This window comes from Eschrichtius robustus, chromosome 12 (assembly GCF_028021215.1).
Source record: "Eschrichtius robustus isolate mEscRob2 chromosome 12, mEscRob2.pri, whole genome shotgun sequence".
NCBI classification, from domain to species: Eukaryota; Metazoa; Chordata; class Mammalia; order Artiodactyla; family Eschrichtiidae; genus Eschrichtius; species Eschrichtius robustus.
In genome coordinates, this window is record NC_090835.1 from 3,120,492 (window position 1) to 3,263,375 (window position 142,884).

Sequence of the window (142,884 nt, forward strand, 5' to 3'; positions counted from 1 at the left end):
GTAATAGGGTATTCTGTTGGTTTTGTGGACTTGTATGTTCCAGGTTGGGAAGTTCTCAGCTATTATTTCTTTTATATATATATTTTAAAAAAATTTTATTTATTTTTTAAAATTTCTTTAGGTAAACTCTCTGCCCCCTTCTCCCTATCTTCTCCTTTGGTATACCAATTATTCTTATGTTTTCTTTTCTGATTGAAACTGATAGTGCTCATAAAATTTCTTCACTTTTTAAAAATCTTAGTTTTGGGCTTCCCTGGTGGCGCAGTGGTTGAGAGTCTGCCTGCCAATGCAGGGGACACGGGTTCGAGCCCTGGTCCGGGAAGATCCCACATGCCGCGGAGCAACTGGGCCCGTGCGCCACAACTACTGAGCCTGCGCATCTGGAGCGTGTGCTCCGCAACAAGAGAGGCCGCGGCAGTGAGAGGCCCGCGCACCGCGATGAAGAGTGGCCCCCGCTCGCCGCAACTAGAGAAAACCCTCGCACAGAAACGAAGACCCAACACGGCCAAATAAATAAATAAATAAATTAATTAATTAATTAAAAAAAAATCTTAGTTTTCTCTCCTCTTCCAACCAAATCATTTCTAGATTCCTATAAGTCACTTATTCTTTCTTCCATCTGTTCTGCATTACCTATGGTCTCTAATGTATGCATCGTCTCAATCACTGAATTCTTCAGCTCCAGAATTTCTGCTTGGTTCCTTTTTTAAAATTTCAGTCTCTTTAGTAGAGAACTCCTCTGCTCATTGATTTTATTCCTGAGTTTATTGAATTCCTTTCTGAGTTTGCTTGTAGCGCAGTGAATTTCTTCATAATAGCTATTTTGAATTCTTTATCAGTTTGATTGCAGTACTCCATGCCTTTGAATTCAGTGGTTGGAGAATTATCATTTTCTTTTTTGATGACGTATTACCCTGATTCTTCATAGTGTTTGAGGATATGCACCTCTGCTTTCACATTTGAAGTAGCAAACACTCTCCTTAGGCAAGGATTTGGGCTTTTTTGGCTGTTACAGTTCAACAGGCTGGCAATTAGAAACCTTTCTTTTGTATTTCAGAAGGTGGCACTATAGCTCAAGTTTTTGGTTTCTCTTACTGGCTCTGGCTTTCAGAGCAGTACTCCTGAGCATGCAAAAAGAGGTGGCAGCAGAGTGAAAGGAGGTGTGGCCTTAGCACCTGGGGCTGTGGGTGCCCTGGCTCTATTGGGGGATCGAATGGGAGACTCCAGAGGTTCATAGGCGGACCTCCCGCTGAAATCCTGGAGCAGACAGCAGGAAATGCATTCCTTCAATGCGCTTTGATATTCTCGTCTGGCTCCTTCCCTCTCCTCTCACTCCCCCACCCCCATCCCCGTCACAGAGGTCTCTCCTCAGCAATCCAGGTGCTGCTGTAGAGAAACGGGTCCCTTCAGCTGCAGCGTGTTCAGTCGGGCAGTGAGTCACTCACCGCTTTTGCATCCCACTCCTCTGCCAGAGAGGTCACGGCTGTCCCCGTTACCAGCAAAAAGCGCAGTACCTCACAGTGTCACCCTGGGGAGGGGGACCTGCTTGGTGAGTTCCTCTGTCTTCTCTTCCTCCAAACTCATCTCTATCCTGCTCTGATGGCACACCACTTTCTCCCATCGTGTTGGATGGACCTCCACAGATTCTCTATCTCCCATTTGGAATAGCCAAAGCAATCTTGAGAATTTGTGGTTCCATACAATTTGTAGGATTTTTTTTGTTGTTCTATTTCTGTGGAAAATACCATTGGAATTTTGATAGGGATTGCATTGACTATGTAGACTGCTTTGGATAATATGGACGTTTTAGCAATATAATTCTTCCAACTTAAGAGCACACAATATCTTTCCATTTATTTGTGTCTTCAGTTTCTTTCATCAATGTCTTGTAATTTTCAGTGTGCAGATCTTTCACCTCCTTAGTTAAATTTATTTCTAGGTATTTTCTGCTTTTTGATGTAATTGTAAGTGGAATTGTTTTCATAATTTCTCTTTCTAATAGTTTGTTATTAGTGTATAGAAACACAACTGATTTTTGTATAATGGTTTTGTGTCCTACAACTTTACTGAGTTCATTTATTAGTTCTAACAGTATTTTGGTGGAGTCTTTAGGGTTTTCTGTACATAATATATTGTCATCTACAAATAGGGACAGTTCCACTTCTTCCCTTTTCATTTGGATGCCTTTTATTTCTTTTTCTTGCCTACTTGCTTTGGCAAGGATTTCCAGTACTATGTGGAACAAAAGTGGTGACTGGGCATCCTTGTCTGTTCCTGATATAGAGGAATAGCTTTCAGCTTTTTACCATTTTGTATGATTTTAGCTGTGGGCTTGTCATATATGGCCTTTATTATGTCAGGTATATTCCCTCTATACTCACTTTGTTGAGAGTTGTTATTACAAATGTATGTTGAATCTAGCTTTCTTTTGATTAGTATTTGAATGGTATATCTTTTTCCATCCCTTCACTATATATATATATATATATATATATATATATATATATATATATATATATATATACACACACACATACATATATATAATTTTATTTGAAGTCAGTTTCTTGTAGACAGCATTATTTGGATCATGTTTGTTTTATTCTGACAATCTTTGTTTTTAAATGGTGTTTTTAGACAATTGATATTTATTGTAATTAATGATATGCTAGGGTTTATGTTTTTTCATTTGTTTTTTGTTTGTTTGTTCCTCTTACTTCTTGTTCCTCTTGTTTCCTCTGTCCTGTCTTCTTTTGTGTTATTTCTACATTTTTTTCATATTCCATATTGATTTATCTACTGCTGTCTTTGACTGTATTTTTATAGTTGTTCTTGTAGATTTTCTAGAGATTATAGTATACATACTTGAGTTTTCAGAGTCTATTTAAAATCAGTATTTTACCACTTTAAGTGGAATGTAGAAAACTTATCACTGTATAGGTCACTTTACCTTCTCTCCTTATGTTGTGGTTGTCTTCAGTCTTACATCCATGTACATGGAAAAACCTATCAGATAATGCTATAATTTTTGCTTTCCCCCATCAAACATGTTTTGAAAAATTCTAGAGAAGAATAGTCTATTAAGTTTACCAATATGTACCATTTCTGAATCTTTTTTTCTTCTTTCTTGATGTTCCAAATATTCTTTTGATATCATTTCCCTTCTTTCTGAAGAACTCCCTTTAGCAATTCTTTTAGACTCAGCCTGGTGACAATGAAGTCTCTTAGTTTTCCTTCATATGAGAATGTCTTTATCTCATCTTCATTTCCAAAAAATGTTTTGCCAGAATTAAAATTCTGGATTGCGAGGTTTTTCCCCAACACTTTATAAATGTGGTTCCAATTTCTTCTGAGCCTCATGGTTTTGGATTACAAATGTACTGTAATTTGAATATTGTTTCCCCTACACAAAATGCATCATTTTCCTCTGACTGACTTCAGAATATTTTCTTTGCCTTTAGTTTTCAGCAGTTTGTTAAGTATTTGTGAGTGAATAATCTTGGGTTTATCCTGTGTGGGATTCACTTGAGCTTTCTGAATTGGTGGTTGCTAGAGGTGAGGGTGGGGGTGGGCAAAATTGGTGAAGGGGGACAAAACGTACAAATTTCCAGTTATAAAATAAATAAATCCAGGGGGTGTAATGTCGAGCATGGTGACTATAGTTGATAATATTGTATTACATATTTGAAAGTTGCTAAGAGAGTAGATCTTAGAATCCCAAGAAAAAAATGTGTAACTATTATGGTGATGGATGTTAAGTAAACTTACTGTGGTGATAATTTCACAGTATATACATATATCGAATCATTATGTTGTATACCTGAAACTAACATAATGTTATATGTCAATTATATCTCAATAAAAAATAAAGTCTATTAATTAAATTAATAAAGCAGGTTTAGGGGAATTCCCAGCTCGGCCACACACAACTCGGACCAGCTCTCGCCCAGTGAACACCGGTGACTTTGTATAGAGCCTTGGTTACCTGCACAAACTCCACCTTCTTTTTAGTTTCCCCTTGAGGTCTTGGTGGCCCTTTCCAATCAGCAGGTCAACCAAGTCCATTTTTACAATTTCCACTCTCTTTATAGGGATCAGTGAACAAAAGCCCTCAGGGAGGGAACAGTTCTTTAAGTCCCCATGGATTTTGATACACTCTTCCACTGAACAAGAGGGACTTCTTAACTCACACTTCCGTAACTGGTGATTTCTTAAACAGCAAAGAAAATTTGCTTCAAAGTGATTTTACTCCTTCCTTTTGAGAAGATGATCTGATGGTTTGTTAAATAATCCATCTCACTTCCATTGCATTACGTATAAAATGAGAATACTTTTGCTTACCTGACAAAGCTTTTGTGGGAATTCCACAAAATAATTCATGTAAAGAGGTCAGCTGGTACACATTAAATATTTAAAATAAATTGTGCTTAATATTATTATGAAACATAGGGTGGCTGAGCAGAGTAGGAGAAGTAGCTATTCAATAGTGTTTCTAATGACATAACCCTTCTTCCTGGGGGGCACCTTTTCAGGGGCTTGGCTGTGGCTGACACTAAGCTACCAGAAGAAGGATAGAGGCCTGTGGGTCGACTCTGGCCCATTCAATTCCACTTTGTCCTCAAAATGGTGTTAATCAAGAGTGGGCACTTGGCAAGGGCTAGTCATTAGCTTCCCTTAAATTTCTAGCCAAAGTTAAGAGGTAAGGCACTCTCTAATGCTATGACTGCGCTGGTAGGGAGAGAGTCTCGGGTGACCGGCATCCAGTGTCCGCACATCTCTGGGCTAAGCTGGAGTCTCCAGGAGCTGGCAAAATTATCTCAAAGAACAGAGTTGGCTGATGTGGTTTCCATAATGGTTTTTCTCTTTAATAATGAAAATATAACAGCTAATTACTATAATCAATCTCCTGTATCTTCTGGAAGAAGATAAAACAATTAAAGGTCTAGCTAAAGCCTTAATTGGATCAAGCTAAACCCCTTCAGCAAGAATGCTTCATGGTGGCTGTGTATGCCTCACACGAGGAATCCACGTGGCATTTGGCTGCCCCACATTCTGGGGCTAGGATTGCTCCGCTGGGTGGTAGAAGCCAGAGCTGTTCACTCCCTTTGCAGCTGGCCATGTGCCTTGTGATGCCTGAGGGCTGTGGTTCTCCAGTTTCCCATCCACATTTCAGCTGGAGGTTTTGGCCCCATTTTCGCCCCTAACTTGAATAATTCTTTCATTAGAGATTGCCAAGTGGTTATAGATGGCACTGATTTTTAAGAGCTTTTCCTTGATAGCAATGACTATTTGGTTATCCTGAAGTACATTTCACTCTGAAAAGGTAACATAAATATCTAATACTTTCCGTTACTTATTAATTTTAAATATAAAGAGCTGGTGTTAATATTCACATGTAATTATGGTCAGTTAATTTCCTTTCTTTCATGTCTTTTTATGGAAATTATTTTAATATGGACCTCAGAAAATATATATTCAATGTTGATTCATTATAGTCATTTTCCTTATGATCTTCAGATTTCCCCAGATTAGGTCTGTGGGAGCCCCTTTCATCCGTCTCCATGTCCACCTGAGACAATCCCATTAGTCTTTGAATGCTGGCTTTCTTTCCTTTTGGCCCAGGATGTCCCAGTTCAATCTGTGTATTTCCTGCTCAAAACCAGGGAATTTAGAAATCAAAACCTGGCTGTGAGTTCTGTTCACTGATGCTGGGGTGCCATTGCTTTTAGCTAGTTTCAGTAGACAGAGCTAAGAAATAGATATAAGATATATTCTTGAAACATATATGTTTTAGGTGTGCAGCATTACAACTCCACACATGTATACATTACAGCGTGATCACCACCACAAGTCTAATTGCCGTCCGTCACCACACAGTTGACCCCTTCACCCGTTTCACCAACCCCACCCCGCTTCTCCTCTGTCCTCTGTATCTGTGAGTTTTTGTTTTATTTTGTTTGTTGGTTTGTTTTGTCTTTTTAGATTCCACGTATAAGTGAAATTGAAACCATGGGTTAAATCCATTTCACCTGCCTTTACTAATCAAGGTCCTTTTAAGACTTGCATGTCCTCCAAGCATGTAGGTCTTTGCCCGAGTTGCTTCCTAGAAACTTGCAGTTAGTTGCAGCTAGTTCGAGCTGAGCTGGTTAAGACTGGATGAAACCGCCGACCCTTCAGCTCGGCCTGCCTGAGTGTCCTCTAGGTAACCTTTTGAACCTGCAGAGGCCTGTAGCTTAGCTATACCTGCAAAGAACCATGGTTATCACAGCTGTTTCCAATCAGCTTTCCCCACGCTCCCCACACCCCCCATGCCTCAGACCCCCCCTGCTTCTTTGTTATCCCATAAATACCCCGAGCCCCTTGCCTTCCCGGGAGGTCGATTTGAGATTTGTTCTCCTTGATTGGCTGCTTTGCAAATAAACCCTCTCTTTGCAAACCTTGGTGTCTCAGCATTTTGACTTGCTATGCATTGGGCAAACAAACCTAGTTAGGTAACAAAATTATATGGTATTTGTCTTTCTCTGTCTGAATTATTTCATTTAGCATAATACCTTCAGGGTCCATCTATGTTGTTGCAAATGTTCATTCTTTTTATGGTTGATTAGTATTTCATTATATATATGTATACCAAACGAATATATATATATATATATACATACATACACCAAATATATATTTCCAAAACAATGTTGAGAAAGAAATATATTTTTAAAATGTATTTCCGTTCACATATAACATTGCATGGCTTTTAGACTTCATTGTATTTTAGACCCAGCCCCATCAATTTTGGATCAATGTGAGGGAACTTAGTTTCCATGATTGGCATCTCATAAAAAACCCAGGCTCATTTGGCCTTGGAAATTGAGAACTACACACAAAAAAGTTTTCATCCAGATGTTGCTTGTTTACCATTTTCTGAGAATGAAAGAAGTGTTTTTCTTTTACTTTGGGGACTCCCTCTTTCCCTATGACATGACAGGTACTGTCAGATTTTAGATGCAACAGCAAAATTACTGGTCTATGGAGAGATGAGCTAAAGGGGTCTTTCCATATAAGCACACCTGGTAGCCTCACCTCAAATACACTGACTCACTGCAGAGATCCAGCTGAATAAATGTCTCTTGATTTTTCAGACTCGAAAAATCTGAGTGGAAGAGGAAGCGGAGGAGGCATCCTAAATTCTGACTTTCACTGAATCAGAACCAGGACACAGGTATTTATCTCTAAATGCACTACAGAACGTCTCTGAACTTTCATAGCATTATTATTTAGTGAATCTTATCTTACATGAGTGATTCTTCTTGAATAAAGACTCACATAAGTAAAACTATTTCAAAAAGCCAGGAATTCCTAGGCTTACATTTATTTCTATGACTTAAAACTTTTCATATCCTGTTTTGGTAATTCACAAGCTCAGAGGTAAATCGGAATACTAAAAATTCTATTAATATAATCTGATTTTTAGAATTTCAAATAAAATGTATAGTATGTATTTACAAGAAACTGACATTGCATTCTTTTTCTTTATTTTATTTTTTTTGGCTGTGTTGGGTCTTCGTTTCTGTGCGAGGACTTTCTCTAGTTGCAGCAAGCGGGGGCCATTCTTCATCGCGGTGCACGGGCCTCTCACTATCGCGGCCTCTCTTGTTGCGGAGCACAGGCTCCAGACGCGCAGGCTCAGTAGTTGTGGCTCACGGGCCCAGTTGCTCCGCGGCATGTGGGATCTTCCCAGACCAGGGCTCGAACCCGTGTCCCCTGCATTGGCAGGCAGATTCTCAACCACTGCGCCACCAGGGAAGCCCCAACACTGCATTCTTGTAAAATATTCTTGGCTACTCTATATCAGAATGACTTCGTCTTCCTTCTCACTACCACATATTCTTTGAAACTTAGGCACATTTTATGCTTTTTAAAACATTCTAGGATGTAAAGAGACAACTAAAATAGTAGAATAAATTTAAATTTGTGATAAAATAAAACATGGTACTTTTCATGGTTCAGCATAGGGATATTATCATAGACAACCACAGGGGCCCATTCATCTGACTACAATTTACATCTCCTTATGTTGAGGAATTTTTTTCCTTGATATCTGACATATATCTGGAATCACCATCTTCTCCCAGCTGATATGTTAACCTTAGAGTTATTCTTTACTAACTCATAATCATGGAGGAGAGGATATAGAATTTAATTCCAGATATTATTTTTAAATATTTCATTACATTAAATTTATTAAAGCCTCTAGACGAAGATAAGAAATTTCTTTGTTGTAGTCTCACTGAATTTTCTGTAATAAATAAGAAAAGTTCATAATAATTTAGAGAAGCATATTTTATCTTTTGATCAATAATAGGTTATCAGATTCTAAAGGATTTTTCACTGCTCCTTCCTCCCATATTTCAAGTGATGATGTTCAAGTTCTCATTGAGAACTTTCTTCCCAAAATATTGGCCAAGTAGAATTTTAATCCAGTCATTGAATTACCATGAATTTCAAATTTGGGGTGTATAAATAAGGTCAACTAAGAGTATTCTCCATTAAGTGATTTTGAAGGAGAAGGATATGATTCAGTAGTCCCACTCATAACGGGGTGGGGGAAGATATGTTCCAAGACCCCCGGTGGATGCCTCAAACCATGGATAGTACTGAACCCTATATATACAAACATAACTATAATAAAGTTTAACTTATAAATTAGACACAGTAAGAGAGTATCCGATTTGCCAGCATCACTGCTCTTGCACATGGGGCCATTGTTTAGTAAAATAAGGGTTACTTGAACGCAAGCACTGCCATACCGTGGATCTGATAACGGAGACCACTAAGTGACCGGCATGGATGTGCTAGACAAAGGGACGATTCACATCCTGGGCAGGAGGGAGTGGGACGGTGTTTGGGAAAATCTGCAGTACCATTGCCCTCCTCCTACTTGTTCACAAGCCACATAGAAATGCCTTAGGGTAGTAAATTTTGCAGAAGCAAGAATGAATGTTAGCTCCACCTTTCATTGGATTCAGCTTTATTTGTTTAACCCAAAGGCATCTCACTTTTTTTGTGTAAAAATGTAAGATATATTCCATAAAAGAGTTTGACATGATGACTAATAAGAACCTGCAGTATAAAAAAACAAACAAACAAAAAAAAGAGTTTGACAGACAAATGTAAAATGTAAAAATATATTCCATAAAAGAGTTTGACAGACAAAGGAAAGCATCTTTGTCTTCCTACAAACATAAGCATCTTTCTCCTCGGTCCCATGGCATTTGTCTATCCCGCAGAAGGGACTCTCAGCCTCCCTTGACTGTGCAGGTGTTTCTCGCCATGGTGTTGGCAGTGGTTTCGTGAGCATTACGTCAAGGACACAGACTCAGTAGCTCTGGTGTCCCTTAGAAATGTATATGTATTGACAAAATCAGAGCTACAGTAGATCTTTAGAATCATTTATTCCATCATTCTTACTATTCACATGGAGGTTCTGAGGGAAATATGAGCACTTTCGTGGTGGGATGAAGATCAGAAATTTTAAGGCGTAGATTATATTAAAGAGATTGAATAAAATGCCTAAATTCAGGTCGGTCAGTGGTCCTTCAGTGTGATTGTTAACCTGTAGCACAGAACTCTGGATGAATATTACAGATCAATTAAAGGAAACTTGAAGGTGTGGGTTCCTCCTCCTCACCAGCTCAGTGTCTCTCAGGCCTGGGTGGGTACCTGAGAGACGTCATAGGTGGAAAATGCCCGGCATCATCCACACGGTGGAGGCATTCTGTCTAACCCACAGGTCTGAGAACAGACGAGAACATAAAATGCGGCATTTCTGACTACCGATCATTGAGAAGGAGACCCTGTCAGGCATCTCCCTGTTTCCCTGGAATGGGTTGTGAATGTGGGAGACACCAGAGCTATCTCCTGGGGACACTGGAAAATAAAAGAAGATAGAATACTGCCAGCATCCAAGGGTGAAAGTCTGTCAAGATGGCCAGTGCTGTCCTTTCTTCTCTCAGCGATGAAATCCTCCATACACGCCGTTGGCTCTCTCAAGCCGACGTTAGGTGGCAATAAATGATAAATCAATAACGAGCACTTTTTAGTGTGTCATATGTCAGGCATTTTCTAAATGCTGTTCATAGACTGACTTAGTCATTCCTCCAACAATGCTGTGCTGGAGGTACTGCTGTTATTCCCCTTCTACTCAGGTTGTTAACTGAGATCAAAGTAGTTAAGTGAGTGACAATGCTCCCCCAGCTAGTGAGGGGCGGACTCTGGGTTTAAACAAAGGCTGTGTGGGTCCAGGGTGCAAACTACGGAATCCCTCACGGTTCTGCTTGTCCCTAAATAAACCACAAGATGGTCCTTTTGGGATTGTCTAACCAGAAGATTCTTGTTTCCCCTTGTCCAAAATTTACATCACCAGGCTTTAGTGAACAATTGTTATGTAAGCAGCAGTGCTCCAAATGCTGTGGATCCAAAGACACATAAGACAGCATCTCTGCCCTTGAGGAGCCTGCAGGGGAGATAGAAAAGTAAACCAAAGCTCCCCGTTAAATAGGGTAGGCTGTGCCCTAAAGGCAGGTACTGTAGTCTCACAGAGAAGCTGTGTTGTGAGCGCCACGACGAGGCGGACAGGAGATACAAAAACATGATTTCCTTGCAGGAGTGAGCAATGCGTTGAAACTTCAGTGTTGAATAGGAGGATGTCGTATTTATATAGAATTGTTTTGGTAATCGTTACTTTTCGGTAAAGAGTAATGATTGTAGAGGTTGAAAAGGGTGATGTGATGATTGGAAGCATGTCGACGGCAATGCTGCTGTTGTCAGAAGCTCTTGTTTCTCTTTCCAGAAATACATTATTTGCTTTAACATTTCCATGAAGATGAACAAACATTCCAATTATATTGCTATTAAAAAAATGCCTTTTATCCCCAAGCTGGCATTGGGATCTCAGCAAACACCTTTCTTCTTTTCCTCCACATTTCACCTTTCCTTGTGGGATCCAAGGCCAAGCTCACTGACGTGACTGGCACCCACTTGGCTGTGGTACATACAGTGATGCTTCTCACCATGGGGTTCTTGGTGTCTCTGGACATTTGGGGGCACAGGACATTCAGCCTGACTTCAACTGTAAGGTGCTTGTCTTCCTTAGCAAGGCGCTGAGGGGCCTCTCCATTTGTACCGCGTGCCGCTAGAGTGCTTCAGGCCACCACCGTCAGCCCCAGCAGCTCCTGGTTGGCTAACTTCCAGCTTAAATCTCCCAATCCCATCCTGGCTTTATTTCTCTTCTTTTGGGTCCTAAGCGTGTCCATCTGTAGCAACCCGCTCCTCTACGACAGGCCACGCCCAGCGAGACCTGGGTCAACCTCTGTTCTTCCCTGAGCACTGCTCCTTTTTGCCTGAGCTGCACCCGCAGGGGCCCATTTTTCACTCATGTTATTCAGAGATGTCTTCTTCGTGGGGTTCATGGTCCCGTCAAAAGGACACATGTGATTTTCCGGTACGGACATAAGTGGCAGTCCCAGCATCTTCACAGCAAAAGCCTTTCTCCAAGAAGCTCCCCAGGAAAAAGGGCTACTCAGACGATTCTGCTGCCTTCGAGTTCTTTTGTGATCATATACTGTGTGGACTTCATCATTTTGTTTTCCGTAGGCGTGATGTGGACAAATGACCCAATCCTGGTCTGTATCCAGATGCTTGTGACCAATGGCTACGGCACAGTCAGTCCTTTGCTAATCAGTACTGAGAAACAAATATTAAAAATTATGCAAAAACACAAGGGGGAAGGAAGGTCAGTGTTTAACAAAACAGCCATAGAAATATCTTGGGGAAAGACTGTTTCCGCTCTCATTAGAAACCATTTTATGTTTCACAGAATTTTCTCTCTGAAAAACAGTTGATTAATGTGGGATTATACATCTTCTGTCATGACAAGGTAGTCTTGAGATAGATGATAGATAGATCAATCTAGGAAGTACATTGAGGATAATTTTCCCTGTATCTGCATCAGTAGGATTCATTTGTATGTTTATGAATTTCTTGGCTTTCCATTTCTTTTTGCATCTCAGACCTTTATTCTGGGATTATTTTCCTTCTTCCTGAATTATTTTCAAGGAAAAGAATTTTCCTTGAAAATTCTTTTAGTGAAGTTCTATTCAAGGTACATTTTTCCTTTTTCTCTAAAAATATCTTCATGTTGTACTTTTTCTTGAAACATATCTTCTTGAAAGATATGCTATGTGGACTGATATTTTCTCTAAACACTTTGAAGAAATTATTATTGTTTTTTGGCCCTCATTGTTGATATTGAGAATTATGTAGTTATTCTGGATATTGTCTTCTTTAGGAAAATTCCCTCCACTCCTGGCTAGTTTTAATTTCTTGTATTAGTGTTAAGTATTCTGTATTTTCACTAAAATGTATGTACATGTGGATAGTCTTTCTGCATCCATCTTGATATATAGTGTGTCCTGTTAAGCCTCAATTCACATAAATTATCCTTTATCCAATCCACGTCAAGTTCTATGTCTTTATCTCTTCAAATACTTGTTCTCCTTTCTCCCACTCACTACTTGTGAAACTCCAGTTCAGTATTTGTTAACCCTTATTATTTTATTCTCTATATCTCACCATCTTTTTTATATTTTCCATCTCTTTATTCTCTAAACTGCATCCTGAATAAGTTAGTCTAATATTCTAATTCACTAATTCTCTCTTCAGCTGTGTGCAAACTGCTATTTCATACATCCACTTAGTAGTGTATTACATTTATTTTATTTTTTTTCTTTCTAATAGTGTCAGTTTTTAAAAAAATCTGCTGGGTAATACTTTATAATTACATATTTTGTTCATATTTTATTAACTTCTGTATGTCTTTAAACATTTAAAAATATTTTCTCTACCTATTAGCCAATAGCTGATACCCATGGAAGTATAATTCCACTTTAGTTTCTGATGGCTGCTCTTAGCATTTTCTAATTTTGTATCATGGGTTGCTGTTGGCAAATTTTAATACGTAGGGAAACTGAACATCCTGGGTGAGAAGTTTTTATCCAGAGGGGATTTGGATTTTCTTCCTCCTGTTATATGGCACAAATCTTGGGAATTTTCAGATTGATGTTTTGTTTAGATTTTTCTGGACTCTATGCATGGGATAAATTTGAGCTCCGAACCAACATGGAAGCAAGATTTTGTTCCCCTGAAGAAGCCAAGGAAGTAGCAGAGAGATTTCATTGGTAACTTCCTTTGCCAGACTTTTCTAACTCATAATTTTTGCCCAGGACATTGGTCCTCATGAGCACTGGCTCTGTGTGGAATCCTTGACCCTCTCTCTCCCTGTGTGGATTCGTGACATTGTCTCCTGTCCCTGCATAGCTGTGGAGATCCGTGTTTCCCGGTTTGTTTATCAGCAAACAGCCCAAGTGGGACCCTGATCCCAGGTTCAGCTCCCTCTTCCTTCTACCCCCGGGGATTTCCCATGCTATTTCGTAAACTCAGTTGCGCATTTTAAAGGTTGCTTTATACGTGGCTTGTAACACATGTGTAATGGGAAGCCTTTCTGTGTCTCTAGTCGGCTTTATTACCAGAAGAACCACTACTGTGTATATGAGGGAAAAACTCTTTAGACTAATACATTATGTTAGGCCATAGTGTCGCCTGAGAAATACTGATTTTGTGATGTCCTTAAAATGCTTCAAAATAAATTCCAAGGGATCCCTGCTTCCTTTTTTACCTTTAAATTTGGGAAATTGGTTTGTTAAATTATCATTGTTATTATTATTATTATTATAGTAAATAGAATTAACCTTTTAAAAACCACCATTTAGCTTATTTTTAAAGTGGGAATTTGTTTATTCATATATTTGAAGCCCCTGTGTATCTTTCTTTGAATGTATTGAACCAAAAACAAAAACAAACAAACAAAAAACTTCTCCCAAATGAATCACTGTCTTGGTTGTTATTATCATTTTCCTTACATTTCTGTTTAAAGTTGTTGCCATACATGTATATGAATATATCATTAAGGTATTATGCTAAGTTCACAGTTTATATACGTGGCATCATTCTATATCCATTTCTGGTGACTTGCCTCCTATGCTAAGCCTTCTGTTTTGAGAGTTATCCTTGTTGATGTGTGAAGCTTAGTTCATCAGCACTTCATGGAATGACATCACGTGAATACAACAAGATGTCTTTCTCCAACCCTCTGACTATGTGCATGTAACAGGAGTCCTCTGAACATGACTCCAGATGTTTCCCGGTCACATGTGCAATATTTTCTCTAGGGTAAATACCACTGAGAGAGTTTGCTTGTTCCTAAATTATGCCATTGTTGATTTATATTCACTTATGCTAAACTGTTTTCCAAATGGTTCTATAAATTTACCTCCTGCACCTTCAGTGTGTAAGAGTTTTCATTCTAGCTAAACTGTGATCAAAGTTTTTAAATTACTCCAATCTGGTGAGCTTGAAATTGTATGTTATTTTATTTTGGATTTTGTATTGCCTTGATTAGTAATGAAGATAAGTATATTTTCAAATGCATATTAAACACACTCATTTCCTTTTCTCTGAATAGCCTGTTCATGTCTTTTGCCCAGTGGCAAAATTTTTCCTATCAGGTTGCTTGTAGTTTTATTATTAGAAGTCCATTATATATTCTGTATATTAATCATTTGCCAATTATATACTACAGATATTTTCTCCCAGCTTGTAACTTGTTTTTTACCCTGTTTATGGTATCTTCTTTCAACTTGTAAACTTTTTATTACACAAAGTTTGAAATATAAACAAAACCAGAGAGAGTAGTATAATATCAGCTACGTACTCATTACCCTGCTTCAGTCATCAACTCAGGGCCAATCTTGTTTCATTTATACCCACTACTCCCCCCATTTTATGCTGAAACAAATGTCATTAATAATATCACTTCATCAGTAAGTTTCTATTCAGTATAGGAACTTCCCCTTTTAAACATAATCACAATATCATTATCACACCCCCAAATTTAACAGTAATTAGATATATTTTCAAGTATCCAGTGTTTGCATTTTCCAGATTGTTTTTTTTTTCCAGTTTGTTTGAACCCAGTCCAAATAAAGTACATAACATTGTGCTTGATTTATTGATCTGCATTTTGAGAGGGTGTCCGTACATCCCAAGTACTCTGGGATAGTCCTGGTTTTCACCATTTTACTTTATTTCCTAGCACTATCTAAAGTGACCAAAGATTCTTTTTTAAAAAAATATTTCAGATACATTAACATTTTAATCAGGAAATTCAGTATTACATCAATGTTTACATATTGTATCATTAGTTTTCATTGCTCACATTTCAGTTTTTGATTAAAATTATAGAAACTACATAATTACCACATCATTAACACTACGATCAACATTTGATTATAATACTAGGCTAAAAAATAGTTGTGGAGGGACTTCCCTGGTGGCGCAGTGGTTAAGAATCCACCTGCCAATTGCAGGGGACACAGGTTCAATCCCTGGTCTGGGAAGATCCCACATGCCGTGGAGCAACTAAGTCCATGCACCGCAACTACTGAGCCTGCACTTTAGAGCCCGCGTGCCACAACTACTGAAGCCCGCGTGCCTAGAGACCGCGCTCTGCACACTGCAAGGAAGAGTAGCCCCCGCTCGCCGCAACTAGAGAAAGCCCACGTGCAGCAACAAAGACCCAACGCAGCCAAAAATAAAAAATAAATAAATAAATAAATTTATATTAAAAGAAATAGTCGTGGAGAAGCCAGTTTTTAAGCTAGCTTAAACGTATATTCTTATTGGGTTTTTTGAGCTGCTAAATGAAAAAATACATATTTTATCACAGCATGTTTTTAATATTGAATGTTTTAAGAGTTTTTTGCAATTCAAATGATACCAATAGCCTAAGCTTTACACAATAAAATTCTCTTTTCCTATGAAGTTAACCTTATAAAAAATTTTATTGAAGTGTAGTTGATTTACAACGTTGTGCTAATTTCTGCTGTACAGCCAAGTGATTCAGTTATACGTATATATATTCTTTTTCATATTCTTTTCCATTATGGTTTATCACAGGATATTGAATATAGTTCCCTGTGCTATATATATTTATATATATATATATATAAATCCAGAAAGTGTGTGCCCATACAGACAGACATGGGGCCCAAATATAGATGATTTGAAGAGGGAACCATAGGCTATGCCATTTTACAGAAGTTAAAAGTGAGTCAGAGTATAGTAGATACCTATAGGTGAAAAGTATCTCAGTTTCCCACTGAGAAACAACCCCTTCCTCTCCCCAACTCCACGTAATTCTGTAGAGCTGACTCCACCACTGAATTCAAGATCTGTGCATCCTGGCTTTGAGGTACACAGCTCCATGTGTTGAATATGGTACAAGACTGTATGGCAGCATCCCAAGCCCACAGGGTTTTGGAAGTTCATGAATGGTTTTGCTGGCAGAAAAGCTGTGGGTGGGGAAGTCAAATCCATACTCAGAATGTCTATTCCAGTGGAGACACCATTGCCCTCCCCCATGACAGGAGAGGTTCGATATAGTCAACCTGTCACCACGGACTATTTCCACATCAGAGACTCAATCTCAACCCCTGTGGTTGGGAGATTGGGCACATGGCAGAGGTGATGCCAGATCAGCCTTGATGAGTGTTAAGATCATGATGCCACCATGCCGAGCCCCGACCCCTGCTACCCTGGCTGTTGTGTGTGTGGTCACGAACATGAAGGAGGCTGGGAGAGCAGCTGAGTGACACCCACAGGACATGTCATCATGTCTGCTGATTCTGGAGAGTTCTTTCTGGTGCAAGTGCCTCTGGTGGGCATTTGTGTAGTAATGGCTATCTTCATATTCTACCTATTCCGTGAGGTTGACCCTCATACCCTCCCTAAGACCTCCTAGTCACCAATTTTCCAAGTCTGTTTTTTCCAAGACCTTGATCAACAAAGGCAAACTATTAGCCACTGCCCGTGAATCGTTGCAAATCTACCCTCAGGCCATCAAGGTGTCCAGCGAGGTGTACCACACAAGTTCTGTCCACCGGGAGTTGTACACCCTCTTCACCACTCTCTTTCAGAGGCCGTTCCTGTGTGAGGGTGTACAACTGATCACCTCCAGCTGGTGCTGCCAAACCATGAAAATCTTTCTATAAATCATGCTCTGGCTTTTTTCCTTTACTCTTAGCTGGTCATTGGGAACTCCCGAATGTACGTGTGAATTGAGGGAGAGAAGGTAAAGCGGTAGAGAAAGAACCATGATTGTCTGAGCTCCCAGCCCATCAAGTTTATTTGTGCCTTTCAAAAGGACTTGGGCCCAAACTTGTATGTGCCAAATCAACTGATATTTCTTTTACATGCAGTGTTGTGGTTCTGTGGATCCCATCGTACCCAGTTCATGACAAGAAGTTCAGTTTACTTGCTGTCCCTTGACCAGGTGTTTAGTCTCTCCCAGTGTTCATAGGCAGCAGGGATAACTTTTAAAATGGAGAAAAGGGCTCAGCGGGGAAAGGCTCACTCCCTCTGGTCAGCACTCTCATTCCGGTGCGTGGTCGGCCGCTGGAACCCACAGCAGTCTGTCTGCCACGGATGCCTCTCCTACAGCTGGCTCTGCGCAGGCAGCTCTTCCTGTTGCAGAGACCTTCCTGCCCCAAGTCCCACTCCAAACTGGCCACCTCATGGATCACCTAGTAAATGGATGATGTCCCAAAGTGAGGTGTGTTGCCTTCAAGATCCTGAGAGGCCCCCCAAGATTGTGTCTCTTTCTCTGCCGTAGATGGTACAAAATGCAGCGCGTCCCTCTCTCTCAGGTGAACATCCCACATGCTCCAGACTTTGGGACTCTTAGACTCTGACCATTTGCCACCGAACTGTTACAGGATTTACCTCCTGCCACCTAACTGTCTTAGTAAGACACCCAGGGTGCTTCCTAATGCGGCTCCCCGCACCCCGTTAGCATGGTGCCCGGTACCCACGTGAGGACCTGGAGCCTGGAAAGATGAACTGGTCCCTCCAGGCTTCACGATGAGAGAGAGGAGAATAATGGATCGCACAGGGCAGGTGGTAAAGGTGGTTGTTGGTACTGCCACAGAAACACAAACTATTTTTTATTTTATTATCAGTTGGAATGGAAAATAAAGCATCGGCCAGAAAAGAAAGCCTGTGCCAGGTACCCAGAATCATAGCTACAAATTGCATCAGTGCGTGACTGTACTTAACGGTCACCTGTCATTCTGCATCCCCCACCACCAAGCAGTCAAGCCGCCAGGGCCACAGCGATCACGCCTGTGGCTGCGAGGTTGGCCTGCCCCACTCTGCAGCGTCGACCGGTGAGAATGCAACAAGTCCGGATGGACGTTGTCCGGTCCCCACACACCTCGTCCCATCGGACGACCTGGGCCTGGGGGGGGCCTCATGACTCACCGCACTGCTGGTTTGTGCTGCCACCAGCTCAAAACTATAGCCAGGTAGTTGGCATACTTACAGGGAGGCTGAGAAGCTGGCTCAGACTGCATGGATTTTTATTCTTGTTGAACATTTTTCCTTTAGAATTTGTTTGTTTAGTTTTCAATAAGGCTCTTAAGTGATAAGATTTCACATTGTTTGTATATTCGCAAATACTCTTGCACTTCCCCCCACCATAGTTTAATTGTATATGGATTCTACTGAGGGACCAACGATGATCCCTCTGCATTTTCAAGGTATTCTAAATTTATTTTCTGTCATCTAGTTTGCTGATGAGAAACCCACTGTCTTTTTTTTTAACTATTACTCATTTTTAGCAAATTCTCTTTCCCAGGTAGATATTTGAGGTTTTTTTCTTTATCCTTGACTTTATTTGTGGCTTCTCTACTTGTGTGCAATTTCTACCTGAGGACAAAGTCTTTCTTCCTTTCTGGGCAATCCTCAGCAATTGTCTCTGGATATTTCTCCCAATTATTTTTTCTCTACTCTGTTTTGGGTCCATATTAGACTTAATGAAATTGCCCAATTTATTTTCAATATCTAATAGTAGTTCTTTTTTAAAAGGTCTCTGTATATGACTGTGCTGCATTTTGGTTAAGCAACCATCTTCAAGTTTATTCCCTTCTATTGCGACTGGTTTAAACTTTTTAAAAAACGTATTACAGGTTTATTATAAAGGATATTATAAATGATATGAGTGAACAGCCAAAGAGGTGCATAGGGTCTAGAAGAGTCTTGAGTTCAGAAGCTTTGGTCCCTAGGGAGTTGGGGTGCATCACTCTCCTGGCACATGGATGTGTTCACCAATCTGGAAGCCTCCCCAAACTCCACCGTTTAGGAAATTTTATGAAGGTTCCATCATGTAGGAATGATTGATTAAAGCATTGGCCATTGGTCATATGACCAGTTTAAACCTATTCTCAACTTTTGAGGAATTTTTCCTTTTGATGATCTTTTTCTAAGTTTTCCATTTTTTTCATATCTACTTATTCTTGATTTATCTCTGCCTGCTTTTGTTCTTTCCTAGGAGAAAATATATATTTTTTTAAAAATAGCTTTATTAAGGTATAATTGACATACCAGAAACTGCACACATTTAAAGCATGCAAATTGATGTTTTGACATATGTAAATATACATGAAACTTCCCTTTAGAGGGAAATTCAGAAAGTCAAATAAAATGTGCACATTCTACTGAGTAATTCTCTTTCTAGATCTGTTCCCCAGGGTAGGTGTCTGTGCACAGGGAGAACGTACAAGGTTGCTCCCATCAGCATTACTTTCAGTAGGTTAGAAATAAGTTAGAAACTACCTAAAGCCATCAAGAGAATAAATAAATATAATTTTTAAAGTAATAAAATAAGATATACTTACATCATGTTGTAAGAATGCCATACATTACTCAAAATGACCTAGCACTACATAAATTTCACAAATAATGTGAATGACAAGAGCTGGCTATAGAACATTGATTGTGTCTAGCATGTTACTATGTCAGATTTTTTAAAATTTAATATTGGTGACAGATGTGTTAAAATTAGATTGGACAGGGACTTCCCTGGTGGCGCAGTGGTTAAGAATCCGCCTGCCAATGCAGGGGACACGGTTTCGAGCCCTGGTCCAGGAGGATCCCACATGCCGCAGAGCAACTAAGCCCGTGCGCCACAACTACTGAGCCTGCGCTCTAGAGCCTGCGAGCCACAACTATTGAGCCTGCGTGTCACAACAACTGAAGCCTAGAGCCCCTGCTCCACAACAAGAGCGGCCACTGCAATGAGAAGTCCGTGCACAGTGACGAAGAGTAGCCCCCGCTGGCTGCAACTAGAGAAAGCCCGCCGTGCAGCAATGAAGACCCAATGCAGCCAAAAATAAATAAATAAATAATTTATTAAAAAAAAATAGATTGGACAGTGTGCAGCCATGTTCATGGCAGAACCATTCACAGTAGTTGAAAGGTGGGAACAACGCGAGTGTCCACGTGACAACATGGATGAAGCTTGAGGACTTCATGCCAAGTGAAATAAGCCAAGAACAGAAAGACAAATACTCTGAGGGAGTATGAGGGATCCCACTCATACGAGGTCTCTAGAGGAGTCAAAATTAGAGACACGGAGAGTAGGAGGTGGCGGGAGGGGAGCTGGTGTTTAATGGGGACAGGGTTTCAGTTTAGGAAGATGAAACAGTCCTGGAGATGAATAGTGGTGTCGGCTACACAGTGTGAATGTACATAATGCCACAGACTTGAAAAAGGTTAAAATGATAAATTTTATGTAATGTATATTTTACCACAATTTTGTAAAAATCAGAAAAATATAGATTGGAAGGATAGACTAAATTAAAAGTAACCTCTGGAAGATGCAGAGGACAGGAATGGGAACAAGAGGGATGTCAACGTGATCAGTATCCTTTTAAACCACTTCTCCCATCAGCCTTGAGTTGAAGCGTGGCGTGTTAATTACCGCCGAGCCTCACGCAGCCACCATAGCCACCGTGTGGGACAGAGCAGCTGAGCTCTGAACCTCCACCGGCATGAGGCAATGAGACGTGGTTAGACACCGTTGCTTAGCATATGCTTTTTAACGTTTTACTATGGAAAGTTCCACACATGTAGGAAAGTAGAATGATTCAGGTTCCAGCTCATAGGTGCCCCTACTCTGTCTTCTTCCTGCCCTGTTTGGATGAACTAAGTGCCCCCTTTCTCCACTCTTCAGGTGAGCAAAGTCTGTCTGCTTATCACACTGACGGGTGTTTCCCAGAAGCTTCCCAGGCCCAGTGGATCCTGAAAGTTACTGGTGAAACTATCCAGACACGCATGACTCTTCTTTGCTTCTTCCAGGTGAGTGAGGAACCTTTTACATACAGTCTCTACTTTCTAGTCGTTTAAGACACTATGGGTTACTAAAAATATTATTACTAAGTTAAAATCTGTGCTGTCACAGGACTTCCTGAGGACTTAAAATTCAGCATCCTGCTAAGAAGCCTGGCTGGTGTACTTGCCTGCGTCACACAATAACAAAACTGACACAAAACACTGGGGAGCTGGCACTTCCAAGGCAGAGTGATATTGAGCTGCCGTTCTCTAGAAACCACCACCTTGGCATGTCTCTTTCTCTTGAGCCTGTTGAAGGTTTATTGCTTATAAAAATACATGGCAGTTCAGAAATGAACCATCCAACCCCCACCCACCCTCTTATCACCATGGTGTTTTCCCTCTGAAAAGCGGAAAGGATGGAATCTTTCCTCTAACCAAGTGGACTGGGGCAGAGACAGTTTTGTCCAGACACGGCTGGAAGAAAATGGTCTGCCCTGAGATCCAGAGCCATTGTGCAAACACTCCTCCTGCTTGCTTGCTTTCTTTTTTAAAAAAATTTTTATTTCATATTGGAGTATAGTTGATTTACAATGTTGTGTTAATTTCAGGTGCACAGCAAAGTGATTTAGTTATACATATACATATATCTATTATTTTTCAGATTCTTTTCCCATATAGGTTATTACAGTGTATTGAGTAGAGTTCCCTGTGCTATACAGTAGGTCCTTGTTGATTATTCTATATATAGTAGTGTGTATATGTTAAACCCAGCTTCCTAATTTATCCCTCCCCACCCCCCCCAACCTTTCCCCTTTGGTAACCATAAGTTTGTTTTCTAAGTCTGTGAGTCTCTTTCTGTTTTGTAAATAAGTTGATTTGTATCATTTTTTTAAGATTCCATGCATAAGTGATATCATATGCTATTTGTCTTCTCTTTGTCTCTCTGACTTACTTCACTTAGTATGATAATCTCTAGGTCTATCCATGTGCTGCAAATAGCATTATTTCATTCTTTTTTATGGCTAATATTCCATTGTATATATGTACCACATCTTCTTTATCCATTCATCTGTCGATGGACATTTAGGTTGTTTCCATGTCTTGGCTATTGTAAATTGTGCTGCAGTGAACATTGGGGTGCCTGTATTTTTTGAAGTATGGTTTTCTCCATGTATATGCCCAGAAGTGAGATTGTTGCATCATATGGTAGCTCTATTTTTAGTTTAGTTTTTTTTTTATAAATTTATTTATTTATTTATGGCTGTGTTGGGTCTTTGTTTCTGTGCGAGGGCTTTCTCTAGTTGCAGCGAGCGGGGGCCACTCTTCATCGCGGTGCGTGGACCTCTCACTATCGCGGCCTCTCTTGTTGCGGAGCACAGGCTTCAGACACGCAGGCTCAGTAGTTGTGGCTCACGGGCCCAGTTGCTCCGCGGCATGTGGGATCTTCCCAGACCAGGGCTCGAACCCGTGTCCCCTGCATTGGCAGGCAGATTCTCAACCACTGTGCCACCAGGGAAGCCCAATTTTTAGTTTTTTAAGGAACCTCTATACTGTTCTCCACCATGGGTGTACCAATTTACATTCTCACCTACAGTGTAGGAGGATTCCCTTTTCTCCACGCTCTCTCCAGCATTTATTGTTTGTAGACTTTTTGATGATGGCCATACTGACCAGTGTGAGGTGATACCTCATTGTAATTTTGATTTGCATTTCTCTAATAATTAGTGATGTTGAGCATCTTTTCATGTGCTTTTTGGCCATCTGTATGTCTTCTTTGGAGAAATGTCTATTTAGATCTTCTGCCCTTTTTCTGATTAGGTTGTTTGTTTTTTGTTTTTTGGGTTTTTTTTGATATTGAGCTGCATGTTTGTATATTTTGGAGATTAATCCCTTGTCAGTTGCATTGTTTGCAGATATTTTCTCCCATTCTGTGGGTTCTCTTTTCTTTTTGTTTATGGTTTCCTTCGCTGTGCAAAAGCTTTTAAGTTTAATTAGGTCCCATTTGTTTATTTTTGTTTTTATTTTCATTACTTTAGGAAGCAGATCCAAAAAAAAATTGCTGCGATTTATGTCAAAAAGTGTCCTGCCTATGTTTTCCTCTAAGAGTTTCATAGTATCCAGTTTTATAGTATCTAAAACTATAGTATAGTTTTATAGTATCCGGTCTTACATTTAAGTCTTTAATGCATTTTGAGTTTTTGTATATGGTGTTAGAGAATGTTCTAGTTTCCTTCTTTTACATGTAGCTGTCCAGTTTTCCCAGCGCCACTTATTAAAGAGACTGTGTTTTCTCCATTGTATATTCTTGCCTCCTTTGATGTAGATTAATTAACTATAGCTGTGTGGGTTTATTTCTGGGCTTTCTATCCTGTTCCATTGATCTGTAAGTCTGTCTTTGTGCCAGTACCATACTGTTTTGATTACTGTAGCTTTATAGTATAGTCTGAAGTCAGGGAGCCTGATTCCTCCAGCTCCATTTTTCTTTCTCAAGATTGCTTTGGCTATTTGGGATCTTTTTTGTTTCCATACAAATTTTAAGATTTTTTTTGTTCTAGATCTGCAAAAAATGCCATTGGTAATTTGATAGGCATTGCATTGAATCTGTAGATTACCTTGGGTAGTACAGTCATTTTGACAATGTTGATTCTTCCAATCCAAGAATATGGTATATCTTTCCATGTGTTTGTGTCATCTTCGATTTCTTTCATCAGTGTCTTACAGTTTTCAGAGTACAGGTCTTTGGCCTCCTTAGGTAGGCTTATTCCTAGGTATTTTATTCTTTTTGATGTGATGGTAAATGGGATTATTTCCTTAATTTCTCTTTCTGATCTTTCATTGTTAGTGTATAGAAATGCAACAGATTTCTGTACATTAATTTTGTATCCTCAACTTTACTGAATTCAATGGTGAGCTCTAGTAGTTTTCTGAAAACATCTTTAGGATTTTCTATGTATAGGATTTTCTATGTATATGTATCATGTCATTTGCAAACAGTGACAGTTTTACTTCTTCTTTTCCGATTTGGATTCCTTTTATTTCTTTTTCTTCTCTGATTGCCATGGCTAGGACTTCCAAAACCATTTTGAATGAAAGTAGAGAGAGTGGCATCCTTGGCTTGTCCCTGATCTTAGAGTAAATGCCTTCAGTTTTTCACCATTAAGTATGATGTTAGCTGTGGGTTTGTCATATATGACTTTTATTATGTTGAGGTACGTTCCCTCTATGCCCACTTTCTGGAGAGATTTTTATCATAAATGGGTGTTGAATTTTGTCAAAAGCTTTTCTGCATCCATTGAGATTATCATATGGTTTTTTTTTTTTAATTTATTTTTGGCTGTGTTGGGTCTTCGTTTCTGTGCGAGGGCTTTCTCTAGTTGTGGCAAGTGGGGTCCACTCTTCATCGCGGTGCGCGGGCCTCTCATTATCGCGGCCTCTCTTGTTGCGGAGCACAGGCTCCAGACGCGCACGCTCAGCAATTGTGGCTCACGGGCCGAGTTGCTCCGCGGCATGTGGGATCTTCCCAGACCAGGGCTCGAACCCGTGTCCCCTGCACTGGCAGGCAGACTCTCAACCACTGTGCCACCAGGGAAGCCCTATCATATGGTTTTTATTCTTCAATTTGTTAATGTGCTGTAACGCACTGATTGATTTGCGTATATTGAAAAACACTTGCATCCCTGAGTTAAATCCCACTTGATCATGGTGTATGATCCTTTTAATGTATTGTTGGATTCGATTTGCTAGTATTTTTTTGAGGATTTTTGCGTCTATGTTCATCAGTAATATTGGCCTGTAATTGTCTTTTCTTGTGGTATCTTTGTCTGGTTTTGGTATCAGGGTGACGGTGGCCTTGTGGAATGAGTTTGGGAATGTTACTTCCTCTGCAATTTTTTGAAATAGTTTCAGAAGGATAGGTGTTAACTTTTCTCTAAATGTTTGATAGAATTCACCTGTGAAGCCATTTGGTCCTGGACTTTTGTTTGTTAGGAGTTTTTAAATCACAGTTTCAACTTCAGTGCTTGTGAATGGTCTGTTTATATTTTCTATTTCTTCCTGGTTCAGTTTTGGGAGACTGTACCTTTCTAAGAATATGTCCGTTTCTTCTAGATTGTCCATTTTATTGGCATATAGTTGCTTGTGTTTCTGTAGTGTCCATTGTAACTTCTCCCTTTTCATTTCTAATTTTATTGATTTTAGCGCTCTCCCTTTTTTTCTTGATGAGTCTGGCTAAATTTTGTTTATTTTTTCAAAGAACCAGCTTTTGAATTCATTGATCTTTTCTATTGTTTTCTTCATCTCTATTTCATTTATTTGTGCTCTGATCTTTAGGATTTCTTTCCTTCTAATAACTGGGTTTTGTTTGTTCTTCTTTCTCTAATTGCTTTAGGTATAAGGTTAGGTTGTTTATTTGAGATTTTTCTTGTTTCCTGAGGTAAGATTGTATTGCTGTAAACTTCCCTCTTAGAATTGATTTTGCTGCGTCCCATAGATTTTGGATAGTTGTGTTTTCATTTTCATTTGTCTCTAGGTATTTTTTAATTTCCTCTTTGATTTATTCAGTGATCCATTGGTTGTTTAGTAGCATATTGTTTAGCCTCCACGTGTTTGTGGTTTTTACAGTTTTTTTCTTGTAGTTGATTTCTAATCTCATAGTGTTGTGATTGGAAAAGATGCTTGATATGATTTCAATTTTCTTAAATTTACTGAGGCTTGCTTTATGGCCCAGCATGTGATCTATCCTGGAGAATGTTCCATATGCATTTGAAAAGAATGTGTGTTCTGCTGCTTTCGGATGGAATGCTCTATAAATATCAATTAAGTCCATCTGCTCTTATGTGTTATTTAAGGCCTGTGTTTCCATATTGATTTTCTGTCTGGATGATCTGTCCATTGATGTAAGTGGGGTGTTAAAGTCCCCCACTATTACTGTGTTACTGTCGATTTCTCCTTTTACGGCTGTTAGCATTTGCCTTATATGTTGAGGTGCTCCTTTGTTGGGTGCATATATATTTACAATTGTTATATCTTCCGCTTGGATTCCTCATTATGTAGTGTCCTTCTTTGTGTCTTGTAACAGTCTTTATTTTAAAGTCTATTTGTCTGATATGAGTATTGCTACTCCTGCTTTCTTTTGATTTTCATTCGCATGGAATACATTTTTCCACGCCCTCACTTCCAGTCTGTATGTGTCCCTAGATCTGAAGTGGGTCTCTTGTGAACAGCATATATATGGGTCTTCTTTTTGTATCCATTCAGCCAGTCTATGTCTTTTGGTTGGAGCATTTAATCCATTTACATTTGAGCTAATTACCAATATGTATATTGTTACTGCCATTTTGTTAACTGTTTTGGATTCGTTTTTATAGGTCTTTTTTCTTCCCTTCCTCTTTTGTTCTCTTCTCCTGTGATTTGATGACTATCTTTAGTGTTGTGTTTGGATCCCTTTTTCTTTTTTGTCTATCTATTGTAGACTTTTGGTTTGCAGTTATCATGAGGTTTTGATATAGCAGTCTATATATATTCAAGATTAAGTTGCTGGTCTCTTCATTTCAAATGCATTTCCAATATCTTACATTTGTACTCTCCTGCTGGTTTTGATATCATATTTGTGTGTGGATGATTTCCTACCTTTACTGTATGTTTGCCTTTACCAGTGAGCTTTCCCGTTCGTAATTTTCTTGTTTCTAGTTGTAGGCTTTTCTTTTCTGCCTATAGAAGTTCCTTTAGCATTTGTTGTAAAGCTGATTTGGTGGTGCTGAATTCTCTTAGCTTTTCCTTGTCTGTAAAGCTTTTGATTTTTTCATCAAATTTGAATGAGAGCCTTGCTGGGTAGAGTATTCTTGGTTGCAGGTTTTTCCCTTTCATCACTTTAAATATATTGTGCCACTCCCTTCTGGCCTGCAGAGTTTCTGCTGAAAAATCAGCTGATAACATTACGGGATTCCCTTGTATGTTATTTGTTGCATTTCCCTTCTTGCTTGTAATATTTTGTTTGTCTTTAAATTTTGTCCGTTTGATTAATATGTGCCTCAGCATCTTCTTCTTTGGGTTTATCCTGTATGGGACTCTGTGATTCCTGGATTTGGGTGACTTTCCTTTCCAGGTTAGGGAAGTTTACAGCTATTATCTCTTCAAATATTTTCTCAGGCCCTTTCTCTCTCTATTCTCCTTCTGGGACCCTTATAATGTGAATGTTGGTATATTTAATGTTGTCCCAGAGGTCTCTTAAACAGTCCTCATTTCTTTTCATTCTTTTTTTCTTTATTCTCTTTCGTGGCAGTGATTTCCACCATTCTGTCTTCCAGCTTGCTTATCCGTTCTTCTCCTTCATTTATTCTGCTATCAATTCCTTCTAGTGTATTTTTTCATTTCAGTTATTTTATTGTTCAACTCTGTTTGTTTGTTTTTTATACCTTCTAGCTCTTTGTTAAACGTTTCTTGTATCTTCTCAGTCTGTGCCTCCATTCTTTTTCCGCGATTTTGGATCATCTTTACTATCATTACTCTGAATTCTTTTTTGGGTAGGTTGCCTATCTCCACTTCACTTAGTTGTTCTTCTGGGGGGTTATCTTGTTATTTCCTCTGGAACAATATTCCTCTGCCACCTCTTTTTTTTTTTTTTAATTATTTATTTATTATTTATTTTTGGCTGTGTTGGGTCTTCGTTTCTGTGCAAGGGCTTTCTCTAGTTGCGGCAAGCAGGGGCCACTCTTCATTGCGATGCACGGGCCTCTCACTATCGCGGCCTCCCTTGTTGTGGAGCACAGGCTCCAGACGAGCAGGCTCAGTAGTTGTGGCTCATGGGCCTAGTTGCTCCACGGCATGTGGGATCTTCCCAGACCAGGGCTCGAACCCATGTCCCCTGCATTGGCAGGCAGATTCTCAACCACTGCGCCACCAGGGAAGCCCTGCCACCTCTTTTTGTCTAACTTTCTGTGTTTGCGTTCCCACAGGCTGCAGGATTGTAGTTCCTCTTGCTTCTGGTGTCTATCCCCTGGTGGGTGAGGCTGGTCTTAGAGGCTTGTGCAGGATTCCTGGTGGGAGGGACTGGTGCCTGCCCACTGGTGGGTGGAGCTGGGCCTTTTGCCTCTGGTGGGCAGGGCCATATCAAGGGGTGTGTTTAGAGGTGGCTACAGTCTCAGGAAGGCTTTAAGCAGCCTGTCTGCTGATGGGTGGGGCTGTGTTCCCGCCCTGTTGGTTGTTTGGCCTGAGGCATCCCAGCACTGGAGCCAAAGGGCTGATGGTTGGGGCCAGGTCCAGTGCCAAAATGGTGACCTCCAGGACAGCTCACGACAATGAGTACGCCCCAGAACCTCCGCCACCAGTGTCCTTGTCCCCAAGGGAGTTACAGTGAGCTATAGCTGCCTCCCACCTCCCCAGGAGACCCTCCAAGACCAGCAGGTAAGTCTGGTCCAGGATCCTATGAAGTCACTGCTTTTTCCCCTGGGTCCTGGTGCACACAAGACCTTGTGTGCATCCTCCAAGAGTGGCATTTCTGTTACCCCCAGTCCTGTGGAGTTCCTGCGATCAAGCCCCGCTGGCCTTCAAAGCCAAATGCTCTGGGGTCTCCTCCTCCTGATGCCAGGCCCCCAGACTGGGGAGCCTGACTTGGGGCTCAGAACTCTCACTCCTGTGGGAGAACCTCTGCAATAATTTTCCAGTTTGTGGGTTGCCTACCTGGTGGGTATGGGGTTTGATTGTATCACGAATGCACCCCTCCTACCTTCTCGTTGTGGCTTCTTCTTTGTCTTGGGAAGTAGAATATCTTTTTTGGTAGGTTCTAGTCCTTTTTTGTCTATGACTGTTCAGCAGTTAGTTGTGATTTTGGTGTTTTCGTGAGAGGAGATGAGCTCAGGTCCTTCTACTCTGCCATCCTGTCCTTGCCCCTGGGATCTGCTTTTCTGATTCTTCTTGCTTTCTAGTAAATGCTGACCCCTGGCTGGACTGTAGCTTCATACAAGCAGAGGCCAGATAAGTCACCTTCCCGTGTCCCTAGGACATGGACAGTAGAGGTTCCCTGAACGTATCAAATGAATGGGATCCAGGACAAGTCACAGGTCAGTGACACCTTGACCAAAACGTTTCCTGAAAAAGTATGTTTGTTAAACATGCAAGGCTCTGCCTGCAGCTCAAAGAAGTCCCAAGCCTCCTCCAGGCTGCACGGCTTCCAAAGCTGGTGGCTCCGGCTTCCTGATCCCAGACTCAGAACCACACTCCTCACCCTGAGCTGGGCCTCCAGGCTTCAGAGAGCCAACAGCTCACTGTCTGGGGTGGAAGGCAGCCTCCTGTGCTCATGCTTCATGTTCCCTGGGCAGTGTGGGCTGGGACTCATTTCTAACAAATACAACACGTTAATGTTGACAGCAATGCCTTGTGAAGGCATCTGCTCACAGACAGAATCAGTGAGCTCCGTATGGATGCAACACAGAAAATTTTAACAGATTCAAAGTGATCTACCAATATCTTCAAAGGAGAATTTCAATTGAATTTTTCATAATTTATATTTCCTTATATCACAACATTTTTAATTAGGAAAAGCAAATTAAAACCACTCAAAAATCAGGTAAAAATCATGTTTTCCTTTTAATTGACACCATTTCCTCTCTCAGGTGCTACTTTGGTAATGATTAGGTCCCCACCTCTCAAGAACATTGCATCTGAACAGGCTGAGACAGAGCCAGTGTGAACACAGACCCCAAAGCAGGGCTTTTGGGATAACAAGAACAGAAAAAACCAGCCTTTCTCTTCACTTACAAAGGGAGTCACTCAGAGGGTCCAAAGCTCTGTTTTCCAAACGTAGAAAACCTGGAGCTCAATGCAAACTGGAAACCAAAATATATCAGAAATGAAGCATAGTGCTTCGTCAAATACTCAAGGTCTGATCATCCCGCCTCTTCTATAAGGAATGGCCCCCCTCCAGCATTTTTAAAGGAAGATGTTTCTATTTCACTTTCCAACTGTGTATAAAATCTACTAAAAGGGATACAATGAATCAGAATAAATCAGCTCACTCACAAGAGACACTCCCAGATAAAGATTTTTGGTTGCTGAGATTATTCAGCACATTATTTCAAAATGGCAAAATTCAGGACAATCTGAGAATTCAAAAGTGGCAGCTACATTCGCTGACAGGTTACGTGAGACACACATACATACAACCCATATTTCAGTGTATATGTCCAGGGGCCAAGACCCCTGATCAGCTCAATAAGTTATCTTGTACATTACAGTGCACAGAACAACAGAGGGAGAGACACTTTCTTGGAGAGGTTCATCCTCTCTGAAGGAGGCTGGAGCCCAGCGCCCAGGGCCCTCATTAGCTGGACCCCTCCTCTTCTTTGGTCGTGGCGGCCTCAGAGACAGCCGTTTCCTCTAATCGATCTGCTGGCTTCTCCTCCTCCTCCTGGGGATAGAGGTCCGGGTACTTCTGCATGCACTCCTGCATGGCCCGGAACTGGTCTACACAGTCCGACCCCTTGACATCCTCTGTGCTGTAGTGGAAGCAGGAAAAGGCCGCCTTGAACTGTTCCCCACACGGGCCGCTGGCCATGCCCCCAAGGCACGGGCAGTTCCAGTTGATGTCTCCGCTGGGCAGGATCAGTCCTGGGACGGGAAGATGAGCAAGGAAGTGTGAGAGGTGCTGCCTGAGGTTTCAGAAAAAGCAAAACCAAGACCAGTCCTCATAGGCATAACGGTAACATGAACCGCTGCCTGGCCGGCACTCACCGGTGGGCCTGCCGCTCCCTCGGGATGGGGTTCAAATGCCCGGCACAAGCCCAGCATTCCCGGCTCAGTCGGAAAGGTCACCATCAGCGACTCTCTCCGTGTGCAGCACTGCTCTGTGTCCTAAGCCGCCTCCCAGTGCTGTGGCCGTGCCTGTGCTCCAAGAACTACACAGGGAAACCGTTTAATCCAAAGCGGAAGCGACCGCTCGGATGGTTACTGAGAAGCTTTGAAAGCCCAAACACTTTAAGGAGTCAAGGTGCTGGTCTCCTCCTTTCACACAGATGGTCAGGACCCCCTGCGCCACGGACCTTCTCCTCAAGCCCCTCCCGCCCCTCAGCTGCTCTCAGCTCAGCACAGTGTGAGGACTGGTACAAGCGAGGCTGGAAGATGTCCAAGGCATGGTGGGCAGGAAAAAGCGAGTGACGTGCCAGAGCACTGCGCTCCATTCTTGTAAAAACGGAAAACCATTCAAAAACTCAGGAGAAAGAGAGGCAGAAGAAAGAAGAAACTCCTAGGTTCAGCCTGATGGCCAGGGAAGCGCGTGGGAACGAGGGCTGGAAAGCACACAGCCCCTCAAACCTGATGGAGACGCACTCAGTGTCCTAGGAGCAGTGGTGGCCAAGGTAGACACCTGGAAACCCAGCCGCGACCAGGGACGTTGGACTCCCACCGCCGCCCAGCACTCACCATGCTCCTCGTACGGATCATTGGGGTCATCGGCCACCAGCTCCGCGTTGCTTGGAGTTTCATGGTCTTCTTTGGTCACAAATATGATTCGATCCTTCCCTAGTGTTTGGAGAACAGAGGGAGAAATGTTTCACCCAGGAGCTGTGAATCAGCCCTAAACCCAAGCAGCCACGAAAAACCCTGTTTGAAGACTGTCCCATTTGAAACCCTGACGTGAGTTCAGTGGTGCTCCCCAGGCTGGGGACTCGCTCACTGCTGACTCTGGGGGAAGGTCTAGCAGCCGCTCCTGCATCACGTGCCTGTGACCGGACTGGGGAGGAGGAAGACGGCTCCTGCTGGCGCCATGTGCATCCTCGGGTGGGAGACGAGATGCCCCAAGCCATCAAATGCAGCTCTTCTCAGTCCCCAAGTTTGCTGACATCTAACAAACGGGTCTTCTTCCTCTGCTCAGAACTCCCATGCGCTCTGACGGCCCTGTCACTTCCCGTCCCTGTGAGCACCTGGTCCACTTGCTCCAGGCCTCTCGGGACCTGCCAGCAGGCGCCTTCAGATAACATTTCACCTATCGGGCTCCTCCGGAAGAGGCTTGGGAAAAGCATGAGGGTGACGGTAAACACCAGAGAGACGTGCCAGTGAGGACAGCGGAGGGGACAGAGGGAAGGTCCTTGGTGTTTACACCCTCCCCACACCTGTACAGGGTCTCCCAGGAGGGGTGACAGTAATGGCGGCTGACCCTCGGCACGCTCAGGACCACGGCCTGCTCCAGAACACCTGAGGGTTCTGCTCCAACACCTCCCATTCTATCTCAGAGAAGGTGGCTTGTCCCAAGTGGCCTGGGAAAGGATTGGGGCCGGGCAGCCAGGGCATGTTGAAGAACCTAAAGACCTTGGTAATTCTGGCCAGTGTTCAGAACACTTGAAAGCAGCCTGCAAAAGTGCTGCGTGCTAAGCAAAATAAATAAGCTGACACAATTGCTCAGCTCAGCTCTGACAGTTTTGTTTACCAAGATCTCAGCCGGGCCCAGACCAATGGGGAGGCCGGTCTCAGGCCAAGTCAAGGCGTCCAAGCCTGCTGGGTACGGGAGGCACCTGTGGGGCTTATGAGGCCCAGAGGCCCAGCCTCACAGAACAGAAGCTGAATCAAGCTCTCCGCACGTCCACACCACTGATGGGCTCCCGAGTGACTCATGCACAGCCCCACCCAGAATGTTCCAGGTCCCTCCCACAGGCCGAGTCCTCTCAGGCACCTTCCTGGACATCCCCCAGAGAGATCGGTTACACTGTATCGAAGGATGTGATACTGTCATTTAGAATAAGAAATATATATTTGGCCTTTGACCCCATTCTTAGCACAGAGCTCCTAAAATTTCAGTTTCCCAAGTGATGAGAGCATAAAGGTCTTTTTGTTATGTTAATAGGATGACTTGGGGGAGCCTGAGGATGGGGGCTGGTTGCCAGGAGAAACAGCTCTGGGATTAGAGGGTTGGAACTTTCAGTCTCACCGCCCCCCCCCCACACACCCCACCCTGGGGAAGGGAGAGGAGCTGGAGGCTGAATCAGCTGCCAGTGGCCGATCATTTAATCAATCATGCCTATGTAATGAAGCGTCCGCAAAAGCCCAAGCGGACAGGTGGACACGTGAACACGTGGAGGTTCGGGAAGAGAGGGCATGGAAGCTCCGCCCCTTCCCCACACCTTGCCTTGTGCGTCTCTTCCATCCAGCTCTTCCTGAGTTATATCTTTTTATAATATAATATTCTATCCTTTTATAATAATTCAACAATCTAGTCAGTAAACTGTTTCTCTGAGTTTTGTGAGCTGCTCTAGCAAATTAATCCAACGCTAGCTAGGAGGAGGTCGTGGGAACCTCTGATCTACAGCCAGTGGTTAAGAAGAACAGATGACAACCTGGACTTGTGATTGGCACCTGCAGTTGGGGCGGGGGGGGGGGGCGGCGGGGGGGAGGGGTGTTGCAGGACTGAGCCCTTAAACTGTAGGATCTGACACCATCTCCAGGTAAACAGTGACAGATTGAGCTGAATTGTAGGGCATACTGCTGGTGTCAGAGAATTGCTTGATGTGGGGGAAATACCCACACACTGGAATTGGAATCAGAATCGTTAACGGCAGAACATAACTGCATCTTTTACACGCTTGGGCCCTACTCAATGAGTTTCCCCACCCGTCGGCTCATTTAATCCTTACACCAACACCGTGAGGTGGGTATTACTAATCTCCTGTTTACAGAGAGAGGAAACGGAGGCGCAGAGAAGGTAGGAAACCAGCCCGAAGGCACATAGTACGTGAAGGCAGAGCAGGAACACAAATTCTGGTCTGAAAGATCGCGAGTGTGTCACCCTGTCCGCTGCACGCCTGTCCCAGCAGGAGTGTCTGAGAGTGGACACAGGACGGACAAAAGGACAGTGCTCACCGATCCCCGAGTCCCAACTGTGAAAAAAGAACTCATGACGGCCAACAAGTGGGGTAACAAGCTAGACTGGAAGTCTCATTACATTTCTCTGGAGAAAATATAAAAATGCTTGTTTTCACTTCCAAGATAACCTTAAAAAGTTGATACAAGCATATTCAGAAGGATGTGGATAACCACCTTACGCCCTCTTAGAGTTCCAAGTCAAGATTTTCACGATCACGGCCGATGGGAGAAAAGGCCTGGGGTGGACTTAACTCCCAGCCAAGGAGGGCCAGCGCCTTCCTGGTCTCCACAGCAAAGGCTCCTCGATCAGAGACTGGCCTTGGACGACCTTGGCCATCAGACGGTGGCACAGGAACAGTAACCTCAAGGACCCACCCCTGGCACAGAAGCACATTCTCCGTGCAAGGGGCAATTCGGTCAAATATCATCTACGAGACTGAATTAATGTTGTAAACTGAATGCTGTGAGAATTCAATCCACTCATCTGTCCGGTTTTAGAGTCCCTGAAGCCCACGGGCACATGTTTATAAGAGCAGGTTCCTTAGACGTTTACATGGCAGTAATAATAGAAAAACTTAAAAATCAACACAAAAATATATTTCTCAAATTCAGGAAGCAGGGATTCCCTGATGCTGGACTCACTATAGGAGAATCAACCTTTTTAAACAACCTAATAAGGACTTCACCCTCATGACTTAAGCTCCTCTCAAAGGCCCCACCTACTAATACCATTCACCCTTGGGGTTTGGATTTCAGCAGATGAATTTTGGGGGGACACATTCATATCGTAGCAATGGGAAAATAAGGAGCACATTCAGATACCCTCACAGCCTCCCTCTCCCTGACTTCATACCTCCTGCTCAGATGCCATCTTCCTTCATCACTCCCCATCACCCTTAACCTGCTCTTTCTCACCTAACAATTATGTATTTGTTTACCATCTGTCTCCCCCACTGAAATGTCAGCTCCTCAGGGGCAAGGATTTGTCTATTCCATTCACTGCAGTATCCTCGGAGCCTAAAACAGTGCCCAAGACATAGTGGGTAATCAGTATTTGTTGAAAAAATGAATGGAGGAATGAACTCTGAATTCAGACATGAAGACCCCAGACCCAGCAGAGGGCGGAAGACAGAACGGCTATCACCATGAAGTAGGTTAGAGAAAAAAAAAACCATGGATGGGTGGTCTCACTCCCCCTAGAACACGCGTGGGTCTTTACACAGCAGAATCTCTTGGTACATCCAACCCAGAAGGGGCGCCCGCCACCTCCACCATGCCACAAAGGCAGACCGCCCACCTGTGCCCACTGCCATGTGATCAGTGGCTGGCACATCACAGGTACTCAATAAACGTCTGTTGACACAACAGGAGAGAACAGGGTCAGCATTAGAAAAGGAGGAACAAAGACAGGAACAGTGTGGCCCTGGGCCAGGGAGCGAGCCTGAGTCCACGCTGCCCAACACCTTGAACGCCCAGCTAAGGCCTTTAACCCCAAGGCTGGGGGGCGGGCCCCTGAAGTAAATGTGCACAGGCAAGTGATTCACTCAGAACAGAGGGCAGCCATGTGTATGGGTTCACTGGGTAAAGGTGCCGGGGATATGGCCCATCTAATGCTCCCGGCTTGCTGCAACAACATAGACAGGAAGGAAAATGACAAAAATAAACCAGGTAATTTCAAAGAGTTTAGGATGTGAAAGACACAAAGGCCCAGAGAAGACCTCACTGAGGTGACATATGAGGTGACATATGAGCTGAATCTTAAAGGATGAGGAGGCAGCCATGGGAAGAGCTGGAAGAAGGGTGCACCAGGCAAAGGGAACGGCCAGAGGCCAGTGTGCCTGGTCAGTGATGGGTGGTTAGAGAGTAGCAGGAGCCGGATCAGGCAAGGGGCTCGATCACACCAGCCTTAATCTGGAAGGAGTTTGGGATCGTTTCTCTAAGTCCCATGGGAAGCATAAAGAATCGGTGGGTAGAAAAACAACAATTTGGGGACTTAGGGGACAGTGGCATGGATAAGATAGAAACTAGGGAAGGCCTAAAGTGAGTGCTTTTAATTCTCATCCCCAAACTAAGAAAGAGAGAAATCTTTGATCCAGGAAAAGATAGGGATCTAAACACCTGTCTCTGCTTCCCAGAGAACCTGCAACCCCTAGAAACCCTCAAGAATGAGGATTATAGCTTCATTATACCCAAAAGGCTAAAAAAAATTTGCTAAATGAAGAAGTAAATTACACTTAGAAGAAGGAAATTAAAAACAAGAGACCTGCTGTCTAACAAAGTGGTGAGGGCAGAGGACTTTTGCTCATGGCAGAGTTAAATATCAATCAATGGAAACTACTCATTAGAGACATCAGTGAGTATTATTGTTTTATGACCCAGGGAAGGAGGATTCCAGGAGCAGAATGGGGTACTGGGAAAAGGCTTAGCATTTTAGACTGAGCTGTTCTCCTAACTGAAGCATGACCTTGGCTGGGTCACCTCCATCTCTGGCCTTAAGATTCCCTTAACTAACTGAGGGAGCTGGACCATTCGCTAAAGGATTTCTGGGTGAGTTCCAGCTCGCTCTGGAGCTTTATAGTCTCAGGTGTCCACCATTCCCCTCACCTGGCACCGAGAAGGTGCTTCATGAATATGCGCGTAATAAATGAAGATCAACTTCTCATTTTACAAGACTGAACACTAGGCCCTGGAGGAGTTGGGTGGCAGCTCAGGGACAGAGCCGGTTAGCGGTTGTGCAGGAAGACCCCTGGACCCGGCCTGGAAACTTCTGAGGTCCCAGGTAGAGGTAACAAGCAGAGAGACAGTAGGCGGGGACCAACTTTGTTTTATTTTGTTTTGTTTTCTGCGCAGGGTGTCTTCTGCGCGGAACGCTCCCTGGAGTCCACTGGGCACCAGACTGGGCAGTTCTGGAATCAGACCGCGGGGCTCCAATCCCAGCTTTGCGACTTGCCGGCCGTGTGGCTTACCCAAGTCACTTCTGGGTCTTGGTTTACTCTCCGGATAAAAGCAGGGCTTGACTTAGGAAGGTCGTCGCGAGACAGGCCACACAAAACTCCTGGACCAGAGCCTGACCCGTCCCAGCGGGCGGCACTCCCACCCCCAGCGCAGCGCCCACCGAGGGGCGACTTTCCGGGACAGTTGAAGGCGGTGCAAACGGGAACACGTGGTGTGTGGTGAGCGCCATAGTAACATTATAATTAATATCAATAAATTCCCCGTTACCAGCCGCAGGCAGCGCGCTCGCACAGCCCTGACCCCCGGCCCTAGTTTACGAGCTCCCCCATGTGCTGTTCCCTCCGAGGTCCGGGTTCGAGCCTCACGGTGACCTCGGCCGGCCTCGCTCCTACCCGGGCCTCGGTTTTCTCATCTGAAAACCGGGGATGGCGACCCCGCCGCCGGGCCCAACCCGAGGGTCCCGAGGACTGTCCCCCGCGCCTGCAGTGGGGGCGCGGGGGTCCGGGGGGCTGCACAGACCGCGTGTCCCCTGCAGGCCCTCGTAGGCTGTGTCCACGCAGCCCGATCTCCTACCTTCCTGCCGGCAGTAGGCCATGGTGCAGCCCGGCGCCCCGACCTCGCGGCGACTGTGGCGGCGGCCTCACGCCGTGACCTCTCCGCTGCGGGGCTGGCGGCTTGGAGGCCCGCGCGGACCCGCCCCCTCCCGGCCTGCCCGCCGCGCGCCTGCCTCCGCGCGTCTAGCCCGGCCCTCTCAGCCGGGAACTACATTTTCCAGCAGGCTGCACGCTGCCCGGCCGCTCCCCCAGGCAATAGGGACTACATTTCCCAGAATTGCTTGCAGTGCGCAGGCGCATCAGTGAGGTACCGGTAGGTTGCAACTTTTGGAGAGTGCACCCGACCCTGGACTACATTTCCCAGGAGGCGGGGCGGCGCGGCGCGGCGCGGCGAGCGAGAGCCCAAAAGCCCGCGCCCGCGGGGCGGTAACTCTGTGGCGCGTTCCGGGCTCTGGGATTCGGCTGGGTGTGTACCGCTCTCTGGCAGGCGAGAGGCCGCTGGACTCCCCGCTGCGGCCGTAAGCCCCTCTCGGAGCTGAGCCGAGCGAGGCGGGCGGCGACCGGGCCGCGGCATGGCCGCGAACGTGAGTGTTTACTGGTTCGCCGGCCACACCCAGGCCTCCCCATCTCCCGGCCCCCTCTCCCCGCGGGCGCGCCGCGGCCCCCTGCCCCGTGACCCCCTCCCTCTCGCGCCCGTATCCGGGCCTTCTGGCAGCTGAGCCGTCTGTCCGTCTCTCCCAGCCCGGCGGGACTCCTTGGGGCGCGCGGTGGCGGGGACCGGGCTTCGGGACGTGTGGCTCCGGCTCCCCGCAGCTCCTCCTTTTGTTCCCAGTTCTCGCTTGGGCCCTCGGATTTCTCCCATGTAAGGACCTTGAGGGCTGGACGGGGCCGCAGAGAAGGGGCCAGTCCACTGGGGCGGTGGCGAAGCCGATCCGCCCGGGCGGAGCTGTTCCGCGACGCACTGTCCGGGCGGGCGGTGAGCTCCCCGCCCCAGGGGGGTATGTAAACCCCGGCTGTGATGCTGCAAAGGGGCGTGGGCTAGGTTGGGAGCGGAGGAGTTAGGACGATGGGGAGAAAGGGGCATTTCCCTACGGCCGGGCCCTCGGCCTCCTAGCATGGATTTGGTTGCAGAGGCCCTGGCCGAAGGTGGTGCCCCTGGAACAGCTGCTGGCTGCTTCTCCCTGCAGCCAGCCTTATCTCAGGAATCTTTCTATTTAAGCCCAACATTCATTCAACAAACAGAGGGGCACCTCCCGCCAGGGTGCTGGGCGTGGGAGGAGCTGGTGATTCACACTCCCCTTCTCTGTGAAAGTGTGTGTGGAGCCAGCTCGCAGCCCTGCCAGCCCAGGCACTCCCTTCCTCCCTCCTGCTGTGGTGGAGTGTCTAGCCACTCACCCCTGGTCTGTCACCCGCTCTTTTCAGGCCCCTCCTCTGTCCCCAAGCGTCCTCTCTGCCTCCCACACCCCCTGAGAAGCCAGGGCTTGTGTCTCCCACAGCCTGGATTAGAGTTGTCTGGGAGGCCGAGAAGCCTTAAATGGTGCACCTAGAGGTGGTCCGTGAGACGCAGGGTCCGCTGCCGGGAGAGACCCAGGCTGTGGCAGGACACGGGCCTGCCCCCAGACCGCCACCACCATATCTTACAGATGGGGAACTTCCCCGGCAGGGGAAGGCATTGCCCAGGGTCTCACAGCCAGCTTGGCAGGTCATGGGAAGGTGTGGGGCAGGTTTTGGAGTCAGGCTGACCTGGGGGAAAATGCAGATTCTTCCTCAGTAGATGTGTGGCCTTAATTTCTTGGGATTTTTGTTTCCTCATGGGAGCAGTTACTGTGAAGTTTAAGGGAGACTGTGCTTAGCATAGTGTCTGGGGCATAGTAGGTACTTAATGCATAAAAAAAGAAAACAGTTTGTCTTCAGTCCTGGTGGGCAGAGATCTTGGATACATTGGGTCCTGACCTTTGCCAAGGAATGTAGATGAATTAGGGGTCCCTCTGCTGCCAAACCTTTGTTGCTTCACCCAGCAGTGGGGTGCACATTTACAGGGGCCCCCAGGCCCTGTGAGGAAGAAAGATCTAAAGATGGTGGGGTGGAGCAGGGAGGCCACAGGATTATTAATCACTGTAAAATCTGTCCAGTGATGGAGTTACTGTTAACCATCTCCACTTTATAAATGAGTAAACAGGATCAGAGAGGTAGAGCAGCTTACCCAGTGTTACACAGCAAGTGATTTTCAGGGCCTGTATGTCGACCCCTGTTCCCACCACTCACTGCTCATTGATTCGAAGCCTGGAGTAGGGGAGTGGGCAGGGAGGAAATCTCCACGACCATCCATGTTTACTGGGCATTTGGTCCAGAATGTGGGCCGGGTGTGTCATGCCACTCTGCACGCTTGCCAGCCTGAGGGGCACCTTCTTCTCTTAAGGCCATCTTTGAGCCCCTTATCTTGATGTTGGCTCCTAGCTGTGTGCTGAGGGGAGGCCCAGGAGGAAGCCAGGCCTTCCAGCCATCGACCTGGGGACTGCACTGGCTGTAGCGGGACTGGCTTTTCCTGTCCTGCCTGCCTGCCTGCAGCGAGCTCCCAAGGAGTGAGGAACGCAGTCCAGAGCAGAGTGGTAGCAGAGTGGCCTCCAGTCTGCCCAGATTTGAATCCTAAGTCCATCTCTTAGAGGCTCTGTGATCTGGACTGGTGTTGTAACTGCTGAGCCTCTGTTTTCCCGTCTGCGAAATGGGGTCGTGATAGCACCCACCTCCTTGGGCTTGTCCGTGTCTGGTCTGTGATAGACTGGAGTGTTTGCCATTGTCATCATGATGATGGTTGATGGTCACCTACCTGCCTGCAGCAAATTGCTCCACTAATGTTTCCAAATGGCCTGGAAAGTCAAGACCATTTCTGAACGCAATGGACATCTGGGCCCTGGCAGGCCTCGGCTGGTGGCATTCAGCGACAGTCAGAGAACATGGCACCAGCTTCGTTTAAGCAGAGACTGACTTGACTCTCCTCTTACTCCCCAGTGCCAGGATGGGCTAGCTTACCCTGAGTGCTCATCTGGGAACCGCTTACATCTTTGTGGCTTTTGTCAGCTCAGCCCAGCCCAGCCTTGGTATCAGTGATGGAGAAAGCTGACTGCATTCCCACCAGCCAGCACTGGCATGGGGCTCCCTGTGCCCTGGGCACTGAGCATCCAATAATTATGTTCTCTGGTTCTTACCACAACCCTATGTACTGGATTATTATCCCCATTTTACCCATGAGGAAGTGCCGGGCACAGAGGGGTTAAATCGCTTGCCCAAGGTCTCATAGCTGCTGTGTAGCAGAGCCTGCATTCAAACCCAGCCTGCTGGCTCCAGAGTCCTGCTTTGGATGATGACACTCTGGGTCAGCAGCGGACACGCTAAACTGTGCTTTGTTACCGGCTGGACAAAGCCTGACCCACTGACTCTGGAGTTTGCAGCCTATCATGACCCACCTAGAGCTGCCTAGCTGCCCTCCTCTCCTCCCCATGCCCTCCACAACCCAGCCAGGGCAGAGAGGCCACTGTTCCGCCTGCTGGGGACGCCCTCACCCCAGGGTCCGCCTCTGAGAGCCCACTCAAAATGCCCCCTCCTTCAGGGGGCCTGCGTTGACCCTCCCAGCTGGAAGGGGTCACTCCTTTAACACTGGATCTACACTGGTGCCCTCTCACCAGGCACTCAGCAGGGCCTGGCACTGTTAGTCGCCCTGACTGAATGGCCCCAAAGCCTCTCACCCCTACATTCTCACCCCTATGAGGCCTGGCACTGCCCTAAGGAAACTCAGCCTCTATTCGTTGAACTGAATTAGAAATATATCTCTAATAACCTGTTTGTAAAACAATTTGCTGGTTTCTTAAAAAACATGCATCTTCCCTATGATCCATCAGTTCCACTCCTAGGTATGTACCTAATGCCCAGGGGAAATGAAAACACATGTTTCCATGAAGACTCTGACAAAGATTCAATTAACAGTCAAGAAGAAAAAAAGTTAATTCTATTTGAGCCAAACAGGATTATAACCCAGGAGATAGACTCTCAGAAGCTCTGAGAACTGTTCCACATGTTAGAAGTCAAAGGCACACACTGCAATGAGAAGCCCATGCACCGCAACGAAGAGTAGCCCCCACTCGCCGCAACTAGAGAAAGCTCGCACATAGCAATGAAGACCCAACGCAGCCAAAAAAAAACAAAAAAAGTCAACCTCCTCCCAAGGCTGTGTATACTGACTCAAGTCTCAAGTGCCATCCCCAGCCCACCCCACTCCCCACCCTCGTCATTGTATCCCATTATCCTGTAGTATGTTCTTCGTTGCACTTACCATTATATAAATGTATGTTACATATTTTTAAAAAAAAGTCAAAGGCACAGTCATGTACATTTTCAAATCAAAGGATCGAACATCAAAATGACGTCCTGATATTTTATATGAAGTTCATCAAAGACACATTGTCCAGCAGGCACGTACAAAGGAGCAGTAAATCACCATGACTGCCTGCAGAGCTGAGAAAGAACACTATTCTTTTAAGAAGTTGCATTGCTAGCATCAGAAGAAAGGAAAAAAAATAATCTTTACAGTCGAGCAGGCGCTCCTGTCTTTGAGAAGGTTGTGGTCGGTGTAATGCAGATGCAGACTGCACGTTAGGGAGGGAGAGAAGAGGCCCAAACGCACACAGAGAATTTTATGCTTAAATTTTCATGTCCTGCCTTCAAATATAAATTTCATTTCATCATTTTCCCCCTTTTGATCATTAATCTTTTGGTAGAATACATTAGGTGATCAAATATTTGGTCCCTCGGGGTTGGTGATTGCTTACCTGCCCTGCATCCTGTCCCTTGATGACAGATCTGAATAGCCTGGTTCTTTCTTTCTTTTTAGGGGGTTAGGCTAGTAAAATGCTTGGCAAGGACTGATGGTCAATTGTCCAATAGGACATATGCCAGTTTTACCCTGCATATGCGTTGTGCATACCTATTACATAGAACTACAGATATGATCAATAGTGTCAAGTTGTTAGACATCGTTATTTTAGTTGGAGTTTTTTTTTTTTTTTTGGCTGCATTGGGTCTTCGTTACTGCGTGTGAGCTTTCTCTAGTTGTGGCGAGTGGGGGTTACTCTTCGTTGTGGTGGGCGGGCTTCACATTGTGGTGGCTTCTCGTTGCGGAGCACGGGCTCTAGGCGTGCGGGCTTCAGTAGTTGCAGCACGCGGGCTCAGTAGGTGTGGCACGTGGGCCCTAGAGCGCAGGCTCAGTAGTTGTGGCACACGGGCTTAGTTGCTCCATGGCGTGTGGGATCTTCCCAGACCAGGGATTGAACCTGTGTCCCCTGCATTGGCAGGCGGATTCTCAACCACTGCGCCACCAGGGAAGTCCCTGGAGTTTTGAATATACAAGAGGCACAAGAGATTATTACTCTGTAAATGAAATCAATAAAGCCAACGACAATAAGAAAGTCACAAGTGGAGCTTTAAGCCATGAATCCACAGAGTTGAGCCATTTCCCTGAGATTTCACCTGGACTGGGAAGGGGATCCTTCAGTGCGGAAATTGTACTTGGTATGTGAGCTGTTAGATGAGTTGTATTAGAGGACTCATCCTGTATGGAAATGCAGCATTTAGTCTGGGTTATAGCACAAGCTTCTCCTTGCAGGGTGGTGGTAAAAATCAAGAGCTATTCGATTTTGCAACATCACTTTCCCATTGTAGAAACTTCAGAATTGAGTAAATTAATCCTATGGAGTAAACAAACATAGAGGTGTATGCTGATGGGGAAACATTTTATAGATTATACGTTTTCTGAGGCAGCACTGTTATCTAATACTACATGGGCTAAGGAACTTAGGGATGTCTGTTGGGCTGCAATGCTGCTTGCAGTCTCTTTGGCTGTATGACCAGTGGTGCCTGATGATTTCTGAGCGTACCTCTGTTTACATATATTCCTGCCCTAGGACTCAAGATTCCCAAAAGACTTTGCCACCAGATATCTTGATATCCTGCTAACATGGATCTCTTGACTCTGTCATGGAGAGAGAAAGGAGGTTCATCTGCCTCACTGTATAGACAGTGAGGTAACATAATGCCCAACAAACATAAGCCTTTTACCTGCCAGCTGTTAAGACATTTATGTGCCCATCCTTGGGTAGGTGTGTCAATTCCAATACCATAGAAGAAGATAAAACCTGGGGATGCAAGTGTTCCCTCCCAGAGAGCTCTCATGAATAGCCGCATCGATTGGAAGTTTCGCTAACACGGTATTAAACCACGGTCGTTCTTGCAGGCTTTCCAAAAGCTGTCTGTATGGTATTTGACATGGGGGAGTTGCGGGCACAAGTTACTTGTGTTTTTCTCTTCAAGACGTTTGTAAGTTAAGTAAGAGATGGAGCTCGGGGCAGGGGGTTTCTTGCAGGCTTTCCAAAAGCTGTCTATGTGGTATTTGACTTGGGGGAGTTGCGGGCACAAGTTACTTGTGTTTTTCTCTTCAAGACATTTGTAAGTTAAGTGAGAGATGGAGCTCGGGGCGGGGATGGCTGGGGTGTGGGTACTAGCGTAAGTTGTGTCTGGTCCCTAAGGGCTGAGGGTAGTATAGTGTCAGACAAGGCATGGACACATTAGTACATTAGAAAATTTGGACCTGAAAGGTTAGGCCAGAGGGAGATTGATCTAAGTAAGTGGTAACATTGGGAACATCTGAAAAGTCAATGACAGGAGTTATGAGTGCCTGTGTCGGCCTTGTGTTGCCTGAAGAGTTGGATGACAGATCCAACGATCGGTTAAATTTGCCTCCAGTAGCTATACTTTGCAATAGCTGTACTAAGGAATTTTCCTTCCATCTTAAACTCTGGGGCAAAAGCACAGCTAGAAGTAAAACAGTAACTGTCAATTTTGACAGACATTTGGTAAATAGTACAATTGAACTGGTAGGATGGGTCTTACAGGCCTGGTCTGGACTCTTGGGTCAGCTGTCTGCTGCTGTTGTCCCCTCGTCCTAGCTTGGTGGTGCTCGTCTTAGTTGAAACAGGGTGTTAGAAACAGGGGTCGAAGTCCATTTAGGTGGAGGGGCCTTTTTTAAAATGAGAGACGTGAATCCATGAATTAATGTCTTTCGGTTTGGCTGAGCATGGATTAGTTAACAATAACGGATAAGGTTCTTTCCCTTGTGGCTGCAAAGAATCATTTATTTGATGTCCTTTCCAATAAACAAAATGACTAGGTTATAATCCATGATCTGTAGGGTTTTCTGGGAGCTCGCTATAAAAAGAGTGAGTTACCAATTGTTTTGTAAGTGCCTCAGTGAGACCCTGACAATAATGTAATGTTTCCCTTGAACCACCATGGGGGCAAGTTTCCAAGAATACTGTTTTCCCCAGAAACCGTTTTCTCAGGCGCACAGTGAGTTACAGGGGGTGCATGCTGGAGGGATGGCCGTCGTGCTCCAGACACTAGGTGGTTTTTTTTCAATCAGGTCTAGACCATATTTCTGTGGTGGGGTCAGAATTCCCCTTTTTGTGGCCATATTTGTTTCTCTTCTTTAGTGGCAATTTCTTGAGCCTGTAGAAGGAAATCTTCTACTGGGTTAGCAGGGTTAACTGAGAACAGTGGCCGTTCTGGAGGCTGGATAGGATGAGTGTTTAAAGCTGCCTCATGGGCGGGGGCATCAGCGAGCTGATTTCCTCTAGTTTCCGTACTGTCGGATTTGGAATGCCTGGCGTAGGTGAAAACTGAAAATTATTGAAAATTACGGTTTCAAGAATCGCTAACCGTTTGGGCAGTCGTGTAACAATAACTCTGCAACCTGTTTTCCATTTTTTTATTAGGTTGTCCTGAAGAGCTTAAAAACCTCATTGTTTCCATAACATTCCAAAGTCGTGTGTCACTCCAGAGGCATGGTGACTGTCAGTATAAATGTGTGTTACCTGGTCTTTAGGTAGAGTTAAGGCAGTTAATTCAGCTCGTGCTGACTTTGTTCCTGATGAGTAAACGTTTTCAATTATGTCTACTGTGGGCGTTACTGCCCATCCAGCTCGGTAATGTCCGTGCTCATCCCGTAAGTAGGACCATCTGTAAATTAATTTAGAGCAGCATTATCGATATGGGCTTCCTGGAAGCAAGAAGATAATTGGTTAACAAAATGCAGTCGTGGTTGTTTTCTTCCTGTGGTGCTGGAAGCAGAGTTGCAGGGTTAAGGTTATTACATGGAACCAAGGTAGCATGAAGCAACGATACTTCATAGGAAGCTAGCTGGCTTATAGAATAGTGCTGAGGGTGGTGAGAGTTTAGAAGAAACTCACCTGAGTTTGGGACATAAATAGTTAAAGGAGACCCCATTACTGTTTCTTCAGTGGCTTTATGTGAGAGCCGTGGCTGAAATAGCCCTCATACAAGGAGGAAGTCCTTTTGCTACCGAGTCTAATTTAATTTGGGAGCATAACAGCAAGTCATCTACATACATTTTTGTAAAAGCATCTGTTATTGTGTAGGCATAACTGTGTATAAATGACAGAAGACTTAAAAGCATGGTTAAAGACCTGATTACAGTGTAGTTATCAAGGAAATTTGGCAATTTCTGTGGCATACGACATTTTAAGATACTGTAAATCATGACTGACAACATACCAGGACATTTCAAATTTTAGGAACTTCATATAATTTCTAGAATATTTATAGTAATATATTTAGCCATATAATATAACCTAACAAGATTTATCATTACTCATTTGACAGTGTTTCCCATGTAATTTAACATACCAAATGAGCCTAATTAGTTTAATATTTCTCTTTGAGCTGTTTAGGGGCCTTCTGAAGCTTCCCAAAGTTAGCTGGAGGCCAAAAGAACTTCATTTAGAATTTGATTTGAGGAAGTTTGTGAACGATATCAAGAGGTTTTAAATGTTTGGCTAAGTAGAATCATAAGTCACTGTGAAACAATATTTATTCACTTAACCAAAGTGATAATAAAAGATTTCAAAAGCAAATACAGAAGGTTACAGCAGATTACTTAAGAGGTAAAGAAACTTTACAGTTATCAAAAGCAGATCAATATTTCAAGAAAACTTTGTCCTCTTAACAGAAAAAAACAAACTCTAGTTTTCACCATTTCACCTTTAATATTAAATTTCATTCGTTTAATTAAATTCAGTCTGATCTTAGTAAATCCTGGCCATGCATAAAACTCTTTTCTCAGGGTTCCCTTTTTAAAATTAATTTTTAGAAATGTATGCCACTTTATAGTTCAGTCTTCCAACAAGGCACAGAATATATTTACTAGTAGTCTCAAACATATTTAATCTCTCTGTAATAAGAGATCAAAGTAGGTAAACATAGACTTCTTTAGCAATTAATGTTGCAGTATTTCTTATTAAGAAAATTATCTAGACATTCAGTGAATTCCATCATTTGACTTAATTTGGCAGAACACTAAAGTTTCAAGTCACCAAAAATCTGGAGAAACTGTTTTTAGGTAGACATACCATAAAACAAAATTATTCTTAAAGAATTCACCCCGAAACTTATTTATTACTTACGAAAATATTATCATACCAAGTTAATTTTCTTGTTGACAAATTTTATAACAGAGATAACATGAGCTTATTAACTTTCAGTAAACCTAGGTACAGTTAAAGTATTACACTTAATGTTTGACTCTAAAGACTTGTCTGCATTAATTAAACCATCAATTCTGACTCATTTTCATTCATTAAAGATTAATCCTAGATTATGTGATCCTTTAAAAATTCGGGCTAGTTTAATTACATTTAGAAATATTTGATATGTACGCATTTACTTTTAAGTCAATTAGGTAAACCTCTTTTACCAATTAATGTTGATAATGCCATTTGGAGTTAGAGACGGATCATACATACATACAGACATGCACATATCCAGCCAGACACGGACAGAAGCCTCCTGGTGTTCCTGCTTGAGTTTCACAACGGCCTCCTCTTTGCACACACTGTGCTCCCCACCCCCCCATCCCCCCCCCCACCCCCACCCCCGCCCCCGTTCTTTTTTCCAGTTTTAGAGTCTATTAAGCCAAGGTTGTAGACTCAGGCAATGTGGGCTGTGTTTACATTTCAGGGACATGATAAGAATTGTAACTTGAGGCTTTCTCCTAGGAATAATTTTGTTCTCTCAGGGTCAGAATTTTGAAAAGATGTTTTATCAAGCCAGCTTTCTCTACAGCGTTGGAATGTCAAAAGAGCTCCATCCTGGCCATTTAAGAGTTAAGATAAGTGTTTGCAAAAGCATTGGTTTCTTCATGAGGCCAGCCAGAGTGGCTGCCCATCAGGGGGCTGTTCGGCCTTTGAGCACGGTTTCCCATTATTAATTTGGCAGCCCAGTTCAGATAGGATCTGAACAACTTTCTGAGGGCGGTGTGATGGATCGAATGTGTGTCTGTCTCCCTAAGGGGTTCCCCTTGGGTCAGCTTGACTCTCAAGCTTCTTGGCTTCTCCCTCCACAGTCTAAAACCACCGTGGATGCTCAGAGCGCAGGGTGATCAGCCTTTATGATGCGCGCTTGGCGAGCAGAACTTACTCGGTGGTTGTGCTGGGACTCCCTGTGCGACCGATGCACGTTAAGAGACTTGATCCTCAGACACTTCCCCCAGGTTCTCAGTCGCCTGAGAACGGCTCGTGGCTGGAAGGAGCAAGTGTCCCTTTACTTCGGAGCTGAGCATGCTCAGTCTCTCATTTCACTAGCAGTTTGTTCAGACCATGTATACATAATCTTTCCAATTTGAGTCAATTTTTAAAAGAGACCAGTGAACCCCGTTCACTCCAAAGCTCCTCCAAGGTCCCTGCCTAGGAGATGTTCCAGAACCCCCTTAGGACTCCAAGTCCCAAGAAAAACAGCTAAAGTAAAACTCAGGATGTCATTTAAAGCAGTGCTGTCCAGGTACCAGGAGAACCCACCAAAGTGCCCGAGGAATACGGAGGAGTGGGGCTCTAAGGGCCTGTGCTGGTACCAAGCACCTGTTTGGGGTGGACTCCAGGTGTCCTCTGCTGGCTGGCTCTGATCTCCCACCACCTACGCCAAGCAAATGTCCACGAAAATTCAACTAACAATCAAGTGACAAGAAAAAAGGGCATTTTATTTGAGCCAAACAGGATTATGACCCAGGACTTCTGAGACCCAGACTCTCAGAAGCTCTGAGAACTGTTTCGCCTGCTAGAGGTCAAAGGCATAGTCATCTACGTTTTTGGGACAAAGGATCGTAAATGCAAATGACACACTGATCTACATAAAGTTCACCAAGGATACATAGTCCAAGTAGGTACGTGTACAAAGTGAGCAACAAGTCATCATGACCCCCTGCAGGGCTGGGAAAGAACGCTGTTCTTTTAAGAAGTTACATTGCTAGCATCAGAAGAAAGGGAAAAAAAAATGGCCTTTATAGTCGAGCAGGCGCTCCTGTCTTTGAGAAGTTCTGGTCAGTGTAATGCAGATGCAGACTGCATGTTAGGGAGGGAGAGAAGAGGCCCAAACGGACACAGAGAGAATTTTATGTTTAAATTTTCCTGTCCTGCCTTAAAATATAAACGTTATTTCACCACCTTGTACATGAGTGTTCACAGAAGCGTTGTTCATAATAGCTAGGAACTGGAAACAACCAAGGTATCCATCCACTGGTGAGTGAATCAACAGAAGTGATATGCTTGTGGGTGGAATTCTACTTGGCCGTAAAAAGAAACAAACTACTGATACCATGACATAGATGACCCTCAAAAGCGTTACGCTGAGTCAAAGAATCTGGACAGAAGGAGTTCATGCTATGTGATGATTCCATTCATACCAGGTTCTAGAAGAGGCAAAACTAATCCGTAGTGATACGGATTCAAATCGTTGTTACTTCTGGGCGGTGGGGAGAGGGAGTATTGTCAGGAAAGGGGCACAAGGAGCTTTCTGGGTGATAGATGTGTTCTGTGTCTTGACACATGGGGTATGCACTTGTCAAAACCAAACACTTGGTCTGTGCATTTTTAACATATAGAATTAAAACTCAATAAAAACTGAGTATAAATAGGACTTCCCTGGTGGCCCAGTGGTTAAGAATCCGCCTGCCAATGCAGGGGACACAGGTTCGAGCCCTGGTCCAGGAAGATCCCACACGCTGCGGAGCAACTAAGCCTGTGTGCCACAACTACTGAGCCTGTGCTCTACAGCCCGCAAGCCACAACTACTGAGCCCACGAGCCACAACTACTGAAACCCTTGCGCCTAGAGCCCATGCTCCGCAACAAGAGAAGCCACCGCAATGAGAAGCCTGCGCACCACAACGAAGAGTAGCCCCTGCTCGCCGCAACTAGAGAAAGCCTGCACGCAGCAACGAAGACCCAGTGCAGCCAAAAAAAAAAAAAAAAAAACAGTATAAATAAATAGCGAAATTCAATTTATTTTTTGAAAACCAATTTTCTTTTTTTTTAATGTTTTTTTTCAGTATTCCAGTATGAGTAACAGGAAAGAACATGTCAGAATTACAACCAAGTCCCAGCCAGGCTTCCTGGAGCGGCTGAGCGAGACCTCGGGTGGAATGTTTGTGGGGCTCATGACCTTCCTGCTCTCCTTCTACTTAATTTTTACCAATGAGGTATGATGTTCGGGGTCCCTCTGTGCAGAATGAGGGTCCCTGCAGTGTCAGGGAGCAAAGGCTGTGAATTCGGAGGCTGGACATGGTAATAAGGGTCTAGATTTTATGGGGGCAGGAGCTGAATTAATCAGAGTTTTTCTTTTGTGACCCCCCTCACGACTGATGTAAGCAGGAGGGGGAGTGGATCTGTTCACACACCTGCAATCCTGGGTAGCATCTGTTTCAGGCGTGGTTGCCTCCAGGCGTTCATGCTGGGTCACTAGGAATCTCCATTTCTCCATCTCTTGCCCATTTTTCTCTGTTGTGGACGTTTCTTTGGCAGGCTCTTCCTTTGTGGTGGCAAAGGTGGCCCGGTAACTCCAGGGTCACATCCAAGCAGCTTAGCAACCCCAGGGAAAAGAGGAACCATCTCTTTCTAAATCAGTTTAGCAAAAGTCGCAGGGAGATCTCTCAGTGGGCTCAGTCCTCTCTCTGAACCGCTGCCTGTGGCCAGTGGACACAGGATGTGATTGCCGAGGCCTGGGTCACATGATTTGGACAGGCGTGCGATCGCCCCAAGTGAAGCAGGAGTGGAGGGGAGGAGGAGGCAGAGAAAAATGGGGGAGGGGTGCAGGGCAGAAGAAGCAGCAGCTCTTCCCGGCACGGGCGGTGCTGAGATGGGTGCTGGGTGGCCTTCCTGGGAGAGCGCACGTCCTGGGTTCCCCTTGCCCAGGGCAGAGGGCACAGCTGTGTCCAATGGTTGAAATCCTCACTCCCCGCTGTGCACAGGGCCGCACAGTGAAGATGGCGACCTTGCTGGCTGAGGGACTCTCGCTGGTGGTGACCCCCGACAGCATCCACAGTGTGGCTCCGGAGAATGAGGGGAGGCTGGTGCACATCCGCGGGGCCCTGCGGACGTCCAAGGTAGGCTTGGCGGTGGTTGCTGACCTGGGGAGGCCGGGGCACATCGCAGGATATTGTCTGATGGAGGATTTGAAAGCGTGGGCCTTGGAGACGGGGGGACACTTGGTGTGACTCCTGCTGTATCGCTCAGCAGCCGTGTGGACCCATATTTCCTGAGTCTCGGTGTCTTCCTCTGTCAAATGGGGAGAATAATTGTAACAGACCAGGAGCCGGTTCTGAAGATTGGGCGGATTCAGTAGCTACCCTCCCGGCACAGTCTCTGGCCCAAGGCAAGAGCCTCACAAAGAGGCGCTTTAACAGTGATGATGGGTTTGTGTGTCTGGTGCCAGGTCTCCTGTCTGAACACCCGACACGCTGCGTGGGCACTGCGCCCTTGGGCCGAGCAGCCTGAGCTCTGCGCGCACGGCTCGCGTCACAGGCTTGCAGGTTCAGCACTCCGGACGGGCAGCTTCCCTCGTCTCCCCATGCGAGCAGCCGCGGAGTTCTCTGTGCTCTTCTGCCCTCTGGACCTGTTTCTCCTCCAGCCCATCTTCCCCCGAGCCGGGCATTCTTGTCCTTTATTTTTCTTGTTTGTTTGATTCTATCTGAAGCTCTTGTCTGATCCAAACTACGGGGTCCACCTCCCGGCTGTGAAGCTGCGGCGGCACGTGGAGATGTACCAGTGGGTGGAAACCGAGGAGTCCAGGTGAGGGGCCGGCGGGTGAAGAGTTGGCTGGGGCTGAAGGAGGCATGGGGATTAGGGTGACGTGCAGGTGGCGCTCACATTGACACTTCTGAAATTTAAAGTATAAAATCTTCCTATCGGAGAAATGTCCAATTATCCCCCAATTACTGGCTGATGGTCTTGTTTGGAGGTGGCAGGAATCTCCTGCAGAGGGGCTCGGAGGAGAAAGCGGGCTTGGTTAGCTCCCTTCCGGGGAAGTTGTCCAGGGCTGCCCCAGGTCAGGCTCAGACGGAGCTGTGCCAAGTTGTGTCCCATCTTCTCTTCCATGGCGTGCGGGGGGGCGGTGGGGTGCTCCTGGGTCACGTCCTATCAGACCTAACAGGAGCCCCAGGCAGGCTGTCATCGACCACACGTACTATGAGTGAGGGTGGAGAGGGGACTCGGGGAGCCCAGGTGGCTCAGTCTGGGGCAGGGCAGCCTCAGGGGCCTCCACAGGGCTGTCGTAGAGCAGAGGGTGCAGGCAGATCGCTGAGCCCACGGGGCACGGCTGGGACACAAGCCAGGGGAGGCCGGTTTCAGCTCAGGATGAGAAAGCTCTTTTCTCTAGTGAGTGCCTGTGAGGCCTGGAGTTGGCTGTTTGCCAAGGAGCACCCTTTTTCTGGGCTGGTGTGGACCAAGCCTGCTTCATCTGGGGAGTCTGACCTGGGAGCCCCGAGGTTGCTTCCAGCCGGAGATGCTTAGAGATGGGGATGCCTCGGGAGTGATGGGCTGACTCTGGTGCTGCCTGTGCTTTCCCTGCAGGGAGTACACCGAGGACGGGCAGGTGAAGACAGAGAGGAGGTACTCCTACAGTGAGTACCGGGCCCCGGGCCTGCGGGCGGACAGGGCACCTCCCTGCACACCTGTGGTCTCTGTCCTCACCAAGCATCAGGCTCCCTGGGTGCTGGTCCTCAGAGCCCTGCTCTCCCATCCATCCAGCGAGGCTCCAGTAGCCGCCCTTTTGGCCCCCGAGTGGTCGCAGGCTTGGATAAGAGGACGTGGGGCCAGTGGGCCTCAAACCTGAGGTTTACTGTGGTTTCTGCGTTGTTCCCTCTGCCTGAAACAGACACTGAATGGAGGTCGGAAATCGTCAACAGCAGAAACTTTGACCGAGAGATTGGCCACAAAAACCCTAGGTGAGAGCTGGGTCCCCAGGCCTGAGCGTAGCCTTGTCGGCCACTAGCAGGTACCCAGCCTCAGCTTCCTCATCTGAGTAATGGAACTGAGTTGCTTCTGTCTCGTGAGCTGATGAAAATGTGGGACAGGGTTCCGAGGTCAGGTCCTGTGCTGGGCACCAGGAACACAAGAGGCAAGACCTGACACCCCTGGCCCCAGGCGACCTCCCCTCAAACTGGTCACGGGTATAAGGCTGGACTGAGTGCCTGGAGGGGTCGTCAACGGTTGGCGTGGATGGGAGGACAGTCAGCAGGGGTTTTCAGGAGGCAGCAGCGTTTGACCCGGCCCTGCGGGGGTTCCGGCAGAGGAAGGTTAGCTCAGGGGCAGGGATGGGGGCGGCGAGACAGGCCGTGACGCTGGGCTGGGCCAGGGAGGGCCTTGAATGTGCACGGTGGGGTTTGGGTGCTAGCCGGGCTGGGAAGGGTCAGGAGGGTGTGAAGTCCGTGGAAGGGCCATCTGAAGGCTGGGGGGCAGGATGGGACACGCTGGCAGGGGTCCAGGCAAGAGGGTAGGAAGCTCTGGGGGACGGGAGGCCGCAGGAGGCTGCTCCTCCCGGGTAGAGGCTGAGGCAGGGGGGGAAAGACCAGACTGTGGGGCTGGGCTGGACGTGCAGGAGCCCTCTGCGTTGGGACCCTGCCCAGCACAACCCACAGGGACCCAAGCAGCGCCTGCCCGGCGCCCTCCTTCACCAGCAGCTCCCCCTCTCCCACAGTGCGATGGCCGTGGAGTCATTCACCGCAACAGCCCCCTTCGTCCAGATCGGCAGGTTTTTCCTCTCGGCGGGTGAGTCTCAGGCCCCTTCAGATGAGCCAGCATCGACCCGGGGCCCTGCACTTCCACCTGGCCGCCTCCCAGGAGCCGGAGCCCTAGAAACTCAGCCCTCAGATGCTTAAAGGGGTCCCCGGCTGCCCTGAGCATGGGGTCAGCCGGCGCTTTTCCAGCATCATACTTTGGGCCGAGGCCAAAGGGCAGGTGTGTCCCCAGGAGGTGGGGAACCAGGTAGAAGCCCTCCTGAAACCCATACCAGGGAGCAGCTGCCAGGTGCTGCGTCCTTATCGGGCTGACCAGGCAGAGCTGAGAGCCCTTCCTTGGCAGCCCTGGAGCCGGCAGCGCAGAGAAGGCCCCAGGGCTCCACTTGTGAGCCCCACTGGCGCCCAGCCCTGTGCCCGGGGGGGTGCGGTTCATCACAGGCCCCGAAGGGACTCTAAAGAGAGGCTTGCGAGGGACAGGGTGGCACCCCTAGCCACAGAAACTCCTGGGGCTCTGTCCCTGCGTCTCAGTCCCTGAGCCTGACCCAGGAAGGACGGAGAGAAGACACTTAGGTGGCACATAGCCGGCGGAACGGGGGAGAGACTGCATGAGCCAGGGCCTGGCTTGTCTGCTGTCTGCTCTGGCGCTCAGCCGGTGCCAGCCATGCCAGCCAGCCCCAGCCTCGTGCTGTTGCTGCAGCAGGGAAGCCAGGCCTGGACACAGATGACCAAACCCAAGGTGGAGTGGCTGCCAGGCTAAGGCCCTGCCAGAGCTGTGGTCACTCTGACTGATGGGGAAGAGGGGACAGGGAAGGCTTCCTGGAGGAGCTGAAGATTGAAGGGGGCTGGCGTTGTGGAAGGATGGAGTCGGAGGAGGGACTCTGGGTGGGAGACAGTGTGTGTGGACACCCCGGGTGTGTGGGGTCCCCGGGGGGCGAGCCAGGAGGTGGCCACGTGGCTGGGCTTGTGAGGGTGCTTGGAAAGGCCGTCCGGCTGAGGGTTTGCAGCCAGGAGCTGCAGTGGACTCAGCACTGTTTCTAACTGCCCGCCTCTCTCAGGCCTCATCGACAAAGTGGACAACTTTAAGCCACTGAGCCTGTCCAAGCTGGAGGACCCACACGTGGACATCATTCGCCGGGGGGACTATTTCTACCACAGTGAAAACCCCAAGTACCCCGAGGTACCTAGCGGACTTGGGTGCTCAGATGGCAGAGGTCAGGGCCCCAGAGTCCCGCCCCCGACAGCGCGCGGGACTCAGAGCCCAGCTTCAGACTCTGGTCCGGTTCCGGTGAATCACAGCTACACTCGCCCAGTGAAATTGGAGGGGAGAGGCTTTCCGGGCGATGGGGCCACCTGGGCAAGGGCGGAGGTCGTGGGAGTGGGGCGCGCCGTGGGCCCAGCTGACGGCTCCCGCCTCCCTCACTTGCTTCTCTTCCACCCCAGGTCGGAGACCTGCGCGTCTCGTTTTCCTACGCAGGGCTGAGCGGCGATGACCCCGACCTGGGCCCAGCTCACGTGGTAATCAGCTCCCCGGGCCGACTCAGGGGGTCCTTCCTGGGCACAGACGCTGGGGCCCAAGCGAGGGCTGTGGGCGCCCCCCCCCCCCACCTGTGTACACACGTGCCCTGTGCACGTCCATGGGCCCCAGGCTGAGGGCGCGGTGCTAGGGGTCTCGCAGCTGGGCCTGATGAGGTTCTTCCAATCGCGTGCAGCCCCTCTGCCCCCAGCCCTGGCTTCTGCTGTGTAGAGACTCGGTCCCACGTTCCTGACCCCGTCACCCCGGCCCCAGCCCCTGCTCGGCCCTGACACGCGCTTCTGCCCAGGGTCCTCCCCGGAGCTTCGGATGGAGCGGCAAAGCGGGAGCTGCCATCCCCCGGGCCGACGTGGAGGCAGAGGCTCGGGGTGGTGTGGGTGTCCCCACTCGCTGCCTCATTGGCACACGGTGAGGAGGGGAGCTGGGCCCGCGGGTGGTGGCCCCGCAGCTCTAAGCCTGAGTTCTCTGACCAGGTCACCGTGATTGCCCAGCAGCGGGGTGACCACCTGGTCCCATACTCCACCAAGTCCGGGGACACCTTGCTGCTCCTGCACCACGGGGACGTCTCAGCAGAGGTGAGTGGCCCCTGTGCACCTGTGCTCTGCCCTCCAGTGGCATGTCACAGACTGCCACCACGGAGGCAGACCCTGGCCCCGAGGCGAGAGAAAGCTGTAGAAGGGGTTAGGTCTCCCTGTGTGTGCAGCCCGTGTCCCCGAAGCGGGGAGCAGTGGGCAGAGCCCCTGCAGCCTGGTGTGAGGGGCAGACGCTGAGCTCACAGACATGGAGACAGCAACCTCCTGTGGCAGCGGGCAGCAGGGGACATTTCTGCTGAGTCCCAAGTGAAGAGAAGGGGCCAGTCAGTCGTGCTGGCAGGCCAGGGCCCTCCTTGTCGGGGTGGCCCTACCCAGGGAGGGGCGGGCAGAGGCCCGTGAAGGCTGAGTGTGAGCTGGGGTGAAGGGGTTGAGCCGCGCGGCCCCAGGACCAGATGAGTGAGGGCGGGTGCTTCCAGAGAGACCAGGGCACCCACCCCATCTGTAAAAGGGGGTCATGCCTCACCCAAGCCCCGAGGAGAAGGGGTGCAAAGATGTGCCGTTAGTTCAGTGCCTGCCTTAGAAGTTAGCCTCTCCTCTCCGGGCAGGAAATCCTTCTCTTTAGCAGAAAGTGCGCTTGCATGTTGTTGATGAGCACAGCGTATCCGTGGAGGGCCGTTCTGAACCTGCCCTCTCAACCCATAAGGGTTTGGAAGGTTAAGGTAGTGGGCAGGTGGCAGGGCTTAGCTGTGACCTTTTGACCCGCTTATTGGGCGTTCAGCTGTCGTCCCCTCCCTTCGGCCCCCAGTCCAGGCGGCGCTGGGCTGTGCCTTCTCCTTCTTGAGCTTGGGACGAGGGTGTGGTCAGGCTGCAGCCCAGAGCCAGTTACCAACCTCAGGGCAGGGCTGGCCCCTCCCAGCCTGGCGACTGTGAGTCACCCTTTCTCAGGCAGCTTTCAGGGCCCCAGGGAGTTTCTAGAATCAGGAGGCCCAGCCCAGGCCTCTTTCCCGGGGCTTCAGCCTCCCGCAGGTGGGGCCCCGGTCTCAGAGCTGCCCCCCAGAGAGGAGTGCTGGGGCTCGTGGCTTGACGCCGCGTGGGGACAGATGACCCCCGGAAGGCGCTGCTGCGGCAGGAGGGTCAGGTTTATTCGGTGAGACGGTGGGCTGGCGGCTCTTGGAGGAGGCGGGCTGTGATCTGAGGGCCCAAACCTGCCTGCTCTGTGCTGCCAGGTGGGCGAGGCACGTAGGCCCGGGTGGTGCCCTTTCCTCCCTCTGGTCTGTCCAGAAGCACAGTGGCTGCTGGGTCAGCCCGGGCCCTTCGGCTCTGGCCCTGCCGACTGGGTAGGCTGGTGACCCCCCGGAGCTGAGACGTGACGGCCCCTCCCCACTTGTCCTGCAGGAGGTGTTTCGTCGAGAACAGAAGAGCAACTCCATGAAGACATGGGGCCTGCGGGCGGCTGGCTGGGTAGCCATGTTTGTGGGCCTCAACCTCATGACGCGGATCCTCTACACTCTGGGTAGGTGGGGAGAGACGGGGCCTCCTTGGCCCCTGCCACCGCCGCTCTCCCTTCCAGCCTGGTGGGGTGCACTCAGCCCATCCTGTGCCCCCAAGGCTTTGGGACGAGTGAGCAGGGGAAGCAGGATGAGGATCAGGATGCTTCCGGGGTAAGAGCGGGCGGATGCCGACCCCCGAGGCTGCGGGTTTCCCCGCTCTGTCCACCCGCCCATCCCCTCAGCCCTTCACCCCTTCATCGCACAGCCAAATAGCCGTGCTGAGGAGGCTGGCCGGCCGTGCCAGGCCTGAACAGAGCTCTGGATTCCTCTCCTGGCCCGGCTTCGGTTTCCTCACACCTAATTTGCAGAGTTCTGTGAAATGTTTGGCAAATAGGAAACACTCAGGAACTGTTACGCTTCACCCCCACCCCAAATCCTGGGCTAGACTTGGCACGGCCGCTGGCAAGTCTGGAGCGCAAGGGAGAGCATGCCGGGCTGCCCATGGCCCGAGGTTGGCCCGCTTGAGCCCCAGAGCTGCCCGAGTGGCCCAGCCTGGCTCAGGAGGACCGAGTGCCCAGGGTGATTGAGTGCTGGGCCTTGGCTGCTCTCCGGGAGGATGGGGCTTCTCGGGGGATGCCCCGTCCAGTCAGATGGTTCTGTCCACCGTCTCTGGGCCCGGAAACCCGTCCCCCGCTTACCCTCTCCAGCTGGGGAGAGTCTGGCTGCAGTACACGCAGACTGTCAGATCATTTTACAGCTGGGAAAACTGATGTGAAGGGAAAGGAAGGCTGCTCCCCTTGGGCAGCTGAACTGTGCCCAGAAAGGCAGCTGCGTCTTGGGCACAATCGCTAGGTCCCTCGTGGCTGTGACCTTGGACAGGCTGTTTCCCTCTCAGAGCCCAGTTCCACCATCGTCAAGTTTGTCTCAGAGGGCCCTCCTTTGACTCTCCGACTGGTTCTCTCCACACTGGAAGGCTGATCCTCCAGAGTCAGAACAGACATGAGAGCACAGAGGGACAGTGCAGGGGACGGACTCAAGAAGCTGCAGCACAGGGCGCCCGTTCACACCTCCACTCCTGTGCTGAGCACTTCCCGAGTGCCTGCTGTGCGGAGGACGCTGCTTCAGGCCCTGGAGGCCACGCAGCCAACAGGACGGACAAGGTCCCTGTCCTCTCGGGGCTTAGCGCGGAGACTAAGACCTGAGGCTCTGCGCTCAGACAGTCTTTTTTTTTTTTTTTAGTTTTATTTATTTATTCTTGGCTGCGTTGGGTCTTTGTCGTTGCACGTGGGCTTTCTCTAGTCGCGGTGAACGGGGGCTACTCTTCACTGCAGTGCGCGGGCTTCTCATCGCGGTGGCTTCTCTTGTTGCAGAGCACGGGCTCTAGGCTCGCAGGCTTTGGTAGTTGTGGCACGCGGGCTGAGTAGTTTTGGCTCACGGGCTCTAGAGCGCAGGCTCAGTAGTTGTGGCTCACGGGCTTTGTTGCTCCGTGGCATGTGTGATCTTCCCGGACCAGGGCTCGAACCTGTGTCCCCTGCATTGGCAGGCGGGTTCTTAACCGCTGCACCACCAGGGAAGTCCCACTCAGACAGTCTTAAGTTTAAATCCTGGTTATGCCACCTTCTAGCTGTAAGTTTAACTCCCAGGCCTCAGTGATCTTGTGGGTGAACTGAGGTTAAGAGCAGTACCGGCCTATGCCGTGGAGCAACTAAGCCTGTGCGCCACAACTACTGAGCCTGCGCTCTAGAGCCCGTGTGCCACAGCTGCTGAGCCCGCGTGCCACAACTTCTGAAGCCTGTGTGCCTAGAGCCTGTGCTCCGCAACAAGAGCAGCCACCGCAGTGAGAAGCCCGCGAAGCCCGCGCACTGCAACGAAGAGTAGCCCCCGCTCGCCGCAACTAGAGAAAGCCTGTGCGCAGCAACGAAGACCCAACGCAGCCAAAAATAAAGTAATTAATTTTAAAAAAAAATGTTTAAAGAAAAGAGCAGTACCAGGCTTACAGGGTGGGCGGGGTGTGGTGCGACGCATGGTCCCACGGTCAGTGCCCAAACGTGACGCGTGCTTGTGGGGGCCGAGTTGGGGCCCTGCCGTCATGGCAGACACCCGGGCCGGCCGTGCAGACCCAGCGGCACCAGATCCCTGGCCCATGGGAACTGAGTGCAGACCCCCCCCCCCACCGGTGGACGATGGCTATGGAACGCCTGCCTGCAGAGGCCAGGAGGCCAAGGACGGGTAATTCCACAAGGGCTGACGGATCCGAGACTGTATCACGTTGGGCGGTAGACTGCAGGGTCCTCGAGGCGGGCGGCTCGGGGCCGTTGAGTCCCCTCAGCCCCTCCGTGGAGCCGGGCGCACAGGTAACCGGTAACGGCTTGGGTGACCGAACAGGCCCCTCCAGGAAGGGCTGAGGGGCCCAAATAGGCCCCCCAGGGGCTTCGGCCCACCCTGCTTTGTGAGGGGCAGCAGCCGGGTGCTCGCCACCGTCCCGGGAGAGTCTCTGTTCTGCCCTCAGCCCACGAGGCCTCAGAGCACGACCACGCGCCCTGCCTGGGGCTGGGACGGGCTGCAGTCGGGAGCAGGGCTCCTCCTCGTGTGACCTCCCAGCTCCCTCAGGCCACATGCCCCCCACCGCTTCCTCTTCCTCCACACCTGGTCCAGAGACAGGCTGCTGGCTGGTGGGGCGGGGAGAACAGCAGAGCACGGGGGCCTGGGAAGCCTCACTACCTCTCTCTTCCCCACAGTGGACTGGTTCCCCGTCTTCCGAGACCTGGTCAACATTGGCCTGAAGGCCTTTGCCTTCTGCGTGGCCACCTCACTGACCTTGCTGACCGTGGCTGCTGGCTGGCTCTTCTACCGGCCCCTGTGGGCGCTTGTCATCAGCTGCCTGGCCCTGGTGCCCATCATCATTGCTCGGACACGGGTACCGGCCAAAAAGCTGGAGTGAGCCGGGGCTCCGGCACCCACTGGACACTGCCTGTGCCTCGGGACCCAGGTCATCCCCTCCCCCAAACCCACGTCGGTCTTGGATTCCGCACGTGCCCCACTCAGGTGGCAGCCTTGGCAGTGCGCATGGGTGTCAGGTTGGCGTCCATCAGTTAGCACTTCGCACCCCTTCTTGCCAGCGGGCAGCTTTGGTGGCAGGAGGCGGCTCCTGTCCGGCAGCGTGACACGCGCCCTCCTGCTTGTTTCCTTTCCTTCTCTTGGGGCCGTGCGGCCACTCGCGTGTTTCACTTAGCTGATGTCTGCCGCGGTGGTGACACTCAGACCTGGGGACAGTGCCAGGCTCCACCACAGCCACCGCCGTGCCCACGTCCCAGGACGGCGGCAGGGGCGCCACAAACCCACTCTGCACATGGAGCTTGATTCGGTACTTAAGAGAACCAGGGGGTGTGGTGACGAGGAAGGTGGACGTTTGTTGGGCTTTGCACGCACGTTACCATTTGGCAGAACCTTTGTGGCGTGTAGGACCCCCACAGGCCTGGTTGTTTCTTGCCACTTCATTTCTCTGCACGTAGGTCCCCGACCTGCCCTAAGAGGGGGCGGTTTCAAGTCAGATCTAGAAAACAAACACCTCCTGAATGATTTACGTCTCAGACTGTTACAGAAAAACCCCCTTTCATCTGTCAGTTGAAGGTAGTTCAGAGCACAGAAAGTTCAGTGGGGCTGTTACTTACCTGGTTGAGAAAGTTACCTGTCGGTATTCTGGGTCCCTGAGAAGCTTTTCAAAGCTTCAGGTGCTTTGAAACCAGTTAGCAAAGGGCTCATTTTCCCTCTGGGAGGAGATTGGGGTCTCTATCCGGGAGAGAAAGGCATTTCCTTTCATCCTCTGGCATCAAAACCCAGATTTTCTTGAAGATGATTTTGAGTTCTTAGTCAGTTATCCTAAGTGGGCTCCTTCGTGGTGACACCCCACCCACCAACCAAAATCAGGCATCAGAGGCTGCAGATTTGAAAGCTCTCTGGCCTGGCTCTGTTCATCACAGGTGTGCTTTTGACATTAGCATCTGGGCCTCAAGTGGCTGCTTCTGGGTGATTTATGTGTTCAGTGTCCGCAGCTTTATTCCTAAATCAAATCTACCCACGCTTATTTAATTCACAGAGTTTAAGTTTCCCAACTACTCTCAACACCCTTTGAAAGATAAAGTATGTTGTAACATTGATGTCTTAAAAGACTTGTGTGTCCTTTATCTTTCAAGTATTTGGAAATTGTTGTGTTTTTGCTGGGAGTGGCTGCTTTAGTGGAGTAAGTATTTGGTAGCTGAATAGGGCTTAGAACTTACGAAACTCAAGAGCTAATAATCTCTCTCGTTGTTCTGGGCGTTTGTGGTATAAACTGAGATTTTTCATGTTCAAACCAGCCAGCCCCAGCGGTGAGTTATCTGGGTTTAAGGACTGAAGTAGTGTTCACTGTTGCTTGTTAAGTGAACAGTTTCTTCGATCTCTCAACTCTTAAAGATGCTTTTGGAAAGCACAGCGACGAGATGATGGCTAAATACAAAATCCTTGATATTTGGTTTGTGTAATATTTTTCTGGTACAGATTTTAAATTACTGCCAATTTCAGGTGTTCTTAAAGACCAAAATCATGTTAAGAAATATTTCAAGCCTTCGGGAAATCATGATGAAACTTGTATTATCTTTGTATTTTTGATAAAAATTCAAAATAAATTTTTAAGTATCTTTTGATACAGGAACTTGCCGTTATCCCTTTTTTTTTTTTTCCATTCTGTCTGAAATTTCTGTCTGAAAGAATTCAGCCATAGAATTTATTAAGAACCCTATGAATTTTTGGAACTTAGGTTCTAAATTGCTTTCAGTTTTTTTGAGAAGGCACCTCAATATCTCTAGCACTTAGAAACCTACTCTGGTTTGTGTGGACTTAAGAGCGGCTCCCACCTTTGCCGGTCTTCAGACCGTTCTCAGAGGTGGGAGGGAGCCAGCGGGACCCGGCACAAAAGGCATCCCGCATCTGCCGCTGATGAGCCGTGTGACGCTAGGCATGGCGGGGACCTGAGCCTCAGCTTCCTCATCTGTGGCACGGGGACAGTGCCTCTCTACGGAGTGAGATAAAGCCCACGAGCGCCTGAAGAGGTGGGCGGCCGCGAAGTGTCCACCTTGCAATTTGAACTTTTCCCTTGTTACTGGATTTGAAGCAGGTGAGTGGTAACTTTTCAAAACCTGAGGTTTCACTCCATTTCCAAGATGCATCCTAGGAGCTGCTATCTGCCTGAAGAACCAGTTATTCCTGCGGAGACGGGGCAGTGCTCTTGACTCAACTCCTAGAAGACAAGGTGCTCACCTCCAGGAGGGCGAGAGCCAGCTCTGGTGCACGAAGTGCCAGACCAGGCGGTTTCCATGGCAACCCCCATGTGTTTCACAACAGGAGCCTGCCTGCCAGTTCTTGCTGCATGAGTCACACCCCAAGTGTTTTGTTTGTTTCCCTTGGATAAAACTGACTCACATTTTTTTTAATGGCTCCTGTCAAAGATTTAAGTCCTGTATCTCCTGGATTAAACATAGAAAGAAAAAAATTCCATGTGTGTAATGGTAAGTTCCCAGCCTGTGGGAAAACGAGATCTGATCTTTAATGTAGTCACGACCTGCATACAAATCACTGTCGTCCCAGTGTTCTTATCTGATGTAAAATCTGAAAGAAAACGTAGAGTCACGTCTTTCTAGAGAAATGCTTTATTTTTTTCCTCAAAATGTTATCAAAGTTATTTCTCCTAAATATCTACAGTGCATAGGGCTTTACAAATGTATCCAGTAATGAATAAAATCTAGGTTAACACTGATCCACTCTTCCTGACATTTCTTTAATTCTCGTTTTTCCTTTTCTTTCCTGACTTTAGCTCTTTGTTCTAGTCTTCTGCCACCACGAAGTGTTACCTGGGAAAGTAGGTCCAGCCGTGTCACCCTGAGACGGCCTGCACTGACCTGCTCTCCCCCCACGGCGTCAGGCGGCGTCAGGGACCTGACTGAGGGCAACGAGGCGCCTGCAGAGAGGGGGGCCGAGTCTGCAACAGCACGAGTGTCGGACGCAGGAGGGATCTATCCGGGAGCAAGGTCTGGGGCACGGCTGAGCCACCGAGGAGGTGACCGCTCATATCACAGCTTCTCAAACGGGAACAGGTGGGAAGCTGCCGCCTCCTCCTCCCTCCTGCTCTTCCGGGGGCACTTCCGCTTCTCCTCTACCTCTCGGTTTTGGGGCCAGGAGGCCGCCAGGATCCTGGCCGCTTCCGCTGGAGAGCTGGTCCCCTCCTCCTCGTCTGAAGAGAGTCCTCCTCCTGCGTCTGCGTGGGGAGCGGCTTCCTCGTTCTGGGGGGGACAGTGGAGGAAGCCGCGTCAAGAGGCAGCGATGCCCTAAAAGCGCCGAGCCGTGACCCGGAGGACAGGGCTCAGCCCAGCAGGTCCCAGAGCGCTTGCTGTGCACACAGGGCTGGGGACACAAAACTGCCCTCGGGGAGCTACGAGCAATCCAGGAGGTAACTGCGTTTTCTTCCTCGTTTCTGAACAGAACAAGTGCACGAATGCACAGCACCAGCGCTCGGTGCCCGCTGCTGCGAGGACGGGCTGGGGAGGGCGGGGAGAGCCGTGCGTGGGGTCGCAGCTACCCCCAGAGCGTGTCTGTGCGTCTCTGACCACTCCACGTGACTGTGTCCAGGGGGCCCCTGTGCCCCCATGGGAGCCCGCAGGGGCTGCGAGAGGGACCTGAAGGAGCACCTGTGGGCCTGGGGGTGGTCACAGCCCCAGGGGCAGCACAAGGCCAGGAGATGCAGACACCTGTACCCACCCCCCCACCCCCCCCGAGTGGGCTCAGCACCAGATCCAACCCCCCATAGCGGGGCACCCTCTCGTGCAGACAGGGCGGGGGTGGCAGAGCAGGCGAGGCCTGACTCCAGGACACCTTTCTCAACGTGGACAGGACGCAGGGCCTGGGAGACCCAGGTCTGTAGCACCGGAACAGAGCTGACTTGATCTTTGAGCAGAATCGGCCCCTGGTTCCCTACCCACCCCCACCAAACCTGGCGTGTCCTCCAAGGACCACCCTGACCTGAGCCCCGTAGCGAAGCCTCAGCCGCTCCCGGATGAGCAGCCCTTTGACCAGCAGCTTCCAGTTCCCCAGAGCACGCTTCTCCCTCTTCTGCAAAAGCAAACAGAGTGGAAAACACCGTGCACTGCCGTTTCAGGAACATAAAGATACAGATAACGCTTCAGGTTAAAATAGTTTCTCAACCACACCAGATGTGATTCATAAAGTGCTACACACAAAAGTCACCGAAACCAGAAACCTCTTCTTAATTGTTAACCAACTCTAAAGCGTTTAGTGGAGGAGGGGGTCCGGGACCTGGACCACGGGCAGCTCCCTTTAACAGAGGCGGGTGTCGGCAGCAGGGGTAGCGGCCCCCGGAGCCCGGATCCAGGCAGACAGTGGACAGAGACAGGGTTCTGAGGGGCAGGCAGGTCGTTGCTCAGTGCTGGCTCCCCGGTGCCTCCCAGGAAGAAAGAGCCAGAAAGAGGGCTGAGCCCGGACTCTCCCCTCCTCTTACACGTGGCGTGAGGGAGGCTGGAGGGAACACCGGCTCCGCTGTGTGTGCTGCCCGCCTTTCTGCTTCCCCGTCCTGGCCCCTCCCAGGCCCTGCCTGCTCACCTCCTTCTCCTTCTTCTCAATGAGCGCCTGCTCGTTCTCCCAGGCGGTCAGGAGCACATCTTTATATTCCTCACAGACTATGTAGCCATCGGTTCTGTGGGGATCAACACAGATGGTCTCTCTCGAGTCTGGGCCTGCTCTGGCCTCTTCACTCCCCTCCGCGGGGGACAGTGGGCTGCTCCTAAGCACTCGGGGCCCTGAAGTACTTCCAGGGTCAGCAGTCCACAGTCCCGGCCACAGCTGCTGGCAGACACCACCCACGCAGAAGGCAGGCCCGTGGACCCCAGGCTGTGTCCTCTTCCCCAGCCCCCTCCCCCACCCCCACTGCAGGGCAGGACAGAGGTCACCGACCAGGAAGGATGCTGACCCTATTCAGTCACCCTGACCACCCCCAGAACAAGTTCTAATCCACATCGTTAGGATGCTGGTTTCGCAGCTTTCACGGGTTTCGCAGCCTCTGGTTGGAAGCCAGCGTAAAAGTATAGAACATCGAGGGTTAAGGCTGATTTTGCAAATCCAGAGTAAAACCTTGAAAGTTAAGAGCCACTGGGCCTCAACCCCCGCCAGACCCACACCAACCTCCCGCCGCCCCTTCTCCATAACCTCGCCCCACCCCTTCTGGCCTCCACGGGAGGCCCCTCACACACATGGGATGGGAGTAGCCTTTGTGGAAATCGAAGCCCGTAACAGCCTGGGCACAGTCAATGTTCAGCTTTCGGGCCACGCGGTGCAGGTTGGGCAGGTTCAGTTGGATGCAGCCGACAGGCATCATGCCGGGCAGGAAGAGGTACACGTTCCCAAATTCGTTCCGGGGGACCTGCGGAGGGTGGCACACTGGGTCCGGCTGGCCGCAGAGGGAGGTGGCCTGGTACCGACCCCACTGAGCGTGGCCCTTACCTTCCCGTCCACGGCCACCGGCGGCTGGTACTGCTCGGTCTGCCACTTGCCAAACAGGCCCAGGTCATTGTAGTCCTGCAGCTGTGGCTCAGCCAGGCGGGCTCTCCGGGCCCGGTTGGAATAGCCTTTTACAACCTACACCGGAGGGGACAGCCACAGTTTACAACAAAGGCGACCACTTCCTGAGCGTTCACTGTACACCGGGCACTGTTCTCAGTGCTTCTGTGTATTGATTACTTAATCTTTTCAACAAACCCAGGAGGTAGAGTCTATTATCGCCTCCATCTTATAGCAGCCTAGGAGGTATGAACACTTCACCTACAGTCACACAGCTTGTGGAGACCAGAGCCTGTGTCTTGAACAGCTATGCTGTGTTTGGTGTCCATCACTGAAGGGGAAATCGGGACTCAGAGATGTTCCTGTGGCCGGTGAGTGACGGGGCCTGCTTTCGGCAGTGACCGGCTGGCTCCCTGTGCCTCAGCCCCTTCCCACCAGCCAGAGGCCCCTGCGCCCCGGCCCAGCTCCCTGGCTCTCACAACGCGAAGGGCCCCTCCCAGGGATCTGACAAAGAAAAGCGACTGTGTCTCATGACTGGCCGCTGTCCTCCGCCGGCTGAAGCGGGCCCTGTGTCCCGTGACAGCCTGTGCGGTCTGCGCTGAATTCACGCGTCTGTGGGCAGCTGACCGGCCGGAGAGGGAACGAGACATTGGGGCTGCACGCTGCCATCTCACTAGCTCAGGCCTTGGACAAGTTTCCCTTTCTGAGCTCCTGTTTTCTCATCTGTACAACGGGCATCCTGATGCTAACTCCTGTGAGACGCAGCGAAGATCACATACATGCAAAACGAAGGGACAGTGAGGGCGGGCGGGCCCGTCCACGCCAGGCAGGGCTCCGGCCTCTCAGAACAAACGGGTGACACGGTTCTGACCCACAGCACTGGGGCTTGGAGGGCTGCTTGCTGGCCTAGACTTCCTGCGTGCTCGGCAAGGCCCATCTTACAAAGTCCTCAAGTAAAGATGCTCTTCTCCTCTGATCCTCTCAAGCCAGAACAGTCTGTCCCCACACGTGCGCGGCAGCCCGCAGTCCCGCGGCCGTTACCTTGTAGGGCACTTCTCCAAGCCTCACCACTCGGGCCTGTTTCAGCCACGTGTCCCTGGAGTGCAGGGTGTGCACGCAGTCCCTAAGGAGCCAACGGGAGACAAGACGGGGTTCACACCCACCGAAGCACCCCGTGCCCGGTAGCCCGCAGGGCCCGGCTGCCTCCTCTGGCCCCCCAGGAGAAGGGGGAGCTCGGCCCTGGAGCGTCTCCCGGGGCACCAGGGGCCCGCGTCAGGCCCACGGTTAACAGGCACCTGCTGTCTTGCGGGTGGATGCATCCACTCACAAATCCCAAACTAAATGGCTTCCCGTGGTGCCTTCCCCCTCCTCCCACCGGAAGGGCCCGGCAGCCGGGGGCGGGGAAAGGCCCAGCAGCGCAGGTGCAAGCCCTCACCCAGGGTCTGGTCCGCTCCTGAATACCAGAGAGGGGGAGGGAGGGACGAGTGTCCAGAGAAGGGGTGGGGAAGCCAGAAGACGACGACACGGAGACTACAGTAAGCTGACAAAGTACACAGGTTAGGATGAATGCACACAGAACAGTCGGTTCCACCTGGCTCTGGCTTCCTCTCCTTCCAGAGCTTAGAGCCACACCCCACCTCCCATTCCAGCTGCTTCCTGCTGAGCCTTCAGCAAGGCCCGCCCTTCCGTGGGGCTCCAAGGAGCAAGGGCACTAAGCTCCCTCTGGTGTGGACATCCAGCCCTTCGCCTGCCCCTGGGCTGAGGCTGATGTCCAGCACAGCACACCGGACAGGGTCACACCTCCTCTGTGCCCCTTCCTAGCGGGATGACCCCCGATCCATCAGGAACGGTGAGCACTGCCTCCCTGCCTCACAAGCTGCTGGGGGGACCAGAGCCAAGGGCTCCACACGCGTGCCCACCGCAGGGGCACATCTCTGCCTGAAGGAGTGACTGTCACGGTCGTGGTCTTCCGGTAGGAGCGGAGAAGGGGCAAGCAGGTGGGCATCACCTGGACATTCACAAGGATAGCAGGGGGAAGTGGGCACAGACAGCCCATTCAGAATAAATCTCAGCTTCTAACCACTTTACATCTATTAGGACACTACTCAAGAAACAGAAAACAAGAACTGGAGAGAATGTAGAGACACTGGGAACTTCATGCTCTGCTGGGGGATGTAAAATGATGCAGCCACTGCAGAAAACAGTGCGGAGGTTCTTCACAAAGTTAAACAGAATCACCATGTGATGCAGAAATCCTACTGCTGGGCATATACATCCAAAAGGACTGAAAGCAGGGTCTCGAGATGTCTGTGCACCCATGTTCACAGCAGCACTAAACACAACCAAAAGGGGAAGCAACACAAGTGTCCATCAACGGATGCCAGTCACAAAAGGACAAATGCTGTAGGATCCACTTCTATGAGGTGACTGGAGGAGTCAGATTCATAGACAGAAAGTAGAGGGTGGTTACCAGGGCCTGGGGGGCGGGGGCGGGGAGGCGGGGGGGGGGTTAGTGTTGATGGGGACAGTTTGGGAAGACAGAAAAGTTCTGGAGATGGTGGTGATGGCTGCACAACAATGTGAAAGTACTTAGTGCTACTGGACACTTTTAAAACGGTTAAATGGTAAATTCTGTTCTGTATATTTTACTACATTAAAAACAAAAAATGTCTGCCTCTAAAACTTTCTCCAGGCAGGGACCCCCTTCCCACCAGATGTCCCCTGCACGTAGGACACCTGTGCTGTATCCTCCATTGAGGTCGCCAGGCCCTGGACGCTGTCGGCAGCTGGGCCCCTGACCAGCCAGGGGGCAGAAAGCTCCCACAGTGACCCTAACCGGAGGGTCGGGGATGCCTCGCCTCGGGGCTGAGCTGCAGGAAGTAGCTCTCAGGCAGAGGAGTTGAGCCACCTACTCCTGTAAGTTTCCCTAAGTTTCCTTTTCTGTCTTTCTTCTCCCGTTTATTAAGAACATCCTCTATTTTGTGGTCTTGCGTGTCAGAGTTTCTAAAAATCACTTATTTTCTTTCTATTAACATTTCTTAAATTTCTACTTCCATTGTTAATTCTGACTCACCTTAAGTTTGTTATTACATTTTTTCTCAGTTTTAACTTTGTATATATTTTATGTTTATTTTCTATGCTGTTCCCCCTCCCCCCCCCCCCTTCTTTGGCAATTTCTTTTCACTGTGGGAAAAAACACACATAAGATAAAATTTACCCTCTAAACCATCTTCCGAGTCTACAGCTCAGTGGCATCAAGTACATTCACACTGTTATGTAACCGCCACCACCATCATCTCCAGAACTCTCTCCTCTTCCCAAACTGAAACTCTGTCCCCATAACAATATCCGCTCATTTTAAGTTTCATTATCAAATCCTTTATTCCTTCCTTTTGCATGTTCTTTGACTTCTGTTTTTGGGGTGTGTTTTCTTATTGCCCCATATAAACCGTATCTGTCCTACTTATCTTTCCCCCCATAACTTTTCTCCCCCTGCTGATCTTTTAATCCCCATGGTTTTCATTTCCAGGCCACAGCCTCTCCGCCGTGCCCCTCGCCCACAACGGCATGCGCATGCTGTGAAGCTCCAACCCCAGCCCGGCGAAGGCTGCTAATCCCGGGCCGCTGGGCGTCTCCTCACCTTGAGTAGACAGCCTCTCCGCGGCAGTACCCGAGGATGGCAGCCGTCTCAGGGTAGATGGCCTCGTACTTGAGGAGGTGCCTCTTGAGGGCATACAGAGGGTGGTTCTTGTACGTGCCTATGACGGTGGGCAGAGGCTGGTCCAGGTGCCTCGCCTGAAACTGCAGAGGCCGAGAGACGACGTTGGGCGTGGTGCTCGGAGAGGGAGGGAGGGAGGTTGGCGGCGACCCCTGAACTTGCCCAGGTAACTGACGGTGCCGTGGGGCTTTCGGGGCCCCAGGGCCGCCGCACCACGCTGTGACCTGGCGTTCTGTCCCACGGGTTTAGGTGCCTCGGAAGCTCCGCAGGGGCCAGTAATCCTGCAGCTCGCAGCAACGGAAAAGTCATCCCTGCCCTCTGACACCTCGGCCAGCCCGAGCAGAGCCTTTCTCGGGAGGAGGCCTCACCTCAAGTGACACCACAACTCTGTGACACGGGTTCAGCAGCTCGGCTCCCATGGAAACCAGAACGAGCACTCACACCTTCTCCGAGCACTCACACCTTCTCCGTCCACTACGATCAACACCTGTTCTCCCCGCTGCCTCAAGGCGCCTAGCTCCTCACAGGCAACCCCACTGCTCTCACCTGCATCCCACTCACCAGGTCTCCTGCACTTCCCCGCAGCATCTCTTCAAACCCCGACCGACAAGGGAGGAGTGGCAAGCGGGGAGCAGGAGGGACCCCACTTGGCCAGCTTGCATGACAAGCCCTTGAACTAGGTCAGTCGCAACACGCTCTGCACGACTGCCACGACCCTGTCACCTCTGAGCCACACCCTGAGCGATGCAGTGCACAGGGACGACTCCCTGCCCTGGGGAACTGGCAGTAATTCTCCAGCAAGTATGCCCACCCTGCGGGCGGCCCTGCACAAGCCCCGGGCCCTCTTCCGGGCCCACGGCTGTCCCACGACTCAGGGACGCGCTGCTCCAGAAGTCGCCCCCAGGGCGCCCCTCACAGACAAGCCATCTCCTCAGCCCTCCTGCTGGGGGCTGAGTGTTCTGGGTCGGGGCAGGGATGCTGGCGGGCACACCTCTGCGCGTGCGCACGCTGAGAAGGGAGAACAGCTGTATTACTGCGTGCTTTCCTCTTTCACTCAGGACTACCTACCTGACTTCAAGCTCCAAATTTATTAACTGGGCAATAACCGGAAGTACACAGGCTTTGAAGCCAGAGCCACCTGGGTTCAAATACCAGGTCGGCTCATATCTCAGATTCTAAATGTTCAGCTGGTAAAATGAATACCCCAGCTACGATAACCCCAGCTTTGTACTGCTGCTGTGATAATTAACTGAGGTAACGCTCTACAAACACGACACGGGGCTGGGCATCCAGCGGGTGCGCGCGCGCAAGGCCTCACCTCCTGGTCCTCCCTCTGCTCCCTCGCCACCAGCGGGCTCCGGTAGGGTCGCAGGGCCTCGGCCCACCACGCGGCGTCAACCCGGCACTTTCGTGTCGCCGTCATCCAGGCAGGGTCGTACCTCTGTGTGACGTCGCGCACCCAGCCGTCGCCGTCGATGCCCACGATGTAGGTCACAGGCTTGGTGGCGTGCTGGTAGCAGGTCAGGGGCTGGCCCACGACTCCGTGCACACAGTCCACGCACAGCCACTTCTCCTCCCGCTCGGAGAACACCTCCAGCCACTGGTCCACACCAGCTGCTCTCCGGCCGTCTGCCTCCTCACCATCCACGGGCATCTTACGCTTGCCTCTCTGACGCTTACTGCCGGAAGCGCTTACAGACGCTTCTGGAAAGCCAGGGGGCTGAGGGTGGCTTCCACGCTGGGACCTGGACTCCCTCTTGGACCCCACCTTCATCCTCTGAGGGGCGGTGGCCCTCCTCTGCCTTGAAAGGCCTGGCTCAGAATCCTCGTCGGATGGGCGATGGCTGTCCGAGCTGGAGAGCTCAAAGTCAGAGCCGCTGCCGGCCTCGTCACTCCCGCTCTCTTCTTTGTAACACACCCTGGTGGCCGCCCGCCGCTCCCGGCCCCGCGAACGCCTCTGGGCCCCCTCCGTCTGCCCCCCGGCCTTGCCCTCGTCTTCCCTGCTGGAGGAGGGCTCTCTCCGCTTCTTCCTGATGGCAGCCGCCTTGCTCCCCTTCCCTTTGGCACGTGCACTGCCAGCACCCTCGGAAGATGTGTCCTCTCGTCTGCTTCCTCTGCTGGTCTCTGGTTTGCTTGGTTTTCCAGGAACTTGGCTGGAAGTTTCTGAGGAGCCTCCAGGACCCTCTGTGGATCTCTCCTTGGAAGGTTTCTTCCCCTTAAACAGAACAGGAAGTTTTTTCTTTTTCTTTTTTTGCTAATGATACAATAAAGACTCTGGCATCTAACGGGGCTAAGTCACACTGGAACACCAGTGTACACAAGACGTTCCCGGCTCAGACAGTGACAGGCTGGCTACCCTCCAAGGCCGTAAGAAAGCAGTCACTAAATTCTGCAGCACCTTAAATAAGGCCACACTCTAATTCTTTTCAACACAAAGTGTAGCACAGGGAAAAGGGCACGGGATGTGGAAACAGACAAATCCGGGTTCAAACGCCACTTCTGCTTTCTCATTTTTTTATGTGATTCGGATAAATTATGTAACCTCTGAGTCTCAGTTTCCTCAGCAATAGTACTCACCTTGCACGTAAGGCATTTTGCAAACAAAGTCACAGCATTAAGAATTCAGAAATTATTAAACTTGACTTCCGGACCCAATTTCGGACAATGCCAGCACCCCAGGGAGCCTAGGGGTCAGCCTCCTCTGACGACGGCAGAGTTCTGAGTCCTCACCGTCCTCTCTCCACACCGCTGAGGAGGACCAGTACCTTTTTATTCCACCATTTACAGAACAGAAACCAGAGCACGAAGGAGCCCAGGCTCTCGCAGGCCCCGCTACGCACGCAAAGCCCGGCTGCTAGATACCCACCCAGGCGCCCAGTCTTCCCAGCACAGGGCCTGTGCCAGGCAGGCTCCAAGGACCCCTGCTCCACGAAGACTGATTTTTAAAAATCGTCTAATGAGCAGATCTGTTTGCTCTAAGTCTCATAATTTCTCACTCCTCCCTGAGCAACTACTCTTTCCTCTGGAAGCCCCGGGAACCTCACCTTCGCTGCTGATAACTTCAGAGGAATTGGCTGTAGAGACAGCACGAGTCGGGTAGGGAGATGCAGGGCCCGGAGAATCAGTAAAAATATCTATAATGAAAAAGAGCAACATGCTTATCCTCAGGAAAGAATTAAGGATTTGCATAATTCCACGCTGTTTGTTGTGGTGCCTGTTTATAAAAGGGAAACTACCAAATTGTCCAACAGTAGGAGCCTGGAACCCTCAACACTATTAAAATGATGCTGCAGAGACTTCATCTCTGTAGAAAAATGGGGAATGGTAACCATATATTAAAGGAAAAGCAATGTTTGTTTTTTAATGAGTTATGTTAATTTTTGTTAAGAAAAAATCGTGTCCAGACATAAACATGTATGTGTATTTGGAAAAGCATCCATATATGGGGTTATGGGTGTTTATAGGTGTTTGGTTTTTTTCCGGCTTACCTATCTTCTGATTGTTCTGTTTTCAACATGTGTTGTGTTTGTGATAAAACAATAAAGCAAAATACCACTTTGAAGAGAAAAGACATCATCATCATCATCAGGCCCGAGAATCCCTCCCCTGCACTCAACCTCCCCAGAGCGAATCTTTCAACCAGAGGCTGCAGCTCTAAAACTTCTGTGAACTTGGAAGGATGGGAGCCTCCTCATGGGAATTAACCTCCAAAACAACAACAGTGGGACAGCACGTGAGCAAGATCTTCCCACACAGACCTCAGGGTCCCGGCGTCCTCATGAATCACTACAGTCATTTTCTCTCCTCGGAAAGCAAGAGCAAAAGTCAGAAACAGGAAGGCAGGTTTTCTGTGAAAAGCCAAGTATATTGAAAAAAATAACTACTTTTGCCTTGTTTCTTCTGGAGTTAAAAACCGGGGGGATGAGAAAACATCAAAAAAACCCAAATTGAGGAACTCTACAAAATTCCTAAGCAGCACACCTCAGGAGTGTCCAGGAGGACTGGGACACAGTCACGGCATGGAGGGGAGGGGGCGTTGGGGCGACAAGATCACTAATGCCTGGACTGCGTCCTGGGACAGGAAAAGGGCATCAGTGGGAAAACCTGGAAAACACAACTCATCCCTGCAGTGTGGTTGACAACACACTATTAACTGGCACAGTGAATACTGTACAAGTGTTGCTTGGCTACTCAGTTTCTCAGTATGCGGGTGGCGCAGGGGCACAGATGTAAAAGGCAGGGAAACCGAGCACCAGCAGGCAGCTGAATGGTGGTTTAAACCTAGAACCTCCATCCGGAACATCCCCGCCTCGTCCTCCTCACAAGACCACAGGGAAGACTGGGTAAGGTCAGGTACACGACAGCGCTCTGGAAGCGACGTTGTGCCTCACAAAGACGCGTGGTCACCACCTTTCACAAGGACGTCACTGAAGAAAAAATTTAAGTTACAAAACTGTATGATCCCTACACTAAATACAAGGCGACCCAAGTGAAAAGGACGAATCCTAGGAACATACAAATTACCAAAACTAACTCAAGAGAAAATAGAGACTCTGAAGAGACCTGTAACGAGAGACTGAGTCAAAAATCAAGCCCTCCCAACAGAGGGGGATCAAGGGAGCAGAGTATGAGGACGTGGAGCTCACCTCCCCCCACAAACACACCAAAAACACATCTACATGAACAACAACTCCCACAGAAAACTAACTGGAAACTCACAGAAGATCTCCCATAACCTAAGCTGCAAGAAAGATCTCCATGTAATCACATAGGATGGAAAAAAGAAAGGTACCAGGTTGGGACCGGCACTCCTGGGAGGGATCTGTCAGGAAGAGAAGGTGTCTCCTTGCCCTGGGGAGTCCCCTTCCTGCTGGGAAGCCCACTGAGACAGACAGGATGGCTGGGGAAGCCTAGACTCTACTCAAGAGGAGCACGCGGGCTGGCTTGCTAACAACCAGGACAGAGAGACCTGCGCTGGTGGCGGCCACCTCCCCGCACTTCCCAATTCTAAGGGGCGAATGCCCTGGCCCCGCTCACTCCATACCACGGCCTGGCGTGAGATCAGTGCAGAGACTGGGTCTAGCTGCGCAGAGGCAGACGGGGTGCCTGGGATGTGATCCAGGTGGGACTGTGAAGACTCCCGTCAGTGCACACACAGGGGCCACGGGGCACGCTGGGAAGACAGTGTCAGCGCACGCCGCACGTGGCGCCTCAACGACGTGCAGCAGCTAAGCAGTGAATTTTACGTAGAACCTACAATATGCTGCCACAAGAGACTCGCTTCATGGCGAAAGACGCACACAGACTGAAAGTGAAAGTATGGAAAAAGATATTTCATGCAAACGGAAACAAGAAAGCTGGCATAGCAATACTTAACAAAAGACGAAGTAGACTTCAAAACAAAGACAACAAAAGACAAAGTAGACTCAAAACAAAGACCATAAAGAAAGACAAAGAAGGATATTATATAACAATAAAGGCATAAATACAACAGCGTATTACACTTGTTAACATATACGCTTCCAACACAGGAGCACCTAAATATATAAAGCAAATATTAACAGACATAGAAGGAGAAATTCACAGGAATACAATAATAATAGAGGACTATAACATCCCACCTACGTCAATGAACAAACCATCCAGACAGAAAATCAGTAAGGCAACAGAGGTCCTAAATGACACAATGGACCAACTGTACTTAATAGATATCTACAGAACACTAAATAAGAAAAACACCAAATACACATTCTTTTCAAGCCAGCATGGAACATTCTCATGGATAGACACATACTAGGTCACAGAACAAGCCTCAACAAGTTTAAGAGGACAGAAATATTTTCAAGCATCTTTTCTCACCACAATAGTAAGAAACTAGAAATCAACCATAGAAAGGAAAACAGGAAAAGAACAAACACATGGAGACTAAAGAACATGCTACTAAAAAGCAAATGGGTTGATGATGAAATCAAAGAGGAGACCAGAAATATCTTGAGACAAACGAAAATAGAAACACAATCTTACAAAATCTATGGGATGCAGCAAAAGCAGTTCTAAGAGGGAAGCTCATAGCAATACAGGCCTTCCACAAAAACAAGAAAAATCTCAAACAAGATAACCTACCACCTAAAAGAATGAGAAAAAGAAGGACAAAACCCAAATTCAGCAGAAGGAAATAATAAAGATCAGAGAGGAAATAAAAGACATCAAAAAAGCAATAGAAAAGATCAATAAAACCAAGAGCTGTTTTTGTTTTTAAGATAAACCAAATTGATAAACCTCTAGCGAGGCTCACCAAGAAGAAAAGAGAGAGGACTCAAACAAAATAAGAAATAAAAGAGAAGAAACAACTGAAACCCCAGAAAAACAAAAAATCATGAAAGAAAACAGTTATATGCCAACAAACTGGACAACCTAGAACAAGTGAACAAGCTTCTAGAAACGTACAGCCTGCCAAAACTGAGTCAAGAAGAAACAGACAATTTGAAAAGACCATTCACTAGAACTGAAATAGAATCTATAATTTAAAAAACTCCCTGCAAACAAAAGTCCAGGACCAGAGAGCTTCACTAGGGAATTCTACCAAACATACAAAAAGACAAAAACAAAAACTTATATCTATCCTTCTCAAACTATTCCAAAAAAATGAAGAGGGAACACTCCAAAATTCCTACTATGAAACCACCATGACCCTGATACCAAAACCAACGACACTACAAGAGAAGAAAATTACAACCCAAAATCTTTGATGAATATAGATGCAAAAATCCTCAACAAGGTATTGGCAAACTGAATCCAACAATACATACTAAGGATACCACGCTCAAGTTGGAGTCACTCCAGGGTTGCAAGGATGGTTCAAAATATGTAAATCAATCAATGTGATACACCACATTAACAAAAGAATAGATAAAAATCACATGATCATCTCAATAAATGCAGAAAAAGCATTTGACAAAATTCAACAACCATTCATGATAAAAACTCTCACCAAAGTGGGTACAGAGGGGACATAACTCAACATGATAAAAGCCAACTATGTCAAACCCACAGCCAACATAATATGCAAGAGTGAAAAACCGAAAGCTTTCCCAATAAATTCAGGAACTAGACAGGGATGTCCACCCTCGCTGCTTCTATTTAACATAATATTGGAAGTCCTAGCTACAACAATCAGACAAGAAAAAGAAATAAAAGGCATCCAAATTGGAAGGGAAAAGGTAAAACTATCACTATTTGCAGATGACATGATATTCTATATAGAGGACCCTAAAGTTTCCACATAAAAACTATTAGGACTAATAAATGAATTCAGCAAGGCAGGAGGATGTAAGATTAATATACGGAAATTTACTGTGTTTCTATACACTAACAATGAAATATCAGACAGAGAAAGTAAAAAAAGCAATCCCATTTAAAATTACATCCCCCCCCAAAAAACCCCCCAAAACACAAAACACAAAACCTAGGAATAAACTTAACCAAGGAAGTAAAAAGATCTATATGCTAAAAACCATAAAACACTGATTAAGGGAACTGAAGATGATTCAAAGAAATGGAAAGGTATCCCATGCTCTTGGATTGGAAGAATTAATATTGTTAACATGAACATACTACCCAAAGCAACCTACAGATTTAATGCAAACCCTATCAAAATACCCATGACATTTTTCACAGACCTAGAATAAATAATCCTAAAACTTATATGGAACCACAAAAGACCCAGAACTGCCAAAGCAATCCTGAGGAAAAAGAACAAAGCTGTAGGCATAAACTTTCCAGACTTTATACTATACTACAAAGCTACAGTAAACAAAAGAGTGTGGTGTTGGCATAAAAACAGACATATAGATCAAAGGAACAGAATAAAGAGCCCAGAAATAAACCCACACACTTATGGCCAACTAATCTATGACAAAGGAGGCAAGAATATACAACAGAGAAAAGACAGTTTCTTCAGCAAGTGTTGCTGGGAAAACCGGACAGCTACATGTAAAAACAATGAGATTCGAACATTCCCTCACACCACATACAAGAATAAATTCAAAATGGCTTAAAGACCTAAATGTAAGATCTGAAACCAGAAAACTCCTAGAAGAGAACATAGGCGGAACACTCTTTGACATAAATTGTAGCAATATTTTCTTGGATCAGTCTTCTAAGGCGAAATAAATAAAAGCAAAAATAAACAAATGGGACCTAATTAAACTTAAAAGGCTTTACACAACAAAGGAAACCATTAACAAAATGAAGAGACAACCTACTGAATGGGAGAAAATGTTTGCAAATGATGAGACTGACAAGGGTTAATATCCAAAATATACAAACAGCTCATACAGCTCAATAACAAAAAAAACAAACAACCCAATCAAACAATGGGCAGAAGACGTACTGATGGCTAACAGGCCCATAAAAAGATACTCAACATTGCTAATTATTAGAGAAATGCAAATCAAAACCACAATCAGCTATCACCTCACACCTGTCAGAACAGCTATCATCAAAAAGCCTACAAATAACAAATGTTGGAGAGGATGTGGAGAAAAGGGAATCACCGAACACTGGTGGTAAGAAGTTAAATTGGTGCAGCCATTATGGAAAACAGTATGAAAGTTCCTTAAAAAACTAAAAATAGAACTATCACATGACCCAGCAATTCCACTCCTGGGTATATCTGGAAAAAAACCCTCTAATCCAAAAAGATACCTGCACCCCAGTGAACATAGCAGCACTATTTACAATACTCAAGACATGGAAGGAACCCCAGTACCCATCAAAAGATGACTGGATTAAAAAGGTGTGGTATATACATAAAATGGAATATTACTCAACCACAGAAAAGAATAAAATACTTCCCTTTGCAGCAACATGGATGAACCTAGAGAACATTATGCTTCGTGAAATAAATCAGACAGGGAAAGACAAATACAGTAATGATATCGCTTATACGTGGAACCAAAAAAAAAAAAAAAATACAAATGACAGTATATGCAAAGCAGAAACAGAGTCACAGATATAGAAAACAAACTTGTGGTTACCAAGGGGGAGTGAGAAGAGGAGAGGGACAAATTAGGGTATGGTATTAACAGATACAAACTACTATACATAAAATAGATAAGCAACAAGGATTTGCTGTATAGCACAGGGAATTATACCCATTACCTTGTAATAAGATATAATGGAATATAATGTGCAAAAAACACTAAATCACTATACTGTAATCTGAAACTAACACAATATTGTAAATCAACTATACTTCAATCAATCAATCAATCAATCAACAGAAAATCCGTGAATGCAATGCACTATGTTAGTAGAATGAAGAGGAGAAAAATCACAAGATCATCTCATTTGACACAGAAAAAGCATCTGACAGAATCCAAAGCACTTTCATGATTAAAACACATTCAGAAAACTAGAAATACGGAACTTCTTCAACATGATAAAGAATGTATATGAAAATCCACAACTACCAAGATACTCAGTCATGAAAGAGTGAAAAGCTTTCCCTCCCAATATCAAGAACCAGACAAGATGCCTGCTTTTGCCACCGCTATTCTACACTGTGCTGGAAGTTCTAGCCAGAGCAATTGGACAAGAACAAGAAACAAAAGGCATCCAAACTGGAAAAGAAGAAGTAAAACTACCTCTATTCACAGAGGTCAAGATCTTATATATAGAAAATCCCAAAGAATACACAAGAAACTGCTACATGAATTCAGCAAAGCTGCAAGGTATAAGATCAACACCATCAGCCGTTTTTTTTGTACACCTTCACTGAACAATCTGAGAAGGAAATTAAGAAAACAATACCATTTACAATAGCATCAAAAAGAATAACATACCTAGAAAAAAGTTTAACCGGAAGATGAAAGACAGGTACACTGAAAACTACAAAATATAACTAAAAGAAATTTAAAAAGCAAATAAAAGGAAAGAGCCGTGTTTACAGACTTACTATTGACTAGATAGCAATGCTGCCCTAATCAATGTACAGAATCAGTGCAATCCCTATCAATACTCCAATGGCCTTTTTTGCAGAAATGGAAAAGCAGACCATCAAATTCACATGAAATTGCACAGGGCCCCAAACAGCCAACATAGCATTATGAGGTTGTACTCATACTTTTGATTTCAAAACTTACTACAGATTCACAGTAATCGAAACAGTGTGGCACTGGCATAAGGACAGACATGTAGACCAAGGGAATAGAACAGACAGTCCAGAAATTAACCCAAGTGTCTATGGCCAATTGATTTCTGATAAGTGTGCCAAGACCATTCATCCCCATTGAAAAACTTCCAACAAATAGTGAAAATAATACAACAAATACAATGAAGTTGAAAGACTAGTCTCTTCAACAAATGGTGCTGGGACCAGTGGATATCCACGTGCAAAAAAGAAATGAAGTTGAACACCTACCTCACATCATATAAAAACATTAACTCAAAATGGATGAAAGACCTAAACGCAGGAGCTAAAACTGTAAAACTCTTAGAAGGAAATACAGGAGGAAATCTTCATGATCTGGGATTCGGCAATGAATTCTTGATATGACACCAAAAGTACAAGAAACAAAAGAGGACGTCCCTGGTGGCACAGTGGTTAAGAATGTGCCTGCCAGTGCAGGGGACACGGGTTCGAGCCCAGGTCTGGGAAGATCCCACATGCCGCGGAGCAACTAAGTATGTGCGCCACAACTACTGAAGCCCGCGCGCCTAGAGCCCGTGCTCCGCAACAAGAGAAGCCACCGCATTAAGAAGCCCACGCACCACAAGGAAGAGTACCCCCGCTCGCCGCAACTAGAGAAAGCCCGCGCGCGGCAACGAAGACCCAATGCAGCCAAAAATAAATTAATTAAAAAAAAAAAGGAAAAATAGAAAATTGGACTTTGTCGGAATTAAAACTTCTGTGCATCAAAGTACTTCATGAAGAAAGTAAAAAGACAACCTACAGAATGAGAGAAAATATTTCCAAAGCATATATCTGATAGGTGTGTAGTAACTGAAATATATAAAGAACTCTTACAACTCAATAACAAAAAGACAAAGAACCCAATTTTAAATGGGCAAAGGACCTGAATAGACATTTCTCCGAAGAAGATAAACAAATGGCCGATACGCACGTGAAAAGACATTAACCCATCATTAATCTTCGGGAAAATGCAGACCAAAGCCACAGTGAGTACCACTTCACACCTGTGAGGATGACTACAACCCCAAAAATGGAAAATAACAAGTGTTCGTGATGATTTGGAGAAACTGGAATCCTTGTACTTTGCTGGTGAGAAGGTAAGATGGTGCAGCCGCTATGTAGAACAGTTTGGCATACAATTACCACATGACCTAGCAACTCTACTTCTAGGTATATACCCAAAAGAACTGAAAACAAGTACCCAAATAAATATATGTACACACAATGTTTATAGCAGTACTCTTCATAACAGCCAAAAGATGGAAAACAACCTAAACGCCTATCAATTGATGAACAGATAGGTGCAATGTGGTCTATCCATACAACGGAATATTATTCACCATAAAAAGGAATGAAGTTCTGATACGTGTTACAAACGTGAATGAACCTTGAAAGCATGCTAAGTGAAAGAAGCCAGACACAAAAGGTCATATATAGTTGTCCCTCGGTTATCTGTGGGGATTGGTTCCAGGACCCCCCCCCCCCGGATACCAAAATCCGCAGATGCTGAAGTCCCTTATACGGAATGGCAGAGTACAGTTGGCGCTCCCTCTATCCTCGGGTTCTGCATCTGCGGATTCAACCAACTGCAGATATAAGTCTGATTGGCAGTTGGTTGAATCCGTGAATGTGGAACCTGCAGATAAGGAATGCTGACTGTATTGTGATTTCTTTTATATGGAATATCCAAAATATGTAAATCCATAGAGACAGAATGCAAATTGGTGGCTGCCAGATACTTGGGGAGGTGGGAAAAGGAGAAAGAATGGGAGTGACTGTGTAATAGGTACGGGGTCTCCTTCTGGGATAGTAAGAGTGTTTTAGAAATAGATAGAGGTGGTGGATGCACAACACTGAAAATGCACCGAGTGTCACTGAATTGTTTACTTCTTTAAAAAAAACTATTTCTTTGCTTAATAAAACTACACAAACAAAACAAATATGTACGTGCACAGATATACGTGGGAACAAAGTCTGGGAGGATGACACTGAAATATGAGTGTTTTTCTCTGGGTGGTGATATCACAGCACAATTACTGTCCAGATACTCAGACTTTTTCAAGCCAAATTGGAAGAGAAGTAAGATGCCAGTCATTTGGTCTCTAAAGATACAAAAAGTCTCTTTCCCGAAACAGAAACTGAAGCTCAGACAGAAGTATATGCATCAATAGAAATCTTCCAGGGATAAAACCACATTTCTACCCATTTTTGTTTTATTGAGACAGAGCCTTACCTAAAGGCATTTTAAGCACGTGACAAAGCCTGTCTACACACAACCTCTTCGCCACCACCTCTTCTGGACAGAACCCTCCTCACTGCACGGCCGCCTGCCAGCATCATCCCCCAACTTGGAAGGTAAGGAAACACTTTCTTAAGGACTTCAGCAGCCAATTTGAAAAAAACATTTCCTTGGGACTTTTAAACACGATTTTTGAATACTGTAAACAATTCTAGGGCAGCTGACCAAAAATTAAGTGCTTTAATACACCAGGACACCAAGTAAGAGACAGGAGAGAGGGCAGCTTTCAACTCACACATGGGCCCAATCCTGTCTCCAATGCTTACCAACCGAATGACCCTAAGAAAGTGATTTAGCCTCTCCGAGCTTCAGTACCTGTTTTGATTTTATGAGAACTGAGCAAGGAAATATACGTAAAACAGCTGGAACGGTATGTGGCACATGACTGCCATATTCCTCAGCTAACAGGCCTAATGAAAACAGTGCTGCCAGGAGTCACTCACGTGGACCAACTCTTCACTGTCTCTCGCAGAGTAAATAGCAAACCTTCTCTCCAGCGTCGTCTGCAGGCCATCCTGCTCATTGGCTGAAAGGTCTGCATTAACTGTAAATGTTCCAATGAACCTGGAGAGAAATCAGGCATTCCTTTGCGTCAGAGGTCAGGGCAAAGAGGAACTCTGTTCTTCTACAGCCAAAACACAGAGCGGGGTGTCTCGGGAGCCCCGCCTGCCGGTGCTCCTCTTCCCAGCCTGTCTGGCCAACTCCTGAAGACCCAAGTCAGACCCTCCCCCTGGGGAGCCTTCCCAGCCCCTCAAGGAGGGTCTGTGGAACTGACCTGCACCCAGCCTCTGAGACACAAATCCTACACTACGCTCTGCAGGACAGGCCGGAGGGCCCTACCATTTCACCAGGTTTGACAGGTAGCTGACGTCCACGTCTTGAGGTGGCACTTTGGTAAAGCGAGTTGGGATGATGGAGAGGCCGATGGCGCGCAGATCTGGCTGGTTGCAGATGCTATTTCGATAGAAGCCATTTGCCAGCAGACACAGAAGGTGAACCTGGGGAGAGGGAAAAGGGAAGGCTGAAAACCAGTGGGATTTTTGCTGCCAAATTCAAAGACGTTTTGCAGACAGGAAATATTTGTTGTCATTTCTACATACAAGAAAGTAAAAATACTAACACTGCCATTTCCCAAGACTCTGTCTTTTCATCCCCTCATCTCTCCGCCCTGGCTCTGTGCTCTTTGCACCTCTCAGCTTCTGCAGCTGCTGCGGGCGGTGCCCCTTCCACCCTCCCCATCACTACACTCTCCCTAGCTGCCTGCTGCCGGTCAGAGGAAAACCAAAGTCTGCCCTTGCCTCACTCTCCATGGGCCTCCAGCACAGGCGGCCTCCTAGATGTTGGCTGTCCCACCAGCCCAGCCACCACTCGGCCTTTCGGCGTCTCCCTGTGCCATCCTTCCTCCTGACCCACCCCATCCTCTCTCCTAAATGAGGCCTTCCTCGGCTACTGAGGCCCACACTGATCTCTTTCCTTGTCCTATGTCTCGAGTCTCCCTGTTTTGATGTCTTTCCTGTTCCGTGTGTGAGATCAGAAACTCCTGAATGGTAGGAAACAAGCTTCATACAAGTCTCTCTCCCCACAATGCCAAGCACCTTGCTAGGGCCACGGTGTGTGTTCAGCAAGTACCAGCCGAAGCCAGAAGCCACAGCAACTTTAGCTGAGATCAGAACCAATGTTATTAAACAGCTGAGAGAAGGGATGGGAGAGTGCCTGGTATTAGCCCCTGCTGCCCGCCTGGCGCTGAGCTACGTGCTTTACACGTGCTATCTGCTTACTCCTCACGCCCATCCTCCCAGGCAGACACTGTTATCACCCCCACTTCAGGAGAGAGTCAGAAACTCACCAGGTCACACAGTGAGTGGAAGCCCAGAGGCAGGGCTGACGGAAAGCCCAGTTCCCCCGCGTACCACCCTCCTCCTTCCCTGCCGTACCTTGTGTGTGTCCTCACGGACTTCCTTATTGAAACGTTTCACCATCCTCCGAAGATGTGTCTCAAGCTCCGTTTTTATCTTTTCACTGCAATGCACATTGAAAAATCCGAGAATGAAGGGGGAAGCCCGACCCCACTCTCCCGTCAACGCCTCTCAGCTGCGATGACTCAGGCTGTGCTACTCAGCAGACCTGCGGCCTGGCTGTTCCTGCTTCTCCTCACCCGCGAGCCCTGGCCCAGGACATTCCCTCCCCTCGGCCTGCACCCATCCCACCTCCCAAGCACGCTCCAGGGCCTGTCCTCCAGGACGTCCCCTCTGACCGTCCCACCCCCGGGACTGACCGGCTCCTCGGCACGCACTGCCTTGACATCAAGTTAGCACATGCTCATTTGTGTGATGCTGTTCTGCTGTAAAATCTCTCTCATGTCTGTGTCCCAAGCATCTTGAAGGAAACCTGAGGCTTCTTGACTGCTATTGTCTCCCTCCTTCATGCCTAATAATGTGCCCATCACATGGGGGACTCAAGAACCAATTAACCACCAGGAGACGCACTCCATGTGGCCGGGCCGCCAGGGGCTGCAGAGGGCCTGGGGACCCTGGAGAGAAGTGGGGACCCCAACCACGGTGGGCACCACCGCAGGCCCTGCAGTGACACGGGGAGACGAGCAGCAATGCCGAGTCAGCCTGAGGGATGCAGATCGTGGCGCATCCACTCACAGCTGAAATGTTACTTAACCTCTCTGAGTCTCCGGCTCCTCCTTTGCACACTGCGCTAAAGATGGAGTAAGGTAACGGGCAACCTGCAGAGCCCTTGGCACACCTCCTGCCCTAGCCCGGACACACAGGTGTCTCCTTCAAGTCCTAAAGGTGAGCCCAGGGCTCTCTCACCTAACGCTCCCGACAACTGTGACACTCAGCCCGGGTCTCCTATGTGTTTTTCATTGAGGAGCAGCTGCCGGTGATGATACGTGACAGAAATCCAGAAGCAAGTGCTTAATCGTACCTTCTTTCTCTTGCCTTCAACTGCTCCGGTGTTTCAATTTCTATCTCCACGGGCTTCACGGGCAGAGCAGATGTAGACAAGGCTGAGCTTTCCCCCACGTCACCCGGCATGGGCTCACTAACTTCTATAAACAGTGATTTTTAAAATCAATAATAATAGTTATCATTATAATAGGTACTGTACCAAACAAAATCGAGGTTCTGCCGGGATGGAGCAAGTGAGGAATGGGTGTGAGGTAGGAAACCGTAGAGACCGTGCTTTGAGTTCCTAGGAAATGCCAGGCCCCGTGCTCTTACAATCTAATTGGCTCATTAACCTGCACAAGAACCCAGAGAAACAGCCCTCAGAGGAAGAACCTTAGGCACAGAGATAGTGAGGTGAATTAGATACAGACCCCTGGTATCATGGAGCTAATGCTCGTGTGTGTGTGTTTTAGTAGAGACTTAGGGAACAATTTCCTGGTCTCTGTATCACTATGGTAACGCTCACAAAAATCTGCTTTGTAGAGAGGCATGACTTCCCGATTCAACTGTAAACTTCTACTGAATACGTGGCAAGGCATGCATCTTCATCTCTTTCTCCGCTACACTGCTTATAAACACCAGCTGAAATAAATTAAATTTGCTGACTGTGAACTTCATTAGCAAGGTTCCTTTCAAAGCAGCTCTGGGCCTAGAAGCAATGACACCCCCCTGGCAATGACAACACCCAGTGCCAAGACCTTGGTTTCTATGTACCAGTTCCTACTAAAATGAACCAGGGCTTCTTAGAGAGAAAAAAGGCCAATTCCAGGTCTGCAGCAAGGAGAGTACAGAGACATCCTGGAACATCTTATTGTGCCAAAGGACAAAAACATTCTCAGAAACTAATGAAGCCATGTCAAAAGGGCTCTGTAGGGTAGCTAGCTTAAAGGGGCTCCTGCTCGCCAAGTGTGGGACAATCCAAAGATCAAAAAGTGTAATGATGATAACTGATAACATATTTGAATTTTTAAGTCCATAGTGATACCCAAAATAAATAAATACAATTCTTAAAAGGCAGAGCTCTTCTTTACAGATCAAAGTCAGCTAATAAATATACATGAGATGACAGAATCAAAATATTGCCACTTTGCAATGCTCAATATAATAATCTTTGATTCAGTCAAGATCACTGACACTTGCTAAAACCATTAAGTAGAAAGTGACTGGGGAACAGCATATTCACACAGAATCAGAGTCCCACTAGAGATGGTAAACTACAAAAGGAAAATGTACCTTTACATTGGCACAATCAGGCAGTACCACAGACATGGTCAAACTTAGCATCAGTAGCGGAACAACCTGACATTAGGTGCCTCTTAATGGATGCATTGTGAAGTACAAAGCTCTGAAGTGTTCCTGCCAAAAAATGTTTAATCTAAATATAACTAAGTCTTTGGACTCACCTTACAGTTTATAAGAAATCCAGGGGGCATTCAAACAAGTTTACCACCAACACAAACCAGATATGAGACATTCTACGAAACAAGAGGCCAGGACTCCGCCAAAACAAAACAAAACGAAACAAAACGAAAAAACCCCAGTGCTATGAAAAGCGAAAAAAAAGAAAGGAAAAAACAGTTATAAAGGATAGTTTTATAACAATTAGGGACTTAATTTAGGTGTGATAATGGTGTTTCATCATGCAGGAGAATGTCTTACTCTTAGGAGACGCATGCTGAAGCATTTACAAGTGAAGAGTCAGGATGTCTTCAACTTACTATCACGTGGTTCCACGACGCAGATTTACAGAAGGAAAGATGCTGGTACACTCAAACGGCACAACGGTAAAGTTAGTGAGTCTAGGTGAACAGTGTATGGACTACACGTTCAATTTTTTTTGTAGGTTTGAACATTTTCGAAATAAAAAGCTGGGAAAGAAAAATCACGCTAGGGATGGTGACATTAGGGGCTGTGTATTGTGAGTACGTGATGCACCAGGCCCATCACATTTTCCCACAACAACCCTGGAGCCTAGACTGTGCCCAGCTCACAGTAAGTGTTCGATGTTTACCAACTGTCACCAGTGGAAAAACTCAGCTCGGACAGCTAGAGTTACTCACTCACCCAGCTGCACAAGCGGCAGAGCTGGCCTCTGAGCCAGGTATGAGCACCCGCAAAGCCCGGGCTCTCTTTATGAGATGATGCGGCTTCTCTATCTCATGATCCCCTCCGTGGAGCACCGCCAGAGGAAGAGAACACACAACGTTCTTTGCTAACCTGGTCATGAATTTTTCCTTACATCAAAAGCAAGTCCCCTACTGCAACTTTATCTTTGTCTTTATTAGTTTCAAAAGAAAAGGACAGGATTGCAGTGACATGACTCCAAACAGAATCAAACAGAAAAACAGGATCAAACAGTTCTGAGAACAGAGGAAGACACTTTACCTTCTACCTCTTCCCAGTCCTCCTCACTCTCTTCCTCGTCGTCCCCTTCACCCCCACCTTCGTCCACAGCAGCCTCTTTCTCTGGACGGTGCACCTTCTTGCGGGCACTCGGGAACTCCCTGTGTAGAGATCACAGGAAGGAAGATGAAGAAAGCTCAGACATCCTAGGGCTATGTTTAAACTAAACTCAACTTTAAGGACTCCTTCTATTTACGGAGAAACTGTTGCAATTAGCTGATGATTTGTGAGCTCTGAGCCTCACTTCCTCCATGAGCCCGGGTCTCAAGTTCCCATCAAGATGTGCTCTGGGGTGCTTCCCTGGTGGTGCAGCGGTTGAGAATCCGCCTGCCAATGCAGGAGACATGGGTTTGAGCCCTGGTCCGGGGAGATCCCACATGCCGCGGAGCAACTAAGCCCGTGTGCCACAACTACTGAGCCTGCGCTCTAGAGCCCACGAGCCACAACTACTGAGCCCTTGTGCCACAACTACTGAAGCCCGTGCGCCTAGAGCCCGTGCTCCGCAACAAGAGAAGCCACTGCAATGAGAAGCTTGTGCACCGCAACGAAGACGAGCCCCCGCTCGCCTCAACTAGAGAAAGCCCGCGCGCAGCAACAAAGACCCAACACAGCCAAAAATAAATAAATAAATAAATTTATTAAAAAAAAAAAAAAAAAAAAAAAAAGATGTGCTCTGATCATGGGTCTCACACTAGATGTGCTGTCAAAACAGGAGGAACATGATGAACCTACAACCTAGAGCTGTGTGAAGGGGAACAGCCGTGTCTGTAAATCATACGGGGAAAGTTAGAAAAAACCACAAAAATAATGTGAGTCCCAAAAGTGAAAGCTGCGATGTCTGTGTGCACACGTGTGCAGCCAGACGCCAGAAAGAAGAGGAGAGAATTCACATTTGCGGATCCTACCATGACCCAGCTCAGAAGATTCTTTCCCCACCTCTGGGAAATAAGATGAAAGGAGACTGAGGTTGGTAGAATTTTAACTTCTAAGTAAGTGGGGATGTGACTGAACACAGGTGGGTCATAAGGAACACGGACAGCTGGAAGGGTAGGGAGAGAACTACGTAGATACGGAGCTGGCTAAATACTGGCTCAAGAGTCAACGGTTGCTAATATGTAATAAAATTCTGCAAATTCACACGTAAAATATGTTCAGGGAATTGAGTTACTTACAGCTTTTGTAAGACTGGACACGTGGTGTCCAGTGAGAATAGGACCCGAGATTTTACCGCAGACATTTAAAATAACAAGCCTCAGACTTCAGCTCTAAAAAGATAAACACTCCCTTTTTAGCCTGCCACTTCCTCTCAACACCACAGCAACAAAAACGCCCCCTTTGAGTAAAAGTGGCAGAAACGGCAACTCTTAACTGAGAGGGAAAGGGGGACCAGAGCTTCCCCTGGCAGCATCCTGGTCTGTTTGTGAATTTCTCTGCAGAAGGAATTCAACAAGTGGGGAGAGGCAACTGGGAAGCAGTAAGCTCGGAGGCATTCGCAGGAAAAGTCTTAGGGCAAAGAAGAGACGGACGATGGTGGAAAATCCACGTGCTTCCTCGTGCTCCCTCCTACAGCTGCCCCGTCCTGGACTGCTTTCTGAGCCAGGACTGGGGGTTGCTGGAAAAGCTGACGCTGAGAGTGAGGGTTTACTTTTGAAACAAAGAAGAAACTCCTGCCTCTCGGTTTGTCCTCTTCCTCCCCCCCTCCCCAATTTCCCTAGGAGGCAGATGATCAAGTGTCGATCGTTCACCACACATTAATATGTTCATTCACTGTCAAAGGCCCTGCCCTGGACGCCACGGGGCATACAAAAATGAACCGGTGTGGGTCCAGCCGTCTCAGAGCACACAGTGGTATATGGCACGGACACAAGTAAGTGTAACACAAGGCAGATAAGTTACACTCTTAAGAGATGCAGCAAGAAGTCCGAGGAGGAAAAGGGGGAGGAACCAATTAAGACTGTGGAGCGGATGACTTCTGCTCTGCATCTTGAAGGTGGAAGAAAGCGTTCCAGGCAGAAGGAAAAGCATGAGCACATCTCGAGTGAAGGAGGGAAGTCCAGCTGGGCAGGAGCGGAGCGTACCCGAGGAGAGCAGGACGGGACACGGCCAGAACGTCAGGGAAATGCCTCGTGTATGAAATGCCTTTGTGTGGTATAAGTAGCACTGGACCAGGAGTCAGAAGACCTAGGTCCCATCCTGGTTTTGGCCACCATCTAGCTGTGTAACGACGAATAAATCACTTTCTGCAAGCTGTTGTCCTCATCTGAAAAGTTCGGGAGGTAAACTACATAATTGCCAAGACTCTTTCCAGCTCTTACTAGTGGTCTGAGCTCTACCTAGAAGAGTTTAAAGATCCCACCTTTTCCACGGATCCCAGTGACAAGCAAAAAGAGCAGGTTTTCTTAGGCACACTTCCCTGATGGGAACAAGCAAGACCTGGTCAAGAGGTTTTCAGCCATCTCACCTGAAATCTTCCCCATCGCTGAGGGCTTCATCCTTAATAACCTGAGGGTTTTCGGATTTAACAGTCACTTTGGCCGCTTTCTTTCTTGCTGGACCATCTGCTGGGCGCCCAGAATCACCGTAGCCCCTCTTCCTCTTTCCTCGTGAAACTTTTGAGAGAAGGCTCTTCTTTAGAGGTTTCTCATCTTCAAAGACATCTAGATGACCACACAGAACACGATAAGGGACAACAGGAAAGGTGGAGACACTGTAGCTTCATGGGCAGGGTCATGAGAAGTCCTCTTTGGTAACCTCCCTCTAAACCTCCGTCACCATCCCATGTTTGGTCAGCAACCAGCTTTCAGCCTCTTCCCACCTCCAGCTGGTCTACACTCTACACTCTTCCTTTATCAGCACTGTATTCTACTCCTCCTAAGACTATAGACACACCACCACATGACTCATACAACCTGAACTGCAAACCTTAAATTTCAGCTAATATCCAGCAAGGAAAAGGCATCAATCCATTAATTAACACCTTGCTTATTTACTACCTGCCAAGGCTAATTATTTATTTTAGGGATAATCCACTCCTATTAAGTGCAAGGTTTCAAGTTCATAAACATGTCCGAGTTTCCAGTTTTACCACAACCGATTTCTCCTAATCTAAGTTTCTGTCATCTTTCAAACCCAAACAACTACTCAAAACACATACATTATGAAATCTTTCCAATCTCACCTCAACGCCACTCTCAGCAAACTTAGGGTTGGAATGAGTTAGCAGTAACTCAAAAATAACTTTATTTTCTCAAAATAATTATTGTTTCCTTTTTTTGTTAAAGGGAAAATATATAAAATGCATAAACTGTTGGTTTTAGCTCAACTAAGGTATCTAAAAGCATGGTCTCCTTATTAACACATATTACTATTATATATATTTATAATATGTATTAATATGACAGGGAAATATTTTTCTATTCTACTATAAATATATTCATGCAAATTATCTTGAATCTGAAATGAATCATCTTCTTTTGCTGCTGCACAACTCTGCTTCAATTAACTGTGGAAAACAAAAATACCCTAGCCTTTATTGAGGTTCCAAAAGGAGCTGCAAGATTAACCTAAAATATCAAATTAATTCATTCCTTTCCTCTATGGTTTGTCCTGCTGACTCTCTGGATAGGTATTTATATTCCCCAAGAATACAGTTCTGCATGGCGGAAAAAGACTCTCCCTTCTGATCTAAATAAAATCATAATTTTAGTAAATTTCACCTTATAACAGCATTTGTTTTAATGCTGGTTAAAATCACTGATTCAGTTCTGTTTCTTTAAAATATTTTATAAAAGAAGAAATGTATGCATTCCCAGGTTTTAAACATTTTAAATGGAAACAAAACATTTCAAAATTAGTTCTCTGTAATCTGGAAACAGATTTCTTATTTCAAGGCCAGAATTTGTTTAAACGTTTATTTATGACCTGACAGTTTGGTAGGGCACCCTTAAACTCAGGATTTCTAGATCTTACAGCGGTTTTTAGCCCTCTGTTAGGAAGCAAAGATGCTAAATGCTTCACTTTACTAATCTAAAGATGCAGGTGAGAGGTTGCTCCAGAAGCACTATTTCTTCCTCACCAAAACTACCTGGTTGGTTAAAAGGCAAAGCTGTGTATGCTTGTACTTTGAAGAGAGAGGTCGAGGAGTTAAAAGTGAGAACAAGGGAAACAAACTGTTTGAGTCAAAAAAATGTTCATAGTATCATTATTCATAATATCCAAAATTTTAAAAATCTGAATGTCTATCCATTAGATAAGCATCAATTATGGTACAGTCACACAAGGATATATAATTCAGTCATCTTCTAAGACAAAGACAAATGATATATGATAAAATGCTAAGAACGCAAAATTGTTCTCATAGTATACTTTCTACTACACACACAAAAAAACACAGACTAGAAGGAAATACACTGTTATTTAGTGGTGGCTGTTTCTGGATGGTAGACATACAGATGACATTTTTTTCTTTATTCTTTGCTGGTTTTTTTTTTGTTTTTGGTGCCACAGTATCAAGAGGCTATTATCCACGCAAATGGAAACAAAAAGATAGCTGGGGTAGCAAGACTTGTATCAGACAAGATAGACTATAAAACAAAGTCTATAATAAAAGACAAAGGACATTATATAATGATTAAGAGGTCAATACAAGAAGATATCGTTCATAAACATATATGAACCTAACATAGGAGCACCTGAATATATACAGCAAATATTAACAGAAATAAAGGGAGAAATTGACAGCAGTACAACAGTGGGGGACCTTAACACCCCCACTTACATCAACGGACAGATCATTCAGACAGAAAATCAATAAGGAAACAGTGACCCTGCGACTTCCTTGGTAGCACAGTGGTTAAGAATCCGCCTGCCAATGCAGGGGACACAGGTTTGAGCCCTGGTCCAGGAAGATCCCACATGCCACGGAGCAACTAAGCCTGTGTGCCACAACTACTGAGCCTGTGCTCTAGAGCCCACGTGCCACAACTACTGAAGCCCGTACGCCTAGAGCCCGTGCTCCGCAACGAGAGAAGCCACTGCAACGAGAAGCCCACACTGCAATGAAGAGTAGCTCCCGCTTGCCGCAACTAGAGAAAGCCTGCGCACAGCGACGAAGACTCAACACAGCCATACATAAATAAATAAATAAATGGGGGAAAAAAAGGAAACAGTGACCTTAAATGACACATTAGACCAGATGGACTTAATAGATATCTGCAGGACATTCTGTCCAAAAACAGCAGAATACACATTCTTTCCAAGTGCACGTGGAACATTCGCCAGGACAGATCACATGCCAGTGCCAAAACAAGTCCCCCAAAATTCACGAAGACTGAAAATGTATCAAGCATCTTTTCCAATGACAACAGTATGAAACTAGAAATCAGTTACAGGAAGAAAAAAGAAAAAAAGACAAACACATGGAGACTAAACAAGATGCTACTAAAAAACAAAAACAAAAAAACCAATGGATGGGCTTCCCTGGTGGCGCAGTGGTTGAGAATCTGCCTGCCAATGCAGGGCACACGGGTTCGAGCCCTGGTCTGGGAAGATCCCACATGCCGCGGAGCAACTAGGCCCGTGAGCCACAATTACTGAGCCTGCGCGTCTGGAGCCTGTGCTCCGCAAGAAGAGAGGCCGCGACAGTGAGAGGCCCGCGCACCGCGATGAAGAGTGGCCCCCGCTTGCTGCAACTAGAGAAAGCCCTCGCACAGCAACAAAGACCCAACACAGCCATAAATAAATAAATAAAATAAAAATAAATAAAAAATTTTAAAAAAAAACAAAAAAAAAAACCAATGGATGAATCATGAAATCAAAGAGGAAATTGGAAAATACCTTAAGACAGTGAAAATAAAAACACAATTTTACAAAATCTACAGGATGCAGCAAAAGCAGTTCTAAGAGGGAAGCTTACAGCAATACAGGCCCACCTCAAGAAACAGGAAAAATCTCAAACAACCTAACCTACCATCTAAAGGAATTAGAAATATTACTCAGCCATAGAAAGAATGCAATTTTGCCATTTGCAACAACATGGAGGGTATTATATTTGGTGAAATAAGACAGAGAAAGACAAATACTGTGTTTTCCCTTATATGTGGAATCTAAAAAATAAAACAAATGAACAAATATAACAAAACAGAAAACAGACTCAGATACAGAGAACAAATTAGTGGCTACCAGTGGAGAAAGGGGTGGGGGAAGAGGCAAGATAGGGGAAGAGGATTAAGAGGTACAAAGGACTAGGTATAAAATCAGTAAGTTAACAAGGATGCAATGCATAGCACAGGGAATATAGCCAATATTTTATAACTTTATACGGAGTGAAGTCCAATATCAAATATCAGATCACTGTTGTACATCTGAACTAATATTGTAAGTCAACTATAATTTAAAAAAAAAAGAAAAAGAGGTCATTTTCCAGGACTCTCCAAGATCTAGAGCTGTCTACTTCAGTCAGCCCTCCGTATCCCCCTGGTTCTGAATCCACAGATTCAACCACCCTCAGATTGAACTTTGGTTGAATCTGCAGATGTGGAACCGGAGGATACGGAGGGCTGACTGTACTACACTGTTACGTAAAGGATTTGAGCATCCGCACATCTTAGTATACACGGAGGTTGTGAAACCAATTCTCTGCAGATACCAAGGGACAACTGTCTAACCAGCCTCCTTGACCTTAACCAAGTTATTTCAGCAGGGCATGAATTAACCACTGGGGCTTGCTTGGCCAGCCACTGATTTACTAACAAAAACACCTGCTTAGAACTGCCAGCAGCACCTCATAGCACTAAGAATAAAATACAACCTCCTTAGTTTGGTCTCCAACCTAAGGGTCCTACTCATGTCTCTCACCTCAATTCCAAAACATTCCCTCCTATGGGTCTTTAAACTTACTGATTCCTCTGCCCAGAGCTCTCTTCCCCCACAATGTCTTACAAAAGGCTCCTTCATTACAGTCAGTAATTGGCTCAAAGTGCCACGTCTTCACACAGGCCTTCCTTGACCACTGATTCTGACAGCCGCTTCTTCCCTGTCCCCATGTCAGCTTTATTACAGCAACCTGTTCTACCTTCTTCATTGGTCTTATCACCATGTGAATTTATTTTTTAACTTAGTTGTCCTACCTACCCTTCCCCAAAGATTACAGGCATCATGAGAGCAGGAACCTTGCCTATCCTGTTCACTGCTATAATTCCAGTGCCTAGAACAGGGCCTGAAAATAGCAAGTGCTCAGTAAGTCTCTGTTGAAGGAGTTAATGAACTACATCGATGAAGGATTTAACACTGAGATTAAATATGGAGAAACCAGAGGTGCCCTAATGGAAACAAAGATAAAATGTGGAAGACTATTTTCTTTGTCCCCAGCTGTTGAAAGCAGCCAAGTGTCATCTTCACGTGCATGCACCGAGGTGCTGGTAAAACTCACACTATGGTGCTGTTAGACAGTACACTGGAGAGTCACCAAATCAGTGTCACCTGCGGCCAAAACCACAACCAAATTGCTCCTCTACCCAACCACATCAAAGCTGATAACTCTTCCCGGAAGCTACCTTGCAAACTTACTGCAGCTCCACTGGCTCGCAGAGCGTGAGTGAAGCTTAAGTGCATCCTTGCCTACGTGCAGGCTGAACTGATATGAGGTAGCCCATCTGATTACCTCACCGGGACCATGCCAGGAGCCTTACGGGATGAAAATTCACAGCCATCCAGCAAGTTAGAATTAAGTTTCACAGACGAGGTCCAGAGAGGCTAAATTATTTGCACCAAGTCATTTACCCAAGCACATGTAACTACTAAACGTCGGCGCTATACCAACCTGGTGCCAAGGCGAAGTGTTTAGCTGGGAGGAATGCTACCCGGGCTGGTGGCATTCCCAATACCTTTTGATTTCAAAAAAAATTTTTAATTGCCACGTATGCAGAACACATTCCCTCTGACTAGAATGACAACCCCTTTCCATAGCCGTTTGCTGAAATATTACCTATTCTTCAAGTCGCAGACCAAACATAACTTCTTCAGAGACCATTTCCCAATCTCTCCTGATTATTCCTTCAGAAGTCAGAAAGCCTTATACCTTCTCCCATGAAATCACACGCTGTATTGGACATTTTTTTGGTAAATGTGAACACTACCCTACTCTAATCTCCAAGAAACCTCTATCTCCCATGTCACCTAGCTCGTGTGCAGCAGACATTAGGCACTCAAAAAATGTTACCGGAATGAGTCAATGAATAAAATGGAACTTGTAGTATTAACTGTGAGGTAAATCACCTTTTAAGTTTAGAAATGGTTACCACTGGACTATTTCCTAATGGATGATGGCCTTAAAATATGTACAGAATCACAGAATTACTGAATCTATGTCACAGGAGCCCTTGCTGGTGACCTAGGCTAGTTGTCTACCCAGTTATATCAGGTACCCCAGAAATCCCTTCTACAGCATGCATTATGCAATTATTTATAATATTTATTGAGCACTTAGTATACGTAGAGAAGGCGGGGAGGACAAAATAGGATACAGCAAAAAAATAAGACATGTTTTCATAAGCTTAAATTCCGGTAAGACAGGTCAAAAAGGAAGCAAATAAATTAACAAGATCATTACAGATGTGACATAGGCTGTCAGAGCCTCTGTGACAAGGGGTACCTGGGAGAGACCACCTTAGGCAGGATACTCGAGGAGTGCCTGGGTTGAGACCTGGAGGAACAGAAGTGAGCCACGGCAAAAGCCACGGAAGAACATTCTAGGGAGAAGGAACATCAAAGGCAAAGGCTCAGGTGAAAAATAACAGCGTATCTGAGGAACCGAAGGGAGGCCAACAAGGAGGGTATCTGGCAAAGAAGACAGTGGTAGCAGACAACAGAAGAAGCAGGAGCCAAAACATGTAGGATCTCGTAGGCCATGGTGAGGAATCTGGATTTTATGCCAAGAGCAATGGGAAGCCACAGAGGATTTGAAGTAGGAGCATGGCAAGATCTGATTTTTTTTTAAGATCACTTGTGCCGCTGCATGGAGAACTCCTGCCGTGGTGAGGGATGAAAGGAAGTAAGGAGGCCAGTGAAGAGGCAACTGCAGTCGCTCAACTGAAAAGTGAGGGTGGCTTGGGCAGGGAGTGTGGCCACGGAAATAAAGAGAAGTGGAGAGATTGAAGATATGGTTCTGAGGTTGAACTAACAGGACTTGCTGAAGGGCTGGAGGTGTGCGTGTAAGGAAGAGGAGGGGTCTGCTTTAACAAGTGAAGGGATCAATTACTGAGAAGGGGAGAAGTGGCGAAGGGGCAGGTTTAAGAGGGGAAAATCAAGAGTTTTGCTTTGCCCAGGGCAAATATAAGAAGCCTATTCGATATGCACGTGAAGAAGTCAGGTGGGATCCGAAGCTGGGGCTCTGAGGTGAGATTTGGCTGAAGGTACTATTCAGATCTGCACACTCCAGCAACTCTAAGTACTGGTCTGTTCGTCTTGTGGGGACACAAAACAACTTCAGTGCCTCTTGCCTATTCACCCTCTGCATCTACCAGGAGGCCGGACTTGATCCTGCGGGTGACGCGGAGCAGGAAGAGGCTGAGCAGGGGAGCTCGCGGTCCGGCCGGGCTCCGCGGAACCGCTCAGGGCGCATCGCTCCCGGCACGGAAGGCAAAGACGCAGCGACGTCGGGGAGGCCCGGGGCAGCCGCATGCCGCCTGCCTCCCGCGGTCACCGGAACGCCGTCTCGCTGGCGCAGGTGGGCGCGGGGTTGCCTCGCCCGCACCTGCAGGAGGCCGGCCTCGCCCTCCCCCACCCGGCCTGCCTCCCGCCCTCCTCCAGCCTCTCCCCCTAAGCCCGGCTGGACCTCGCTCTCACCCGCCTCCTTCTCCTCGCGCCTGGCTTTGCTCTCGCCCTTGGCAGTCTGGCCGCGTGACTCACGTCCCCGCGGCTCCCTGCCCGCGGCCATCTGGCTGCGCAACTCGCGTCCCTGCGGCTCCCTGCCAGCCTTGCGCTTCCGAGCCATCTTTGCCTGGGCAGGACTGGCCTGGCGCTTGACGCACCGCGCCGCCGCGGGACGCTGCCCGCGCGCTGGCTCCGCCCCTAGGCGGGGCGAGGCACGGCCACGCCCCCTCACGGAGACACCAGGTACCCAATTTCCCGCCCCCCAACGTCGGCGCCCCTGATAAAGCTCCGCCCCAGCCCCAAAGGACCAATGCCAACTGCAGGAAGCAAGAAGCAGCAAAACCGATTCTTTCTACTTCCGGTGCATTGGGTCCTCGCCTTTCCCGAGACCGGAGGGGGTTCTCGTGCTCTCGCGAGAGGCGGGAAAGAGCGCAGGGTTTGAAAGATGGCGGACGACGTGGACCAGGTGAGTGTCTTCTGAGGAACTCGCTTCGGAGCGGCTTCCCCACGCCCAGGCCTGGCTCTGCCCCACTTTGCCTGTCAGGGTTGCTTTCTCCAAGCTCACGGCAACGTGGCCAATCACGCCGCCTCTTTCTGGGTCTTCACGGCCTTAATCTGCCTCTTGGTTAACCGCGCCTCCTCCCAATTTTGCCTCAGGCCCTGAGATTTTTTTTCTGTTCGAAGTCCGCTGGAAACTAGTTATTCCTGACTCTCGTCACTTCCTTTCTCTTGAGTCTCACCTTTTTCTGTAGGGTGGGAATAATTATCCTTGCCTGCCTCACGGACCTGTCGGGGTTCTGATAGAAAGCCTGATAATACAGTTAAGGAGTTGTTACCGTTACTGAGCGCAGCAGTTGTTGCACAGTCAACAAACACCTAGTGAGCATCGTCTTTGTGTGGTTGGACACCGTCCTGAGCACCAGGGACACTGGCATTGACGTACGTGGTCCCTGGCCCCACTTGAAGTTTATATTCGGGGAAGGACGGGTAAAAAGTAAATATAAGTGTGCGCGATATACGGGGCTGTGATGTGGTATGAAGGCAACAAGCAAGGAACTGGTATCCACAATAACTGATGGTCCTGCAGGCTTTCTCACGCGCTCTCCTTTCTTTCCAAAAGTGCTCTTCCTCAGATATCTTTGTGGATCAGGTTACAGCTTGTTCAGCTTTCTACTGAAATCTCACCTCCTCAGAGAGGACTTCTCTGGCCACCTGCATCAAACGGCACTCTCCCAGTCTGCTTTATTTTTCTTCATAGAATGTTATTGGTTCATATTAAGTATATGCTTCTTTGTTTAATGCCTGTATCCCCCAACTGGAATGTGAGTTCCTTAAGAGCAAGAGTTTTGTTCACTGTTCTGTCCTCGGGGTTTAGAACGGTGCTGGAAACACTCAACAGATACTAATTGAGTGAATGAATCGAATGATCAGGGAGTCCCCTTTGAAAAGGCAGTGTTTAAAACTACGGGATGAAAAGGGTGGACAGTGGGTAGTAGGGCTCAGTCACGTATATATCCTTACAGTGTTACGATTACTTATTTATATGCCTCTCCCCACTAGAATGAACTCCTTGAGGGCAGGGACTGACTTCTGTATCATTGTAATCTAGTATTTGGTTAGCTGGTCCTTAACAAACACCTATTGAACTGGGGATGGGGACTAGGTGAGTCAGTATTTTTTCTTCTTCTTCTTTTTTTCCCCTCATCCAGCCCTTTAGGGCTGTAGAGCCTGTCACATTCAGTCGCCTTCCTCCACTGGCCTTGTGTACTTACTGAAGCAGCTCTCCTTGAATAATCTTATCAGCTCTCCTGGCTTCAAGCATCCCTTCCATATGGACCCTGGTCATCCTAGCCCTGATCTCTTTGAGACTTGTTTCCAACAGTTCTTTAATAGTAATAAAAAGAACCATTTATAAGTACTTTTCTGTTTGCCAGGTACTATTTAAAATACATCAAATACTTCAGTTAAATACATTAGCTCTAATCCTCACAAGAATTATGAAGGGAAGATTGTGGCTTCCTCATTTTGTAAACAAGGAAACTGAGAATCAGAGATGGCATGATTTTTTAATCCCAATTCGTAAGTGTCAGAGTCAGGAATTGAACCCACACTGCCTGACTCCAAAGCCAATGCTTTCAACCAGTATTCTATACTGCCTGCTAAATATATTCATCTTACTGGCCAAATGGCACCCTGAACTCAACTTGCCGTGTACTGAACTCACAATCCTCCCTCAAACATTCATCTCTGCTTAGCATTCTGACTAGTATGTGGTAGTCATTAAATGTAAGTTCTTCAAATTACTAAATGATATTTGAGATAAAGCTGAAGTCCCTGAGAGAGTGACTCCCTACACACTGAAATGGGGTCAGACAATTTGGATTTTGAGGGAGCAGAGTGCCGTCATGATTACTTTGTCATATAACTCCTTTCTGTGTATGTATGTTTCAGCCCTCATTTATCTAGCACTTACTCTGTGTCGTGCACTGTTCTGTGCCTTCAAGTATGTCATTTAAGCCTCACAACAACAGTGTTAGGTAGGCACTTTCGTTATACACATTTTGCAGATTAGGAGACTGAGGCATAGAGGGGTTAAGTAATTTGCCCACAGTCATGCAGGGCACCGATGGTTCAGACACTTTACTCTCTAGTACTGTATTACTAAGCCTGTTTCTTTTATCAGCAACAAACTACCAACACTGTAGAAGAGCCTCTGGATCTCATCAGACTCAGTCTGGATGAACGAATCTATGTGAAAATGAGAAACGACAGAGAGCTTCGAGGCAGGTTACATGTGAGTAAATTTACTAAATCACCTTGAAATCAGATTATTTCCTTACCATTGCTCCCTCCTCCCACCCCTTTGAAATGTAAAAACTGTCCACTCTGGAAGAGTGTTTGAATGTAGACAAGGAGGAGGTGGAAAGTCACCCATATTTCCAAAAGCCAAATGCAACTGTATTTTATTCATATTGTTAACATTTATTTCTCTTAACGGAAATGCTGTGTTTATTAAAGAATATTTTCATTTCTTTCATTTTTTCCTGTGTTTATTTGTAAATAACATTTATTTGTCCTCCATTCTCATTTAAGTGTTCTTTAAATTACTGACATATATATAAATTTGTGTTTTGTTGTGAAAAATTTTAGACAGCACAGACATACATAGAGTAAAAGGGGAAATGCCATTTCTTCTTTTGAGTCTATAGTCTTTCAGGTCTTTTCTGTATATTTACACATATATACAAGAATGATGTGTCTGTATGTATATATTTGCACTATATACACCACCTCTAAAAAAAAAAATAAATGGGATCTTGCTATACATTTTGGGGACACCTTTCTTTTTCACTTAATTATTCTTGGAAATTATTGATCCTGAGTGCATATAAATCTCCTTTATTTTTTTAAATGATTGTGTAGAATTCTGTATATGGTAGCAGTGATATTAAGATTGTTTTCCATTTCTTACTACTATAAGCATTTTTATACATCGACCTTTGTGTATATCTGTAAATATTTCTATAGGATTGGTCCCTTGAGGTGGTCCCATTTATTCATAAAGAGAGTATACTAAAGGTTTTGCCTCTTCTTGATAACTCGTTACTTTCCTGAGTAAGTTGTTTTTATTACTACCATTCTACCCTAAAGTGATTAAAAATAGCTACTTTTTATTGAGCATTAATTATATGCCAGGTACTGTTACTCTAAGTGTTTTGCATGTAATATCTTATTTAATGTCTATAACAACTCTGTGAGGGTAGATACTCATTATCCCGTTTTACGTTTGAAGAAGCTCAGGCTCAGAAAGATGAAGTTACTTTGCTTAAGGTGACACAGCCAGTAAAAAGAGGGCCAGACTAGGAACCTAGGCAGTCTGACTTCAGCCCCCTCTTAAGTACTATGATTCTACCTAACATGAAACCTAAAGGTAAAGAACCTCCTGTGCTTGGAAAGGAAGTGGGGACCCAGTAGTCTTCAATTACAGAAAGGAAGAGGAACCCCCGGGTAATGGAATAGTGGCAACTTTGCAGAGAAAAATAGAATTGAACTTAATCACAGGGGCCAGTGGCAAGTAGACAAACACCCCAGGACAGACGTGTTGCCTTAACCCTTGGAGGCTTCTTCAGTTCCCTGCGTACACTCAATTGTCTCTGTACTGAATGACCACCAACCTTTTGTCTTCTGGCCCTCATCTGTAGATCTTTGCCCCCGTTTGTTGCTTTGCCTAGCAGTTCCCCGTGTTGCTAATTGGCTATTTTTATTTTGATGTGAGCTGGTGAACCACTTAACACTTGGCTGGAAGTAAGCATAAGTGGGTTCTAAACAAGCCACTCCCTCCCTCCCACCCCCGGGAGCTTCATCTTTTAGTGAAATGCGTGAGCCTTAGAGCTTGGATTGAGGACATCCCTGAATATCTGAGTTGCAATATTTGTTGGTCGAGCTCACAGGTGCCGAAAAGCTAGTTCTGGTGAGGCTATAATGTGCAGGGTGTTGCTCTGCTTACTTTACTTTGTGGTGTTTAGTTTAGGACAGGGCGTGTTGAGTGACAGGGTCTTGTGCTTTTAGGAGACTGCATTGCCGTCATCTTAGCAGTTAAAGAATTTTATTTCCTTTACTGTATCTTTCTTGTCACGCTATTACAGATGGAATTTAAAGAAGTATACTGAAAGGTGTATGAACTGGCTTTTTTTCATAATTAAATATTATAGATATTTATGTGACTGCCTTAGATAACAAATAGGGTGGGCACTTTAAAAATAATTTCAAATTATTTTGAGTAATTCATTTTTGACCATAACAGTTTTATATTTGTATCAGGTCAGTTAAGTTATCGTTGGAGATGATTGGCAGAGAAACAGTATATTAGCACAGCAGGATTATTTTTTATTTGAATGTAAAAGTTTGTGGTGTAAGTATTATGTGTTACTGGTAATTGAGTGATTTGCATATTATAAGCCGTGTTTATTATTTCCTAATTTGCGTATCACATTTCTTGGTCCCTCACCTTCCCACTTCAGGCTTATGATCAGCATTTAAATATGATATTGGGAGATGTGGAAGAAACTGTGACAACTATAGAAATTGATGAAGAAACATATGAAGAGATATATAAAGTAAGTCATGCAGTTCCATTCATCGCTTTTAAAATGTCAGTTTTTCTCAGAATCCAACAGTTATTTATGGAAAACCTGTCGTGTTTTGATACCTATTCATGGACTCAGTAGAGTGTAGCAATTAAAAAAACCAAAGGCATTGGGGTTGGACAGACCTGGTTTCCAGTGCTGGCTTGGCCACTTCCTATCTGGGGTACGTTGGGCAAGGGAAGTACCTTTGCAGATGTAACTTCCTCAATGGTAAGCAGGAATACAGTCACTTCTGTCGTAGGGTTGCCAAGATTCGTTGAGATATGGCTGTGTAAGATGCCTCTGTGTGCTGGCGTATAACAGTAATACTGGCCAGTGTTTTGTTTGATGTGGACTTATGTATCAGTACTTATTAGAAACTAAAACTGAGAAATTTTTAAAATATTTAACTCATTAAAAATAATAAATCTATTACATTTTGACATAAGTAACATTTTTGTGAATAATAGCTATATTTTCTAAAACAAAATATTCAGTGAGAAGTGTCTTTGTTTTATGTTTTGCAAATGCTTGGCTTAATAGACAACAGCTAGTTACTCACATCTCTGTTTCTGCATTTAATCTGTTGCGCTGTATTGTGAATGTCACACAGATAGGTAGTTGGAAAGGGAGGAGTATTTCTTGTGGATACTTGCCTTTGATACTACACCCAAACTCAGCAAGCGGTAGTTTCTTAAAGGTTAGTTGTAGTGTAGAATCTGAAACTATATCAGTGAACTTTTCATACTCTTGTTATATGCAAATTCATTGGTCTACCTTGCGCTTGGAATGGATTTTTTATACATGCATGATTTTGTAACATCAAACTCTGGTCGTTTGGAAAATATTGGTTCACTGAATTATGCAGATCTTCCAGATATTGGCACATTTTGTTGTTCAGTCTTTTAAGTATTGAGAAGCCACTCTGGCCCTCAGGACCGCCTGGATTCACATCTTGACTCCCTTGCTTACCAGCTATATAATTGTACCAACTTGTCTGTGACTGAGTTTCTGTATCTGTAAAATGGGGATGGTAATACGACTCACTTCATACAGCTATTGAGGATTCATTGAGAGATTCCGTGAAAAGCCTTCAGGTGGCGACAGGCACGTAGTAAGTGTTCAGATGTCAGCCTTTGTTGGTTTTTGTGGTTCTGCTTTATCCCGGCCTTCCTCCTCTTTTCAGCCACTCCCAACTCCGCGGCTAGTCTTCTTTCTCCCTCTGAACGTGGGATTTTTTTTTAATCTGCTTTTTTTTTTTTCCCCTCAGATGTCATTTACTAATTACTGTTTGTTATAAGCCATCAATCTGTAATAATAGTACAGCATGAAAGCTTGAGCTCTGGCTTAACAGATCTCGGTTCAAATCCTGGCTGCTGATGATTAGTTATGTGACCTTGGGCAAGTTCTAGAAATTTTTTAAGCCTCAGGGACCTCCTCTGTAAAATGCCAATACAATAATTGTGCCTTCCTCCCAGGATTATCACAGGTTGCACTGAATTTGGTGCTTGTAAAGCTGGCGGCAAGTGGTGATTGGTGGCCATTATGATTATGGATAAATCTGTGCCTCCAGCTTTTTTCTTTTCTGAGCTTCACTCTCTCATTTCCAATATTCTTATTGAAAATATACCCACGTTGGGTGTTATCTCAAACTCGGTATATATAAAACTAAACTTCTGGTGTTCTTCACCTTCAAAATGAGGTCATTCTCAATTCCCTGTTTCTGTTCATGATTTTCTCAGTTATTTGGACCTTATATCTCAGAATTTTATACAACAAGTCAGCCAAAAACTTAGTGGCTTAAAAGTGCACACATTTATTAGCTCACAGTTTGTGTGGGTCAGGTGTCCAGGCTTAGCTGGGTCCTCTGCTTCAGGGTTTCTCACAAGGCTGCACAAGGGCTGGGGTCTCATCTGAAGGCTAAAGTGGGGGAAGGTTCTGCCTCTAAGCTCACTTTCATGGTTGTTGAGAGGATTCATTTCCTCGAGGGTTTTGGACTGAGAGCGCCTCAGTTCCTTGCTGCAGGGCCTCTACCACCGGCAGCTTCTTTATCAAACCCAGCAAGAGAGCTGGCTAGCAAGGTGGAAGTAACTATCTTATGTAACCTAATCATGATAGTGGCATCCCACTAACTTTGTAGTATTCTACTGGTTAGAAGCAAGGCACAAATTTTACCCACACTCAGAAGGAGGGGGTTACACAAGTGGGTGAACACCAGGAGGCAGGGATCCTTGAGGGCGATCATAGAAGCTGCTTACTTGGATCTCCAGAAAACTATAATTGAATTAATAGAGAATCATTTCGGATGAAGTGGTTTCCATATGAAGGTAAGGTTGGAACTTTTTAGTTCAGAAGTATGACTACTGAATGAGGGATTTGAGTAAAATATATCAGTTATTTTGATGAGTGCTGACTCCTTCACTGAACTGGCTATGGTAAGACTAGGTTGCCTTTTGCAACTAGAAGGAGACCAGAAGGCAGTGCTGCTTCCTAGTAGCAGACAACAGACATGATCCTTGTTTCTCTCAGAGTGATTCTCAGAGTGTGTTCCTCAAGCCAGGAGTATGGGCAGACCTGGAGTGTGTTAGAAATGCAGGTTCATGGGCCACACCCTGGCCTACTGAGTGAGGATCTCTGGGCATGGAGCCAGGGAACAGCCTAAAAGGTGATCTTATGCACATTGAAACTTGAGAACCACTGCCCTGAGAGTGTATTATCTGGGAAAGAGTTAGATACATTCGTGGATGTATTATCTGGGAAAGAGTTAGATACATTCGTGGATGTATTATCTGGGAAAGAGTTAGATACATTCGTGGATGTCACATAAGTGTACTTGATTTAGCATACTAAATTTATAGGTACTACTTGAATTTACTGTTGGGGGTTCTCCTTTTATGTTAGTTCCAGTGCCCAAGAAGCTCATAAAACATGGTTCTTAAATTTTAAAAAAGTTCTGAAGACATAGCTATTACCAATATTTTCTGCCTGGCGGAGAGAGAGTTTTCTGTCGGATCTACATGTGGTCAGTTGTGGTACAGATTCCTGTAAGCTAAAAAGGATAAATTAATTGTCATTGCCCCTCCCACCTCCACTGTAGCACAGCAGGGACAGGATATCCGCTGCCATAAAAACTCCCTTTCAGAAAAGGAAAGAACGGGGACGTAGAGCAGTTACTGGTCCTTTGCAGTGATGGATCCCCTGGGGAGGCATGAGTAGTAGAAGAAATCCCTTGGTTAGGTCATGTATGTCCTGTGCGATATTTGGGACATAACTAAAAAAAATTCTTTTTCGTTTATCTGTAATTCAAATTTAATTGGGCGACCTGTATTTTTATTTGCTAAATCTGGGGGCTGCAGAACATTCACAGAAACGTCTCACTTATGCTGGAAGACTCAAATTGTCAAAGGCTTTTTTTAGCCAGGCTATGTATTGGTTCTTTGGCTATACCATTTCTTTAAAAACTTATGACTTCATATATTTCTGATCTGTTTACCTCCAATCAATTCTTTGGGCCAGTCACCTCAAAGTCTTTTTCTGTACAGAACTTGTAGACACCTTTATTTCTTTAGTTCCTCACCTCTAATATGTGTAACTTCCTCTCCCACAAATTAATGTTGACTACCTTGGGTCATTTGCTAAAGTAAATTTGGGTGGGAAAGGAACACCCTTCATCTGGTCTTCCCCTCAGGGCTGAGTTTGTTTAACTGAGAAGATTTACAGGCTGCTTTGTTCCTCAGAGCTTTTTTTCCTGCTTATTGTCCACAGTTTGGAGTCTAAAAACAGTTGGCTTTTATGACCTCATGAATGCTGTTTCTTATAATCTCTGCTTGAAAACCAGCTAGTTCTCACCTAAGCTCATCTCTTCCTTACACTGCCCTGCCCAGTGCATCAGGTTAACAGCAACACTACTCATGTTTGGCTTTTTCCAACCTCTTCCCCAGAACCTATAGGTTTGGGACATCTTTTGGGCTACTTTTGGAGTCATTGCAGGCAACAGTTTTACTTAATGTTTTGCCGAGGCACGAGAAAATTTCAGACCTTCCATATCTGTTTCCTTACAGCCTAAGGCTTGTCCCCTAGGCTAACGCAGAAGGTATCCATTCTGTATATGAGTGCAGTAGCACATAGAAGCAACACATGAGGGCTTAGCACAGTAGGATTTTATTTGTACCCACACAACAGTCTTTAGTGAGGTTTTAGGTCAGTGCAGTAGCTTTCTTCCAGATGCTCAGTCAGGGACCCAGGCTTCCTGGCTCTGCCATCCCCAGGGTTCTCCATAATCTGAGTCCATGGCCGGGGGAGAACACAAGAGGCGCCTTTGTGGGAGGTTTAGGGGTTGGTCATCACTTCTGTTCACTTTCCATTGGTTAAAACCCAGTCCGTGGCACCATCTGGTTGGCAGGGAGCATGAGAAACGTGGTCTAGCTGTGTGCCAAGAAGAGGGGCAGAAAGGGCTGGGTGGATAGCTGACGCCTCTGCCCCAGTTGTGTTCCAGGGAAAGAAACAGTTAGTAGATGGTTCTTTGTGCCACAAAGGTAAGTGATCAGGTTTTTGAAGCAATTTGTTTGTGTTATGATGAATGTATGGTTTTTTGTTTTCAAATTTCTCTCTCGAAAAATAAATAATACTACTACAAATTTGTATAAATGTGTTCTGTGTTTTTTTTTTTTTCCTCTTCCAGTCAACAAAACGGAATATTCCAATGCTCTTTGTCCGGGGAGACGGTGTTGTGCTAGTTGCCCCACCACTGAGAGTTGGTTGAAACAAAGGATTTATCCTGTGTGGAAAATAAGAGATTTTGTGTGATTGCCTCTTTAAATGTAGAAGATATTCAAAAGAGAAACCGGCGTACGTTTTGATTTTAAGAAATAACCACGAATTCTTCCACTTCTGAAATAAGTTGATTTGCAGATAACTCACAAATTCTTAAGCTAAATGGCATTTTTATTTTTCTCCAACCCTTCCAAAGAATGTGATCACCAAGATGCAGAACTTTTTCAGGAGTTGATTTGCTCCATTGTTTTTTCGGACAATTTCTGGGTTTCTTTCTTTAAATTAAATTCGACGTTTCCTTTTTTGATTTTTAATGCAGTCTCCTGTCTTGTGAATTCTTTCAAATAAGCACATGTGTTCCATTCACTGTATTTGTACACTTTTGTGTTGCACCTGCTATGTTTATGGCACCAAGTTGAGTCCTGGGAACGACAGTTTTGTCCATTTGCTTCCCTCCCTGGAGTCTTCTGGAAAGGCAGTTGTTGAAGCCAGTAACTGCAGGACAGTGAGGTCAGGGCTGATGGCGTCATGCATGTATGGGATGCCGTGAGAGCACAGAGAAGAGCACCATGGGTGGGCGGGCGTGGTGGTGGGGCTCTCGTTGTAAACACTGGCACTGCAGTGAAAGATGGGAGCCTGGTTCTCTTACTTCTGTGTGGCCGGATTATTTCTAAGGCCAGGCTTCAGTGGTTGTTAATCCATTATCTACCACAATATCCTAACATATGCACAATATTTTAAGCCACATGCAAGAAAGATGCTTTCGTTAAGACGTTGTGTAATAAGGTTTCGTTTTATTTATTGTGCCTGTTCCTGCAAGTTAGTGGAGAAGAAAAAAACAAGCGTGGGCAAGCTGACAGATGCCTTACCTTACGTGAGTAGACAGGAGAGAACCACTCCCTTCTGCCACCCCGCACTTTGTCCGCAGGCTTCAGTAGCCCCAGGACGTAACCTGTTTACAGCAGCCTGTTCACTGTTGAAGGAATGGGACTGTGGTTCTGATGGTAGCAAGTGGTTGATCCTTCAGATCCTTTCTGAGTAGAATGCTCGCCTAGGTGCTGATGATGGTGATACATGTAATAATTGCCATCTTTTGTGGAACAGAGTACAGCAGGCAAAGGCATTTTGTGTACGGCTTCCTATTTAATCCCTGCAACAACTCTCCTGCAGGATGTTACGAGAAACTGAAGCTCCACGAGCTTTCGTTGCTTGTCTGTGGGTCTGAGGAAGTACCTGCGTGAGTGAGTGGGCCACGCGTGTGGTGCAGCTCTGGCTCCTAATGTCCACCACAGCCATGACGGCCACTCTGCGGTTCTCTCCACGTTGCATTTATTTTTAGTGGCATCTGATATCCGTGCCTAATTCCTGAATACTTATTCTACTCCGTTCTTGGTTATCTTTCTCTTTTTTCTGCTAAAATTGATAGGTTACAGCAGAACTTTTTTTTGGCCGTGAGGACTTGTGTACACACACACGTTTACGAAAACCATGAACCTTACAATCGGACACAGTTGCCATCGCGTGCGCATAAAACTCAGCAGCCCCGTACAAATGTCCACTTACTCCTGGCTGCTAAGGTACAGAGAGGGGGCAACAAAAGATTTAACTGCAGGATAACCATCTGCATGTTACCAGACGGGGGTTTTGCGAGCCCTTTTGGAGCTCAGGCTACCTGCCTGGAGGGTTGGAGCTGGGACCCGGTCCACAGCAGGGGCCGCTCAAGCAGCGTCCTGCCACAGACCCCCATCAAGGCTTTCTCTCCAGGTCTGCAGGGGCGCTGCCCTCTGAGAGGGCCCCCGGAGCCCCGCCTTGGACTTCTGGTGCCACACAGCACCCTGAGCTCTGGCCAGCTGGACGGCCCGTTGTCGTTGGAGCTGGTGACTGGTGGTTTCTGCAACGCGGTGTCACATAAACCAAGGGGAGCCTTCTACCCGTTTTTCCTTTGGAAACCTCTCAAGCAGATGCCATACCTGGATCCCCGCGTTGGTGGATTCCTGAAAGAGATTGTCGTGAATTGTCGCGGCTTCCCACAAAGAAAGCTGGACAGGCGGAACATGGAACTACACACTCAGCTTTGAGATGAAATGTGCCCAAATTGAAATCTGAGTAACTTGAGTATCGCAAGTAAGACTAAAAGCATTAGCTACAAGTGGGCAGTTTTCACACATTTTAAATAGTGGTTTTGTAGGTCTGCCCAAACTAGGCTGTTTTCACACTTTTACTACATATACAGGCAGACAGCGGGGCTATTGCAGGTTTAGTTCCAGACCACTGCAATAAAGCGAGTCACGGGTTTTTTGTTTTCCCAGGGCATGTAAAAGTTATGTTTACACTATACTGTAGTCTATTAAGTGTGCAATAGCATTAGGTCTAAAAAATGTACATGCCTTAATTAAAAAATACTTCATTGCTAAAACATGCTAACCATCCTCTGAGCCTTCAGCCAGTCTAAATCTTTTTGCAACAGTAACGTCAAAGATCACTGATCACAGATCACCATAGCAAATATAACGATGAAAAAGTTTGAAATATTGCAGGAATTACTAAAATGTGGCATAGAGACATGAACTGAGCAAATGCTGTTGGAAAAAATGGCGCCAATAAACAATGCAGGGTTGCCACAATTTGTGAAAAAACGCGATAAAGTGAAGCACAATAAGCGAGAAATGCCTGTAATATATACCTACGTTGATTTTAGCCTGTAGTCAGAGGGGAAGAATGTTCCATTGTGTGAGCAGTTGCCAGCTGTGAGCAATGCTCACCTGCACCGGACAGGGAGAGTCACTGAAAATTCCAGGAGTCATCCTGGCAGCAACGGGAGGCTCATTGATGTTTGTGTCCCTCAGCTCTGCTGAGCTATGTGGATTTCATTCTTGGGCAATCCCTGCCTGGTAGCAGATCCAGGCGTACAACGTACCTGCTTGCCAGCTGCAGTGATCTCATTCTCGATTGGCTCACGGGCTGGTCCATGACTAGTCATCATGGCCAAGAGAATGCAGGGTTCTGATTGGAACTAAGAGTCAGATTATCCCTGCCTGGGCTATGTGGTCTGAGGGTGGAGAGGGGTAACTTCTCTAAAGGGAACCAGGGGAAAGAGTGGATGGGAGCTGGAGACAAAGAATGCCTGTTACGTAAGGATAATTTGTAGTCTCCTCTAACTTCTACAAAAATAAGCCCTTTTGATACTTGATTATTAGTAAACAAACTTCTTGGAACACACCTCATAGCAGACATTACGATTTGAAGCCATCGCTCTGGAATCTAGTAGGAGGCCCTCGAGCACCCTGAGCGGGGTCGGTCAGTGTGGAAGGAGCTTAGATGTGTTCCATGACTGGGCCTGATAGTAACGAGTCCTCTTGGGGGGGCCAAGGTGGACCTGCAACACAAGAGGGTATTCGGCTGAGAGTAGGTATTGGAGTCCTCAGGGCTCTGAGGAGGGTGGGGTACTTGCAGGATATGAGTGAGAAACAGCGAGCCCCACCCAACAAGTGGCTTTTTGTGAGCAGGGACCATCGTCACAACCCCGGCCCAGGGCTTGGCCAAGAGTGTGTCCCCAGTAAATGCTGAATGACTGAGTAATTAAACCGTAAGAAAGCCAGTGACAACACTATGTGTGGAAAGGGTAAATGGTACTCTTTTTCAGCTTTATTGAGGCATAATTGACAAAATTGTAAGATATTTAAAGTGGGCATTGTGATTTGATATAAGTACACATTGTGAAAGGATTCCCACCATCTGGTTAATTAACACATCCATCACCTCATATTCATCTTTTGTGTGTATGTCTGTGTGATGAGAACTTTTAAGTTCTACTCTCAGCAAATTTAGATTATGTAATACAGTGTTGTCAACTTAGTCACCATGGTTTACATTAAATTGTCAGATATTACTCATACCTGAAAGTCTGTATGTTTATACCAGCCTCTCCCTGTTTCTACCACCCTCCAGCCCTTGGAAACCATTTTTCTACGAGTTTGACTTTTTCCTTTTTTTTTTTAAATTCCACATATGATACATGCAGTGTTTGTCTTTGTTTGGCTTACTTCACTTAGCATAATGCCCTCAAGGTCTATCTACATTGTTGCAAATGGCAGGATTTCTTCTTTTCTCATGGCTGAATAATATTCCATCATTTAAATATATATATATATATATATATATATATATATATATATATATATATATATATATATATATATATATATATATATATATATATATATGTATATCGCAACTTCTTTATCCATTCAGGGCAAATGGTACTTTCAAAGTACCATTGCACATTGTTTTCCAGATACTTGTGATGTCCTGCCCACAACTGGACACTTTTTGCCCTTCTAGCCATCTTGCCCCCATTACCATTTACCTGAGAATAGCAGTATATGCCAACAGTAGATACCTAATTATCAATTTACATGGAAAACTAACACCAAGAAAATAAGAAAGCCAAGCGTTTTATTTTTTTAAATTAATTAATTAATTTATTTTTGGCTGCGTTGTATCTACGTAGCTGCACGTGGGCTTTCTCTAGTTGTGGCGAGCAGGGGCTACTCTTCATTGCAGCGTGCGGGCTTCTTAATGCGGTGGCTTCTCGTTGCGGAGCATGGGCTCTAGGTGCGCAGGCTCAGTAGTTGTGGCACGTGGGCTCAGTATTTGTGGCGCATGGGCTTAGTTGCTCCGCGGCATGTGGGATCTTCCCGGACCAGGGCTCAAACTCGTGTCCCCTGCATTGGCAGGAGGATTCTTAACCACTCAGCCACAAGGGAAGTCCGCCAAGTGTTTTAATTCCTTTTAGATCCATTGCTCAGTTTTAATACCTGGAGCACGTAGGTTCTTATTTTCTTGGCTGCTTCTAGAAGTTTCCTGGATGTGGAAGTAGCATGCCCCACCACAGGTTCTGATATTGATTACAATCAGAGGAATTTTTCTCTTGGCAGTCATCCTACCCACCTACAGCGCTATGGGGATCTGGGCTCTAGGTGTTGACAGGACCCCCGGAGTTGCCCTTGGTGGGTTGGAAGACTGACCACAGAGTCTGGAGATGTGGTCAAGTCAGATAAACCTGGCTACAAATCCCAGCTGTGCCACGGGCCAGCTGGGCAAATTACTTATGCCCTAAGGTCAGCCTGTAAGGGTTGGAAAGCTTTTCTATAAGAAGCCCAGGACGGAGCCGGGAATGTTGCAGACACATCACAGACCCTTGGTTCAGAAGTCACAGAAAGGGAGGCAGTACTGGGAGGCCTGTTCACTTTGGTCTGGTCACTTACTCATCTTATTTCAACTATCCCCACTCTTTCTCCCCAGATAGATTCCAGGAGGACCATGAATGTGAAATAATTTAGTTCAGTCAATTAAAATTTATTCTCAAATGTCTTCTCAGTGCCAGGCTCTGTCCATGGAGGACTGAAAACACAAACTGAGTGCACAGTGCTGGTGCCGTGAGGCACGTGGAGGGTCAGGTGTTGAGCACACAGCGCGGCTCAGTGGAAGGTGGTCTAAGTAGGTAATGTTTGAGCAGACATCTGAGTAGGAGGAAGGAGCATTAGTCCAGGCCCCTGGAGCCGTGCAGAAGCTCTGAGGCGAGAGCAGTGTTGCCTGGTCAGGGGTCTGCAGGGAGACCAACAGCAGGAGGGGGAGGAGATGAGGGCCCACACACAGCCCCTGGCGTTACATGATGTGTAGTCTGCACGGTCCGCTCCTGATCACACACTAACACTTCACTTCCTTTTCCTCCCTCCCTCCCTCCCTTCCTTTCTCTCTCTCTCTTTTTTTTTTTTTTTAATTCAAAACTTGTTTATTGGTATGGTTTCCCACTCATCTTGGTTCAGAGTGCTTTTAGTGCTGTCTGTGTCTGTAAGTTCTGCTTTTCCTCCTGTGGCCTGGTGAGGACAGTGGAGCAGCCAACGTGCAAAGCTGCCATGTGCGTGGCTCCAGTGGGTGATTTTGTGGCTCACTGGGCATCTCTCACCCATGAAGCAGGACCTGGGGCTGTGCACCAGGCACTGCTTGTGTTTCCTCTTCTCTTCTGGAGAGAGATGGAGGTCCTGAGCCAAAGGCATGTTCCCTCTCGTGGGAGGTGTTACCACCAGTAAGGGCCTTCCCTTCTCAAAGGGAGGGATCTTCCTTCTTGAGGCAGAGGACGGCTGGGAGTCCGTTCCCGTGAGGGGAAATGACTGCTCTCCCCTCAGGTGGCCTGGTGGGAAGAACAGAGGTGGAAATAGCTCTCTCATCCGTGTTTTGTGAATTTTGGCAAGCCTCGGACCCCTTCTGGCCTCACATGAGGAAAATGCAGGGAGAATTTGACCCCCCCCCCCCACCATGGGCTTGTGCTCCTAACCCAGCGCCCAGCTCAGAGCGTGCCTCCACTGCCATCTCAGGTGTCAGCAGCAGGTGGCGCTGTGCTCTCTGCTTCTCTGCCTCCACGTTTCTTGGTTTGCAGTCAGCGCTGATTCATGCTGGCCAACAAAGTCTGCGCCACTTATTTCCTTAAATCCGCACAGTTTGTGGAGCTCTAACCCAACAATATCTGTTGCCGCCAGGATCAAAGAAGGAAAGAAAACAGCATGCTGTTAGGCCCCAGGGACTAAGTTGTAGGGTGAAATGTCCCTCGTGCCCACATCTTACTGAATTAAAATGAGATTGTTGACAAGACCACATCCCAAACAACATGCCTTTTGTCAGCACTCTGTCCTGTGTGTGCATGTGGTCGACAGGTGGTCGGAGAGCTTTTGTCAGGGTTTGAGTCCAGATGCTGCCGCTGTCGAGCAGATCTCTTACCTGCTCACAGCCTCAGTGCCTTCATCTGTGCAGTGTCCTTTCAGCCTAAACACTGTGTGTTGGGGGGAAGGCTGCGATCATTCTGTTACTGATTAAGAGAGCCTCAGTTTGGAGTTCTTGAAAAACTCTTGGTTATAGTATTCGAAAGCCAACTATTGTGTGCTAGGTGAACAGTACAGATCTGGAGTCAGGAAGCCTTGCATTCATTTCCCCGCACCACTGCTTACTAGGTGAACAACAGGTCTGGCCTCTGCTCTTCAGTTTCTTCCTCCATAAACCGAGGATGGTAGCCATGCCCACCTCATGAAGAGGCTAAGCATTCACTGGCATCCACCCAGGATCTGGCTCAGGGCCTGCATGCAGTAGGAGCCCAGAATATCTTTGTTTTCCTTAATTAAGCCAGCGGCTCCATGTACCGTTCTTCTTGTCTCCTCCTGTCTGCCTTTCAGGCCTCTGTGGTTGGTCCATAGTGCAAAAGACCACTCGTAAATATTTCTCTGTCTTATAATAAGGATCAAAGCTGTTCTTTATGAGTTCATAGTTTCTGCCTGGCTGAGTCTACTACAACATTAAAAAAAATAATAATCTCATTGATCTCTTTTTGCATTGTTTTTCCTTAAAGGCTTTTCCAGGCTGAGGACTGCTAGAAAGTGGGTCGGATAAAAGCTAATCATGAAAAGTATTTGGAAATCAGATGAGAGGTCAAGGGGTCTTCCCTTGTGCAGAGTCTCGACGCTCTCCCTCCTTGATTCTCAGCAGTGTTTTTCTCAGTTCAATATTAGGGTACAAGAGAAATGAGTGGAACCAGCTCTGTGAACAAGGTCACCCAGCAGCATCACGAGATGATGACATCACTGTCAGCTCTTGCCCAGGAAAAACCCAGGGCTCAAATAACCGAGGGAAAGGACAGGTCATCTTCATGGCAGGTTGACAGAGCTGGTTGCAGGCCGCCATCAACTATCAGGCCCGGGAGTGTTGCTAAAAATTACCAGGGGCCACACCCACCTCTGCTCAATTTGCGCCGGGCAGCCTCCCTGCCCTCGCATGCTCAGGACATGAATATCACCAACAGGTGTTTTTTTTGTTGTTGTTGTTCCATTTCCTAGAAGAAAGGTTTACCAACTGCCAGAATCAAAATAGAACGTGAATTGTGTCCCAGGAATCCTGTCCGATCCAAGCACACTCATATTGTGCAATGACCTTGAGGGGATAGAGCAGATAAGCGAAATCTCAAAGTTATTTTCACTTTGTTGGAATTGACATCACGGAAGGCCTCTCATCAGCTTCTCTCTCCAGGCTGGTTATGTTTCCGCAGTTGCTGCATGTCAAGTGAATCCTGTTTTTAGTGCCCTAGAGGGACACTGTTGCTTAGGTGAGCCTGAGGCAAAATCCCTCACATGAAGAATCCTTTTGTTAAAGTGAGTGGTTGCTCTCAACTTTATCCATTTCCCAAATTCATGGTTTTATACATTTTTTTTTCTTGGCTTAAATTCATTATTCTGATATGATAGAGTTTCCCATATGGTAGTGAAATACCTATGGTAACTTTCCTGAAGAACAAAAACAAAGTTAAATTAGAGAATTCAGAGCTTTGTAGATTTGTCTTTCACATATATGATGAATATTATCTTTTTTTAATTGTAAAAAACTATAAAATTTATCATCTTAACCACTTTTTAGTGTACAGTTCAGTAACATTAAGTATGTTCACATCGTGCCACACACATTGTGTTTTCTTAAAGCAAAGCGCTCCTGGGTGTGTTTATCAACAATTAGAGATGTCCCCTATCTGCCAAGTGTTTATTCCATGAGGTAATACCTTCTTACTACGCCTACACTTACTTTTTCAGGATTTCAAAGCTCTGGAAAGTAATTCTGAACAAAATCCATGGGCAGTACTTAAAATATAGGGAACACTAAGAGAAGGCTGTGAAGATAATTCATCCTTTATCTGTCACAGTTCTAACTCATTTGGATAGAAAGCCTGTGGACCTGCATAAGGAGGGCTGGCCTCGGGACTGTCAGGTGAGGGTCATGGTTAAGGCATTCACGTCATGTCATCTGTGCTTAAAGTCTCCAGTGGCTTCCCATCTCACCAGAATGACCTCTGCATACCTGACCCATCTCATCCCGCCCTGATCCTACCCCTGCCCACTTTTCTCGCCTCACTTCCTCTGGCCTTCACACTGGCCTCCTTGCTGACCCTTGAAAATGTCAAGCTCATTCCCTCTCAAAGGCCTTTGTATTTACTCCTACCTCTTTCTACAACAATCTTCTCAACTTGTGCTGAGCAATAGAAACACTTACGAAAGTCATAGCATTCTCAGTGCCCAGGCCACATCCTATACCAATTAAATCATCATCTCTGGGGCCTTAATGATCAGTATTTTTAAAAAACAAATAAACTCACCAGGGGACTTCTCTGGCCGTCCATTGGTTAGGACTCTACGCTTCCGCTGTAGGGGCCGCAGGTTTCATCCCTGGTCAGGGAACTAAGATCCCGCATGCCATGCAGCCAAAAAAAAAAAAAAAAAACACGAAACAAAACAGAACTCACCAGGAATTCCAATATAGCCACGTTTGAGAACCAATGTCCTGGATCAGTGGTTCTCAAAGTGTGGTCCCAGATCAGAAATAGTAGCATCACCTGGGAACCCCACCCTAAACTTACTGAATCAGAAACGTTAAAAGTAGAGCCCGGGAGTGTGTATTTGAACAAACCCTGCAGGTTCTGTCGCGTGCCTAAGTTTGAGAACCATTGTCCTATATCCTCGGTGCTCAAGAGGTGGCTTGTGGGCCAGCAGGTCAGCATCACTTGGAAGCTTGTTAGAAAAGCAGAACCTGACACCAGCTGGTAAATCCAACCAACTGAATCAGAATCTGCACTTTAACAATATCCCAGTTCCTCCTGCACATTAACATTTGAGAAGCTTTCTAGCTCTGTCCCCTGCGAGAGCCTAAGGGCAATAATGCACTGGTAGCAGGAGCCTACCTGGCACCTAGAGCTTGGATTCGAAGTGTCTTTTAACACCAAAAGGCTTGTTGGAGAAAAGGCTGATTCCATGCTCATGCAGGGAAAGTGCAAGATGAGTCTTAAACATCTTGTGCCAGAAAGCAAGGAAATGCTTAAAGAATGATGGGGACACGTCAAAAAAACACAGGGGCTGGGATAAAGGGGCTCTCGTTGGCCAAATAGGAGACAAATCTGGCAGTAGTGGATTATAACCTGTTGAATAAAATAAAAGCCAATGGGTTTGTAGTGCTATAAGGAAATAAATCATTGTATAAATAAATGAAAGAGAAGAAAAACTCTTCCTTGCAGTAGAATGCCAACTAATAAGCATAGAAGGAAAGATGGAGTAAGAAAATCAGCCATGAATGCTAAAACTGATGGGTGAAAGTTTGAGGAACAGAATATTTATATTCTAAAAGTACCTCCCCACAAATGATTTATTAATTACAAAGGGGACAATAGCAACTTTATAGTGGAGAAACCTGGCAGAGACCACCTTCACCCAGCAGTCAAAGTTAGCGTCACCCGCCCTGGGACAGCCCAGCACCACGTGCCTCCTGCTGTGAGGTGCTGAGGAGGGCAGAGTGTACGTTCCGTGGTGTTCCTACCAAAAAGGCATACCCGAATCTGCTCCTCAGGAAGCATCAGGAAACCCAAATAGAGCAACAGGTCACAAAGTAACTGGCCTGCATGCTTAAAAAATGTCAAGGTCGAGAAAGACAAAGAATGGCTAGGGAACTGTTCTGGATTAAAGGAGACTAAAGAGATGTAAGGACTAAATGCTGTAGGAAATCCTGGACCCAGAAAAATATATGTCATTTTAAAAGGTCATTGTAGGAGCAATTGACAAAGTTTAAATACAGACTGTGGTTGTGTAAGAGAATGTTCTTTTTTTTTGAGATTTATTTTTTTCTTTTGATGTGGACCATTTTTAAAGTCTTTATTGAATTTGTTACAATATTGCTTCTGTTTTATGTTTTGGTTTTTTGGCGTGGAGGCATGTGGGATCTTAGCTCCCTAACCAGGGATCGAACCCACACCCCCTGCACTGGAAGGCGAAGTCCTAACCACTGGAGCTCCAGGGAAGTCCCGAGAATGTTCTTATTTTAGGAAATACACACTGAAGTATAGGGTAATGGGGCAGTATGTTTGCAGTATGTACTCTCAAATGGTCTGAAAAAAGTATGCGTGTGTGAGTGTGTATGTGTATGTGTATAACATGTAATATGTTTAGAGAGAGAGTAGAGAGAAGAGCGCAAAACATTAACAGTTGGTGAATCTAGAAGATGAGAGTTTCTTATTCTATTTCAGAACTTTTCTATAATCTAAAATTATATCAGAATAAGAGTCATATCCTCTTCCCTCGAAACAAGACCTATGAGAACAAACGCCAAAATAAACCAAGGAAGCAGCAGTGATCCGGAGCGCTCTGGCTTCCGAGTTCAGTCTGACTGTCTACTTCTGGTCATTCAGGTCTCCTCTGTCACCTCCTCAGAGAGGCCCCAGCTGGTCACCCCATCTGACGCAGCCCCCAGCCACCGCTGTCAGACCCTCTCTATCATGTCACCTCCTCTCATTCTCATAGCACTTGGTTGGCATGTAAAATTATTCTTGTTTATACACCTGTCTACTCATTTACTGTCTCTTCCCACTCGGACATGAGCTTCATCATCATAGAGATTTTATCTGTCTTGGTATACCCCCAGTATAGTGCCTGACAGCTAGGAGGCACCTCACGTGTGTGTGTTAAATGAACGAACAGACAGACCTCACTTTCCTCATCCGCAGGACAAGGGGCTGCTCTACGATGCAACACCAGACTCCTTCCGGCCTAGACACTGATGGCAGGAGTCTGGCAATGTAAGAATTACTGTTTAAACAGCATCTAAAATGTCTTAGGCTTTTACTTACAATCTCTCATTTAATCTTCACAATGACCCTTTTCCGTTCATTCATTTAGCAGACACTTACCAAGTGCCTGTTATCCACTAGGCACTAAGAAAACACTGATTAACACAACAGACACAGCCCTTACCCCCATGGAGCTTCCCAGGTTAGCCAGAGCTGGCTGAGAAAACTCAGACTCAGAGAGGTTGCCCAGCTCGCTGGAGTCACACAGCAAGCGCAAGGCAGAGCTGGGAAGGTAACCATCATCTCAGTCCAGAGCCCATACTCTCCTACTGCTGGGGACCTGCTGCCTCCGAGCGGTTGCTATGAGTGGGTCCACTCTTCAGGTGGCTCCCTCAGAGCTGTCACAGCTCCTATGTCCCATGACCTCGACACTAACCCTCACTGTGCCCCTTTCCTCAGCAAATAAACAAAATGTGCTGTATCTCAGCCATTTCTGATTATGTTTCCATGGCTTCTTGGTCCCATTTACTTCAGATAAGCAAGGCTCTGTTCTGCTTCACTGGGCAAAGGTTAAGTTCAATTTAACCTAAGAAATAATCTAAGTGGGAGATGTAATCAAATAACCTTACCAGAAGAATAACTGAAAAAGCAAAAAACAAGAAACAAAATAAAAACCCACTTCAAAAATGTTTAATGATGAGACCAAGCACGAAGAATTAAAACAATGTAAGAGAGCGGGGAAACTTCCTAAAAGATGTTTGATTTTTTTTCAGCTCATTGATCCTTTCCCTCCTTGAAAGCTTTCTCTGCCAATTAATCACTCAACTTATTACCAGGCCCTGTTTCCCTGTTTATAATTTTGAGCCTCAAGAATCCCTCTGTAAAGACCACAATAAATTTCCCTGGTTAGCAAGACAAACATTTATCTTAGAGAATCAATTACTATGCTGGGAGGTCTTGGATTCCTGGGATTTAGTGCATGCCTTTGCCCTTGATTTGTTGGGTGACCTTCACTTCTCTGTGCCTCGGTTTCTGAAGCTGCACAAGGAAAACAGTGTTGTGTTCTGAAATTGCTCTGGGTTCCCTGTTGGAAAATAGAAGAGGGTATTTGGCCAAGGATATGATTTATCTATGCCCATAAATGCCTCCCCTCCTCCTCTGGAAGCTAGCTAATTATGTTTAGAGTTGAAATGCGTTCTCTCTGGGCATCTAAAGTAGATTCCTTGTGGGAATGTCTAGCAGGTGGGTGAATAAAAGAGACACATTAACAGAGTTTTGTTATTCTAGAGAAAAATGTCATATCTGTATTTTTTGTGGCCACAAAGTTCAGAGTTAGGGAGGGGGGTGGACAAGAAAACAGTATTGTTCTTTGGAACTGCAATTCACAGGTGACTTACCTGTGAGAGGAGCTTTTCTTTCACTGTTGATCGATGCTTTTTCAAGCAAGCCAGGCAGCTAACTGGCAACCGGGTAGGTGATGAAACGACCACCTTTGTGTTTAGTGAGTTCCCCGTCATTGGAGGTAACTAAGGATAGGCTGAAGGAACCCTCAGCAGAGGGTGGAGTAGAGAAAGTTCAAGCACCAGAAGAGGGTTTCAACTAAGTACCATTCATCCCCCTCTAACCCTGAGATTCAGGAATTCTAGTCCCTTTCGGTGTCACGTGCTCTTCTGAACGGACAGTCCCAGCTGTACAGCAGAGCATGGGACAAAGGGCGGCGATGGGTGAGGTCATGGGAAAATTTGAGATTCAAATCTCTCAAAGAAAGGATGGCTTTATATCTGCTACAAAGCATGAACCAGAGTTAGGATCCCAGAAGAAGAGGCCGAGTAGGGTATTGTGTATTTGAGGGCACATCATATGTATTTGAGAACACACCTTTCAACAGGAAGTGTTGCATGGACCATGGACTCTGCAGCCTAAAAGGAATTTGTTGCAGCCACTGAGACCCCTCTGGATGTAGCTTTCAGCCATAGAAGCCCCATCACTGATTAGAGGCAGGAGGAACCCCAGCCTCAGAGACCCGGAGAGGGTGAGCATGGTGGTGGAAATTGGGGATGGTATCAGCTTTTAATCAGGCACTTATTTTAGAGTAAATAAAAACCACAATAATAATAAGAGCTGCCAATTATTGATCATCTACTATGTGCAGGTATGATGCATAGTTTGCCTCACTTCTACAATTCTTCAAGGTAGGTGCCATATGCCTATTTTGCAGATGAAGAAACTGAGGCTTCCAGAGAGCAGAAGTGACCTGCCTTGCAAATAGTGACACCAATATTCAAACTCAGGTCTGTCCGATTCAAGATCCATGTTCTCTCCACTGTGTCAACAGTCTTGATTTAGAAGTAGGGATTATTAACCCCATTTTTACAGATAGAAAAACTGAGCTCTAAAAGCGCAAGTAATGATGGGAAAACTGAAGTTTGACTAATTCCAGATCTCTGCCAGGTATCCTGTGAGAGGAACCTTGTAGAACCCCAGAAATGGGGGACACCCGTAGAGCAGTCTGGCCAAATCCCTTCAGTCTACAGAGGAGAACCTGACTCAGAGGGGGAAGCTAGCTGCTCAAGGGCATGAGGCAAGACAGCAGCAGGCCGGGCAGGATGTGCGGGTGAACAGCCTTCAGGTGGAGTGGGGCTGGATCTGTGCTGACCACCTCCTGGATGCCTTTGGGCTGGCAGTGAGGCTGCGGTGAGGCCTGTCTGTGACCTTGGAGAGTATCCAAGGGGCTAGAGCAGTGAGGGCTGAACTTTTGTCAGGGAAGCTGGTTCCCTGTGAGAGGACGTGGACCAGCAGGCAGGCCCTGGGGTTAAGGGGTCACCAAGCCCAGCAGCTGCTCATGCTGGCAAACCTGGGGAAAGTGAGGGGATCGGTTGAAAGGCAGGGAACACAAGTGGGGCTTCTTTGGGGAGGTGAGCCATTATTCCCAGATGCCCCTGCTCATCCTGCGCCTTCTTCAAAGGCTCTGCCTGTAGTGTGAGGCCTCCCTGGATCTATCTGAACTCCCTTCTCCCCCTCTGGCTGCAAGAGCCATGATCCTGACTGCCCTTTCTAGAAGACATTTAGGTGCCTGGCCCTAGGCTTGACGCTCCACGTACAAAATCTGACATAGAGCTTTCCCAACAATCCTGTGACCATGCTATAATGAGCTAAGGCTCAGAGATATTAAATGACTTGCCCAAGCTCACGCAGCTGATAAGTGACAGAGCCAGGATGGCAGCTCTATCAGGATAGGGATTTCTGGCTTCTTTGGTCACTGCTGTATTCCCGGTGCTTGGCACGTAGTGGCTACCCAGTACAGACTCATCGAGTAAATGTCTGACTCCAGTGCTACGCCTGTTGCCCTACACCTAGCTGCCTCTTGAAAACCCCCATGATGGGAGAATTCAGTTTTGAGTGAAAATAGATTTAGAGGACTTCAGTCAAGAATGAATCCATGAAGTCCTTTTCCATGAGTACTTTTTATACTTACCAAAATAAGACAATGAAGAAAGCTCCCTGAATAGAATGTAAATTGCATTGTGCATGTTTTTACAATTAGTAATCAGGGCTGCTACAGAATTAATTTCTTCCCCAGGCGGGTTCAATGAGATGCTCGTTAAGCTCATTTTGCTTCTTTGCTTTCCTGCAGACAACATGCATGCTAACAGGCAGTTCTTTTTCCTTTCTGAAATAGTGCCTTTTTGAAATGGTTCAAAGCCATTTTGATTTTACAACTCAGAGTCTCTAAGTCACTTTCCTCAAGCCATGAATTTGTGACTATATATATTCCCAGACTCTGGGAGTACAGAAAGGGTAACCTGTATATCCTCGAATTTCCAGAAGGGAAACTTGTAATGAGGTCAGCTTACAATATAGCTCCCTCTGTTGACTGGCGTGGTCCAAGTTTATTGAATGTTTCATTTATTGGATTGTAACCATCCATCCACTCATGGGTTCTCTCATTTTCAGCAACTGGAATTCTATAAATTACAACTGAACTCCATCTAAACTTTACTGACCATAATTATTTTTTTCTTTCATGATTCAGGATGTAGTTTAACATCTCACAGAGCCCTAGGCCAAAATAGTGAATTTTGAATTAAAACTTCTCAGAGCTGAAAGGGATCCTACAGATCCCCTAATCTAACTTCCTAAATTCTGTCTCACAAAACAACTCCCCCGTAAGAGAGTGTACCTAGAAAAATTTCCTCTGTCAAGTAAGTTTGGGAACTGCTGTGTGCTCTGCCTTCCTGTCAGAGTCACAATGCATAAGAGCAGACTGAAGTTTCCAAGAAGTCCTGCAGTACATATACTGTTGTTTAACTTTGTCCCACCCAGTGTTCCCAAAATTACTGGACCAGGGAGATGGGGGGGGGGGTGTTTAACTTCTGAAAAATGCCTACTGGAAAACACTTTGGGAAATATCACTCTAGTCAGACCTCACACACACATGCACACATACCCACCTTCCAATTTTACAGATGTGGAAAGTGATGTTCAGAGAGGGGAAGAAAGTGGCCTGAAGCTGTACATGGCTAATGGCAGAGCTAGGCCTGGAACCCACACATTTCTTAGCTCCTAGGTTCATAATTCATATCACCTACAATGCCCAGGTAAGATTGGTAGACGAGAGATAGCCAGGTAATAAAGTATGGATTGACCCAGCTTTTATTGTACGAAATAAACTATTTTATTTTATTTTATTGGAGTATAGTTGATTTACAATGTTGTGTTAGTTTCAAGTGTACAGCACAGTGATTCAGTTAAGCTATACGTATACATATATTCACTCTTTTTCAGGTTCTTTTCTCATATAGGTTATCACGGAATATTGAGTAGAGTTCCCTGTGCTATACAGTAGGTCCTTGTTGGTTCTCTATCTTATATATAGTAGTGTGTTTATGTTAATCCCAAGCTCCTGATTTATCCCTCCCCCTGCCACATTTCCCCTTTGGTAACCATAAGTTTGTTTTCAGTATCTTTCAGTCTGTTTCTGTTTTGTAAATAAGTTCATTTGTATAATTTTTTAAAAATTAGATTCCACATATGAGTGATATCATATGGTATTTGTCTTTGTCTGACTTACTTCACTTAGTATGATAATCTCTAGGTCCGTCCATGTTGCTGCAAATGGTATTTTTTCCTTCTTTTTATGGCTGAGTAATATTCCATTGTATATATATACCACATATTCTTTGTCCATTCCTTTGTCGACGGACATTTAAGTTCTTTCCATGTCTTGGCTATTGTAAATAGTGCTGCTATGAACATTGGGGTGCATGTATCTTTTCAAATTCTGATTTTCTCCAGATATATGCCCAGGAAAACTGGTTTTTTGAAGCTTATTATATTGAAAAAGATAGCTATGGAACAAGGAAACTTTGTGTCTGCCTCAGGTGGCTTTCTCCATTCTGGAGTACAGGTCCTAACATGGCTACTTTACTTCTTATCCAGCTGTAGGTTATTTCTTATACAGCGAATTGGAGTAGTTGGAAGATGGGGTAGGGCCGGTGATCAGGCCATTACGCTGGAGTGACTGATTATCATTGTTAGTAACAACAATCATAGCCACTCACTGAATAGGGACAGGATACTTCATTGGTGGCAGTGAGCTTGGGAGGCACACACCCTGGGCTTGAATCCTGGCCCCATCACTGAATAACTGTGTGATTAATAGTACCTATATTTTCCTGGCACTGCAGTCTGAGAGGGTTTGATGTCATGATTTCTTCATCGGGAACATTGGGTATCAAACACAATAGTTCCTGTCTTAGAAGAAGGAGGTTTTCCAAAAGACGCACAGAGGCTCACTAGGCAGCTATCTCATAAACCTGGGGGAGTTTGAGCAGATAGCCCAGGAGCGGCCTCTAGGTTGGCGCACAGCAGTAAGAGTGGGGCAGGGGTAGTGATTTGGGCAAAGATGAGTGAAGAGATGCTCAATCCACACAGAAGATGAGGGGCATATTTTTAAACAATTGAGGCAAAGAACAGCTATGGAAGACAAATAGATTGTCTTAACCAGGATTTTTTTCATTGACAATTGACAAATAGCTCCAACTGGCTTAGGAAAAGGAAAGGAGCAGGAGGAGCTGACTAGACATGGCTGCATCCAGGGCTCGAGCCAGATGAGCAGGACTCTCTCTCGCTCTATCCCTTGGCTCTGCTTTAGTTCTGCTGACTCTGTTCTCAGCCAGGTGCTCCCTTCATGCTGGCAAGATGGCCACAGCAGCGCCAAGGGGACATTCTACAACTTAGCCATCTTACCTCTTTCCCAAAATTGCAAACAGAGTTCCAGGATTCATTATGATGGGCCTGGCCCCAGGTCATGTGCCGCTTTCAGTTACTGGGACTGATTGGCCAGGCCTGAGCCACTTGCTTCCTCCTGGAAACGAAGCAGACATGGGGCTGGGACCCTCACCTCCTGCCTTTATTTCCTCCTGTTTCTTTCAGTTCCTGACCCTTGTCTCTGTCTTCAGTTGGCCCACTGCTTCCCGGGCTTCACAACCACACGTCATTCTGGCCCCAGGTAAGAAGTGGCCACATCCTAGAGGGGTCTTCTGGATAGACTTGGGACTTTCTGTTGGCTCAAAAGTAGATTCAGGAGATGCCAGTTCAGATAGAAGGAGGCAGTGTGGTGTGTGATGCTAGGCCAGTAGAGGAGTTTTCATCCAAAGTGCCAGTTTTTTTAGAGTGGCTGTCTTGCAGAGGTTGGTAAAGCTGAGTCCAGACTCAGAGGGAAAGGAAGCCATGATTGATTAATAATATCTGCCAGGAGCACTGGAGTAGGTGATGGTAGCAGGTGTGCCATGTATTTGCGAAACCTCACTAAAGAAACAGCGTGGATCATGGAGTGTAACAGCCCTGCTCACCTCCACCTCCACCTCTTAGTCCTGTGACCACATTGCAGTTACTTAGACTTATAGGCAACAGTTCCCGCATTTGCACAGTGAGGACATTCATCCTGAAGAGCTTCTAAAAGAATCAGTGGAGACAGTGTACATAGATAGGTGCTAACCATGTTGCATCATAAATGGAGCTTTGGTTTTTTTAGAAGTAGAAAGACATCTCGCTTTTCCAGGGGTCCGCTGCCCAGAGGGCCAGCATTGCCTAAGATACCTCAGTTAGGAGGATTTTCATGGGTTTTAACTTCTGTTTTTCGGAAGAGTTTGAGAAGGATAGGTGTTAGCTCTTATCTAAATGCTTGATAGAATTTGCCTGTGAAGCCATCTGGTCCTGGGCTTTTGTTTGTTGGAAGATTTTTAATCACAGTTTCAATTTCATTACTTGTGATTGGTCTGTTCATATTTTCTATTTCTTCCTGGTTCAGTCTTGGAAGCTTGTACCTTCCTAAGAATTTGTCCATTTCTTCCAGGTTGTCCATTTTATTGGCATAGAGTTGCTTATAGTAGCCTCTTAGGATCCTTTGTATTTCTGCCATGTCTGTTGTAACTTCTCCTTTTTCATTTCTGATTTTATTGACTTGAGTCCTCTCCCTCCTTTTCTTGATGAGTCTGGCTAATGGTTTATCAATTTTGTTTATCTTCTCAAAGAACCAGCTTTTACTTTCATTGATCTTTGCTATTGTTTTCTTCGTTTCTATTTCATTTATTTCTGCTCTGATCTTTATGATTTCTTTTCTTCTACTAACTTTGGGTTTTGTTTGTTCTTCTTTCTCTAGTTGCTTTAGCTGTAAGGTTAGGTAATTTGTTTGAGATTTTTCTTGTTTCTTGAGGTAGGATTGTATTGCTATAAACTTCCCTCTTAGAACTGCTTTTGCTGCATCCCATAAGTTTTGAGTCATTGTGTTTTCATTGTCATTTGTTTTGAACTTCTGTTTTTGAAAGATGCACTGTTGGTTTCTCACCCATATCCCATCAGGCCTTTACAGTACATTGTATTCAGACCCAAATTCCAGCAGCCAGCATCTGCTTCTCACTGCCTCTCCTGCCAACAGGGTGGCAGTCAGCACCACCATCTGAGAACTTACAAAGAGTCTGACTTATCTTCATAAGATCCCACATTACCTTGTCTTATACCAAGGGACTCACTTAATGACAAAGGATGTACAGCAATGGGCACATGATCCCAGGACCCACTGATCTTCCCAGGGAATGTGTCACCAGAAGCTACTGTTGGCCCACTAGAATGTTGGAAGGGCCTCTTAGAAGCAAAGTTAAGTTGCCAGCCTAGGGGTGATATTCTGCAGGACTGGGGTGCTGTGTTTTTTGTTGAGGTAAAAGTCACATAACATAAAATTCACCGTTTTAGCCTTTTTAAAGTTACAATTCAGTGGCCTTAGTACATTCCTAATATTATGCGACCATCAGCACTGTCTCATTGCAGAACATTTTCATACCCATTCAGCAGTCAATCCCCATTTCTTCCTCACCCCAGCCCCTGACAGCTAATTTGCTTTTTGTCTCTATGGATTCACCTATTCTGTATATTTTGTATAAATGGAATAATACAAGATATGGCCTTTTGTATCTGGCTTCTTTCACTTGGCACAATGTTTTCAAGGTTGATCCATGTTGAAGTATGGATCAGTGTTCATTCCTTTTTATGACCAAATAGCATTCCATTGTATGGATATACAACATTTTGTTTATCCATTCATCCATCAGTGAATATTGGGTTGTTTCTGCCTTTTGGGTACTGTGAATAGTACTGTTATGAAATTCTTGTAGAAGTTTTATCTTGAACATCTGTTTTCAGTTCTTTTGTGTATATACCTAGAAGTGGATTGCTGGTTCACATGGTAATTCTGTGTTTAACTTTTTTTTTTCTTAATTTTTAAAAAAATTTATTCATTTATTTTTGGCTGCATTGGGTCTTCATTGCCGCACGCGGGCTTTCTCTAGTCACGGCAAGCAGGGGCTACTCTTCATTGCAGTGCACAGGCTTCCCATTGCGGTGGCTTCTCTTGTTGAGGAGCACGGGCTCTAGGCATGTGGGCTTCAGTAGTTGTGGCTCGCGGGCTCTAGAGCGCAGGTTCAGTAGTTGTGGCGCACGGGCTTAGTTGCTCCGCGGCATGTGGGATCTTCCCGGACCAGGGATCGAACGCATGTCCCCTGCATTGGCAGGCGGATTCTTATCCACTGTGTCACAGGGAGGTCCCTGTGTTTAACTTTTAGAGGAACAGCCAAACTCTTTTTCCCAGCAGTTGCACCTTTTACATTCCCACCAGCAGTGTGTAATATGAGTTCCAATTTCTTGATATCTTCAGTGACATTTGTTATTTTTCATTTTTTAAAATCATAGGCATCCTAGTGGGTGTGAAGTGATATCTTATTGTTGTTTTAATTAGCACTTCTCTAGTGATTAATGATGATGAGCATCTTTTCATGTACTTATTGTCCAGTTCTATATCTTCTTTGAAGAACTATCTATTCAAGTCCTTTGCCCATTTTTTTAACTGGGTTGTTTTGTTGTTGTTGTTGTTGAGTTGTAGGAGTTCTTTGTATATTCTAGATATTAATTCTTTGTCAGATATATGGTCTGAAAATATTTTCTCCCATTCTATAGGTTGCCTTTTCACTTCCTTGATAGAACCCTTTCATACACAAAAGTTTTAATTTTGATGAAGTCCGATTTATATATTTTTCTTTTGTTGCTTGTGCTTTGGTGCCATATCTAAGAATTTATTGCCAAATTTAAGGTCATGAAGATTAAATCCTATGTTTACTTGTAAGAGTTTTATAGTTTTAGCTCTTATGTTTAGGTCTTTGATCTATTTTGAGTTCATTTTAAAATATTTTATTAGGTAAGGTTCTAACTTCACTCCATTGTGTGTGATTAGCATACTGCCTAGATTATCATAGCATTGTAGTAAGTCCTGAAATTGGAAAGAGTGAGTCCTCCAACTTTGTATTTTTTTCAAGATTGTTTTGGCTAATCAAGGTCCCTTGAAATTATATATGAATTTTAGGATCAGTTCTTCCATTTCTGCAAAATAGGCAGATGGAATTTTGATAAAGGTTGCACTGAATCTGTTGCTCACTTTGGGAAGCCTTGCCATTTTTAACTGTCTTTTTTTTTTACTAATTGCCCTAGGCAGGACTTCCTATACAATGTTGGATAGAAATGGTAAGAGTAGACAGCCTTGTATTGTTCATGATCTTAGAAAGCATTTAGTCTTTCACCATTAACTATGATGTTAGCTGTGGGTTTTTCATAGGTGGCCTTTACCATGTTGAGGAATTTCCCTTTTATTCATAATTTGTTGAGCATTTTTTATCATGAAAAGATGTTGGGTTTTGTAAACTCCTTTTTCTGCATAAATTGAGATGATCACAGTTGTGTTTTTTTACCTTCACTCTATTAATATTGTGTATTTTGTTGATTACTTTTTGTATGTTGAACCACCCTTGCATTCTTGGGATAAATTCAACTTGGTTATGTATATAATCTTCTTAATATGCTTCTAGAATCTGTTTGCTAGTATTATGTGGAGGAATTTTTGCATCTATACTCATATTGGTATATAGGTTTTTAGTTTTCTTTTCTTTGATGTCTGTGTCTGGCTTTGGTCAGAGTAATACTGGCTTCATAGAATGAATTAAAAAGTGTTTCCTCTTCTGTTCTTTGGAGGAGTTGAGAAGGGTTGTTGTTGTTAATTCTTCTTTGAACACTGTAGAATTCACCAATGAAGCCATCTGGTCCTGAGATTTTCTTTGTTGGAAGATTTTGATTACTGATTTAATATCTTTATTTGTTGTAGGTCTGTAAAAGTTTGTTTCTTCTTGAGCCAGTTTTGGTAGTTTGTGTGTTTCTAGGAATTTGTCCATTTCATCCAGGTTATCTAATTTGTTGGCATGAAGTTGTTCATAGCCATCTTTTATAATCCTGTTTATTTCTGTAAGGTCATTAGGATGTCCCCACTTTTATTTTTGCTTTTGGCAGTCTAGCTCCACAGTCCAGACTCTTAACCACTGTGCTATGTTGTCTCCACCATTCCTGCTTTTGGTGATTTGAGTCTTCTCTGTTTTTTCTCAGTCATTCTAGCTAAAGGTTTGTCAATTTTTTTTTTTATCTTTTCAAGGAACCAACTTTTGATTTCATTGATTCTCTTTATTGTGTTTTGATTCTCTATTTCATTTATCTCTGCTCTTATCTTCATTATTTTCTTCCTTTTGCTAGCTTTGGTTTAGTTTTTCTTCTTTTCCTATTTCCTTAAGGTGGAAAGTTGGATTATTTTAGATATTTCTTCTTCTTTAAAGCAGGCATTTGGATTGCTTCAAGATGGCAGAGTAGAAGGGCATGCTCTCACTCCCTGTTTCGAGAACACCGGAATCACAACTAACTGCTGAACAGTCATTGACAGGAAGACACTGGAACTCACCAAAAAAGATACCCACATGCAAAGAAAAAGGAGAATCCTCAATGAGACAGTAGGAGGGGCGCTATCACAATAAAATCAAATCCCATAACTGCTGGGTGGGTGACTCACAAACTGGAGAACAGTTATACTGCAGAAGTCCACCCACTGGAGTGAAGGTTCTGAGCCACATGTCAGGCTTCCCAACCTGGGGGTCTGGCAACAGGAGGAGGAATTCCTAGAGAATCAGACTTTGAAGGCTAGCGGGATTTGATTGCAGGACTTTGGCAGGACTGGGGGAAACAGAGACTCCACTCTTGGAGGGCACACACAAAGTAGTGTGTACATCGGGACCACCCAGGGGAAGGAGCAGTGACCCCATAGGAGACTGAACCAGACCTACCTGCTAGTGTTGGAGGGTCTGCTGCAGAGGCGGGGGGCAGCTGTGGCTCACCAAGGGGCAAGGACACTGGCAGCAGAAGTTCTGGGAAGTACTCCTTGGCATGAGCCCTCCCAGAGTCTGCCATTAGCCCTACCAAAGAGCCTGGGTAGGCTCCAGTGTTGGGTGTCCTCAAGCCAAACAACCAACAGGGAGGGAACCCAGCCCCACCCATCAGCAGACAAGCAGATTAAAGTTTTACTGAGCTCTGCCCACCAGAGCAACAGCCAGCTCTACCCACTACCAGTCCCTCCCATCAGGAAACTTCCACAAGCCTCTTAGATAGCTTCATCCACCAGAGGGCAGACAGCAGAAGCAAGAAGATCTACAATCCTGCAGCCTGTGGAACAAAAACCACATTCACAGAAAGATAGACAAGATGAAAAGGCAGAGGGCTATGTACCAGATGAAGGAACAAGATAAAACCCCAGAAAAGCAACGAAATGAAATGGAGATAGGCAATCTTCCAGAAAAATAATTCAGAATAATGATACTGAAGATGATCCAGGACCTCGGAAAAAGAATGGAGGGAAAGATCGAGAAGATGCAAGAAATGTTTAACAAAGACCTAGAAGAATTAAAGAACAAACAAACAGAGATGAAAATACAATAACTGAAATGAAAACTACACTAGAAGGAATCAATAGCAGAATAACTGAGGCAGAAGAACAGATAGGTGACCTGGAAGACAGAACGGTGGAATTCACTGCTGTGGAACAGAATAAACAAAAAAGAATGAAAAGAAGTGAAGACAGCGTAAGAGACCTCTGGGACAACATTAAACGCAACAACATTCGCATTATAGGGGTCCCAGAAGGAGAAGAGAGAGAGAAAGGACCAGAGAAAATATTTGAAGAGAATATAGTCGAAAACCTCCCTAACATGGGAAAGGAAATAGCCACCCAAGTCCAGGAAGCGCAGAGAGTCCCATACAGGATAAACCCAAGGAAAACACGCTGAGACACATAGTAATCAAACTGGCAAAAATTAAAGACAAAGAAAAATTATTGAAAGCAACAAGGGAATATGACAAATAACATACAGGTGACCTCCCATATGGTTAACAGCTGATTTCTCAGCAGAAACTCTAGAAGCCGGAAGGGAGTGGCATGATATACTTAAAGTGATGAAAGGGAAGAACGTACAACCAAGATTACTCTACCTAGCAAGGATCTCATTCAAATTCAATGGAGAAATCAAAAACTTTACAGATAAGCAAAAGCTAAGAGAATTCAGCACCACCAAACCAGCTCTACAACAAATGCTAAAGGAACTTCTCTAAGTGGGAGACACAAGAGAAGAAAGGGACCTACAAAAACAAACCCAAAACAATTAAGAAAATGGTCATAGGAACATGCATATCGATAATTACCTTAAACGTGAATGGATTAAATGCTCCAACCAAAAGACACAGGCTCGCTGAATGGATACAAAAACAAGACCCATATATATGCTGTCTACAAGAGACCCACTTCAGACCTAGGGACACATACAGACTGAAAGTGAGGGGATGGAAAAAGATATTCCATGCAAATGGAAATCAAAAGAAACCTGGAGTAGCAATACTCATATCAGATAAAATAGACTTGAAAAACAAAGAATGTTACAAGAGACAAGGAAGGACACTACGTAAGGATCAAGGGATCAATCCAAGAAGAAGATAAAACAATGATAAATATATATGCACCCAACATAGGAGCACCTCAATACATAAGGCAACTGCTAACAGCTATAAAAGAGGAAATCGACAGTAACACAATAATAGTGGGGGACTTTAACACCTCACTTACACCAATGGACAGATCATCCAGACAGAAAATTAATAAGGAAACACAAGCGTTAAATGACACAATAGACCAGATAGATTTAACTGATACTTATAGGACATTCCATCCAAAAACAGCAGATTACACTTTCTTCTCAAGTGCACATGGGACATTCTCCAGGATAGATCACATCTTGGGTCACAAATCAAGCCTCAGTAAATTTAAGAAAATTGAAATCATATCAAGCATCTTTTCTGACCACAACGCTATGAGATTAGAAGTCAATTACAGGCAAAAAAACGTAAAAAACACAAACACATGGAGGCGAAACAATACGTTACTAAATAACCAAGAGATCACTGAAGAAATCAAAGAGGAAATCAAAAAATACCTAGAGACAAATTACAATAAAAACACGATGATCCAAAACCTGTGGGATGCAGCAAAAGCAGTTCTAAGAGGGAAGTTTACAGCTATACAAGCCTACCTCTAGAAACAAGAAAAATCTCAAATAAACAATCTAACGTTACACCTAAAGGAACTAGAGAAAGAAGAACAAACAAAACCCAAAGTTAGGAAAAGGAAAGGAATCATAAAGATCAGAGCAGAAATAAATGAAATAGAAACAAAGAAAACAATAGCAAAGATCAATAAAACTAAAAGCTGGTTCTTTGAGAAGATAAACAAAATTGTAAACCATTAGCCAGACTCATCAAGAAAAAGAGGGAGAGGACTCAAGTCAATAAAATTAGAAATGAAAAAGGAGAAGTTACAACAGACATGGCAGAAATACAAAGGATCCTAAGAGACTACTACAGGCAACTCTATGCCAATAAAATGGACAACCTGGAAGAAATGGACAAATTCTTAGAAAGGTATAACCTTCCAAGACTGAACCAGGAAGAAATAGAAAATATGAACAGACCAATCACAAGTAATGAAATTGAAACTGTGATTAAAAATCTTCCAACAAACTAAAGTCCAGGACCAGATGGCTTCACAGTGCATTCTATCAAACATGTAGAGAAGAGCTAACACCCATCCTTCTCAAACTCTTCCAAAAATTTGCAGAGGAAGGAACACTCCCAAACTCATTCTATGAGGCCACCATCACCCTGATACCAAAACCAGACAAAGACACTACAAAAAAAGAAAATTACAGACCAATATCACTGATGAATATAGATGCAAAAATCCTCAACAGAATACTAGCAAACAGAATCCAACAACACATTAAAAGGATCATACACCATGATCAAGTGGGATTTATCCTAGAGATGCAAGGATTCTTCAATATATGCAAATCAATCAATGTGATACACCATATTAACAAACTGAAGAATAAAAACCATATGATCACCTCAATAGTTGCAGAAAAAGCTTTTGACAAAATTCAACACCCATTTATGATAAAAACTCTCCAGAAAGTGGGCATAGAGGGAACCTACTTCAACATAATAAAGGCCATATATGACAAACCCACAGCAAACATCATTCTCAATGGTGCAAAACTGAAAGCATTTCCTCTAAGATTAGGAACAAGACAGGGATGTCCACTCTCACCACTATTATTCAACATAGTTTTGGAAGTCCTAGCCACGGCAATCAGAGAAGAAAAAGAAATAAAAGGAATACAAATTGGAAAGAAGACATAAAAGTGTCACTGTTTGCAGATGACATGATACTATACATAGAGAATCCTAAAGATGCCACCAGAAAACTACTAGAGCTAATCAATGAATTTGGTAAAGTTGCAGGATACAAAATTAATGCACAGAAATCTCTTGCATTCCTATACACTAATGATGAAAAATCTGAAAGAGAAATTAAGGAAACACTCCCATTTACCATTGCAACAAAAAGAATAAAATACCTAGGAATAAACGTACCTAGGGAGACAAAAGACCTGTATGCAGAAAACTGTAAGACACTGATGAAAGAAATTAAAGATGATACAAACAGATGGAGAGATATACCATGTTCTTGGGTTGGAAGAATCAATATTGTGAAGATGACTATACTACCCAGAGCAATCTACAAATTCAATGCAATCCCTATCAAATTACCAATGGCATTTTTTACAGAACTAGAACAAAAACTTAAAATTTGTATGGAGACACAAAAGACCCCTAATAGCCAAAGCAGTCTTGAGAGAAAAAAACGGAGCTGGAGGAATCAGACTCCCTGACTTCAGACTATACTACAAAGCTACTGTAATCAAGACAATATGGTACTGGCACAAAAACAGAAATATAGATCAATGGAACAAGATAGAAAGCCCAGAGATAAACCCACACACCTATGGCCAACTAATCTATGACAAAGGAGGCAAGGGTATACAGTGGAGAAAAGACAGTCTCTTCAATAAGTGGTGCAGGGAAAACTGGACAGCTACATGTAAAAGAATGAAATTAGAACACTCCCTAACACCGTACACAAAAATAAACTCAAAATGGATTAGAGCCCTAAATGTAAGACCGGGCACTATAAAACTCTTAGAGGAAAACATAGGAAGAACACTCTTTGACATAAATCACAGCAAGATCTTTTTTGATCCACCTCCTAGAGTAATGGAAATAAAAACAAAAATAAACAAATGGGACCTAATGAAACTTCAAAGCTTTTGCACAGCAAAGGAGACCATAAACAAGACGAAAAGACAACCCTCAGAATGGGAGAAGATATTTGCAAATGAATCATCAGACAAAGGATTAATTTCCAAAATATATAAACAGCTCATGCAGCTCAATATTAAAAAAACAAACAACCCAGTCCAAAAATGGGCAGAAGACTTAAATAGACATTTCTCCAGAGAAGACATAGAGATGGCCAAGAAGCACATGAAAAGCTGCTCAACATCACTAATTATTAGAGAAATGCAAATCAAAACTACAATGAGGTATCACCTCACACCAGTTAGAATGGGCATCTTCAGAAAATCTACAAACAACAAATGCTGGAGAGGGTATGGAGAAAAGGGAACCCTCTTGCACTGTTGGTGGCAATGTAAATTGATACGACCACTATGGAGAGCAGTATGGAGGTTCCTTATAGAACTAAAAATAGAATTACCATATGACCCAGCAATCCCACTACTGGGCGTATACCCAGAGAAAACCATAATTCAAAAAGACACATGCACCCCAATGTTCATTGCAGCACTATTTACAATAGCCAGGTCATGGAAGCAACCTAAATGCCCGTCGACAGACGAATGGATAAAGAAGTTGTGGTACATATATACAATGGAATATTACTCAGCCATAAAAAGAAACGAAATTGTGTCATTTGTAGAGATGTGAATGCATCTAGAGACTGTCATACAGACTGAAGTAAGTCAGAAAGAGAAAAACAAATATTGTATATTAACACATATATGTGGAACCTAGAAAACAGTACAGATGAACCGGTTTGCAGAGCAGAAATTGAGACACAGAAGTAGAGAAAAAATGTATGGACGCCAAGGGGGGAAATCGGCAGGGGGTGGGGGTGGTGGTGTGATGAATTGGGAGATTTGGATTGACATGTATACACTGATGTGTATAAAATGCATGACCAGTAAGAAAAAATAAATAAATAAAAAATAAACATAAAAAAATAAATAAAGTAGGCATTTACAGTTATAAATTTCCCTCTGAGCACTGCTTTCACTGCATCTGACAGGTTTTGGTTCTTCTTTGAGCCATTGGTTGTTTAAGATCGCATTGTTTAACCTCCATGTATTCACGAATTTTCCAGTTTTCCTTCTGTTATTAATTTCAAGTTTCATTCCATTGTGGTCATAAATGTGGAATAAACATTTTATGACTCTGTTCTTTTGAAATGTATTGAGACTTGTTTTATGGCCTAACCTATGTTCTCTCCTGGAGGATGTGCTATGTGCACTTGAGAAGGATGTGTATTTTTCTGCTTGGTGGAGTGTTTTGTTTGTGTTAGGTCTCATAGGTTTATAGTGTTGTTCAAGTCTTCTATTTCTATGTTTATCTTTTCCCTAGTAGTTCTATCCTTTATTGAAAGTGAGGTGTTGAAATCGCCAACAATTATTGTAGAACAGTCTTTTCTCCCTTTAATTCTGTCAGTTTTTGCTTTGTAAATTTGGGGTTTTGTTATTTGGTGCTATATATTTATAATTGTTATACTTCTTGGTAGATTGACTCTTTTATCTTTATTTAATGTCTTTCTTTCTTTCTTGTTACAATTTATGTCTTAAAGTCTATTTTGTCTGATATCAGTATAGCCACTCCAACTCTTTAAGTTACCATTTACATGAAGTATCTTTTTCCATCCTTTCACTTTCAGCCTATTTGTGTTTTTGGATCCAAAGTGGGTCTCTTGTAGACAGCATATAGACATTTTTATTGTCACAAATTACATCTTTATACATTGTGTGCCCGTTAATATATTAAGAAAATTTTTTTATGTAGTTGTCCTTTAAATTATACAGGAAAAAAAGAGGAGTTACAAACCACAAATGCCTTAATACTGACTTTTATATTTACTTATGAAATTACCTTTACTGGTGTTTTTTATTTCTTCTGTAGACTCAAGTTACAATTTAGTATTCTTTCAGTTAGCCTGAAGGATCTCCTTTAGCATTTCTTGTAGGGTAGGTCTACAAGCAATAAACTCTCTGTTTTTGTTTATCTAGAAAGTCTTAATTTCTCTTTCATTTTTGAAGGATAGTTTTCCTGGGTATAGAATTCTTGGTTGACCATTTTATTCTTTCAGCACTTGGAATATATCTTCCCACTGCCTTCTGGCCTTCATGATTCCTGAAGAGAAATTAGCTGTTAATCTTATTGTGAATGTTGTATGTGATGAGTCATCTCTTGCGTGCTGCTTTTAGGACTCTGCCTTTGGCTTTCAACAGTTTGATTACAACGTGTCTCAGTGAGGATCTTGAGGTTCACTCAGATTCTTAGATGTATATATTTATATCTTTCATCAGGTTTGCAAAAGTTTTGGCCATTATTACTTCTGATATTTCTGCTCCTTTCTCTCTCTGCTCTCCTTCTGGAGTTTACATTATGCATCTGCTGGTATGCTTAATGCTGTTCCACAGGTCTCTTAGGCTCTGTTCATTTTTCTTTACTGTTTTTTCTTTCTGCTCCTCAGACTGGGTAATCTCAATTGCCCTGTCTTTAAGTTTCCTGACTCTTTCTTCTGCCTGCTCCAATATGCTGTTTACCTCTCTAATAAAATTTTCATTTTAGTTATTGTACTTTTCAACTTCAGAATTTGTCTCTAGTTCCTCTTTTAATTTCTATCTCTGTCTCTATATTGATAGCCTCTATTTGTCAACACATCATTCTCATTGTTTCCTTTAGTTCTTTGAGTATATATATATATATATATATATATATATATATATATATATATATTTTTTTTTTTTTTTTTTTTCCCTACATCAGGTCTTAGTTGAAGCACACGGGATTTTCGTTGCCGTATTCAGGATCTTTTTTGTGACATGCGGGATCTTTAGTTGTGGCCTGCGAACACTTAGTTGCGGCATGTGGGATCTAGTTCCCTGACCAGGGATCGAACCCGGGCTCCCTGCATTGGGAATGCAGAGTCTTAGCCACTAGACCACCAGGGAAGTCCCGAGCACATTTTAAATAGTTGACTTATAGTCTTTTTTTAAAGTGAGCTCAGTGTCTTGGCTTCCTTAGGGAACACTTCTATTCATTTCTTTTTTTCCTGTGTATGAGCCATTTTCACTCTGGGGCACTGTCTTTTAAGATTCAATGTGCACTTTGAAGTAGCAGCCATTATATGGTGATGGGTCTACCCCACCAGGTAGACTACATGGGAACCAAGGAGTGGAAGTAGAAGAGGCCCTGTCTGTCCTCATTTCCTCAAGGAAGCTTCATGTCTTGCTTCTGACTGTTTTCCTTTCTTCTCAAGCATAAAATAGTGGGCACTTAGATGGACATAATGGTTTGCTCATTGAGTGGCTGCCCGTTGTACTTGGAATGAAAAATAAAAACCAAAAGCCTGTTTAACACAGGGGTCCTCTGTAGGACCCTGCAAAATCTGACTCCAGCCTCCCCTCAGGCCCCATACCCCTCTCTCACTGGACCCATTCTTCCTCCAGTTTTGTAGCATGCAATGCCATGTCCCACCTCAGAGTCTTTGCAGACGCTCTTCCACTCACAGTGCTCTTCCCATCATTTGTTACGTGGTGAATTATTACATATCCTTCAGATTTTAGCTTTAAAGCCACTTCCTCAGAAAGGCCTTCTCCAAGCCCTCTAATATAAATCATCTTCCTCTGTTGTTCTCTTTCAGAGGGCACTTTTCTTGTCCATTTTCTGCTTACAGTAAGTTGTCTTGGTACATTTATTGTATATTATATATATGATTAATATCTTTCTTCAACAACCACACAGAAATGTTGAGATGGACCTTGAAGGTCTCCAAGCAGATGGATGGCAGTGGCAAGGCTCTGAGTGTTCAGAGGTAGAGAGGGGGCCTTGCAGGAGCACTCAGAGCTCTGGGGTGTGGCTTTTCTCCTGGTGATAGGGATGTGGGGTTGGGGAGGGGCCGCATTTCCAGGAACTTTGACAGCTGTCTTCTGTCTTGACCCTATAACCCCTAGTGCTTCGTTTCTCTGTTCCTCTTGATAGCAAAAGTCTTCAAAAGAATTGTCCTCACCTCCTCTCTCCAGTTACTCTCCTCCTGGTCTCCAAGTCAGGCTTCTGTACCTGTTACTTCACTGAGATGGTCTATCAAGGCCAGCAATGACTTCCAAGTTGCTAACTCCCATGGTCGATGGTCACTCCTCATTCTTTTTTGACCACTCAGCAGCAGTGGACACTGCTTTGACTCTCTCCTTGAAGCTGTCTCTCCCCCGACTCCTCTGCTCCGACCACACTCACTCCCTTGGTGATTTCATCCTGTCTCATGTAGAAGGCTTTAAATGCCTCCTGTAGGTCGACAACTCCCAAATCAGCATCACCAGCTTGAGTCTCCTCCCTGAATCCACACTGTATATTCAGCTGCCTGCTTGCAAGCTCACTCCTGCCTCAGGCCCTTTGCACTGTTTCTTTCCTGCCTGCAGGACTCCCCACAAATGCCCCCGAAGCTTGCTCCTTTATTTCTTCAGATTTCTGCTCATATGCTAGCTTCTCTGCAATATCTCCCTCGGCCACCCTGTATCAACAACAACCCATGTCCTCAGAACTTCCTGTGCCCTTAATCTGCTTTATTTTTTTTCAAAGCACCTCCACCATCCAAAATTCTCTCTATTCAATATTCTGTTTTCTCTCTATTCTCTATATTCTATGTTCTTATTTGTTTATTATCCGCCTCCCCTGACTAGAACGTGAGTTCTGTGGAAGTGGGAGCTGCATGTCTGATTCACCTCCGCAGCCCCTGTGCCTGGAACAGGACTGCTGAAGGAATGGATGGGGCTGTGCTCAGTACATAGTTATAGACAGATCAGTGAGTACGGGAATGTATCTTCCTTCCCTGTGGATCTCACAGATATGTTGAACTCTCTAGTAATTAGAGTTGTGAACTGGGAATTTTTTGTTTTTGTTTTTATCATTTATCATGAAAATATTTGTACTTTTGTTACTCTAATTATGGGGATATACAAATATTCATATATTTAATATTGCAGCTTATTTTGGAGAAAACTATAAAGTATGTGTGTACCACAATTAACTCTAAGTATACTTCTGTTCCTTAGGCTTTTTATCTTATTTATTTCTATTTAAGTAGAATATTGTTTTATCATGATGCTGTATGCCAATAAAATTTTTATGTTATCACCTCAAAAACAGATGATTTGTTTCTCTAGAGTTGCACTTTAAACTAAATTTACAGTAGTCTTCACAATAATGTCATATCATCTTTGGCTGAATGAACTTCAATGAACTGGATTTAAAAAAACCAACATCACTGGAATTAACAAACTTTCTATTTGAATCATGTAATGCCATTGATATAAAACTATCTTCATTTAATAGTTCTCAGCGTGCTTCTTCTAATGGAACCAATACTTATCACTGTCATTTTATTTTTCATATGTACACAAGAAAACCTGAAACTGAGTGAAATTATTTTTGAAAATACAGACATTTGATGTAAATGAAAAGTCAGGCTTCCAACTGGGATTCTAAAGAAACACCTCATTCCTGACTCCCTACCGACCTCTTTAAGTTTTAAAGGCAGAAAAGCAAAACATTCACACCCTCAAATATCCTGTTCCTCCTTCGAAAGCCTGACACTGCTTGCAGAGTGCAGCAGGGCTCTTCTGCTTATAGGCCTGAGTCTCTGACACTGTCTCCCTGAGGGACCTTGGGCAAGTCCTGTCCTCTTGCTGGGTCTCATTTCTCCCTCTGTAAAGCTTCCCAGGGTGTCCAGCTCTGGCATCCTATGGTTTATTTCCACCCGGGGAGATGGTGTGGCACTGGTGTCTGACCTCACTGGGAAAACATGCCAGATAAGCCGGCCCCCCTATCTCCACGGCCTTCATCTTCACCTCCATTCCTTCACATGAATAACACCAGAGTTTCTGGGACAGCGTCCCTCATTGATAAAATGTCCCATAACTTCTCAATGAGCCCACACACTGTAACTGCAGTGATAACGGGCTATATCTGGCTCGCTCAGAATCCTGCCCGTGTTCCACACGGTGCTGTGGCTGTGGTTATCTGCTGCGCATGAATGGCCAGAGGCAGAAAAAGCACAGCAGCCTGTGCCGTAGAGAAGTGGAAGTGATTAACTTATGTCGCAGGCTCCAGCGTTGGTCTCAGCAAGTGAGAGGCAAAATGGATGTTGACAGCCGCCTCGGAGCTCACACCCCTGCGTCAGCACTCTGCAGGAAACAGATGGCTTCAGGGCCGCTCTCAAGCCTGTCGACAGCTCAGCAGCTCGTGCTTTCTGATAGAGTTGTCAGAAAACAACAAGGACAGTCCCAGGAAGTCAGTTTCCTGGCCCTGGAGGTGTCCTGGTGGAGCAGGGTAACCGACAGATGGGATGTTGTAGAAGAGGTGCAGATGCCCTGGGTGGGGAGACCATGTCTATTCTGTTAGCACGGTCCCTCTCCTCCCTCCTCAGGGGCTCAGGGCCAGGGCTTACCTACCAGGCACCAGTTACGGTGAGCAAGCTAGGCTAACCCTTAGAAGGAGAGCCAGCACCTGGGAGTCAGGGCGGGGCCAAAGCTAGAGAGCATGAGAAAGGGGGAGGAATTCAGGGCAAGGCGATAAATATTCACAGTAGGGCAGTGAGATAAAGTGAAAACAAGTAGACATCAAATAGGATCGGAGGTCAGAAACAGGAAGTAGTCACTTTTATAAGCCTGTTAGGTTGTGATGCCTGGTACACTGGCCCGGCTTTTAAAAATGCCCCAAAGTGGGTGCTCTTTGTGTCTTGCTGCTAACACTGCATGTTGAGCGTCAGTTCAGAAAAACAGATGCTTCATTCCCCGACACACACCTGAAATGAAAATACCTTTGTTATCTTCTTCTCATGTCGAGTACCTACTTTATGCAGCATCCATGAGAGAATCTGTACTACTTTTAGCCACTTAGATGTTACTGTCTAGACTGATTTGAGAAGAAGCCATAACGTGGCTTTCTAATCTCTCATCTCAGTACAGCCAAGCAATAGGCTATATCAGACCCATGTGGGCTGCCCACATGGTCTCGTCTCTGCTCTCCAGTTTCATAGAGTTGAGTGCAGCAGCGGAGGATGCAGTGTGATCTACGTGGTGCACAGGAGCCCAGAGCACCAGGCTGCCCGCTCTGCTCCTCGTTCCCCTGAGAGCTCCACGCTCACCTTTCCAGTCAAGCCAGAAGAGCACTAAAAGCTCTATGTTCCACATCCCCACACACCCTGATCTGAACCCCTCTGGGCTTTGGCAGCAGTCTGAAGAGATCACGTTCTCGCTTTCTGCCCAGAGCACGTCCCAGCGAGAGCCTGACCTGGGCGGGGTGATCTGAGGAAACTGGATGACTTCCCGGCCTCTCATGAGTCAGGTGTTCGTTCATAGCCTCATCCTTTGATTCGAAGTGAATTCCTGGAACGTAACCTGTTTTCTGATCATGCAAAAACACCTCTACCGCCAAGTGGTATCCTTTGGGGTCACATCAGTGGACCCTCTGGGCAGCCTGTCTTCAGAACAGAGAGTCGGGCTGGGAGAGACAGGCAGCAGTCGCTTGTGCAGGGCCTCTGGGGCGGTGGTGAGGAGTTTGGGTTTTGAGCAGTGGGAAGTTACTAGAGTGTTTAGAGCTGTGGCAGGGCGTGATCTGATATTCATTTTAAAAGACACCTCTGTCATCAGAGGGCTATGGAATCGAAGGAATGGGAGGATGAGGGGAACCGCTTAGGAGGCTACTGGATTGCCCATCCGCTCATTTATTCACTCACTCTCCACGCATGTGCTGCCATCCAACCCTGTGGACAGAGGCACTGGACATCAGGTTCCCTACCCTCCTTGAGCTTATGGCAGAAGGACTATGAAAAAGTAA

The 142,884-nt window shown here is 45.7% G+C and overlaps 4 protein-coding genes and 1 long non-coding RNA gene across 6 annotated transcripts; 3 read left to right on the plus strand and 2 right to left on the minus strand.

Moving 5' to 3' along the window:
- Positions 1-29,843: 29,843 nt before the first annotated feature.
- On the minus strand, positions 29,844-37,824 carry CHCHD4 (coiled-coil-helix-coiled-coil-helix domain containing 4). Its single transcript, XM_068559038.1, has 3 exons — positions 37,654-37,824; positions 31,693-31,791; positions 29,844-30,882 (listed from the first exon to the last, which is right to left on the minus strand). The coding sequence occupies exons 1-3, from the start codon at positions 37,673-37,675 to the stop codon at positions 30,596-30,598; spliced, it is 408 nt and encodes a 135-aa protein (XP_068415139.1). The 5' UTR covers positions 37,676-37,824; the 3' UTR covers positions 29,844-30,595.
- Positions 37,825-38,009: 185 nt separating this feature from the next.
- Positions 38,010-61,822, plus strand: TMEM43 (transmembrane protein 43). 2 transcript variants are annotated; one of them, XM_068557751.1, is made up of 12 exons: positions 38,010-38,218; positions 50,076-50,225; positions 50,994-51,128; positions 51,719-51,813; positions 52,594-52,643; positions 52,898-52,967; positions 53,720-53,790; positions 54,815-54,936; positions 55,200-55,274; positions 55,764-55,865; positions 57,219-57,336; positions 60,052-61,822. In XM_068557751.1, exons 1-12 carry the CDS (start codon positions 38,207-38,209, stop codon positions 60,252-60,254), a joined length of 1,203 nt encoding a protein of 400 aa, XP_068413852.1. In that variant the 5' UTR covers positions 38,010-38,206; the 3' UTR covers positions 60,255-61,822. The 2 variants fall into 2 exon arrangements, with proteins under 2 accessions (XP_068413852.1, XP_068413853.1); XM_068557752.1 differs by lacking the exon at positions 38,010-38,218 and adding an exon at positions 38,413-38,496.
- A 1,169-nt stretch (positions 61,823-62,991) lies between these two features.
- XPC (XPC complex subunit, DNA damage recognition and repair factor) lies at positions 62,992-97,534 on the minus strand. Its single transcript, XM_068557750.1, has 16 exons — positions 97,333-97,534; positions 89,951-90,146; positions 87,472-87,590; positions 85,064-85,187; positions 84,061-84,145; positions 82,967-83,124; positions 82,570-82,690; positions 72,677-72,766; positions 70,951-71,847; positions 69,555-69,715; positions 66,956-67,037; positions 65,858-65,992; positions 65,608-65,777; positions 64,961-65,054; positions 64,364-64,453; positions 62,992-63,627 (listed from the first exon to the last, which is right to left on the minus strand). The coding sequence occupies exons 1-16, from the start codon at positions 97,478-97,480 to the stop codon at positions 63,418-63,420; spliced, it is 2,880 nt and encodes a 959-aa protein (XP_068413851.1). The 5' UTR covers positions 97,481-97,534; the 3' UTR covers positions 62,992-63,417.
- LOC137773237 (uncharacterized) lies at positions 67,425-69,649 on the plus strand. Its single transcript, XR_011075659.1, has 3 exons — positions 67,425-68,337; positions 68,607-68,830; positions 69,444-69,649. It is a non-coding gene; the product is annotated as an uncharacterized lncRNA (long non-coding RNA).
- Positions 97,535-97,722: 188 nt separating the features above from the next.
- LSM3 (LSM3 homolog, U6 small nuclear RNA and mRNA degradation associated) lies at positions 97,723-107,572 on the plus strand. Its single transcript, XM_068558090.1, has 4 exons — positions 97,723-97,825; positions 100,043-100,153; positions 102,381-102,476; positions 107,167-107,572. Exons 1-4 carry the CDS (start codon positions 97,805-97,807, stop codon positions 107,245-107,247), a joined length of 309 nt encoding a protein of 102 aa, XP_068414191.1. The 5' UTR covers positions 97,723-97,804; the 3' UTR covers positions 107,248-107,572.
- The last annotated feature ends 35,312 nt before the right edge of the window (positions 107,573-142,884 follow it).

What these genes read in the sequence shown, in the direction of transcription:
- CHCHD4 (XM_068559038.1), bottom strand. Translation starts at nt 37,675, where the DNA reads ATGGCCTACTGCCGGCAGGAAG. An exon ending in GGCCTACTGCCGGCAGGAAG is followed by an intron (nt 31,792 to 37,653) that starts GTAGGAGATCGG and finishes TCCAAACACTAG; the next exon opens with GGAAGGATCGAATCATATTT. An exon ending in TGATCCGTACGAGGAGCATG is followed by an intron (nt 30,883 to 31,692) that starts GTGAGTGCTGGG and finishes TTCCCGTCCCAG; the next exon opens with GACTGATCCTGCCCAGCGGA.
- TMEM43 (XM_068557751.1), top strand. An exon ending in AGAGAGGAGGTACTCCTACA is followed by an intron (nt 52,644 to 52,897) that starts GTGAGTACCGGG and finishes TGCCTGAAACAG; the next exon opens with ACACTGAATGGAGGTCGGAA. An exon ending in CAGGTTTTTCCTCTCGGCGG is followed by an intron (nt 53,791 to 54,814) that starts GTGAGTCTCAGG and finishes CGCCTCTCTCAG; the next exon opens with GCCTCATCGACAAAGTGGAC.
- XPC (XM_068557750.1), bottom strand. Translation starts at nt 97,480, where the DNA reads ATGGCTCGGAAGCGCAAGGCTGGCAGGGAGCCGCAGGGACGCGAGTTG. An exon ending in CTGTCAAACCTGGTGAAATG is followed by an intron (nt 82,691 to 82,966) that starts GTAGGGCCCTCC and finishes ATTTCTCTCCAG; the next exon opens with GTTCATTGGAACATTTACAG. An exon ending in TTGGAGAAGTGCCCTACAAG is followed by an intron (nt 65,993 to 66,955) that starts GTAACGGCCGCG and finishes CCTCCGGTGTAG; the next exon opens with GTTGTAAAAGGCTATTCCAA.
- LSM3 (XM_068558090.1), top strand. Translation starts at nt 97,805, where the DNA reads ATGGCGGACGACGTGGACCAG. An exon ending in TGGCGGACGACGTGGACCAG is followed by an intron (nt 97,826 to 100,042) that starts GTGAGTGTCTTC and finishes TTCTTTTATCAG; the next exon opens with CAACAAACTACCAACACTGT. An exon ending in CATATGAAGAGATATATAAA is followed by an intron (nt 102,477 to 107,166) that starts GTAAGTCATGCA and finishes TTCCTCTTCCAG; the next exon opens with TCAACAAAACGGAATATTCC.